The sequence below is a fragment of the Falco biarmicus genome, chromosome Z (assembly GCF_023638135.1).
Source record: "Falco biarmicus isolate bFalBia1 chromosome Z, bFalBia1.pri, whole genome shotgun sequence".
In the NCBI taxonomy this organism is placed as follows: Eukaryota; Metazoa; Chordata; class Aves; order Falconiformes; family Falconidae; genus Falco; species Falco biarmicus.
In genome coordinates, this window is record NC_079311.1 from 33335106 (window position 1) to 33443670 (window position 108565).

At 41.6% G+C, this 108565-nt stretch overlaps 1 protein-coding gene across 2 annotated transcripts; it reads left to right on the top strand.

Annotated features, from left to right (window-relative positions):
• Positions 1 to 19061: 19061 nt before the first annotated feature.
• On the top strand, positions 19062 to 82920 carry SLC44A1 (solute carrier family 44 member 1). Of its 2 annotated transcripts, XM_056324907.1 has the most exons (16): positions 19064 to 19339; positions 37200 to 37289; positions 39764 to 39906; positions 48697 to 48833; positions 61153 to 61246; positions 65478 to 65647; positions 67679 to 67768; positions 70237 to 70364; positions 71242 to 71428; positions 73637 to 73802; positions 75153 to 75309; positions 75742 to 75825; positions 76848 to 76985; positions 78713 to 78949; positions 80480 to 80560; positions 82803 to 82920. In XM_056324907.1, exons 1-16 carry the CDS (start codon positions 19313 to 19315, stop codon positions 82824 to 82826), a joined length of 1953 nt encoding a protein of 650 aa, XP_056180882.1. In that variant the 5' UTR covers positions 19064 to 19312; the 3' UTR covers positions 82827 to 82920. The 2 variants fall into 2 exon arrangements, with proteins under 2 accessions (XP_056180881.1, XP_056180882.1); XM_056324906.1 differs by lacking the exon at positions 82803 to 82920 and having other exon boundaries at positions 19062 to 19339; positions 80480 to 82795.
• The last annotated feature ends 25645 nt before the right edge of the window (positions 82921 to 108565 follow it).

A 108565-nucleotide genomic window follows, 5' to 3' on the forward strand; every position in this document is an offset into this window, starting at 1 on the left:
AAGTTCTCTACACTACTACCTACCGTCATCAGTGGAGCTAGCTCACTTCCAGAGTGACTCTCTCCCCACTTCAAAAGGAAAGACAAGGAGAGTCTGTTGTGTACTAACAACACACTTCTCCATCACAGTGCACTGTCTGCAGCCAATAATTTGGCCCATTTTTTATGAATAGTATACAATCTGGTATTCCAAAATAATTCAAGGGTATGCCTGTGTAACTGTGTAAATGGTAAAATTCACTGAACCTATCCCCGAAGGATTGATTTGCCTTTGAATGTGACCTGAGCTTTTACTGCTTGAATATTGTTCAGGCTTTTTGAATGTATTCACATTTGCTTTCAAATGTAACAACTTCCATGCCAAACTACACTTCAGGACAAAAAGATAGAGCTCACTAATGGAAATAGTTGTAAGGTTAAAGGCAAAGAGGTTACTGTTTCTCCGTCATGCTCTATGTAGGTGCTTTTATGATATTTATCATATAATGGGAAGCCTTCATAATATTCAGTGTTTCTAATACCAATTATTCAAAAACCAACTTGACTTAAATATCATCACACTTCTAAAATGTTGATTCTACTAATCTGCCTTGTAGTTTTAAGTTTTTAGTTATTATTTTCTTCCTCCAATTAGGGCCAGAAGTACTTTTACATTCAAAACAGAGGTATTCATCCAGAAAGTCCTTTCCCAGCACCTCTGGGACCAACATCCCAATTCCAGAAGTTTTCTGAGTCACAAAAACAGCAGCCTCCTTGCCTTCCTTGAAACACATGTACAGCCTAACTTTTTCTCCTGTCTGCTGGGATGAGGCAAAAGCTCTAAGGTGGCTGTATCCAGCAGCAGAAATAACTCAGGCCATACAGAAAACACAGAGTAGTTAAAGATCTGTAGGAGAAAAATCCCAGTGTCCACATCAAGTCCTCTCAGTAGAATCTGAGGAAGTATTTGAAGATGCTACTGCATCCTTGCTCTGTTCTTAATCTTCTCCTTAAACACTGTGTTTTGGCTTATGTTGTGGAAATAAACCTAGGGTCTGACCAAATATATCTCTTCTTATGTTCTTATAGAATAGGGCAGGGAGGAGAGAAATTTCTGTCTCAGTGAAAGGACAGACCAGTCACTGATTTTAAATACGCACTTCTTGACCCACTTGCACATCTTGGTGTATTCATACTGCCTTCTTCTGCCACAATAGCTTGGAAGTGTGTCTCCTTTCTTTCTTTAGCATACTGTCATCTGTTTACATGCCTTGGTCAGTAGCTCAGCAATGCCACCACTGCAGATAAAGAGACTGCTTGAAGAGGAGGAGATCTCCTTGCCTGTGCAACACTGTTCCATTTAACTGAACACATGCAAATGGTTTCTATGTGCTGACTTGCAAAAGCATTGCAAAATACAGGAAGGAAGGAAAAAGGCAATGGTTTTTTGCTGACTGGACAGAGAAGACAGAGCCATCAGTCCCATCCATGAGAGCTACGCTAATATGCATGGCAACTGGATGCTCACAATGCAGTAAAACTGTTCTTACTGCTCATCTTCTAGCCCTGTCATCTTAGGGAGCATTGTTTTCAGATAAAATAATACTAACTAGCAGGAAGCATGAGTTCTGACAAAGGGGTCAGTGGCTTTCTGCACTAGGGTCTTTCCAGAGACAAATTCCCTCCTCAGGGAAGGCATGCTTGAGTTGTCTCTTCTACTGATATTACAAGGCTAATTCCATTTGTCCCAAGTTATCAACTTTACTCATGCATTCTGAGATTACCTATTTGACAGTATGTTCCAACTCAACAACAACCACTGGGCACAGAAGCCTGAGCTGAGGGCTCAGGCCTCATAGCTGGTCCTGGAAGCACCAAGTCAGCAATGTACCAAGCAGACAGTTAACATCACGTCTGTGCTTGAAGTTCATCATCATCCAGCCAAGCATTTAAGCACACAGTTGAAATCAACTACCTGTGTAAAATGCTTTGCTAGACCAGATCCTTACATTGACCAAGACCTGGGATTGAGTCCTCCTACTGAGACGCCACACAGGCCCGCAGGAAAGTACAGTAAGACTGTCTCCTGAAGTTATTTAGTTACATATTAGATAAACTCACCACCTGTGGAGAGGGAAAAGAAGCCCCAACCAACAGAAGCCTGTGGGCATTGATTTTTGGCAATGATCATCGCTGAAAAGTCATCAAAATTTCTGAAGCACACCATGGTCTTCAAAAGCCCAGCAATCAAACCAAGTCTTGTATCATTATCTCCTAAGTGGAAAATCTCCTGCCCTGCAAGAACACACAAAATACTGGGATATGAAAACTTTGCCATTGCAAAACTATTTTTAATACAGTAGTTAACATTTCTGCTGACATCCAAATGCTGGATGCTAAAAATACTCTCCATCTTCATTCTAGTCCAGAATTTTGGCATGCATAAAGAAATAGCTGCTGTCTTCTTCAAACACAGAACAGGTCTGACTTCTAAGGCTAGACATGGAAAAAGAAAACCAGCATCCCAGAGCTGTGAGCTTACTCTTTTACTCTATATTAAATGCGCAGTTACGGCAGCTGCGTGGCAGATCAGGCCATTGAATGTACAAAACGGCAAGATGGCCATCTCACTGCAAATTCCAACTGGGGGGAAGTAATATTTTTACAAACTGTACAAATACATTGACCACAGTGTTGTAAGGGACTGTTCCATCTTCCTGAAAATAAAGTACCATAATATTTGAACAGTGAAATGAGATTTAAAATATTTTATTGTGTTAAGCAACAATACTTGTAAAAGGCACTTATTGCCATAGACAGCAGAAATGGAACAATTGGATCCTCCAGTACTTCAGCTAAACGATTCCTGATTCCTAACTACAGGCACAATCGCAGTATGACTTGAAGCACAAAGATTCTTGCCTGTCTCAATGGAGAGAAGAGCAAATTTACTATAAGACTGGGAGGTTTTCCTTACTTTCAGGTTTTCTTTCTGTACCACTTACTCCCCCCCTGCTAACAATAACCAGCAGTGATGGCCAGGAATATGAACCCCGAAGCTTTGCCTTTGGCTCCTTGATCAGAACACGCAGAAGACTGACTACCAGGACACAATGCAAGCCTCAGGTTCCTGGTTGTAGTAGGCAAATAGAGCCGATATGGGAGGCGATTAGAGTTTGGATTTAATCTTTTGCTGTGCATGTTTTCAATGTGAGGGAGGAACAATGCTGAGGTCTTCCTGTGATTTTTCTTAATATTTGTCAAAGATGCCACTCTCATAGAATCATTTAGATCAGAAAAGACCCTTAAGATCATACACCCACCTTGCCACAACCCCCTTTCAGGTAGTTGTAGACAGTGATAATGCGTCCCCTGAGCCTCCTTTTCTCCAGGCTAAACAACCACAGTTCCCTCAGCTGATCCTCACAGGACATGTTCTCTGGACATTTCACCAGCTTTGTTGCCCTTCTCTGGATACAGCTCCAGCACCTCAATGTCTGTCTTGCAGTGAGGGGCCCAAAACTGAACAGAGTGTTCAAGGTGCAGCCTCACCAGTGCTGAGTACAGGGGGGTCGATCACTTCCTAGCCCTGCTGCTTACACTGTTTCTGATACAAGCCAGGATGCTGTTGGTCTTCGTCATCTGGGCACACTGCTGGCTCACGTTCAGCCAGCTCTCAACAAACACCCTCAGGTCCTTTTTTCCACTGGGCAGCTTTACAGCCACTCTTCCCCAAGCCTATAGTGTTGCATGGGGTTGTTGTGATCCAACTGCGTGTCCTGGCATTTAGCTTTGTGGAAACCCATACAATCGGCCCATTGATCCAGCCTGTCCAGATCCCTCTGCAAAACCTTCCTAACTCAAGCAGATCAACGCTGCCGCCCAACCTGGTGTCATCTGCAAACTTACTGAGGGTGCACTCGATCCCCTCATCCAGATTGTCGATAAAGATATTGAACAGAACTGGCCCCAACACTGAGCCCTGGGGAGCACCACTTGTGACCAGCCACCAAATGGATTTAACTCCATTCACCACCACTTGTTGGGCTCGGCCATCCAGCCAGCTTTTTACCCAGCAAAGAGTACACCCATCTGAGCAGCCAGTTTCTCCAGGAGAATGCTGTGGGAAATGGTGTGAAAGGCTTTAATGAAATTCAGGTACACAACATCCGCAGCCTTTCCCTCAGCCTCTAAGTGGGTCACTTTGTCATAGAAAGCGATCAGGTTAGTCAAGCAGGACCTGGCTTTCACAAAGCCATGCTGGCTGGGCCTGATCACCTGGTTGTCCTGTATGTGCTGTGTGTTGGCACTCAGGATGATCTGCCCCATAACCTTACCTGGCACTGAGGTCAGGCTGACAGCCCTGTAGTGCCCCAGATCCTCCTCCCTGCCCGCCTTGTAGATGGGTGTCACATTTGCCAACCTCCAGTCCACTGGGACCTCCCTGGTTAGCCACGACTGCTGGCAAATGATGGAAAGTGTTGTGGGGAGCACTTCTGCCAGCTCCCTCAGTACCCTCGGGTGGATCCCATCCAGCCCCACAGACTGGTGTCTGTGTCCAAGTGGTGTAGCAGGTCGCTGACTGTTTGCCCTTGCATTATGGGGGCTTCATTCTGCTCCCTGTCCCTGTCCTCCAGCTCAGGTACTGGGTACCCCAACAACAACTGGGCTTACTATTGAAAACTGAGGCAAAGGTGGCATTAAGAACTGAAGTATTATACTTCCATGTATAATAAATCTCTTCTCTTTTTGCTAAGAAAAATGAGAAAAAAACTCACTAGAGAAGAATGGTAACAACACATTTGAGTACAAAGACCCAAGAGAAGCAGGAAAAAATTATAAAATTACTTGAATCACCACAGCAGACCAATTTCCTTCAGAACCTTCAATACTCCTAGCCAGGGGGAATACAGCTGATGAAGGTTAAGAGCATTGAATTGTGCATGAAGAATAATCCTCAGTGGGCTCAAGGCAGAGTTGGAATCAGGTTTCAAGTCTGAAGACACTGAGATCTGGGAATATGGTTCAGAAGATTATGAAGCCTGTGAAATGCAAAACAAGAGCTAGTAATATCACAACTTTTTATTGCAGTTGAATTCCCCTCAAGGTCCAAAGATCTTGGTTCAAAATCTTGAAATCTCACTCATTCTCTGTAAACACTTGAAAGGAATTCTCCTACTAGCAAGCTGTTCTCAAATGCTGCTAATAGTTTGATGGCTAATTATTTGGAATGAAATTCAAGAGGAGACAGACATTCCTTCATCAATCCGTATACCGAAATATTATGCTTTCTCATGGACAGCCAGAAACTTAACTCAATGGGCAAGATGTAGTCCTTCCTCCTCCATTCTGTTGGGAGAATTATGGAAGACTCTCTCCAAAGTGTACGGGCCAGCAAAATATGCCAATTACAGAATTAAGGAAGGTGGTGAGCTTTTTTCTGTACGCTGCATGATAGCCCTAGTGCAGAATAGTTCTTTAACCTATCCTTAAACTGTATGGAATTTTAATTTGTTTTATTCCCCCTGCTCCCCCTTTTTTTTCCTTTAATTTTTGTCTGTTGGCTTATACTAATTTTCCTGGTCTGTTCTTCAGTCCTTTGGATTAAAGACACTTAACGCATCAAAAGTTGAAATAAATAGATAGATAAATAAATAAATAAATAAGGTGGAGCAGCCCGAAGAAGGGCAACGAAGCTGGTGAAGGGTCTGGAGCACAAGCCTTATGAGGAGCAGCTGAGGGAACTGGGGTGGTTTAGCCTGGAGAGGAGGAGACTCAGGTGGGACCTTATTGCTCTCTGCAGCTGCCTGAAAGGAGGCTGTAGGTAGGTGGGTGGTTGGTCTCTTCTCCCAGGTAACTAGCAATAGGACAAGAGGAAATGACCTCAAGTTGTGCCAGGGGAGGTTTAGATTGAACATCAGGAAAAATTTCTTCACTGAAGAGGTTATCAAGCACTGGGAGAGGCTGCCCAGGGAAGTGGTGGAATCCCCATCCCTGGAGGTATTCAAAAGATGTAGAAGTGGTGCTTAGGGACATGGTTTATTAGTGGACTTAGCAGTCCTGGATTAATGGTTGGAGTTGATGATCTTAAAGGTCCTTTCCAACCTAAATGATTCTATGATTCAGCCATCTCAGTATTTCCAGATCTACCAGGACAGGAAACAGCAGTCTTATTCCAGACTGGGAGATCTTGTTCTCCCCATTTGCTGCTCCTTTTGATCATTGTTTACCATGGCCAAACACAGAAGATAGAGTAACTGCAAGACTCATTTATTAAACTAGAAGCTGATTTGATCTGGAGCTGCTTCATATATCATTATGTTTACCTTTCCTGCAATGTATTGAAATTTTGTAAGTTTACAATCTCTCTGTAAAATCGCATTCCTGTTATACACGATTTCTGGACATTCTCCTTATCAGAAAGGTGCTTGGAATTAAAAACATTATTTAAATGTTCTCTCTATATTGTGTGGCTTAAAGATTCAAACCAACCTAAAACACTTTGGCAGAAAGACGTTAAAATACAAAAGCTCTCCAAATCTGAATTTTCCAAGTGCTTCAGTTTAGCTCAAAAATAGTTCCCCATGATCCCTGATGATGTAGTGTGAGCTTAGATTTCCACTAGTGTTAGCCAAAAGCATTACAGGACGTGTCTCAGAGACAGATTCCTCTTGATGAAAAGTGCAAATATTGTTCAGCAAATAGAAAAGTTCCCTGGATCAGGGCTGAACTCCTGCTGAGACCAGGCCGGCAAATCAAAGCCTGAAAGACTGCATAAACAGGAGAACCTGTCAAATTTGCCTGTGTCTTGAATCCAGCATAATGGAAGTGACCCATCAGCTGCAATACCACAGCCTTGAGAGGGAGTCCTGCTTGTTCCTTTCACACAGCTCCCTCTATCAGGACTCAGTAATTCATTTACAGGTTCAGAGCTGAAGTAAGTTTGTAAGCACTGGGAAAAAAAAAAATCTTGCATGGTTTAATAACGCCAATTCTGCCACCTAGTGACCAAGGAAAATTGACCTACAATTTATGAAGGGGCTAAAGCAGGATTGGCTCCAACCAGCTACAACTGTGCCATAGCTGGCGGACGGGCACTGACTGCCATAATGCCATTAGTGCCCACGGTTACCCAGGCGGACTGCCTGGGTGCTCAGAGCTTAAACATACTGCTCAGCAGTGCATGAGAAGGATGACCAAGCCAGCATGTAGAAGCCCAGTCTCAAGGCTCACTCATCAGCACACTGGAAGTGCTGATGATCCCAGACCTCTTCAGGGAGCTCAGTCAGCAGGTTCAGCTATCACCTGCACAGGAGCACAACACCGGCCGACAGGATGGGAGCCGATACTGATGTCCTTTGGCTTACTGGACAGTGAGTCTGATTTGGACCCCAAAAGTCCAGCGTATGGGTTGTGGTTCAGCCGGACCTTCCTGTGTTCGGAATTCACACAGGGAACTCATGAAGTACTCACTCATAGCAAAGTCTCACAGCCCTGTTCTCCAGATGAACTGCCAGCAATCAGCAGTCTCCAGACCTGAAGCCACAGAGTGACTCGGTGCAATTTCCTACATTTCAGATGGATTCCTCTGAGCTGAGCCATACATGAAAAGGACATAATCTACATCCATTGGAAATGTATGTGCTCTTCTTTGCCCAGGATCTTGTGACTTTATTTTCATTGTCCTGTATCATGGATCTACAAAGAGATAAAGCATTTAGGGTGGAAAGGTGGCTGTACCTGCTGTTACAAAGGGAAACAGCAAATAGCATGGTGTTTAGAAATGTGTTTTCACAGCAAAATCACATGGGTTAAAACAAATTGCTTCTACACATCTGCCTTGGAAGCATTCCTACGCTACATAGGTGTAAACCCATTCCTACCTGCTGCATTCCTCAGTGCTTACCCATAGCAAAACAATATTCAAGCTTTTGTAAAGTGGATGGCAAGTGGATAGAAAACTACAGTTGGAAGACTAAAGATGCAAAAAGCTGAGCTGCTTACAGGCCTGTATTACTAATTAATAAAGTCTGCAATCAATCATTAAAAAATTGGCAGGGCCAGAGCTGCAAATAGCATCCAGGCTTGCCATCTCCATCTTCCTTGTTCTAATGACTTGAAAATCCTTCATCCCTAGGTAGCTGTGCATCTGTTTTACAGCCTTAGTAACACTGCTATAAAAAAGCTACTGGAAGTAAAGCTAGCTACAGGGCTTTGGTTTCAGGCAGCTGGTTTGTTCTTTCTTCCACATCTGTAACTCAGAAAATGTCATCAGAATGCATGGAACTAAAAAGGTGAAAGGAGAGACCAGTTTCAGACCGGAGTGTCTTCACAACCCCGTTATCTCAAATTCAGTCTTGTCCCAGGAAAATAAAGGTGGCGATTCAGGAATGCATTTCTATTGCACCTCAGTATACATGTAGCTTTAGCTACTTTCCTAGTTGAAGCTATAGCATTTAAGCAGAGCTTTTGCAACTGTGAGCTAGAAAAAAAGGGCAGTAAACCAAAAAGTATTTAGTCTTTCTGATGAGTGACAGACTTTGTGTCATGCAGCTATTTCTAAAATCTTTGGAAGGCATTCCCTCCTTTTGTACAACATACATTTACCACATGGAATCAAAGGCACCTGGGATTATCACAGCGATACTGTAAAGTAAATCAATGGCCACTTTGGGTTTTTTCTCCTCCACAGTCATGCAAGATAGAAATGCTACTTTCTTGGTGATTAAACCATGTATTAGAACAACTAAACACAGCAAGATTATGGTAGGAGAGAGAAGGATGCCAGACTGTTGTTCCACAGTATACATATTTTATCCTCCAGCTCCATCTGGTTTCTCAGCCTGTCCTGTTTTGTTCATAGAATAGGAAATTCCAGCTACTATTTGAAAGCAGAATCACTAAGGCAGTGTTTGTTTCAATAACGAATTTGATTCAGAAAATAATGGTGGGGGAAAAGAGGAGAGTTACAACAGAGGAGATCCAAAAAATGTTTTGATTTTTATCTTCTTCCAAGGAACTGGATGGTGAACACACTACTGAAGACAGCAGCTATTTCTTAGGGGCACAGTGGAGCAGGGTGTAGAGATCTCTCAAGTGGTTGATCTAAAAGGTTCAGCTCAGGTAAGGTGTACTACTATATGTCTCTACTATTTCCTGAAACAAATGTGTATGTAGCTTTGCATTTTTGAACCATACTGTCCTACATACCAAACTGAAAGATCAAAAAATCCACAGATATCCTGGATGAATATTCCTGGATCCGTACTGCAGATGATCCCTAAATGACTCACAATTTTAATTCTCCATCCTGAGGTGCCATTAAGAGACATGATTTTCAGAGCTAATACTAGGTCATGCATGCGTGTGCATGGTGGTGGTGGTGATCGTTGTTCATTTTATATAGAAATGAACCAAAGCATAGATGCCTCTAGAAAGCACGCAGCGATAAGTCTTGTGCACAGGCAATCAGCTTGACAGTCACTGTGCATCAGTACCACAGCTCAGGCATTTGTAGCTCTTCACATGCCAGAAGAGTCACTAACTAGGCCACAACTCGGGACTGGGTACAACTTTCCTACTCCAGAGCCGTGAGGCACAGACAGACACAGACATGAGGTAAAAAGTCTTTCCTCCCAGAATTCCTTTTGTTTTCCTCATAGAAAGGGGACATAACACTCCTTTTCAGGTGTCACAGTCAGCTCTGCATAATGTATCAATGAAATGGTGACAATACAAAACAACCCTAGCAAACAAGTGCTAATGATTGATACTTCATGCCCACCCAGAAACTCACAGGGAGGAACAACTGCTGCATCAGGTATTCAGTCAGACCCAGGTAAAAGAAACCACAACAGCAGAGGCCAATATCCTCTCTAATTAGAGTGAGGGTAGCTCCCCCACCTCTCCTTTACCTAGGTATCACACACAGTTTGACACCTGCTTAACGACTTCCATGATGACTCACAAAGAAACCCTCCTCACAACAGAATGAATCTGCACTATAAAACAAATGTGATCCCTCCTGCAAGCTCAGTAGTTGAGGTGGAGGTTATTTATTCCTCCAAGTCTGAGAAGATGTAGAAATGTCACAGGAAAATACTCCATGGGCAATCCACTGCCACAGAGGAGTTATTCTAAAGAAGGATCAAATGCAAATGCAGCCAGCTCTCCTAATTCTTTCATACATTAGCCTCCCCCACTGAAAAAGGTAGATCCACTTATCAGAAGGGTGGAAGAAGTCCCCTCTTCTTTACCCAGCTACCAGCACTCAGCAGCAGAGTGCATCCTGTGGAGACATTGTGGAACTGGTGGCTCTAATCAGAGAAAAGCTTCACTGTAGGATGAAATTTATCTAGGAAAGCCTCTGGTTGAGCTGTTTGGCAAACATGATGGAGTAAAACCTGAAAAGGAGGGCATGTCTCTCAACCATAACTGAAGCTCTCTGAGACTTCTACCTTACCATCACTCTTATTGCAATTGAGTTATTGTTTTAAGAAAATGGGGCTTTTTGCTAAGCAGTTCCTCATTGAAAACTACAAGTTCTTTGAAACAGAAACTCCCTGTGGCAGTGCATAAACCTTGACCTAAACCTTTCAGAAATTAATTTTGATACCTGAAGTGCAATGTCTAATCTATACTAGAGTCTGCCTTTGGCCATTAACCCAAACAAAACCAACTGTTCAAGGAGTGAGCCATTCATTTGAAAAATGAATGAACAGCAGCATGATACTTCTAAGAGCATCTACAATATCTTAGTGATTAGCTAATCAACTAAAAACCAGCTTTTTTATTTTTTAAGAAGGAAAAATGTGGAGTGGATTCCTTTTTTTTCATATTACAGAACAGCTACAGAAAACAGGTAGAAACCGGTTACTACCAATAAGGAGGTTTTATCGTGTAAAGTCCAGCTTCTCATGTAAGTCATCTGTGAGCCAGAGAACCTTTCTTTTCTCTATCAACTCACAAACCTCCCTGCCTTTCACTGTTTCCATTCATTCATTGGTCCTGTTTTGCAACACAGACTTGCCATTCCCCTAGCTTGTCTCAAATGCACAGTGCATCAAGAAGCAGTGAGGGGGGCAGCTGCTCCACAAGGAAGGTGAGCTTGTAGCCAGGAGCCTTATTATGGCTCCTGTGAGCAGGGACCTCACCAAGGAGTTGAGATGTGGAGTGGCAAGCCTGTGTCAGGATCGGGGCCAGAGACAGTGATCAGGGTCAGGCAGACTAGAGATGAAGCAGTCTGATGTCAAGCCAGACAGCCCAGCCAGTGGGGTCTTAGTCAAGGTGAAGACCAATGCCGACACATCTGCTTACGCAGCTGTATGTGGCATAGCAGCAGCACCCCAGCATAAGGGCAGCTCCCAAGGGAAAGGAGGGGCAGGCCCTTGCCTCTGGCCTTCTCTACAACAGTTCTTACTAGTGAAAGAGCTGACCTTGGGCTCAGACAGCTAAACTGAACTCAGCCAACTAAACTCCTGGAAGGTGGACGTGCTTCTGGGCCCTGCATAATGAAGATCTGAAGCAAGGAGGGAGAGGTTTCCTCATCTACTTCTAAAACTTGCAAGGGGCTTTCTGGTAATGAGCTATCATAAGCATCCACCTTGGATAGACTTGGTGGATAGACTCCACCTCTCCGAAGTATACAACATTCCCACAGCATTGTTAGAAAACCACTTCTTCAATATGTAAATGTTTTCCATCTTTCAGCTTGAAAACTGTTTCACCAGATCTTCTGGATTTCAAAGTGACACACTTTTCACTCTTCCCTAATCCCTCCTACCAGAAACAGCTATAAGAGCATCCCCGCCAGACACTGCATCCTGCCCTGGGGTTTTTCCAGTGTGCCACGGAAACCAGTAAAGCTGTAACATTTGTGCCCAGGGTCTGTCAGTGGCTCTGTGGTCCACACCTAGCTAGCTGCCTTGGTCGGGTGTCAGGTTTTGGGAACACTAATCATCGAGGTAACAGGGACAGCGACAGGAAAGAAAACCTCTTCAGTCAGTTATTAGCACTCATCCCAGCTCTCCCCATACTCTTAGCCTCCTGCCCCAGTCCCTTCACCCCAGTATCTCAGTTCTGTGTCAATAATCACATGCTCATTAGTCCTGCAACAGAAGTTAAATACTTCTGCTTGTCTGCCACAACTGTGATGATGTTACAGCAAAAGTGCTATTTGTCAGTGTCACCTGTTCAACAGTGATGTACCTTTCAGTGAAGCAACAGCATGTTTGGCATGTCAGCTTATTTTCTACAGGCAAACTGCTTCTGCTTTTATTTTTGAAATATCCTCCCACCTGTGAACTTAAAACAACTGTCAATGGAAGAATTAATAGCAGGAAAACTGGTACAAGTGACTAGAGGCTGGAGTTTGAATGGTGTCAGGAAGAAGTAGAGAGCAACCAGAACATTCGAGTACTGCTAAATTAATGGTTATGGGAAAGGCAGAGAAAGAAAATTCCCACAGACAAGTCCTGGCTTTCTACACACTATAAAACAATGTACTTGGTGGATATTATTCCAGTATTTAGGGGAATACTTTGCCAGATGAAACAGATGTAGCCACAGCAAACCAAACCACACCACACCACACCAAACCAAACCAAACCTAAAAACCATTGACTAATTGTGTTCCTGTAAAATACTTCTGAGTTTGAATGAACAATCAGAAGCAAATTCTGTAACTGAGCTATAGCCTGCAGGTAATCAAAGATAAAGTACTGACAAGAAAAAATGCTTGAAGAAGTTAATAGAACCTGCTCTTCCCAAGAATACTGTCAGCCAATGTTTCCCCTTTGGTGCTTATACCACAGTGAGTATTGCAGATGTGCAAGGACTTTTTTTCCCCCATCTGAGCTTTTTGTGGCCTCAGACACCACAGCTGTTGGTATGAGGCTGTGTCAGCCAGCACAAGACTGGTTCAAGGCACATGGGCAGCCTGATACCCGATACTGCTGAGCAGATATCTACTGGAGTGCATACGTTTTTCACAGTACCATCCAGCTGTTCAGGACCAGCAAGGATGGAAACCCTCCAACTAGACCAGTTGGGTCACACAAGCTCTACCACTTACAAAGTTTAAATTATTTTTTTAAATAAGCAATGTGCTTTTTTCAAAAAGAAAGTCAGGATTAACAGGAGCTGATGGAAGCACAGAACTTCTGAAAGTCTCCATCTTTTCTGGAAGCCAGAAAAATTAACATAACACCAGACTTTCATTCTTATGATCACTTATAGGCTTTCACTAAGCAAAGTTGAAAGTTAAGCATTTCTACATGTATAGGGGATGTGCAAATTGAAATTCTCAGTTTCAAATAAATCTTGATGCCTGTTTATATTTATATGTACTCATTTTTGTAATTGGGAGTGGTTGGCATTGTATAAAACAAAATTGCTTTTCAGATTTTTGAAACCAGAATTTTAAAGTTGAACTACAGTGACTCAAAGAACAACTAAGCAGTGAGCCTGGGACCTTTAAAACTCATTCCAGAGAGAAAAGTGAAATTCAGTGTGAAGACCCTCAGCAATTTTCCTGTTAGCTGTCACTGGCAGCTGCATTGACTGTATGTATACTGCCAAGTGCAGTATGGAGCTGAGTTATGCTGAGTCCTGTGACAGTCCCATCTCTCTGTCTACCCTTCTGGTTTAATTCAGCCTCAAGGTTTCAAAAAAGTACTTTCAAGGACTCATGCACAGGATACCCATGAATATTTTGAGCACCATCAGTGTCTATTCACTTACACTGAGTATATGAATGAGGGTTTGTGTTCATGACAAAGCATTCTTTGGTCTCAAGGCTATTTGGTCTGAAGCCTGCACCTGAGTTGAATGCCAACTCTGAGCCCGCTGTATATGTTCTCCATAACCAGTAGTCCAGATCTGTCCCAATCAAGCAACCTCTAGTTGTCCATTACTATAACTAAGCTGTAAAATCCATTACAGCCTAAGTCAGTCTCTGGAGAGTGATGTTTCTAGTCCTTTTCTCTCATACAAAATACTATACAGAAAGCCAGAGCAACACAACACATTGAATATTGCCATGTCTCCTTTCCTGTCTTACTGAGAAAAAGCTGAATCTTCCTTGATGAATGCTTCCTTGCATAACATTAAGAAATGTAGAATGGAACAGTACCTCCCTCCATAGCCCCTCTTCCCATCTTCCCTAAGAAAACAAATGGCAGGTCCCTTTAGCATAGTTTCTTTTAGGCAATGACTTTTCTCTAAAGAGATTTACTGCAGCAGCATTACAAGAGATTTGTAGCAGGCAGTCCTCCATCTGCAGTCTTACATGCTCAGTGTGAGAGCCATAATTCTCCTGGAGTGAAATGACAGGAGATCATAATGGCTAATCATGTATTATGATGATACTGTCTCTACAGGAAGGATTGCACTTGGCTCTGCGTGTCTCCTTTGGGCAACAAAAAACTTTCTTACAAAGCTGAAACAAATTAAATTTTTTCTGGTTGCTACTGTGACATGGGTTGGACACCCCATCCCCTCGCCCTCTCCCCCGCCTTCTCCAGACAATGGCACTGTATCAGCTACTTTAAAGATCATTTTCTGAAAAGTGGGTTTCTCAGAGGTTTGGATACGGGATATGGAACATTTCAGCTGCAAACTGCTAGCATGTTTCTGGCTCAGGCTGACAATGAGGTAAATGTATGACAGGTGTTTTACTTGCGTGAAATGATTGCATGAAATGATCTATTCCTACAGTTCTTCATGCACAGGTGTCCAACATCAGAATGAAGTCTGACAGGTATTATATACTACAAAGCAACACGTTTTAATATTGAAAGTATATCTATTTTACTTTCATTGTGGCATTAACAGACTACTGTAGGCATAAACCACATGCTTAGAAAACCATTTTGTGAACACACCAAAATATTATTCTTCTAATGAGTCTTGAACAGTTTTGATAGCCACCAACAGACAGGACTTCCCCTGCATGTCTGTCCTCCTACTGAAAGTTACACTCTAGAGTACGACGGACCAAAATTTGATTCTGAACTAGGGAGAGAAGATTTCACCTTCCTGATTAAATCAAAAAGCTCTCTGCTGCTTTCTCTGTCCTTGGAATCTTCAGTTCTTAAATTGAAACAGACCTAATGTGAACAATTTATGGGGCTGCACCACAAGGCAGGATCACAGCAAGTCTTCTGACTTTCTCAGAAAGCTCACTGAATTGACCTGTTTTCCTCTATGGTCAGGCAGTCAGCAAGAAAATATTAGCTTTAACTTGGAAGAGCTCAGACTTACTGAGCAATATGCAACTTTTCTTAGTCAGAGATGAGAAAGTCTGCAAGAGTCGAGCCATTCCAACTGCAAAGCAGGATCACTCGAATGCTTTTGCCATGAACTGACTAAAAATCGTAACGGACAGCATCTTTGGTGTACAAGCTGAAGTTTGTAAGACACAGTTTCAATTCTCTGCTTTGTGGCTGGTGTCCTGTGTGACTTGGCACAAGCATCCATGCTGTAGCTCCCCAGTAGTAAAAAAGTGCAATGGCATGGTGAAACTTTCCAGAAAGATGATCGGTTTCAGGTGGGTTCTGCGATATACAAGATAATGGAGCCACAGGGCTCTGAGTGTGTCAGTGGACTTTATCCCCACATTCCTCAGAGATGGGCTGACATGTCTTTGCTGGAATGCCTTCTCATGTTGCATTTTTGTTAGTATTCTGCTGAAATCAGCAGAATCACTCCTAATCTGACACTGAGACAAATGTATGCAAGCTAACTGTTTGTTCACTGGGCACAGTATGGAGGGAATATGTGTGATTCTGTATTTAAACAGATTTAAAAAACAAAACAAAACACAGGAATGTTGAGACTAAGCACTCAGGATAGGATTTTTAAAAGTGCAGAGTGGTTGCCAAGCTTTCGTAGGTGCAGATTTATTGGTAGAAGGAAGAAGTCAGCAGAATGGTAATAAGCTTAAGTTTGTCTGTGAGAAGAGGGAGGTGAACACAAGGACTGTAACAATGCCTTGCTGGTGCAATACTCAATTTTTAGTCTGCATGATGAACTCTTCCCTTCCATTAACAGCAAGGCCAGGTTTGGACCACTTCTTGATTAAGCAGTTGGCCCATTACTGAGCCTGTTTGAAAACTCCATCCCCAAATCTCATATTTAACATATCTAAATGGTCTGAATTTTACCTGCTACTATTTTAAAGGTATTTCTCTCATTAATATGGAACAAAACCTATAGATTGTTTTGTACCTTCGAAAATCTTTCGGTGTTTAAATATAGATGCCTAAGGTTAGGATCCTACACCTGGTGAGAAAAGATAAATATTTTCACACAATTCATTCTTTCTGGAATGTTTCCTTACAGGTTTGTTTTTGGTGGTTTTGGTTTGTTTTATTTTTTCTCTTCCCCACACTTCTCAGAATGGAAGCAGTCTGGATACAACCTACAATTTACTGAACTCATTTTTGTCATTTTAGGGCCTTCTTTCTGTTGCTGTCTCCTTTTCCCAATATCAGATGGTACTTCAAAAACTCTAACCTGTCATTCTGAGTCTAGCAATGAAATGAAAATATAGATAAAGCTCATCCTTCTTAGATGAGGGGAGAAGGGCAACTCAAATCTGTTACAGAAAAAAGCCCTGGATTCTTACTAACACTAAATCTGGGCAGTCAGATTTGCACTTCAGCAACTTGTGATGTAACCATGCCTTAAAGAAGATTACAATCGGCTTCAGAAAGGAATCCATAAAGCACAATTCAAAAAATGCATAGGCATATGCTTAAAGTTCAACTTGTATATTACTGAATTAAGGTTTAGCAATTCCCATTTTAATCCTTTCCAGTTTCTTCACAAAATACTAGTCTGAATTAATATAAAAGCAAGTACAATCATGAATAAGCAAGAACCTCTTAACTTATCCTCCGTTTTCTGTGACTGGCCAAAGTTAGCATAGTTAAACTAATTAAAGCCAGACATCTACTGCCACTGCTATTACTGCATCTCTGTCAAAAATGCAACTAATTTCCTCCGGTCAGAACCAGAGATAAGGGCAATTACTCTGGTGATTACTTCTAACACTCAGATTTGTCCAAATACATTCTACAGTTGTCACATACTTCCACTAAACCCCAGTTACCTGTGCTTCAGCCTTTACAAGCTTCTCCATAAAGGCTCCCAATGAAGGACTAGTATTTTTTAATCACTATAAAGCCACCTACACAGCTGAACAAAGCTTTTGATTATTGGCTAGAATGCCTTTTGGGGGGGGTTGTTTTTTTCTGCTTTTTAAAAGTCCACAAATTTGGGAGGCAGAGACTGTGTTTTAATCCATTGCTATCTTTTGATAATCAAGGTGAACATATTTAGTCTGCATGCAAAAAGTAGGAAGCAGTATTTAATTACCATGACAACACTTTGAGGTCCTAAATGAAATTACTGAAATGAAAGTCCTAAATGAAAGGACTATTTCAAAACATTGAATTTGGTCTATTTAACAGATTGACTAAATCACATCTATGGCACAGACATCATGCTGTGGTTACCCAAGCAATCAAAAAAGACAAACACTGGGACAAAATCAAGGTTATAAATGGCAAAACTGAGGAACTGAGAAACTGAAATGATACATCCAAAGTTACACAAGAATTGACTACAGATTTCTTTTTATCTAATCACAAAAGAAATATGCCTCCTAGAGAGTGTTAATGCAAAACAATTCTTTGATGGTCACGCCTTTGCATACAACAGAATATTTGGATGGAATGAGGTGGAACAATGAGAAAGAATGGTGATGTACATATAAGTGGTAAAAAGGTGTTTTAACCAGGTGTTAGACAGTATGAAAATTGTGAGAAGTGATGTTACTTGCCATTAAACTGCAAAGATCTAAAAAAAAAAAAAAAAAGGTATAATTCACAATTCACCCACATGCCAGTTTTTGATCTATTTTGGAAGCCTAACGAGACTCCTTCTCTAGTCAGGCAGCCTCTTTTGCTTCATTCTGCCTGTCACAGGATCATTCTAAATTTAGTCATTGTTGTTACTTCTAATCATGGATATTCTACTATATTGATAGAATTAAACCTGTTACAGAGTTAAGATTTGGCAAAAATATTTTATCATACAGTATCACTAAAATGCTTAGGCCATGTTCAAGCACAGCTGCTGGCCCAGTAAATTTTCCTTAAGAGAGGCTGCAACTTTCCAAACAGTACACCCTTTCACTCTGAGAAAAGCTGACACCTTTGTTGCCATTAAAGACTGCAAGATGCAGCCCTGTAGTGGCTTCACCGTTTCAGAAGCTCCGAGGCATTTGCTGCTACCTGCATGGTTTAGGAACATGGTCCAGCCTATGGTTCCAAGCCTGAACTTGTATCAGTTAACCACGCAGCTAGCATCATCCTGATGTAGCTCATGAAACCAGTTTTTTGCAGCTACTGAGGCATACAGCTCAAAAAATTGACACCTGCATTTGTGCCTCTGAGATGGCTACAAAGCCTGCCAAAATCAGCTGCAAAAATATGGCAATCAATTAGCTGCGAACCTAGGGCACAATTCACATCTTCTGCAATCACTCAAGGCTACCATTTCAGATGGCTGGGCACTTAATGGTAGGACCTGGTCTAAAGAATGGGGTAAGCCACACTAAAGGCAGTGTAAGGCACAGGCCTGCTGGGCTGTAGATTTCTCAACCATCTCCCACCAGCAAGCAGGGGCACCTCAAGCCCCCTCACAAGTGCACGTACTACAGGCCACACACAGCCCTCGTCTCCCTTTCGGAGTACCAGACACTTGGAAACCACCCTGACCGGGGCACGGCTTCCCCACGCGACTGCCCCCACCCCCGCAGGGCCCGCACCGCCTCCGGGGAATCGAGACGAACGTCTGCTCTGGCACAGCTCCGAAAGGCAACAACCAGGGCCCGTCCGGCAGGGCAGGGCCAGGACCGGAGCCACCACCCGCCCCGCCGTCGCCTTGGCGACCGGGCAAAGGCAACTGCGCCACCGGAAGCGGCGGGCGGGGCAGGGCGGGGCCGGGGGCGGGGCCAGCCGGCCGGGCAGGTACCCCCCGCGCTGCAGCACGCTGGCCCCGCCCCAGGCCCCGCCCCTTCCCCTCAGCCGCGGCAGCCGCCGCCGCGGGGGGAGGATGAGAGGGCTCCGCGGCGGGGCTGGTGCTGCAGCCGCTTTCGCCTGATCGGGCCCGGCGGTTCCCCGGCGGCTCCTCCGCGCCGCCTCGCACGTCGCCGCCGCCCCGGGGCGGGCCGTCGGGGCGAGTGGATGCCCAGCGCCTGCCCGCCCAGCGCCTGCCCGCCGCCTGGCGCCTAGCGGGCACCGCCAGGGCAGAGACCCGCGGACGCCATGGGCTGCTGCAGCTCCGCCGCGCAGGTGAGCGGCCCGCGCCCGCCGCCGGGCCCCGCTGCCCCCCTCCCCTCCCCTGGCCCCGCCGCCCAGCGCTGCGGGCCCGCTGACCCCCACGGCGGTGCCCCCCTCCCTCGCCCGCCTGGTGCTGTCCCATGGCCGCGCACCCGCTGTTCCCGCCATAGCCGTGCTCTCGGGTGGCCGTGCCTCCCCGTTTACTTCTCACGGCGCTGCTCTCCCGTCGCTGGGCACCACTTTGCTCCCTCTCATCACCGTAGCCCCGCTGTCTTTCGGCTGTGCATCCCCTTGCCTCACCTGTAGCACCGCTCTCCTGTAGCTGCGCACTCGCTTGCATCCCCTGTAACCGTATTCTCCCATGGCTGTGAACTCCTTGCGTTCCCTTCCCCCCCCCTCACGCCCCGCCGACAGCTCTGCTCTGCCATGGCAGTGAACCCATTACTCTCCCCTCCCGTAGTCCTGGTCTCTCATGGCTGTGAACCTCTTTACCACCCCCCCCACCCCCCAGCCTTGATGTGTTTTGCTCCCTTCTGTGGCTCTGCTCCTCCCCCTTATGGCAGTGCACCTCCTTGCCCACCCCCAATAGCCTTGCTCCCACCATGCTAGGCACTTCCACCCTCTGCACTGCTCTGCAAACTGTGTGCTGCTTCCCCAGTGGATCAGCATCATCCTGCCCCTTTCCCCCCAGCTCTGCTGTGGCTTTGCAGTCTTTGCCATATCCTGCTCCCATCCCCTTCCATGGCTGCAGCAGCATACCTGCAGCTGTCCCCTGCCATCCCCATACTGCCTTGCACTCCTGTCCTATGGCTCCACACTGCCTCCTCCCCTCTCCGGTGCCTCGATGCACCCCCCCCGGTATGTAGCTCTGCACTCCCTCCCCTTCCCTGCAGCTTTTGTTTTGGGGTTCCTACCCCACCCAGAGAGAGGAGCCATCTCGTGGGAGGAAATTTGCCATGTCCAGGGCCTCCCCCAGGTCAGCCCTTTCTGAAAAGGGAGACAGGCCTAATCCCAGCCCCCTTCCCCACTCCATGGCCAAGGGTTCATTCAGGTGCCCTCCTGCATCCTTCTCCCTGTGTGTGCCTGGCCCGGTGCACATCTATTTCCAGGCTCGGGGGTTTTTTTCTTCCCCCTCCCCCCTTGTGCAGCTTTGCTCTTACTGACTCCTCTTTTTTTACCCCCATAGTGGTGCTGCCAAGCGAGGCGCAATCAGGAACTCCACCCAGTGCTCCAGTTTGCGGCTTGGCTTCCCATTTTAACTTTCCCTTTGAACAACATGACCAGGGCTATACTGTTTTTTGCATGGCTCCTTCCTGAAGGCTGTAGGATGAGCGTTCATGACTAATGCTGTGGCTGTGCTTTGCTTGCTTGTAAATGTTAAGTTTCCTTTGGCTGTGTCACTTGCAGTGGCTGAATCCAGCTTCCAGCAGACTGCTTATGTGGGAAAGTCCATCTCTGCTGTCCCAGATGACTCATCACAGAGATGAGTTTTTGTAGCTCATCTGTTCAGGCAGACTTTTTTTTTTTTTAAAGGGCTCTGTCCTTCCAGTGCAAAACACTGCAGAGGGCTGTCCAGTTGCAATAGGGAACATCCTTTCTGTACAGCGATTTTGCTGCAGAGGAGAAGGCAATCAGCTTTATGATGCATGAAGAAATGACTTGAATTTCAGAGAGAGACATGTATGCCAGATTTTAAAAATGTTCGGTCACTGCAGTAGACTGCCAGGGGAGCTAGTGGAGTCTGTATTGTTTGAGGTTTGCTGGAAAAAAATGTTAGATGAACCTCTGTCAGGAGTGGCTTAAGGAAAGCTGTTACAGACTTGGAGTGCTGAGAGTGAAGCTGATGTTTTGAAGTATTTTCCAACAGTATTTTCTGTGATTCCTATCGAAATTGCTTTTTTTAAGTGTTTGGTAGGCCCTTTCTACCTCTTTGAATTGCTATTCACTGTTACGTTCTTTTCTTAAGTGAAAATGCAGGCTTATTTGTGGGTAACATTAGTCTGAAAGCAGAAGAATCAGGTGGTTTAAATATCTGGCTTCACAGGTTTCAACTAACTGATTCTGTTTTTCAGTGAAGTTTGTGTTGCGCTTTCAGGGCGCATGATGTTAATAGTACACTACTGAACCTTTCATTTGCTTTCCTTATGTGTGGCAAGATACAGTACAGTAACTGACCTTTGTATCCCATATACCTAACAAATATAAAATATTGTTTATTTAATTCCTTAGTCATAGGCAATTGTGTCTCCCTTCAGGAAATCCAAATCAAAGGCTAGTTGCTGAATATTTTATCATAACAGTTTTGTATGGTATATTGATTGCAAAAACCTTGCTACCACCAGTACAGCATTACATTAGAGCCTAATGTCTGTCTTATCCTCCTATTTATCATTAACAATAAATGCTGTGTTCCTCATCTACCGTTATCTTTATACTTCCCCTGCTGTTGCTTCCTCTTAAACTTTCCTTGAGCAGGGGTCCATCGGATGTTCCTTTGTGTTGCCTCACTTAGTCCTTGCTTCTCCCTGTGTAGCTAGCTGTATGTTAGTCTTTGACATACAGTCTCTTATCATGGATGTCTCACCTCATTCCTTATGTCTTTGTTTCTCAAGTTGATTTCTCATTACGTTTTTTTCTTCAGCTGTCTGCCTATTTGATCTTCATCTGCTAATCCTCAGTTCTGTTTCTGAGAGAAATTATTACTTCTGTTCTGATTTTGCCAGCCATCTTGCCTGATTACTGCATTTCCAAGTCCCTTTCTGATGACTGCCACCTCCTCATCTCATTTGTGGTAATGCATCTACCTGTGACTGGTTGTTGAATTAGGCAGATTTCTTTGACGTCTTCTTCTTAACTCTTATTTCACACTCAGTTACCCTCCCCCTCTCCCGGAATGCACTTCCCAGTTCCTCTGCTTTGCAGGCTGTCTGGAGCTCTGCCTTAGGCTTCTTCCTGTGTCTCTTCCCCTATGGAATCTAAAGGTTTCTAGAGAAAAACTGATTAGAGTTGGCATGTTTACCTTTGCTCAGCACTCTTGCCTGCTACTTACAGTGATGGATTCTTGTGTTTGCTATCTGCTTTTTCTGTCTTTTAAGTGCATAGCCTGACCCCAAAGCCCCATTCATTCAATTTTTCTGTTTTAATTCTAAATTTCTGGGGTTTACCTCTTGCTGCTATCTTACTCTCTGATTTTTATTCTGAGTTACTATCCTCCAACCTTAAAGCTGACAGTCAAGTCTGCTTGCCTTTTCCAAACTCCAGAGCACTTACATTTTTTTGTTGTACAGTCCTCTTTTCTTCATACTAAAGATCCAGGTTCCGTGGTCTGCTAAAATTGCCTTCATTAAGGTCTCTGCAGCCTCCTCCTAGCCAAATTGCAAGGATTTCCCTCCTCTTTTACCCTCCTTGATCTCTGCTGCTTTTGCTAGTTATCTGTAATCCTCTACTACTTGATGTGTTATTCTCCCTGGGCTTCTGTAATACTGTCCTCATCTTATTCTACACTGCCTTCTACTCTCTGATTATTATTTCTTCTCCTCTGCTGCTGTTTGTGCTTGCAATTCTAGTATTTTTCTTCCCCTTTCATTAACTTACCTCCTGTTCTACCACATTTTTCAACTTGGTGAATTGTTACGAGTGATATTAACTTGAGCTTAATACAACCATACTGGGCTTCCTTCCAGGTTTGCTCATTCTTTCCTGCTGTTTAACCTGTTGAGGTGCTTCAATCTGGATTACTTCTTTCTAGTGTATTTCTTTTTTTCCATTTCAGTCATATTCTATGCTCGCACAAAGTTCTTTCACTTCCCCTGCTGTAGTATATTCTGTGATCTGCACTTGTTCTTTATCGTCAGAACTGGAGTTCTTGTTAACCTGTTGTTCCTTTTCGGTGTTAAAACTGTGTCATCTCTTTGTTTCTTTAGGGGCATGCGCTGGTCTCCACTTACTTAGGTAGACTTAGCTCTATTTCTTTGTGCTTGCTGACTCTTTGACTGTCACCATCTTGAAGCTTGAGCTTGTTGGGAAAACCTTGTGCAATGTCAGCTACATCTTACAGTTGTTGTCTTGGAGCAGTCTGTGTACTCTTTGTTGGTTGTCATGACCAGATCTTCCAAACACTTCTTTGAACTGTAGTTGTTTGGCCAAAGTGTGCTAATCTACATAAGATTAAAATAAAACTTTGTGAATGACGGGAGAGAAATACCTCCGCTCTATTGATATCTTGTCTTGCAGTGCTGAATACCTTCGTGTGGCTCCAGCCCACTGTCTTCCCTTACCGTATCTTTATCATGAGCTTCTCTGATGAGTGCTTCTGTCTAGGTGCATCTGTTTTGTCATGGATCTGCTGTACAACAAAGCTTAAAAGTTTCTACACATTTTTGGTACAGATAGATTTTTTTTTTTTGTTGGGCTGTTTTGGAAATGATCTTCCTTTCCTAGACATGGGGATCTTTTGAGCAAATGGTGCTGAAGCCCTAAGTTGATAAGATAAAGATTTAGAAGAAATTTGATTAGTTACATTAAAGAGGAAAAATGGAATCCGCAGTCAAGTGGCAATACTCTCTTCCCTTTCTTTTCATTCTTCTTCTTCATCAGTGGTTTTTTCTGCTAATCTCCTGCAAATCCAGTTTTACAATGAACTAATGATGTGAGATAACTGTTAGAGTTCATTGCTCCCATGTCACCATGACTGTTAGGCTGTGCTGTAAATCTGTTTGATGGAAGTAGTCCATACACCTTTCTGGATTTTTTTGATGTGTTTTTTTTTTTGAGGAAGCAAACTTACAGTGTAACTCAGATTGTTCCGCTGACCTAGTATGTAACACAGCTACACAAAGTTTGCACTGTTATGTCTGAGGGACAGAAATTCATTGTTCATGAAATGGAACAAGCTGTGGGCAGAAGTGGACCTTAAATTGCTTAAATTGGAGCAGTTTTGATACAGATTCCAGTCCCTCTTCCTGCTCTTCTGCAATTGAATTGAAGCGGCTGATTATAGTTAAACCACATTTGCTTTGGCAAGATGTTACAGGAAAGAAGGCAACTTTTTGAGGTCTTGGTGTTTGTTTTGGGACTGGGAAATACTGTGTGTTTATTTTACACTTACATCTTTGTATGTTAGTGACTTTAAGATATGTGAGAGAAGCGTAAAATCTCACTGCAAATTACGGGCGTGACTGGGATAACATGTGCTTCGTTTATTCTTGGTGATTTTAGTGGTGGCCTTGGTTTTTACAAGACTAAAAGAACTTCGCGGTATAAGAGGAGGTAGGACAGATCATCCATTAACTTTCCCTCAAACGTCTGCTGTCAAAGCAATAGAGAATAGATGTGGAGTTCCTAACTTTTAAAAATTTCATCGTTTTGATGAAGTATCTCTTCTAAGCTGTTATGGACAAGACAGATCCTTAATTGTACTTCAGCCATCTCTTAAATTGTCAGGTTCTTGCAGCCGAGTGAATGTTGGGGGCATCAAAACATGCCTATGTCATTGTGGGCGTGGGTACTGTCATGGAAGAAGACCAGCTGAGTCATGGTGTTGATGAGCAGAAACAGAATGAGTTGTGAATTCTACTTCCAGAAGCTAGGAAGCTTGATGTCCCTTTCAACACATTGACAGTAGGTGAAACTTCCCTTCTAGCCTCTGGTGAGCAGATACAGAATGAAGCCTACAAGCAGGATCCAAGAGCAGTGCTAATGAGACAGGCATTTCAGGGAGTTGTTGACTACTTTTCTGTATTTCTGGACTGTGAGCTCTATTTCCTGTAAAACATGAGGTGTCTTCTTACAGATGCTGTCACAAACAACTGTGCAAATAATTCCTTTTGATCTTAATGTAGAAAGAAATATTTCAACTACACAGATACTTGCAAGTACTCTTTCTAATTAATTGATTTTTTCCCACAGAGGACTAGCTCCTTCTGAAGTTCTGACTTCTTGCAGCTGTGTCACATTTTAAAAGTTTTAAGTAGTGCATTATCTAGTTTACTTTGTCAGGTAATTCAGATTGACCTTTTTTTGATAATTCATTGATAGTTGATAGTTCATTGATAGTTTGCTGATAGTTCATTGTTGATAGTTTAAGCACAAGTTGATAGGATTAAGAATAAGCATGGAAGATTGCATCCTTACAAGGCATTTTTTTGATATGGTGAAAACAATTTTGGAAATTATTATTTTGCATTGTTAATAGTGAATGCGAAACACAAAGTTTTTTATTGTAATCTAGTCGGCATCTAGAATGCTGTCAGCTGTTAGGTTAGCAATTGTGAGGGTATATTCAGTATCATCCAACTGGCTGCTTTTATTTTTCATTATGAAGAAATCACAGCGTGTGTTATGTAGTGAAGTTGTCAGCTGTCTTCGTGCTGTTTACTCTAAAGGCAAGCTTTGCACCAGCTGTGCATGCTTTTTTGTCCTTTGGGCTGCTATGATTTTTGTTCCTTTGAACTTAGAGTGGTTTCTTTAGTGGGAAAAAAAAGCAAACCCAAAAAAACTTGCAAACCAACTTGACAGAAACTGTGTCTTTGTTGTTTTGTATTTGATTCTTTCTCACTTGAAGGAGCTGTTGGAGAATTGTGTAAACTTTATATTTTGCTTCTGAAAGACAGTTATGCAGTGTTGCCAGGTGACCACTACCTGCTGACTGAACTATTGCTAATTTTATCTCTTTTTGATGAAACTATACTAATAGGGTTTTTGTGTATATATTTTAGAGAAAGACCCAGTGTTTGTGAATATATAATAGAGTTCTTTTAGGTCTTCCAGCCACTTCAAAGTTTATGAAGCAAATAAAATTTATTGCATTTATTTGCCTCCTGTCCCTACACCCCCTCTTTTTCATTTTTCCCCCTTTAATCTTCAAGGTAAGCAAATTTCTAATATGGAATGAAAGTACAATTGTATGACAATAGCCTCAAGAACATCTGTATACATATTTAAGAAGAGAGAAGTCAACTTCATTTTGAAGTTAGCTTTACAGTCCTAAGATTAATTTTCTCTGCTGTAATATGATTTCAACACCAAGTGTGCAAAGTGCTGCAAGAGTCATATACAAATGTCATATACGAATCTGTAGAAACAAAACAGGAAACTGATTAAAGTAAAGGTCATTATAGCCATGTCCTGGGGACGCTTTGTCAGACTTGCCCTAGTTTGCTGTGGAAAAACTGCAAAATAATTGCCTACTTGTAAGGAACTATGGTTGTGTAATTAAGGTAAGGACTTGACATGTTATTTCCCTTTCCATTCTCCTCTCGCCCTTTACTCCATGAATCAGATAGAGCCTTCTTAGTGTGGGTTCCTGTTAATCTAATACACTTTCAGTGTCCTCAAGCACTGCCCTGTTAGTGTAATACTGAGTGGTTTTCTTGTTATGCCAGGAATTTTGGCCTGTAAATCAGGATTTTGTATTTCAAGAACCTGTGTAAACTCCTCCCTTCCCCCACATGTGAATTTGAAGTTTTTCTGATCTTCATTAGAGGAAATGGGGGGGGGGGGGGTAGAGGTTCTGAGAAGTTCTTGTGCAGATGGCATCCTTTAAATGTAACTCAATATGGCTATTGGATTCTCAGTTTCCAACATAGCTCTGTCTTTTGGCTTTCACACAGTGTTGTGGAAGAAAGCGTGTGGCCAAGGTGTGCAACAGTTAGTTCATAGTGTTCAATATAGTGCCACAAGGATCATGAACCCTTCACCAAGTAGGCCCTTGCCTTTAAAAGGCAGGAAGTTCTTTTCCAAGTATGGTAAATGCAATACAAATATACATGTTTTAAGGATTTTCAATTGACAATCCCATTTGAATGTAGGATGCATTTTGAAAGAATACTTAGCAGACTGCAATGTCTCTAGAAAGTGGCAAAATCATTACTTTTCACAGCAGGACTGTGCAGGCCACAAGTTTTAAAGGACTGTAATGTTTTGGTCTTGTTCTGCTTTAGGCACTTCTAAGAGTGAAAAAATTATTTCAGAGAAGATTACTCATCACACACAATGAGTGTAAAGAACAGGGGTAGCGTTTTCTATGGAATGGGCTTCAGCTTCTGTGGAGACCACTAATTGGGGAGTTGGGTGGTTTTTCTTCTGCTACTGTCATGTTGTGATAAAGCTAACACATTTGAAAGCAAAGTGTGTGTTGTGATCGGACAATGTTTTACTAGTCCAAAGTTTGAAAATATTTTGCAATTTGGGACTTGCATTCTTGTAGTAAGAATAAAATCTGAGAATCTGTTTAATAGGTTGTTATACAAGTAGGAAATTCAGTGCATTCAAGTAACTTGGTAGGTGCAAAATACTCCAGAAAGTGAACTGGTGTTAGGTTTGTTGTTTTGTTGTGTTGTTTTTTTTTTAAATATGTATTGAACTGGATATTTTAATCCCCTGAAAAATATTACTGTGATATTTGTAAAGTGTCCTTACTTATTGCTGCTTTCTAATAAGTGCTTGACAATGTGTTACAAAGAAAAGAAACAATAACTAAATACTTTGAGGGTTAAAACCTGGGCTTTTGTCTGCAGATGACCTTATTTTTAAACTTCAAAACCTCAGCAGGTGTGCTGATCGTGTCAGCTCTTTTAATCATCTGTGTTATGTTTCAAGATAAATATTTTAAGTTGTAGCCTGAGGTGAAAGCGTGTAATAAAGGACTTTTAGAAGAAATGTTTAATGTGAGCTGACTGAAAAGATGAGCAGAAGACAACGGACAACACAACATTTGTCAGATTCATAGGCGAAGTCTTGTATGAGTTTTCAGGGTAAACATCTTTATATTACATCGTCAGTAATGTAAGTGCTGTCTTATGTGCTCTCAATTTTGTTTACATTATGTTGAAAACTCATAAATATCATGTATGGAGTATGAGAAGTTAAGTGAAGTAGCAGTTGGACACCAGAATTGGTGGTATGCTTCATCTCTGAAGAGAAGCAAAGCATGAATAATTTACCCTTTAGTGGATAACTTTCAAAGCAGTAGTACACCATCAGAAAAGCTTTCCTGTCATGAACTCTTGAGTTTTGTACTTACAAAGAGCAGATGCATCTCTTCAGTGGACAAGATGTTAGAGAGCAAGTGGTGACGTGGCGCTACTAGGCAAATAACGTTGCGGGTACTTACATGTAAAGTACTCGCATGTGGCTTCTAGTAAAACTTTGAAAGCATGACTAACATCGGCTTTGAAGTAAATTGAAGAATAAAGCATTTTGGAATGAGATTGAAGCAGAAATTCCACAAAAAAGGAAACACCACCGTAATTTCCGTGTTCTGTGATGCTGTCCCTTTTGGAATTGTCCAAAGGCCTTTGCCCTTGGTATCCGGAGGAAGGCTCACAGTGGAGGGCACTTGCAGGGAACAATGTATATTTGCCTTTTTTTTTCTAGAGATGACAGCTGCTTGTCGCTGTAATAGTATTACAGTGACAAGCTCATTTGGAGGTGGGAGACATGGCTTCAGTTCTGTAAGTCTGGGGGAATTCAAGCGTCTGCCTCCTAGAATAATGCTGTCGTTTGCAGGCTTTTTGGGATAGGAGCAATACTGCTCATCTCCAGAGGCAGAGCCAGGACAAGTCTACACTAAGAATGTTTTTGGTGTGTTCATGGAGATATTGACAAAGCATAGTTCATTCTTCCAGGGAACTGGCATAGTTCTGGAGTAAAAGTCTGGGTTTGCTGGTATGGGTTCCTCCTCTAGTAATGAATGCATACCAATAATTTGCTATATATTGAATCAGTTTTACTGTGAACCTGAAAGAATCATCTGAATTTGTGATAAACTGCAGTAAGCTACTGCTTGGTGCTTTACACTTGTAGCTCATGCACAAGTCTGTAGGTAATGATGAGTGCTTTGTGTGGGGCAGCTTCACACAGTGTTCTTGGGCTTCATGGTGCAGTAAAGTAAGGGTTTTCTATAAAAGATGTTAACATACTTGATGAAGTCATGAACTGAACAGACTTAACATTTCAAGACTTTGCTTTGGACACATAAACAGAGTGCTTTGATCACATGAAGATTTTATATAGAGAGCTAGTTTAGAGCTGCTACTTTTGTTCTCAGAAGTGTACATGTGCGGGGGAAGTGTGTGCGAGTTTTGCAAGGTTTAGGGTTTTGGGGCTTTTTTAGAAACAGTGTCATCCAGTCTTCAGAGTAACAGAAGATCCTAGAATAATTACACGCTTCATTCCCACTAGAGGTAACACAAACATTCATATTGGCATTTTCAGGGAGGCTTTGCTTTGTTCATTTGTGAGGGTGTTAAAAAATGTCCATGCCTTTTCCCTCCCCCTCAGTATGAATTCCTTTTGTGTAGGGTATTTAACAGGTTAAAAGTTGCCTAATGCTTTTGTTTGAAAATGTGAAACAGCTTGCTAGGTTTTGATTCTATGTGCTGATGCTGTTGTTCAGATCAGTTATAATCTGCTAAGTTGACTGTGTGAGCAGATAAATGCTCTGTTTTTAGTGAAGTAGTTACTGAGGCGTGTTTATAGTGAACTTAGTCAGTGCCTCTAATTGGTATCACATACATTTTAACCACTTTGTGGTCAAAATGTAGTTTAGGTGCATTTTACTGGCCATCTTACTTGCTGCAGTTCAGCATTCATAGTGAAAGGAGAGGAATGGCTGGTAACTTCATTTGATGTCAAAATGGCTGCAGCTGCTTCCAGAATAGGGGATTTATGTCTTGCTTTTAGGCTTCAGTTAAGAGTGATCCAGAAACATCCTGAACTATTAATGCTTGGGATCAGGACTCATTTCCTCTTCCACTTCTGAACAGATCTTAATTCCAGAGCCTAAAGAGGAAGACATTTCATTAGGACAATACAGAGTTACTGCTAGTTATTGAATGGTTGAATAGTGTAGAAAGTTGTGCTGTGTCTTTACAGAAAAATGCCATGCTCTCTGATAGCTTGTATTGGAAGCATTAGGTAAACTAGTAAATTATGGGTCCTCTTTTTCATATATCGCGTGCTTCATGGTAAAAGCCAGCATGTGATTGGGACTTTCTTTAGCTTGTAAAGATATGTAAAATGAGTAAAGAATCAGCTCATGAAATGGTTATTAGGAAATGCTATCAAAAGTTTCAGGAACTGTCTGGTTTTGGCAGTGTGGAGATGTTTCAATAGCATGTGAAGTTGTAAACTTAAGTTGCAGGAAATCTTCTGGACTGGCTGACTTCTAGGTAGCAGCCTCTATTTCCCAAGGAGAACTCAAGAGCTGGACTGTGTCTTACATGTCATTTTGTGGTGTGCACAGTACTGCAAATGGACTCGCCAATTCTGGAGCCCTGAACTTGCATTGTAGGTGTAAAGTCACCGTATTATGTACTGACTGTGCTCTTGGAGTAAACTGAATGCTATTCATAAAATCAGTTGAATCTCTGGCACTTTATCAGAACTGGCCTTCCTTCTAGCAAACGTAGATTCTGCAGGACTCAGTGGCAGTTTCCCACAAAAGATCCTGGTCAGGATAAGTGTCCTTTTTTTTTCCTCTAAGTACTCTTTATTAATGCTGTGTGCACACTATGGCTGCTTGTCTCCTATATAGATAGGTGGCTACACAGCCATTTCTGAATTCCTTGATTTAAATATACAAACAGCAGTCATTTCTGTTTACTCTCCTGTATTGAGCTACAGTTGCATATACTCTGAATCCAAAAGTTATGTCAAGGTGGTAAAACAAGTGAGAGGGAATGTAGTTAGGTGAATGTGGTTCTTAATGGGTTAGAAAATCCCATCCTATCTTAAACTGCTGCACCAGTAGTAATATCCCTGAGGATTTTTAAAAATAAAATAAAAAGCTATCCTTTCATTTAAAAAGAAAAAAACACCTGAAATAGTTGCAACTCAAAATTTTCAGTATTATTATTATTGAAACTTGTTGGAAATTATAACAACAAATGCTCCATATTTAAAACCCTGAATTAATTACAGCCATTTGAAAAGTCAGTTTATGTAATCCTTTTGTAGTAATTTAAACTGCAGGTAACATATTTTTTTAAAAAAGTATCTTTGGCACAGGTTACATACATTTCATTCCTTCAGGAAACTACTTGTTCCCCACCCACTGCCTCAGTAACTTAAAAATCATTGATTCAACATGGCTAACTTGGCAGTGATAGCTAATTCAGCAGCGATAGCTGATGCAGAGGTTTCGTTGTGTTCCTGTGAGCTTAATGAAAGATTGAGGTCAAACTCTTGCCACAGAGAAAGGAGCTGTAACAAAAGCGGAGTTACTCTTAAATACCAGAAAGCATAAATGAGAAGGACGAAAAAAAATAAAAATTGTTTCCACTGCATGAAGAACTGTGATTAGAACTTTGCCTTTGTTTTAGGTACCAGAGGATCTGACTGTACTGTACGGAAGGACCAAAGGAAATCAATGTTACTACTTCCGTGGCTTCTGGAACTATCGATTTGTTTTTTAGCATGGTTCTGTACTTAAAAAAACAAAATAAACCATTCCCACTGAAAAGAACAGTCACAGACACTATTTTAAGGAACAAACAGGAGTTCAGGTATTCATGCATACCAGTGTTTGTAACTGACAGTGTAACACAATAGTTCTGTGAACAGAAGATGCATCTTAAATTTTCCTAAATTTTGTAAATTATCTTAAGAAGGAAGTCTTTGTAAAGGACATGCCATTGCTGTCATGATTGAGATACTAAAACCTTGGAAGATAGATGTAATACAGAAGTGAGACTAAGGGCCAGAAGTGGTTAAAAATTCAGTGTGTGTTTGGTGAGAGTAGTGAATGAATTTATTTTGTGACTTTGTAGTCTTTAAGTAAAGGTCAAATAATGAATGAATGTAACTGGTGAATGCACTGGAGAAGTTTCCACGCACTAGGTCTGTATCTGGCAGTACTGTAACCCACCAGCTGAACCAACAGAAGTTTCAGAAATAGTAAGTGTTCTGAAAAGTCACATCCTTGAAGTACGGTGTGAGCTGCTAAGGGGGAAATGGGCCAAATGCTGATGTGCCTGAGTATATAGGATCTGAAAAAACTTGGAAATGTAGGCCTGATAGTTTAGATGGATGAGTCAAAATGTCATGTCTTGTGTTCAGTATTCAACAGGAAGAAAGTGGCAGTTTCTAAGTGTAGAAAATATGAAAGCTTATTCTCAATGCCTGGCAATGGAAAACTAGATGTTTTGCAGTATCTTTGTCTTGTATTAAAACCAGATTGAAAGCTAAAAGGAAACTAAACCAAACAAATTTATTGCTTTTTAAGACAGAATGTCAAAATGATTCATGCACGTCTGTTTAAATCAGCTTTTCTGTCTTATTTTCTGTTATTTTTTACTTGAAGTGGAAGGGATTTAAACCAAACACTCAAGTAGATGATTATTGGGTCACTGTGTTTCATCTGCCTGTAAGGTTTCATCTAGCATTACTTACAAGTAATTTGCAATGATTTGTCCTGGATGTGGACCTTCTAGAAGTTCCCAGCACTTCCACTCAGAAGTCTTCTCTTAAGCCAGAGCAGCACAGCTCTTGTAACTGGTATCTCATGAAGTTTAACTTGGTTTAGTTTTGCTGGCTGTTGACTTTTTGCTTTAAAATTTTGTCTTCTCTTGGCTTGCTTAGCACTGTGTATGGTAGTTCTGGAGTTACATTAATAGTTTGCAAGACTCCTTTTCCTCATGACTAGTGCATCTTCCCATAGGATTTTGGTGGGACATCCTTGTCCTGGGTCTCTTCTGAGGTTTGTTTTTAGCTGAAAAATGTGAGGATTTTATTTGTTTGTTCTGGTTTGGGTTTATTTTTTGTCCTTGACAACCTGTATGAAGCTACTGTTCTTGCAAATTGGAACAGTCCTATACTCTCCAGCTGCTAGCTTAAACTCACTAGCCAAAGTAAAACCTTGTCTAAGGTGGAGTCTCAACATCTCCCTGCGTCTCCTTTTCATCCAGTGGCTGTTACTTGGGCCAGTTTTTCACTGGGTTGGCCTTAATGCAGCCCATCTGTCTCAGCAGTAGCTTCATTTTCTTCTTCCTGAAGCACATGATCTAATCACTACAAGATTTTAGAATTTCTTCATGCCGTCTTTCTCATGATGTTTCAAAAGCCTCTGTTGATGGCAAATTCCATCTTCATCCTGATTTCATTCACATCTTTGCTACATGCCCACAGCTTGATTTTCCATATATGTAGTACTGCAGATGTTCTTTACTTGGCCTCTTGCTTCAGTCACATCACTCCCAAATTCTACATTGCGTGAGACATTTTGTTTAAAAATAATTCTCTGTTAACTCCTTGCATCAGCAGTTTTCTGCTGACATGCTGTATTTTTACCCTTTTTTTTGTGCTCTTATGTGTGTGTTGCAGTCTGGTTGGGGCAGGTGAGTGCTTGTATTGTAGCGTCCAGTACAGTTGTTACTGTTAACAGTGAAAGTGGTAGTCAGTGGGTTTGTGTTATGATTATGCAGAAGAGACATAAATTCAGACCACCTATTTGGTGCTGCAAGTGTATATTTTGGAAGGGAGGAAGAAATCTGGAGGGAGGATGGGTTCTGCATTTCTTTTGAAGTGATTGGATGCAATGAATACCAAGAAAATAGCCGCTTTTTATTTTGCATTTGCATACAAGCACTTGCTGTCTTGAGCCATGCAGCTCTTAATTGAGCTAGCCAACAGCTAATGTGCTGGCATTCTTCATGCTTCTCTTCTGCAAGAGAAAGCCCAACTTTAGACATCCAACTTTCCGGGTGTGGAATTCAGACATTTGTAAAATTGTGCCTCACCCAATAGCATTTGTTTTTGAGAAGCATTAAGTTTGCTGAGTCTTCTGCAAAATGGACAGATGTCAACTTCTGAACATGCTCATTTGGGTTGTTGAGTAAATAACTCTTAAAATCAGCACAGAATGTCTGTTCTGGGCAGAAGAAGTGTTCCCAACCCACAAGATTTTCTGGGAGAGACAGGCTCTTTTTCCCACTTCGCGTTCTTGACTGATAGTGCTCCTATCAGGTTCTTGGTGCTGTCATAACAGTGCACAGGTAGTCCTGTACTTTGTTAATGGTAAGAATATCCACAGAAAGCACAGCATAAACTATGAAAGTTCTGTTTTAAAAGAAAACCTAAAATGAATCAAATGTTTTCCAGAAATGTTCTTTTTCCTCTACGTGTTTCTCTAGCATTCTTGCATTAGCAGATACTGAAGGCAGATACTGAAGGCTCTGTCTGGAGGAAAGGCTGAAATCAGAAGTGCTGCTTTAGGACTGCAGGCAAAGCATGTCTGCTAAAATTTTTATGGTATTTCAGTTACAACAGAGAGAAAGCACAGTTTCCAGACTGCAGAACAAACAACATTTGTTAGACCTTATGTTGGCCATAGATTGACAATTTGTGTTGCCCAAGCATAAATATCATGGTCTGAGGAAATGTCTAAAGGTGTGGAGTGAACAGGGAGCAGTCACAAGAGAGACACACAGACACCAGCATCAAAGATTAGGAGGAAGGACTGTGAAGCTATGGAAGAAGGTTCAGGGGGAATCCAAAATGCAGAGAAGCAACTGAGAAGAAAACAGCAGACAGATAATGGCATCTAGCTTGGGTTGTAGCAAGGGCTGGAGAGGAGAAAGTTTGAACAGGCTACTAGAACAGGGTATTGCTCCAAAGGTGCATAAAAGATGTATAATTTCATACCATGTTACTATGCTAGACGGTTAAACTGAAGGTTGCCAAGTATGTAGTGTCTTTTGAGTTGCCTCCAAGGGTACTTTTTGTTTAAAATAACAACTTTTTTTTTTTAATGTTTTGGAGCAGTGTAAAGTCTATGGACATAGAATTAATTCCTCTGTGTAACATTTGAACTGTGTGCTACACCATGGCGTTTCAAGTTTGTTTTTGACTTAGTCACTTAGTCCATTTACAATAAGTAATCCATTTTATTTACTAACTGTGACTAGTCAGACAACCTAAATCTTTGCCAGAGCTATTCCAAGGGATGTCCAGTGGCTTTTAAAAATCCTATTAAAAGATTTTGTTTGCAGATGGCACAGAGAGAATAAACCACCCCCACCCCAACAAAACAAACCAACCACACTGCAGTACCTCTTACTGCTCCCTCTTTTGCCAAGGGCAACTTAATCTTAAGGTACATCTATAGCTGAAATCTCTCTGCTGTTTGTAAATAGATCTCTAAAGGATCTAGAGTTCTTGGAGTGGATTTGGGAATAGGAAGTATGAAGCTTTACATATTGTATGCAATTATGATTATGATAATTGTAACACTATAAATGTCACAATTTTGTTGTAAATGTTAAGTTTGAATAGTGTGTCAGTTTTAAGTGTGAACCACCTGGATCAGAAGACGGTTTTGTTGAATGAGTGTAGTAGAGTGCATAATGTGACCTTTTGGCAACTCTCACTATGGATTATTGAGTAAAAAAAAAAAAAAGTTTGACTGTTTCAAAGTCAGATTGAATTTGCACAGTTTTAGTATATAAAATACAACATCTGCAAGTGGAACTTCCTTAATAAAAGATTCCAAAAGTAGCATGGAATTCCCTAATGCAAAGGCAGGCTACTTAAACTCTGCTTTTTGAAGCATAGTGCATGTAGGATTACATTTATCTTGTACCCAGTTTGTAGTTTTCTAATGCTAGTATTTGAAAAGGTTGCTTTGTGCTTGTGAATTGGCAAAAAAATACCTTGCCAATATCACATGAGCTACATGCTGCAGCATTGTTTGGAAAAAAAAAATCTACAAAAATACATACTGGAGCTAAAAGCTGTTGACTTCTCATCCAACCATGCTATTTGAATTCAGTACTGACATTTGCTACCTTGTCAAGAAAATCTTGAAGATCCTTCAGAATCCTGAGAGGAAAAAAAAATTTCAAAATTTGAATAGGTAACCTCTTTTGCTCTGTCTGTGAAGAGGCCTGTTCTGTATTCTCCCTATATCAATCTCTTTTTCTTCCTCAAGTATGAAAACAATGTGCGCATTTTTGGGGTCTTAGTAGACATAGGCAAACAGTTAGCATGTGGGAATTAATTGAAAAGCTTGTCTGTGTAACCATGTATTTGTAAAAGCAGCTATAATCAATATTTTTTTATTATTATTATAAACAAATTCTGATATGGTGGTTAGATTTGTGCTATAGCCAATGCTCATTCTTTTCTTAAAATTATTATTTTCTTAAAAAACTTCTTGCCTGTATGGTAAATTGACTTTTTTTAACAGATTTTAACTACCTTAGCAGAGTATACACACTTAAGAAATTTTATGTCTTTATACTTTGCAATAGAGCCTCCGTCACTGAGTATTTCAATCTTTTAAATACACAACTTTCCTTTCTGGCACCTGGGTGATACAGACTTGATTTCTTTGCTGAAATGTTAAGCCCAGCTGCCTCTTGGCAGGTAGAAAACTGTTCATGTAACAGCAATTTATTACCTCCTTCCTATGTACACTGTACTTGTTAAACCTGACAATAGTATTTTAAAACTTGGGAGCTTTTAAAAGTTTAACTTTTTTTTGTTATTGGAAAGCAGATTACTGGAAGGTAGCTGTGGAGGACTACAATAGCAAATATTGTTGATTCTGTGCCATTAGCTTCTCTCATCTGTTAGGGAAAAAAAATACAAATGAAAATAACCTGTTTTTTGGATAAATACCTGTAAATTTCTGGGTAAATGTCCTGTGTTCTAGGTAAATAATTCTTTGTCAATCAAGTTTCCAGTGGAGGCTCTTCTTTGAAGTATCTTTCGTGAGCCTTACTCTTTAAGTTTTTTGACTAAGCTGCTTCGGCTGTATTTGAGTTTAAAGGTAAATCCTGTGTTAATGCCCTGGGGAGTCATTTTCTGCCTTTCTCTGTTATGAGCAGAAGACAAAGTTTTGTTAAACCTCATCTCTCTCTTCTCATGTAAGAGCTCCAAGCGAGAGTGGAAGCCTCTGGAGGACCACAGCTGCACAGATGTACCATGGCTGCTCTTATTCATCCTCTTCTGCATAGGAATGGTGAGTAGAACTCTGTGAATGTCTTCTTACATATTCTTCTATAGTTTACAAGTTTGCATTCATTAGAGGTTTTAAAATCCTCTAGTAACTTAATCACTGGGTAAGGCCAAGGTATGCTGTCGTAGGAACCATCAGTACAACAGAAATGGGTAATACATACATATCAAAGGTATTTGGTAAGGATCCATAATTTAATGTTTGTGCCAGTTTTTGCTTCACCTCCTCTTCCTCTGAAACTCCAGTTTCATTTGTAAGTCATTTTCAGTGTGGCTCTGAAGTATCACTTGACTCAGTTCCTTATGGGACTGTGCATGTCCCAGAAATGATAGCTTTGAATCTAGTAAATCGTTCTGCTATTTGCTAATATGAATTAAATGACAGTAAATTTCTTGCTGAGGAACAAAGATTCTGAATGTCAAACAGTTGACACTTTTTTGTGTGTGTGTGTGGAATGCTTAGTAGAAGCACCTACTAATAACAACTGTATTACTAATACTAAGATCTTACCAAGTTATCCAGGCTTTGTCCTGTGTGATGGAATGGTTACTTCTCTCAAAGCAGCCTCACAAGACTATACACTTTATATTAAAAAATCCAAGAGCTGTAGATCAGTGAAAACTAGAAATACACTTTTTTCATCTTGTTTTGTTTCATGGACCTATGTATGCTGTTCTTTCTAAACAGAGAATGTCTGTCACTGTCTTGTACTGCTGTCTTGCAAGCAGTAGCCCTTAAGAGTTTGGGACTTCTGTGCTGTCAGCTTTACTTTCTACTGTACCTTGGTTTCTGGTCTTTGGAATTATTCCTTTGAAAAATTTATTTTTCTTTCCCCAGAGGATTGTCATTGGCTGTGCTTCAAGTGCAAAGATGAAACTATTTTGTTTAAATCATATGAACTATATTGTCACTGTAATGTGAATATCTTAAAATCATAAAAAGCACAAGTACTTCCTGAAACAAGCAGCTCTTTTTTTGTGGTTGTTTTTTTCTGCCTTTCTTGATGTCCTCTGGTTATTCAGTCTATACCTACCTGTTGCCCCAATTATAAATTAGTCTGCTGTGTGTGAATGTTGCAGGTTTTCCTGTCTAAGCAATATGATACACAATGCACTTACCCTTTTGAGTCAAATACCCTGTTAGTCACTGTTCTAGGGGACTTTACTTGGAGGGTTGGGTACCGTTATGGGTCGAGAGGACATCCACACGGTGTTGTAAATTAGCTTAGATGAGGAATTGAATGATTTCCCTTAACCTGTGTATATGGAAAAAAAACATTACTGAACCAGCAAAGAACCTGAGTGCTATTGCATGTAAAATGCCTGCTAGTATGTCTTTCACAGAATGGCAAGGATCTGAGAAATTGAAAATGAGTGCTGGTAGTTACTACTTGTGGTATCCTTTTGCTTACTTTCCCCTTGTTCTCACTTTGATATTAAGTCTGTAAGTGCTTTAGTGCATTGGCAAGAGAAGGATAATTCCCAGCTCGCTGTCTGGAGTTTCTGTATAGCCCGTCCATCAGAAAATGTCCCTCTCCTGTATTTTCAGACCTTTAAAACCGCCCATGTTTTAACTGTGCCATGCAGACTTTATTACCTGGTATCATCATCTCATCTGATCCTGTCACTTCTATCTGTTGCTCCTCACGTTTGTCTCAGCTGTTTACTCTGCTGCTCCTTCTTAAATCTTAGCTTGCTTCATCTGTAAAAACAGTTCATTGATGGTAGTGGAGTGAGCTGATGGTTCACTTCTCCCTGTCAGTGGTGTTGCTGGAGAGCTAATTATTCTTTTGGGCGAGTCTCCTGTTTGCATAATCACTGCCTTGATCTTGGTTTTGCTAGTGAAGTGTCTCAAGTTCACAGCAAGACCTGCCTGACATTCGGTATTTTCCACATTACTCTGAGTCATTTTGCATTGTCTTGCTCTGTGGCTGTTCCTTTCCTGCATTTGAACCCAGCATCTGGAACCATAGTGGCCCTGATCTGAGCACTTTCTTGAGAGGATTTCTTTAAAAGGAACTTAATTCAGATAGGGTTCCTTATTCTAGCTAATCTTTGAAAGCACATAATTTGAAGGAAAAAAGTAATGATCTTAAAGCAAGAAAATCTGGACTGCCTTGAGTCCTCTAAGATGCATACTAACCCTTAACAACACCAGCTCTTCTTGTAGCTCTCCTTCACTGCCTGCCCTTGGCCCCCCTTCTGCTTCATGCATCGCTTCCTGACAATTTTTCTCAAAAACACCTTCAAGATTCTTAACTGTGCTTGGATAATATGCAATGTTAGATATCTGAGTCCTCTTTTGGCTTGTATTAAATTTTATAATTACACAGCATTCTCTCGGATGGTCCTTGTCTTTCCTTTTTTCAGTCTGAAGGAATTTTTAAAGAAACTCTGCTTAGAAACGAATGAATTAAACTGACTTTTCCCAACTGTCAAACAGAACGTTACTAAACTGTGGGGGTTTTTCTTCTCCAGGGTTTTATCTGTGGCTTTTCAATAGCCACAGGAGCAGCTGCAAGACTGCTTTCAGGATATGACAGTTATGGAAATATTTGTGGACAGAAAAATGTCAAGGTGGAGGGAGTCGTCAACAGTGGTCTGGACCTCACACACAAGAAGTGAGTATGTGATCAAATTGCTTCATTCTGTAAACCAGGAAGGGCAAAACCTTTCTTCCTTTGAGAGTGGTTTTCAATTAAATGGACAAGTAGGAATGAGCTAGCCTATCCCTTTTCCCTTCCCCAGTTTTCTCACGTAGAGAACAGCAATCCTTTGTAACAACCAGTAACAGTACTTGGAGAGTATATGTTGACGAATGTGCAGTATGAGTGCAGCTAAGATGTTGAGAAATTTCCCTTTTGTAGAGTCTGCTTCACGTAGGACATTGTATCAGGCTACTGAGAATTTTGTTTGTCTGCTAGAGTTTTAGGTGTGACAGGTATTCTTAGATTTGGGAGCAGGTCTTCGATACCTGTGTAGAAAGTATTCACTTTTGATGTTGTATGCTCAGTTTCTGCCACTCAGTTTAGGGGCAAATGGGATATATCTGACATATTAAAATGAGACTTTAAAATTTGAACTGTAAGCAAAATATATTTATGTGGCTTGTGGAGAAAATGCACCAAACTTTTAAGCAGCACACAACTCTTACTCTGAGCAGTGTCATGTTAAAATACATGCTTACAGGTCAGAATCAGCACAGGTATTTCCTATCTATTGTGCAGGAAAACTTCATAGTGCAGTAGTAGTACTGGAGCTGAGTAACAAGACTTCTGGACTGACAGGTTGAAAACCTGTGAGCATCTGCTGAGGTTTGTCTGCCAGTCAGTGCTCAGAGTGCATCTGTACATCTTGGGTGACTTTAGAAAGTAAACTATTTAGCCTAACCTTAGAACAGTGGTATTAATTGACCAAAGAGATGTTTCTTTCACTGTTGATTACTTCAAAGACCTAAAATGTCTTTAATTTCTGGGTGTGATAGTCTTTTACTACACGCTTTCAGGCTAAAAGAAAATCCATAATTTATGTGAATTATTTGGGAAGGGTGCTTTCCTGAGATTTGCTTATTTTGAGTTGCTAGACTGAAGATTTCTAAATATCTGGTTTAAGATTTAATGTGGCTAGGTAGTTGGTGTGTTACCGGAAGAATCTGTGCGAAATAAAATAACCTGAAACTTTTTACAGATTCCATCTGTCAAAAGAGTAATTTCTTAATCTAATCACAGCTTCAGGGAGGGTTGAAGGGTTTAGAACTTAACACAACATAATTTTCCTGGGTTTTTGTACTTAAATATTTTCTAAAATAAGGTGTATTCAGTATGAAATTGTCATTCTTGTGGTGTGAGAGAAAATGCGCATTTTAAAATTCTTATATAAGTTTAAATTTGAAAGAAATGGTGTCTGAGTTTGTGTGAAGGCAGAGAAACTCGGATACCTTATTGAAATATAACAATTGATAGTGTGATAGTATACATGTGACAGAAATTAGGCCATCATGAGGAGAAATACGTACCACTAAGTGATTTCCTCATGTAAATGCAAGATCAAAGGACAGCAAATAAAAATAGGCTGTTCTAAACACAGTTAATAAACAACAACCCATTGCTTGTCAAAGTGTTATTAACGTTCAAAAGAATTATGTTTTCATAATAAAGGTATCATGGCTTGATTCATTACCTAAGCAAATGAATGGGATATGCTCATATCAACATCAATGGACTTTGTAATCTCTGTTTGGTTGAGAGTGAGGGAAAACCTTCTGCCAAGGCAGATTCTGTAACTCTTCACAGTGAAGTGCCTCTGGTACAGTCCAGGGTTACAGAGCTTTGGAAGAGACCAGTTCTTATATAAATGAGTGATCCTTCCCATTTGTACAGCCTGTAGCTTTTTAGTTTCTTCTGAAAAACTGCCAAGCAAATTATCTGCTTTGCATCTGTCTCTAGCAGATGGGGTTCCTGCAGTGTCTGTGGTATGGTTCATGGGAGTATTTCATGCTATTTTACAGGAGTACTTTCCAAACAGATTGTAAACATAAACCCTTCATCCTGCTTGTACATTTTGGTTTGTCTAGAGAAGGAAAGGGCTTTAAGCTCCACAAATGTGGTTCTGGAAACATGAAGTTATTCTCATTTCATTCTGCTTGCAGGGTAATTCTGCAGCTCTCATTTCCCAGTCCAAGGAAGAAATCATCTGTATCTGTAAATCATCTGTAAAAATAACAGTTTTTTCCCTGTAAATGACAGCGACCTTTAGGCACTGTAATGAGGAAGTGAAATGGATGTGGTCTGTGTGGATATGGAAATCTGGTTGGTAATGGTGAAGAGCAGAGTCCTCACAGTTATATGATTTGACCCATGTGCATTATATATGCTGAAACCAGTGAGATGAAGTGTTGGGAAGGAGGATTTTTACAGTCTGGTCTCGTCAACAAAGTATGAATCAAGCATCTTTTTATTTTTACAACGAGAACACAGTACAGCTTTAATAGGCTGTGCTCTAGAGTCAGACATGGGATTATCGTCTAGCCCTGGCAGTGAATTCTCATTAAACCTATCTGCCTCAGATAAGCTTCTTTTCAAGTTCTGGCAGTTATAAGTGGGTTAAAAAATTTACCTTTTATTTACAAATTAATGATGACTATGGCAGCCAAATATAAGTCTCTGAAATGCTAGTTCAGTCTGAATTATTTTTTTATCACCCATACTTTGCCACTTGGATAAAATCCAGTTTGTGCTGTTCACTCAAGTACAAGGAGATGTGCATGTGCTGCTATAGGGAAGAGTTATGGTGGTATTCCACCTTAATAAATGCCTTTGACTCAGGAAAATCCTTGGGGCTTAGGTAGTGGGAAAACCCAGGGAGAGTTTGCAGCACACATGGTTGAGTGAAACTGTATATGCCCTACCCATAATTTGTTTAGAGATGTGATCACTTAAAACTCACTTCTCCATTATTGTGATAAGGCGCTTGTAGATCACAGCAAAGGTTTTCTGTAAAGTACTCATTTGCCTATAAAGAGGTGCCTTGAGGGTTGACAGAAAATCAGTGACACTGCTAAATCTAAGAGCATACAAAGTACATGAAGGTAAGATAGGCTTGTTTGTATGACTTGCCACAGTGCTTCCAGAATAAGCTGCAGTGTACAAAATAATGATGCCTTTTGTCTTCCTGTTTTGCAAGGTGTCTTTACTGTATTTCTCATGGGCATGAATAGGCAATAGGATACTTGTCTAGTAAGCTAGTAGAAGTAGCCAAAATTTGGTGAGAAGCCAAAATTGTTGAAGCTTTTTTTTTAGCATCTGGTCATTTTGAAATTATATTTTTAATTAATTGCCTAGAAATAGGGATTTTTCTTTCAGAAATGAAAAAAGAAATGTATTGCAATGTAAGCTCGAAATGGTAAGAAAGCATAAGGCAGGTTATCCTATAGGTGTGTAAAAAAAAATTAATTATGCGTTTTAAACAGTTGGAAGTTGTACTGAAGATAATTTTGAATTACGTGCCCGAGGATGGACAACTTCACCTTATTTCCAGAGACCATGACTTTTGCAAAGTTAATAAACTCTTTCCTTCCTTGCCTTCATGTACAGGATTCAGCCTTAAATTAAAGATGAGCTTAAAAATTCTAATTTTTTGGCAACAGGAGGTAGACATACTAAAAATTACATGCAGTTATTTTTACTCAAATAACTTTTTCATCATGCCGTATTTCAGAAGTTCTTTTAACCAACTTTCAATTTTTCAAAAAAGAACAAAGAATCATAGAACCATAGAATAGTTTTGGTTTGAAAGGACCCAAATAGGCTGCCCAGAGAGATTGAGGAGTCTTGAACATCTCATCTGGAGACATTCAAAGCCTGGTTGCAATCCTGTGCAGCCTGTTCTAGGTGAATCTGCTTTAGCAGGGGAGTTGGACTACATGATCTCCAAAGGTTCCTTCCAACCCCGACTGTTCTGTGATTCTGTGACTTAAAGACCATTTAGTCTACTTCCCCAACCATAGGCAGGGACATCTTCAACTATATCAGATTCCTCAAAGCCCTGTGCAGCCTGACTGTGAACACTTTCAGGGATGGAGCATCCACAGTTTCTCTGGGCAGCCTGGTCCAGTGTTTCATTACCCTCACAGTAAAGAATTTCTTCCTTCTGTCTAATCTGAAGTGATTGTCCACCTGTACTTGGCACTGGTGAGGCTGCACCTTGAACCACCTTGAACGCTCTGTTCAGTTTTGGGCCCCTCACTGCAAGACAGACATTGAGGTGCTGGAGCTGTATCCAGAGAAGGGCAACAAAGCTGGTGAAATGTCCAGAGAACATGTCCTGTGAGGATCAGCTGAGGGAACTGTGGTTGTTTAGCCTGGAGGGAAGGAGGTTCAGGGGAGACCTTATTACTGTCTACAACTACCTGAAAGGAGGCTGTGGCAAGGTGGGTGTTGGTCTCTCTTCACAGGTAACAAGTGACAAGAGGAAATGGCCTCAAGTTGTGCCAGGGGAGAGGTTTAGATTGGAGATTAGGAAAAATGTCTTCACCGAAGGGGTTGTCAAGCATTGGAAGAGGCTGCCTAGGGAAGTGTTTGAGTCACCAGCCCTGGAGGTATTTAAAAGACACGTAGATGTGGCAGTTAGGGACATGGTTTAGTAGTGGACTTGGCAGTGTTAGGTTTATGGTTGGACTCGATGACCTTAAAGAACTTCTCTAATGTAAACAATTCTATGATTCTAAATCTACCCTCTCTTAGTTTAAAACTGTTACCACTTGTCCTATAATTACAGGCCCTCATAAAAAGCCTCTCTGCATGTTTTGTATAAGCCTCCTTTAAGTACTGAAAGGCCACAATAAGGTCTCTGTAGAGCTTTCTCTTCTCCAGGCTGAACAAGCCCAGCTCCCTTAGCCTTTCTTCATAGGAGAGGTCTGCCAGCCCTCATTATTTTCCTGAGCTTCCTCTGGGCCCACTCTGACTGATCCATCTCTGTGTTGTACTGGGGATACCAGAGTTGAATGTGGTCTGCCAGGTGGGGTCCCATGAGAGCAGGGTAGAAGGGCAGGATCACCTCCCTGGTGGTCATGCTTCTTTTTGTACAGCCCAGGATACAGCTGGCTTTCTGGGCTGCAAGCTCACATTGCTGGCTCATGTCCAATCTTTTGTCCACTAGTACCCCCAAGTCCTCCTCTGTAGGGCTGATACTTCGTAAAGATGCATAAGATGCTTCCTGGGTTGTAAAATTTGTTTGCTATAGGAAGTTTAGTTTTTATTTGCAGTGTTGAAGCATCTCTAACAATATGATTACTTTGTTTACTTTAGTCTGTGTATTGCTGATGTAGTTACTTTCTTATCAACAAATTAGTCTATTGTTGATTCTAAATAACTGAAATTGCAGCTCAAAGTGTAAGTATTCTTCTAGTGAGAAACAAAACGTCTTCTGTGGTGACACAGCATGGAATTTGCTGCAGTAAAATCACTTAGTTTCAATAAGTAAGCTTTATAAACAAAAACTAAACCACCTTTTTCTCTGTAATGCTGTGCCTAGCATTTTGAGTCTTGTTTTAGCAGCTAGAAATTAAAAAATTCTTACTTCTCTCTTCTAAATAGACCATGGATTGAAGCCACAGATTTGATAGGTTGGTGTTCGCTTTGCAGCTGCCTTACTGCTGTCAGAACTCTCAGCCATGCAATGCAGTGTTTGAATTACATGTGTCTAAAGGTATGCCAACACAGCACACTTCTGTCAAAGCTGCATATGGCACTATAGTTTCATTGTATTTCTAAATTTCCAGACGTGAGTTAAAATTGTAGTGTTCATTTTACAAAATATTCTAATTTCTTCTGGCCATTAAAATTACAGCTTGGTCCTTGAGTTCAAATCACTGTAGAAGTGGGCTGTATTCTGGCTTCTTAATGCTGACTTCCTTGACTTGGTTTCCTTACGTAATACGTGTTAAGGGACATTCAGAGGAGCCTCCTGTCTGGCCACTGGAGCCCAGCCCGATACATCGGGGTCTCTGCCTGGACTGAGGGATCTGGATGGGACACTGACATAGCTGATTACATGGATTAGCGTTGACAGGGTGCTGCTTTAAACAGCACCTGCAATGTGGGACTTGCATAAACACAACCCCAAGCAGCTGTGTCCCTGCTCCTCCTTGTGGGCTCTAAGAGACAGTCAGTCACCAGTGCAGGCCCACATGTGACGCTCTCCGGGTTTACAAGCACGTGTGCACGTACAGATCCTCCAAGTACCAGCAAAGCCCCTCGGCCCACCCAGGCCCTCCTACTCACCCCATGGATCCCCCCTATTCAGCAGCTTGTGCATCTTGGTGCTCACTGGCAAACATTAATGCTGTGTTTGCTTGAGTGTTTGATGCTGACTGTTGTTGATGATCTACCAAAATACTGGCACAGACCTTCCATCCACCTGACACTTATGCCTGGACGCAGAGCCTCCTACTCACCAGCTGGTACAGCCTGGAGTTTGCTAGTGAGTTACACATGCACACATGTGCTTTGGGAAAGGTACACCTGCTCATCCCCTGTCAACAGCCAGCACCACATGGACTGTGACATGGTCCTGCTCCAGCCACTATGCTGAGCCCTTTCACCTCTGTAGCTGTTTTTTTGGGGGACACTATTCCCACCCCAGTGGCTGGTGGCCAAGACTCCTTCCTGCCCTTGTCACTTGTTCAGAGACTCCATTCACTTTTGTAGCTGACACCACAGGCCTGGGGCACCCGCACCCCTGGTCTGACTCCACTTTCTGGCACCAAATATCACACTGCTTCCCTCAAGTAGCTGGCACTTTGTGCTTACAGCATCTGTGCGCATAGGATAGAGCCAAGAATTATGCAGAGAAAAAGTGAGTTAAGAAAGATTTAGTAAAAGGATATGACAGACTGCAGTGATCAGGTACTGGGTTCCGTCAGACCAATGTATTGACCAACTTCCATGTAACTGTCCCCTTTTGCACCCCTTTCTGTCTGCCCTTCCTCTTTTTTTTTTTTTTTTTTCTCCCTGAATTCTGTCCCAGTTCCACTGACCCCTCCTGCATCCTGCACCTTCAGATCTGCATCCTTAAGAGTTGCGAAGTCCCTGCCTGCAGTTTCTTGATAGCCCATCAATTATTGTGATTGAACAGGTTTGTTTCTGGGTATTGTTTTCATTAACATTAACTGGTCAAGTTTTATGTCTGTCTCCCTCCTTTTCCATATGGTCACAATTTGGCAGGGTGCTTCCCCAGATAATACTGAAAGATAAGAATTCTCTCTGCATATCCTTACCAGTTGGTGTACTGACTAGATTTGTTTGCATCATACACCCCCTTACCACGTGGCAGCCAGGTTTGACTCTGTGGGTTCTTGTTTGCAGCTGTTTTGACTAGATGCCCTCAAAGGAGCAGACATTCTCCTTCTATGTACCCTGACAGTGTGAAATAGCAACTGTGGGCACTTGCCTTCATGAAGAGGAAGCTATGACAAGAGTATCCAGTTAACACAAGTATTGCATGTTTTGGTATCAGCTCAAGAGTATTTTCTTCGAAACAAAGGGAAACGGTGGAATTAGTGGCTTGTTGCTGACATGCAGTTGCTTTGGCTGCGTCTGCAGGTCAGAAGTTTTCAAGTTTGCATTTGGCTTCTTAGACTTCCATGATCTGTGGAGTCCTGAGATGTTTAGTATATATTGAGTAAAAAAATCTAGAAATAGTACTGGGTAATTTTCATAGATGCACGCACAAGGAAAGAGAATGTTTTAATAATGCAAGTAGTCTATTACCACATTACAGGTGATAGAGATGACATGGGTTTTGGTGGACTTTCAGGAAGTAAGACTGTGTGTACTAAGTACTAATAATTCCTGTATACTGAGACTGGATAATAGAACAGTCTTTCTGTGGGGGAAAGTTAGGCAGTAATTACCGTATAGACTGAAAGTGTTCAGGCAGGACCTAAATGCTTTCTAGGAGCAGAAGAGCTTTTTATTGATTACAGAGTGAATTCCTGTTGTGAGGACTGCAAAAATAGAAATGGCATTTTTTTTATAGCAATGGTCTTTTCCTACGGTGATGTTAGGTAATACAAAGAGTGTATTTCAGTGCATACTATATCACCAGAATTTTAAGAGTTTGGAAGACTTGTTCACTATAGAAAAACATCCTGCATCTTTATTAGACCATGAATGGACAGTGCTGTAGGGTGAGCATTGGTGATGAAATGTGTATAGCCAGGAGATGACAGTAGGAAGTTATAATATGTACTTCACATGTTGGATTTTAAATGACAGTGACTCATCATGGTAAGTTAGCAAATAAAATCTCTTTAAAATAGCACACTTGAACATTAGGTTGTTCTACTTGAAATATCTGAACAATTTTTATTTCAAAATAAGTAGTAAACTAATGTGCTCTGTCATGTGGATTAGTGGGGTGGAAAATCATTCTAAACCAAAAAGCTGTTCTTAATTACTGGCATTATGTAATCATTAAAATAGCTGCATTTTTACAGCCCAAGTATAACCTTATGGGGTTTGTTGGGTCTTTTGGGGAAAAGTTGTAAAACTTGAAGTCATGTTTAAGGTTGGAGTGAAGCTTTTGTTTGTGAATGTTTAGACTTTTATCTGTGAAGAGGCATCATAGAAGTGCTGTTGTTTTTATGAACACTTGAATGACCTGGAATCTGGTAGAGTTAAACATCCTTTCTGTGTGATCCAGAAGTATATAAATATCTATATGTTTGTGTTGTCTTATGTTGAGTGCATGAATTTTTTTGACCCACAAAATTCTGCTAATATCGAATTTCCTGTGTTTCTGGGTAGACTGATGGTTAGTCTTGGCTGAATCCTTTAGGTTGTAATGAAATTGATCTTGTTCACTGTAATTTTTAATTAAAATAGAAGTAACTTTTTTTTTTTCTTCCCTAGGTATGTGTTCTTCTTGGATCCATGTAACATTGACCTGGCACATCAGAGGATCAAGTCTCTTGCTTTGTGTGTGTCAGCTTGCCCAAGGAAAGAACTAAAAAGTCTGGCTGATATTCAGAAATTTGCAGAAACTAATGGTATGCAAACCCCATGTCTGTTTTTGTTCAGGTACCAGATATTTTCATAGGATTAAAAAAAGACTCATGTAGTAGCTGAATTAAAAATTAAATGTAAGAAATACCAATAGAAAGAAGGTGATATTTTTATGAAGCTAAAATGTTACTATATCTTATTTATATATACTAGGTTTTTATACATACTAATATTAATACTAAGTATTAGTATGCTTCTGTTTTGTCATGTTTCGGACAGTTTTGAAAGACCATCTTTAAAACAGGAGTACAAAATGTAACAAGAATTTGAGAGAATGTCTGGCTGTAGGGTATGATCTCAATAACTACAGAAATGTCCTGACATTGCTGCTCAAGAATAATGCTGTTGAAATGGCGACATGTATATGGCGTTAGCAAGAGCAGTGCTGCCACTGTACGGCACTTGCTGTCCAGAGTATGGCAGTGGATGTGAAAATACTCCTGCCTTCATTCAGTGCTACAGTGCAGTTACTGGTTTTTTGTTTTCTTACACTTCCCTTTTTTAAAGAAGTGTAAAAGAAATAAACTGTATTAATAAATGTTTTTCTCTGTAGTAATAATACTGATATTACTAGCTCAATTCATATGTTAACACTGCATGGAATAAAATGCATTTTGGACCTTCCAAAAGAAAGTAAAGGTAAAAACTCTGAGGAAATTTCAGGGGTTTTCAGCTATTCACGTGGGAGTGTTTTTTGTCCTAAGCCTTCCTACTTAGTCTTTTAAAATGCTGTGAGAGGATTTCTTTGCAAAGTACTTGGCTAATGATGAGTCAGTCTGGGTGACCAAGTTCAAAGCAGTGAAACTGATTACTTTTCATAGAAGGAAGTGGGATGTCAAATTATGTTCTGATAGAAGTTATGTGAACGCTTCTTGTTTGAAAAGCAGAGTGAGTTGATGTGGCATTAGGACACTGCTAGTGCCCTTGAGTGGCCCACTGCATTGTGCCTGCATACGTGTGTGAATGAGGGAGCTGAACTACCATGTGGTATTACAGCATGTGTGGAGCTGCACCAGCAACTGTGCCATTGCAGTGGGTGTTCTGGGAACGGGAGCTTCCCCATGTGATCTGTACGCTGCTGTCAAATGCAAGCCCACAGTGAAACTAGCCAGTATCTACAGTTCTGCTCTTTACCCTGTATCTGAACACGCTATGTTTTTCTTAAACTAATGCAAGCCAGTTATTTGTTGGTATGAAGTCAAGGTCATTAGTAGTGTTTTTTAAGTACCTCTTGAAGTAATGAAATGCAGCCATGCCTTGTTTTACCACAAACGTTATTTCTGTGTTTATAAGTCAAATCTTTCATTAACTGTGCCTGAAATACATTCAGTATAGCCATCTTTTAAAGTACACCAAACCTGTTTTCCTAAAACATGCTGTGGCTTGTTCTCATGATTCTCCATTCCAACTGTATCTCCCTTGGTGGTTTAGATTTTAAAACCTGAAGGTAAAATACGTTTTTTTTGAATTATTAATATCACAGCCAGTTGTTTTGATTTATAGAAGCTTGGTCAAAAGTATGAAACCTGGTTTTGAACAGAATTGTTACTGAGTTCAATTCCTAAGTTTCATTATATGATATTGTACTTATCAAAACCAGGTTCTAACCTAAAATGAGCTTTCCTTTTGTAGATGAACTCTGTTCAAGACTGGAATCACACAGCTCAGAGAAATACTTATGGTTATGTTTCTGCTTAAATGTTCACCAGCCTGTATGGGTTCCAAAAAGTGATGGTTTCCAGCAAATGAACAGCTTAAGTATTGATCACCTTAACTATTGCATATGTATAGTAAAAGTTCAAGCATGATTCAGTCTTGTAATAGAGCAAGAACAGTGATTTAGTACCAAAACTAAAGTATTCAGTAAACAGAATCATTTTTGAGAGCCACTTAGTAACTATGATAGGGGGTTGAAATTAATTAATCCGAAGAGGATGTTTGGCCTTCTTTTTCAAGTGACCATAGACTCCACTGTAAAAAGGATAATAAAGCAATGTGAGAGCTTTGAACATGACTGTGCAGAGCTTAATTGCATTTTGTTTGTGATGATATCTAGTTAGAATTTAGAGTTCACCTGTCAAGTTCTGAAGAAGGAGGGAAAGACATATGTGTTTGGTTTCTTGTGATAAATGCTGAATTTTCACAGTCTTGCAGCTTCTGACACTCAACAATAAAACCATCATAATTTTTTTAATATGTGGGTAGAGACCACAGTCAACTCTTAACTTTGCTCTGCTGAGCCTTTCTGAAAGCTTTAACTTTTCCTGCAATGTGAAAGTCACAATTGTGCTGGGGATAAGCTCTGTGTAGGTTGTTGCATATACATTTGAGAGTTAGCCGTTTTCAGCTAGCTCACATGCCATCCTTGGGAGCACCTTACTTGTCCATGCACCTTGGAACTCTTTCATAAATTACTGTTTAAGAACCCTTCCAGCTCAAAAATGTTCTCTGTTGTGCCTCAGTCCATCAAGAAGTGGTATGATAAGTTCAAATAAAGGTTTTTAAATCTGAACATCTTTATCAAAAGATGCAACGTAGTAAAAGATACTACAGCATCCTTATATTGATTAGTGATTTCATCAACATCAGGTATGGTCTCCCAGCTAGCTTAGAATTTACGGTATCTTTCCCAACGTGGGAAAGGCACTTGATTCCCTCTACATAACGTGACAAGAACAGCCAGCCCCTAAGGTTCAGAGCAATTATGGCAGTGCTTTTACTTGTTGTGCAGTACAGCTTGTATTTTTCTGTAAGCAAGATTATAAATAAGCATTCAGGGCAGGGAAAATGCTTTCTTGAGGCATGAAGATCATTTCATGACAAAGCAGCCTTTTGGCTTCCTGAATCAGTAATGATGCACTAGCTATTCTGCTGCAATTTGGGAAAAGGAGCTGATTTGGTGAATAACTGCACTATTTCAGGAAAGTAACTTCACTCCCGCCCCCATCCCACTTACTGTCCCACAGTCAGGTCCTGCATTTGCAGTATCTTGCTGTATAAGAAGTCAATCCCTCACAAAGCTTGGTTAATTTTAGAAAAACAAGAAAGGGCATGCCTTTAAGCTGTCAGAATAATTGACACCCAGAACATTGGGAACCAGTTGGTACATTTTATGAGAGGAGGAAAAAGGGAAGAAACAAGCTGGGCAGTTGACCACTCAGATCTTCAGCCTGTGCAAAGGTGCAGCTAGTAAGGTATAGGAATGTTCTGGAGCGACTTCTGGAGGTGGTGCGGAAAGGCATAGTGATGCAGAAAGACTGAGAGCACATTCTAACACTGTTCACACACAGCCATGCTGATACTTGAGTTTGTAGAGCTATGCGTTGGACACAACTGAGAATACTGTATATTGCAAACTGGCTGCTGCTGGTCTCCCAAGGATTTTCTCACCTGGCAGAAGATCTTAGGCCAGGAGTACTTGGAATTTGTTTTTGCTGGTCTTGGCACTTAAAGTATGGATTTTGAGTAATGTTGACTGAAAGCTGTTTTTTCCAGAGAGCTGATTGATGCTTCAAAACTTTATGTCCATGAAATATTGCAGTGCTGTTTTCAAGGACTTGCCAAAGCATTTTGGAAATGTCCTTGAAGATGTAATTCATATATGACTGTGCCAAATGAGTAATGAAATGTCATTATTAAAAAGAGACACTAAACAAGTGGGCACAATTTCTGTTGTGTTTAATTTAGTAATAACTATACTGACAGGTCATGGTGGGAACTGATATTCCTATCTGTTCTGTAAATGTCTGGATGCACATTTACTAACTTAAAATGAAATTTCTATTTTACGGCATGTTGGCAGGCATCTTCGTTCTTAGAATTCTGTAGCTAGGCCAGGCTAGTTGAGATCTGGGTGGATTTAGATAGAGCCAGAGGTAAAGCTAAATGAAGTCTGCTACAGAGACTGACCTGAAACGATAAAGAAAATCAGTCTGGCTAAGTAAGAGTGGGTCACCTCTCTGACCTATGGCAAGGAACTGTAGGGGAAACAAAAAGGATTTTTCTTTTGCCTGAAGATAATGACATCTTCTTGTGTGGTAATCAAAGTATGTCTTTGCAGTTACTGTTGGTACTTGCCTTAGAAACAGCAGTTACATGGGTTGCTGCCAGCTTCTTGACATTCTTCTTCTGTTCCCATCCCCGCCATCCTCCCTCCTCTTTGTTTTTAGCAAAAGTGTGCTGGTTAGAATTTAATCCTTTGCTTGTGATTTTCCTGAAGCCTGTTGTGCCATATTAGTTCTAGTTGTCTTATGGGTAAAGAGATTCTGCACCACTAGGTCTCTGGAAACCTGAGTATAGTTTTGAGTGTCATTTTTTGAATGGCTGGAATAAAAGCACACTAGGACTGGTATGGAGTCATCCACTGCCACTTTGTCAGGGTTGTCTTGTGTTGGAAATGGATCCTCTAGTCAGAATGAAATTGTTTTTGCAACAGAAGGTGGCTGCATGCGGAGTCTTCCAGAAATACTGTGTTGTGTTATGATTACGTTAATAAACCATTTGGAAGGGGGGAGGAACAGTGAGGTAATAAATCTTGCTGTGGATACTGAATTATTTAGAATTACATGAAAAAAATCTGGTATCAAATGTAATAGAATAAAATGTCAAATGGAAAGGGATGTGTGCAGAACAAAGGCCTGGGAAACAGCCATTGTTAGGTATTTAGTGTTTTACTTTAAAATGGTTATTGATACTTGGGAAAGATTGTGAAGCTACTGAGGATCATCAGGATTAGGTGGAGTTACAGCATTGTCTGAAAGTGTACTGTTTATTAATTGTGAAGAGGGAAAAAGTAAGGACTGTATTTTGTGTAAACATGCTCTGTTAGCAGCATAAGGGCTGTGTTCTGGTCTTGACAAAGTGGTTTTTTAAAAACTTTTTAAACTTACACACATGGACACACATACAAATATGTTCTCAGTATATGTACACGTACTGAGAAGGGAAACAAGGGTGATCGTGAGGAAATGATTCTTCTGCCTGGAAAAGAGAAGAATATCAGTAAGAGGAAGGTCATTAAAAGCAGCAATAGCTTAGTTATGGTTTAAAAAACCAATGTTCCTTGATCTCATAACCTGAATACTATGAAACTAGAGGTGAAAAATTAAATTAATAGGAATCAACCAGATTTTTTTCCACACTAGTTATGGTTAACTTAAAAACCATAATGCTATGAGGATATTTTAGATACCAAAAGATAAACTGTTAGAATAATAGTGCTTGGATATTAAATGGGAGGTTAATATTCAAGGATATCCTTGAGCTGTAAGTTGTGGAGAGCTATAGATACAGTAAGGGAAACATCTGGAACTTAACTATATGGATTTTTAATTTGGTTCCAGAATAGCTGATTTTATTTAGCACTGGAAGAAATATGAGTGGAGTAACGGGGAAATTAATACTTATTTTCAACTTTCTGTACTGTTCATAAGAATGAGAGATAGAGAAGAGGATAGTCTGGGCTTTTTATTTCAACTCAAAATATGTGTATATGCATTCTGACTGATGTCTGGGGGTTTTTTAACATACAGTTGTAACAGCAACTGTGCTTGGCTATTGCAGTAGTTGTCTTTGTGTTCTCCAGTTGTGGATCTAACTAGTGATGTTCTGTGTTGGATTTTTCTTGGAACATTCTTGCAGACGCTACATAATACTTACTTTCACTTCAGTCCCACATTTATTTATTAAAGCAAGCTTCATTTTTCCTGCCCTCTGATGCTCACTTTTTAAAAGAAGTGATGGTGTGTCTTTCTGCAACAACTAGATGTTTAGATATGCGCAATCCTTACTTTCTTTCCTTCAAAACTCACACTGTGCTTCTGGAAGGCACCAGTGGATAGATCTAAGGAATGAAGCTTGCTTTCTTTACCAAGAACAAATCTGTTTTATTAATCTGAGAAGTCCTGACTGCAAAGTGGTCTGTCCTGTGCCTTCCTGCTCATCTCAAGGTATCACTCTTTTTCTGGGCCCTTTCTGCTCGGGCCCGGAAATTAAATTTAGGTGTTAAGGTTCAGCTGTATCCTTGTTTGACCTTCTGCCTCTATTCCCGCACCGTTTGCAAAAGGCTGAGCTGCAATGTTCAGGTATGTTTGTACAGTCCTCAGATGCTTCCACATTAACCGCTACCTCAGGCTGTATTCAAATCAATGGCTAAGAACTCGAGGTTTTGTTCTCTCACTCATTTCCAGCTCCGATGCTGATCTATGCACAGCTAAATGCTACTCCATTCTTAAATGAAGCATCAAATGTGAACTTGTCTGCTTATGGAATGTTTTTGTTGTTCTAAAAACCTGTGGGCAAATAGGAAACTTATACAATCTATAATAATATTTTTATTTAATAATTTAAATAAATTTAAATAATATTTATACAATATATACTGAACTTTATGTAAACTTAGTGCTTGTGCTCTGAGTAGAATTACTTCCTGTTTTTGTAGACAGGGTATAATTACAGTTGTCAGATGTACAGACAAAGAATGAAGGAAGTCTGGTCAGCATCGGTGTTACTTCCTTTCATGATGGCCTGAACCTTTTTCCACTTGGCAGGAGTTTGCGAAGAGAAGGTCTTGTTATTAGTCCTTGGTCTAATTCTGATGTCATGCAACATCGTTCTGTTACTGGCAGAAGTCAGCAATAGATAGTAACGTACCATCTTCTCTGGAAGTAGTGCTTGGCATCCTACCTGTTCTGTGGGTTTGAGCTGTGGAATTTGCGGCACAATTCCCTACAGATACATAAAGGCAGTGTTTTACGCTTCCACTTTTCTATGCCATGTTGTTAGTCCATAGTATGCTAGGATAATATGCAGTTATTGGTAGCGTACCAAGTTCTCTCATTGTGTGACACTCCAGACTGGTAATACGGTTGAGATTAACAGTTCAGAGCTGATAGTTTGATAGATTTGAGGCAAGCTCTGGAGTCAGAACAGGAGAAGAGTGTTAAGTATTTCGTCCTTATTAGAGTCTGGGAGCCTTGTCCTTCCTGAATACCAGTGAATTCCAGCTCTGTCAATATCCACCTGTCAATACATTAGCTTGTATTGCATGGGTTGGTCAAGTATAATTGTCTGAGTCTCATGTACTCACAATACTAGCTGTGTTTTAGTTGGTGACACTTGGTCATAGAACACCCAAAACCCAAGAGTAATTAGCATTGGGCTAGAAGTACAGAGGCCAGTAGCTGTGATTTAAACAGTCTCAATCCTGCTAACATTTCTGCACGTTTCTGTCTCTGTATTTACCTGGAGTTTGACTCCTGTGTTAAAGGACTCATGTTACTGGTGGAGTTAACAGGATGTTGCTTGAGAACGAGAGAGAATGCTTAAAATGGAGTAAGATGTAGAGTTTTTAAAACTATAATTTCTGCTTCATCATACGGTCTTTTAGAAGTCAGTTATGTCACATATGTGCATATACATACTGTCAATCAGGCCCCAAATGGTAAGAACATACATGGAGGTTCATATAAATCACCTTATCAAAACTGCGGTTTCTAGTCTCTCAGTCTGTGTTTTGCCACATGCCTCTAAAAGGAGGAATGTAGAGCTGCTTGGAGCTGTGCCTAACTTAAGCAGAACATATTCGTAAGTTCCTAAGGTGACTGTACTGCTCCTGGTACTGAAGATACCCCAGGTTATCTCTGCACAGTTCTGTATTTTTCTGCTGAAATCCTTTACTCTGAATATGAGTCCATTTTTTTGTATCTGAAAGTCCTTGCTTTAGTTCCTTCAAACAGTGTTGATAGATGAGTAGGCACCACTGAGCAGCTCAGAATGGGAAGCAGAGCCCCTGGTGTTCTTTCCACCACTACCATTCAGGCAGCGTTAATGTCAGTGGTTTCTCTGTGGGCTAGTCGTCTTAGCGGTTGACTTAGGAAGTCTTGCCATTTCTCAAGCTGAAAATTTTGATATTGATAGTGAGGCTGATGTAGCAGGAGTTTTGTATGTTTGTTTAGAACACAGCAAGTACAGGAAGAAAAGCTGTACTGGAGCTCTGGTCTCTAAGTGTAGTTTTATCTAACCACCTTAGGTTAGTATGGAACTGTCTGTTACGGGCACTGCTATGGAAAGGAGGGGCTGTGTCTTGTTGTTTTGTGTACTGTGTCCTCGGAGCATGCAAGACCTTTAATAATTTGCCTGCTCAGTTGGAAAGAATCTTTGAACTAAGATTTAGTTCCCCACCTTTGTCCTGGCTTTCTACAGCATCTTTATATCATTTGTGCTAACTGTAGCTCTTCTTAGGAATCCAGAGGTAGCAGCTGTTCAGCTTTTTACTAATCTAAGTCTAGCCAAAACAGAAAGAAGGCTTTTAAAGGAAGTAGTGGCTGTCGTTCCTACAGCTAGGTTAAAGTTGAAAGTTTGTCTTTGGAAATACTTTGCTCCAGTCATGGCTCCAGATTATTGCAGTGGCTGGAGCAACTTTTATTAATGGAAATAAAACCATGGAACAGAACTGTGTAGAGTCTCCAGGATACCACTTTGTAGGTGAAAGCACCAAATACAGCACTGTGGGATCGGTAAACTCTTGTGTGCTCACCAGTAGCCTGGCACCTGTTGCTCCACGTAGTTCAGAAGTATTTTTCTTTAAGGTTACAACATGTTGGGATCTCAAATACAGTCCCTGTAGGACAGTTAGTGTTGTTTGCCTAATGATTTCTGCAGAAGAAATACATGCATTGCTGTAGGAAGCAGAGGATGTATTACTTCAATGATTTTTTTAGTTTGTTCTCTGAATTCTACCCATAATATTTTTGAAACATTTACAAGTTATAATAATTTAGGAATGATAGTAGTGTCTTTGGTACTTGTCTCAGCACAGTAGATTATTTGAATTCTTCTTTAAACTTTTGCAGACCTTGGAAACTCAAACAGCAATAATAAGGCTGGCTGTGCTAAGACAGTCTCTACTAACCCAGAATAACTGATATGGGGTGGAAGGTTTAGGAATGCAGTCCATTATTCAGACTCTTACCTTACAAAATTAAAACTTTTATTTATTGATGCACAGGGACTCTTTTGTTAAGAAATTGGTTTAAGTCTGATGTAAAGTTATACATTACTTCAGCTCACATTTGGGTTCTAGTACTCCTATGCAATATTAGAGAAGTTGGAAGGTTTTCAAAGGAAGAAAGATATATGGGAATAGTAAAAACTTATTCTGCTTTATTATGTAGGACAAAAAGACAAATAAATCTCATGGGCATTATTGCAGCTATTGGGCTGGTAGCTCCATTAGATGCAGGGTGGCTATGTCCCTTGTCTGTCAAGCTCCATGAAAGTATTTTTCTGCTTGGCTGGGAGTTTAAAGCAGCACACTATGTGAGGTATGTAGCTGAAGGGAAGAGATCCAAAGGAGCTCCGAGAGCAGTTCCAAGGCAAGAGATAATAGTGGCAGCCAGAGCCGTCCACTGCTCCATTGCATGACAGGAGGGAACATGCCATTTGGTTTCAGAGGGACCTGGCAAGATGTCTCCGGTTTCCTCCACAGCCAGGGGTTTGTTGGGTTACCTTAGTCTACAAGTCCTGCTTGAATGGCTTATGATCTGGGATTTGGTTTCTGCTTGGCTTACATTTGTGATCCAAACAGAAGGTCTTCAGATACACATTTGTGCAAAGAGCCTGGAACCTTCTTCCCTGGCCATAGTAAGTTGTATACCCATTTTCTCTTCTGTGCAAACTGCTAGAAGTCACAAGGGAACATGGGCATCCACAGATCACCCGTGCCCCATAAGCTTATTTAGGTGTGGGGGCCTCTGCATAAGGTAATTATAATGTAGTTCTACACTGGTAGTGCAAAATGACCAAGCTGGCACCAAACATTCTCTGTCATGAATCTGAATTCAGTTATCCACATACAGCCCCCCCCCACACACTTCTTCCTATAGAACTTCTTGTTTTCATCATAGAGTCATAGAATAGACTCATAGCATAATTTAGGTTGGAGAAGACCTTTAAGATCACTGACTCCAACCATAAACCTAATACTGCCAAGTCCACCGTTAAACCATGGCCCTAAGCACCGCATCTACATGTCTTAAATGCCTCCAGGGATGGTGACTCAAACACTTCCCTGGCAGCCTCTTCCAATGCTTGACAACCCTTCTGGTGAAGACATTTTTCCTAATATCCAACTTAAACGTTCCCAGCACAATTTGAGGCCATTTCCTCTTGTCCTGTTGCTTGTTACTTGGGAGAAGAGACCGACACCCACCTTGCTACAGCCTCCTCTCAGGTAGTTGTATAGAGCAGTAAGGTCCTCCCTGAGTCTCCTCCTCTCCAGACTAAACAACCCCAGTTCCCTCAGCTGATCCTCATAAGACTTGTTCTCTAGACCCTTCATCAGCTTCGTTGCCCTTCTCTGGACACACTCTAGCACTATAATGTCTGTTGTGCAAAACCAGTGTTCACAGTGTGGCCTCACCAGTGCCGAGTATAGGGGGACGATAATTTCCCTAGCCCTGCTGGCCACACTATTTTGGATACAAGCCAGGATGCTATTGGCTGCCTTGGCCATCTGGGCACACTGCTGGCTCATGTTCAGCTGGCTATTTACCATCTTTATAACTTAGCTTTAAGCCTATATTCAAAGCAAAATAAATGTGAATATCTGCAATCTTCTTTTTCCTTCTGTTTTTAAGATAAACATGGACGTATCTCTACTGCTGCCCCTCCATCAAATTCTGGCGTTATTTGTAAATGTGCTTGATCCAGAAGTTTTTGTATCTATAAGAACAGATTAAAAAATTTTGTGGCACTATAGAGCCTTTTGTCCAAAAATAGTAATATTTACGTTTAGACACTGTGTCTTCAACTGCAATGTAAGGAAGGTGGTTTCGTCTGATGTCTGTTTATCTGGTACAATGTTTTCCACATAAGCAATTAGAGGCATAAGGATTCATATAAACAGTATAATTGAAAATGAAGTTTAGATATTTTACCTGATATCTTCTCTTTGCAGGAAATCTAACTTTCTTCAATGGTGTATTTGGTGTTTTGGACCTGGCCCCAAAAAACTAATTCGTAGAAGTGGTATTTAAGTAGTGTTCCAGAGACTGCATGGGATAGCCTGCTCAGCTGCTCTTTGTCTTCTCTTTCAGTCTGTAAATAGAAGATGTCTCTTCATAGAGGTAGCAATGTGGCAATGGTAAACAAGATTTCTGCAAATAATATTCTACAGTATCTACAAATAATACTTCTGTTTGATGTCACACAGGCAAAGATAAAGCTGTCTATCAAAAGTCTTGGTTTAATTTGGGTAAAAGTGTGTATGTGTTATCTGGATGCGCTTTATAGAACTCTTTCTGATTAAGTATTTCTGGAGAGGAGACTTCCATAATGGAAATAATTGAATATTTATAGGGATGATCGAGATGTCCTTAGTTTATTATATAGGAAAAAAGGACGTGAAAAGCTGTATATCCAGCGCCCTTGTGCTGGGGAGTAAGCAATCTGATAGCAAACAAGCTTGGGAAGAAACTCGTCTTTGGGTAGGCAGCTTATACTGTTGGAGGCTTTCTTACCTCTTCCTCCAGTTTCTGAGGGATCCCTGCGCCAATCTGATTTGGCCGTTGCTGTATTTCTAGAAGCATTGGCTCAGATGTTCAGTATCTTGATTATAGACAAATGGAAGGATATCTGTCTAGGTAACATACTTCCATTAAGCAAGTGTCAGGTACTAAGGAAACCTTAAATTATATTTTAATTTTGTTGTAGGCAACTTGATCTTTATTGTGTTGCCAATTTGTTTATGCAGAGAGTTAGCTTTGTTAGAAGTTTTGGACATCTAATGCAGAGCTTGTGTTATTTTTCAGCCAACTTTCTAGCTTCAGCAGTTTGGTTCCTTTGTTTCTCCCTCTGAAGTCTATAGAACATTTGTATTTTGAAAACACAGAAAAAAATCCCTAAAAAAACACTTGAACGTTTCTGTAATGAATGTTGTCTTACGCAATATTCATGCACTAAAAATAATGGAGAAAAAAGTGTGGTGAAGTGGCAGGGGAGGATGACTTCAAAGTGCTTTGTGTTCTTTTTTACACTGCATTATGAATTAGCCATTTCTGCTGGAATACACAAATGTTGGAAGACCCAAAGCTAGATGGAGTGTCATTCTGTTGCACTGAAGCCTATGTTTGGCTTGATTCACTGTTCTGTTATAGGAGGAACTGTAGCATAACTTTGTGGTAATAACATGCAGAGCTGCAGAATCAGGATGTGTATCAATTTTAACGCTTTTTGCAAAGAATAAGAATATTTGGTTTTTATTTTTTCCCCATCAGTCTTTTCTTTTTTTTTTCCTTTCAACAGGATCCACTCTGTGTAGCTATGAACTACTGCCATCAGAATACACTACAGACCCAAGGGCTGCCAAGTTATGTCCTAAATATCCTGTTCCAGAGAGGTAATATTAACATCTTGCCTGACTGGGGGTAGAGGGAGCAGAGATTTGTTTGTGACAGTTCTGTAGAAAATATGCAGCACAGATTTATTCTGTCTTACAACTGGATGTTTTAGTGTATTATTGCCACATGTTTTTAAAAGACTCTGAAAGCAACTCTTAAAGAAAAATCCAAACTATCCATGCATGTGTTACTCAGACTATTGAGCTGGTACCTTCAAGTTCTCTTCTGCTTCATGTAACTGACACTGTGCTGAGTATCAGCTGGTTTATTGCCTTCAGCAATATATCAGTAATGCAGATCAGACACTATTATGGAGCACTTTAGATCTTTGGGAGGAAAAGGGATATACTGACATGCAGCTCTCTGCAGTGTTCACTTCTTACACCTTACTTTAGCCAGTCAGATTTAGCAAATTGCTTCATTTTTTATTCTTTCAGTTCCCAAATGGCTAATATGAGGGTGGGCAAGTACCAAAAAGAGGGCTCTTGTTTTATAAACAGATTGATTTGGGGTTTATTGTTTAAAATATTATATTAGACTGCTTTTTGTGAAGTAGGATAGAAAAGTTCTTAGCTCCAGAAACTCTTGCTAGCTGTGCTGGCTAGAACTGGAGATGAGCATGGCTGAGAAAAGTGATGTGTTTGCTGTGGTGCACACCCTTCTCTCAGTAATTCCACTCGCTCAAGAAGAATCACATTCTCTCTTCTCAGTTTAGCTTCTCAAACATATTCAGTAGTGGGTGGTAACTGCATAGACTTCTCCAATGCACAGTTTTCTGTTACGTTTTTATTAAATGTATTAAATTATATCAGTTCTAAAACTCTGATTTTAAGTTTTTCTTGTTTGCATGGTAGTCTCTCCAGTGAATTATTGTAGTGACAATAAGTAGCAGCTAGAATATTAACTTTTTTTTTACTTTTCCCTACTGCAGATTAATATTCTGTGCAGTTAACCAGCTGTTACAGCTGTAGTACAAAAACAAATGAAAATTTCAGTGCCAGCTTGCGTACTGAAAAGGCTTGACAGTCTTAATTTTTGCCAGAATTATATTGACTTTTCTCACTGTGTGCTCCCATGTCATTCAGTCTGAATAAATACAGCTTAATAAGAAAAGAAAAGGATAGAACAATATGTCAGAGCTCTAATGACACTGTGTAGATCCCTCACAAAAACTACCTCGTTATTTTTGAAAAGCTATTGTGTAGGTGAGCTATTTCCACTTTTTTATTTGGTATAAATACAACATAAAATGTGTTTGAATATTTTTGAGATCTAAGAGTCTGAACTTAATGCCTAAGGCAAAAAAGGCCAGCATTGCATCTATAAACCACTCTGGTTTTCAGATTTTTATAGTTAAATTATTTGAGCTAATTATTGTAATTTGGAGGGGAAATGAAATCCTCTGGAGACAAATGAAAACCCAGTGCCCTGTAGGCTGGGGCATTCAGGGAGAACTTAACACTCCTGTTCTCAGATATGATCTGTCAAGAGGTATCAGCCATCTGATTCCCATCAGATGGAGGTAACGTATTCTGTGAGGACTGTCCCTTGATGTTTTCTGTTGGATGACCGGGCTTCTTCACACCTTCCAATTGAGGTTCCAATTCTCAATTGACTCTTGATTCTCCAGCTTCAAGGCATTCTGTCCAGCTTTGACTTAGCAGTGCAGCCTGGCAATGCAGCCAGTGGTACACTTTTCTTCCAGAAACCATGCCTAGCATACCTCAGCCTCAGTAAAGCATAACTTTGCTGTTAGCATGTCCTAGATGAAAACCTGTCTGCCTTTTCCCTGCGGTGTTTAGCTGTGCCGAGCTGTGCCAAGGGGCTGCCCTGTAGAGGTTATAAAGAGCTGCCAGCAGTGGCATTCCAACCAGGCTCCTCAGACACGGGTTGCTGTATGTGTCCAGGTGTAGCAGTGAGAGGAAAAAAGCTTTCCTCTGAAAACTAGTACTTGAACAATCAGATGGGTCTCTAAATTTCATTTGAATATTACATTATCTACGTTTTTAACACTGCCATCTGCTGGCTTGAACTTTATTCACTCTTCTTCATGATTCTCAGAAATTTGTAATTCCATTTCAGTATGTAATATACCAAGTTATAATCAAGAGGCCATATAAAATAGCACAGGTCACAGAGTAGATCCATTATTGCATTTTTTTTATTGAACAAGACACCTCGCATAGTTGTTCAGTCAGAACCACAGAAACAGCAGTGGATCTCAAAAAGTGCATTCTCAGGAGTCCCATTTACTCAAGAAACCTTGTAGGAACCAATAACCTCATTTTTTTATTAATTACAACAAGCTAGAAATTAACTACTACACATGAAAATAGATAACTTAAATGTGTAGTGAAATTGGTATAGATTAAGGGACGTCAGATGAGTAGTATAAACTCTAGTATGCAAAAAGCATGTTTTCCTCTGTTGGGATGTATTTTGGCACAGTATTTTAATCCCATTAGTTCCACTTTTCAAAATGGCTATTTCTGTATTTCAGTGCAGGAATGACAGTCCTTTGCCTACTCCCAGCTGAAAATTTGGTCTTTGCTACTGGTATTGGCAACTAATAAACTCCCTAGGCTTTCTGCAAAGTTGGAGCAGTTAACAATTAAATAAACCTCTCAAATTTCAATTTTTTCCAGTATTACTGCGTACAGTGAACCGCAGTATGCTGCGTGTTCCAAAATAGGCTATGTTGTAAGAGGCTGAAAGGATACCCGGGCCATCTTTTAAATAGGGCAGCCATCGTTACGAGTTTAACTTGGTTTTTTTAACAACTGTGACTAATTCACGGTTACTTTGCTGTGCCTAACTGCTGTCTTCATTACTACCCAAAAGTAGACCATCAATATGAGCATCTCCAAATGCATTTAGCTATTCAGCACAGTAAGTTTAAAACCATATAATTTACAATGATCAGTCACTTCAAACAAACACCTAGGACTAATTACCTAGGTATGGCAGGTGATCATAATTTCTCCTGAATTCTGTACAGAATAATTACATACTAATGCTTCTCAGCATGTTGTCTTTTTTTTCCAAAAAAACAATGCGCAGAAAGAATGTGCTTAAGGCAGCTGGTTTACTCACTCCATGTTTAAAATGACAAAATTCTGGAAAGGCGTGGCCTTAACAAATAGTTACTGAGTACAGAAAATTGCTGTTCATAGGTCATTGCTGAAATGGGCAAACTGCAAAAGATTATGTGTATTGCTGCTACAGTCCACTGGAATCTTTAAGTAAGGAAGATTGGACAGGGTAAAGCAAATAGAGAGGTTAGAAAAAAAACCTGACTTAATACGAAAGACATTTCTTTCATTGGATCCAGTTACAGGAAGGAGTATGTAATTATGCGACATATGTCTGAAGTGTAATTGGGAAGATTGATCAAAAAGATGTAATAGGCCACTTTGAGATCTGACAGTTTATAAGCAAGAAAGGCAACTACTTAATGGGAAACATTTGGAAAACAAAATTGCCCACTTTTAAAGTGAAATTTTTTCTCTCTTGTATCTTCTGATGAACTTGATAACAGGTTCTGCTGAGTATTTTGCAAAGTTTAATACACAATGCCAGTATTCTGGGGGAGGATGCTTCCAAAACAGTTCAGGAATAATGAAACATTAGAGGTATCTTTGCATCTTTTGGGAAGAATGTAGTGCATAATTTTAACAAAGTTAATTAAAGTAAACATTGTGATTGTAATCCTCAATACAGTAGCAAGTTTAGTATGGGGAAAGACTTAAGAATAAATACATTGGTTTTGCTTGGCAGTAGTAGTCAGTGCTTATGTCTTTTAGCTTAAAATGTATGCTTGCCAGAAGAGTATTGTCATTCTGTGATTTGTTTTGCTGCAAATATGGACCAGTATACCATTCCAGCATGAGTGAAAGGCACTGTTTCACCTGACGCTTGAATGAGAGATGCTTAAGTGGAAATAGGAACATGTATTTTCAGAGCCTTGCCATTTAAGAGTGGGAGGGTGATAATTTCCTATTGGACTGTGCAATCCAGTCTCACAGGGTTGAATACTTGTAAGAATTGCATCACTTCCCATTATGATCATTCTCATTCCAGCAGCACTTGTGCATTCAACACATGGTTTCTGGTTATGATGTTATGAGGGTGGAATGGTTGCATCTATTCACCTTTCATTTGTGTGTTTATGTGGCATTTATATTAAGTAGGAGTAATTTTTTTTTCTGATTTTTTTTCTTGTGTCACCAGTGCACCTATTCCATTCTTCCATCGCTGTGCTCCTGTGAACATTTCCTGCTATGCCAAGTTTGCAGAGGCCCTGATCACCTTTGTCAGTGACAGTAGTGTCTTACACAGGCTGATTAGTGGAGTTATGACCAGCAAAGAGATTATAATGGGACTTTGCTTGTTATCACTAGGTAATTGTTTTTCTCATTACTAGCTATTTCTTAGTACTGCATTAGGAGATTGTTTAACACCCTCTAACCACAATATGAGCAAAAAATTTGTATGATAGCAATGAGCCCTTAGAAAATGGTTCAGAATGCTTTTTTTAAATTTTATTTGACAGCTGGGTAACTTACTCAGAAGCAATATACATATGCTTTCCTGTTTTTTCTCCTCTTCCACTGATTATGAGATGTGTGGATGTTGATTAGCCAACATTGTTTTTTGTGTACTTAACAGAGCCTCCCGATTCTCCTGATTTTTGTTACAATATCCCCCTTTTCCCATTTCTAATACTAATCTTCTGCCAACTGAGGTTCACATAAACCCTTTCCAAATAAAAAGGACAGGGTGAGAAATGCACACTCGTCCAGAATGTAGGTGTTTTAGTTTGTTTCATGTAACGTATTTGTGCAGGGGTATGAGAACTTTCAGAGGGAAAATGAGAAACTTAGGTGCCCATTTGTTGTATTGTATGTTACCTGCTTCTTCCTCTTCCCCTGCAATGAAAAACTTCATGTCTTTGAAAATCTCAGACTTGCCTAAAGAGCTGGAAATTCACAGCAGTATAGAGGTGCTGAATTGTTTCTACAGTTGTGAGATGCCTCTAGCCTGTAGAGCAGGGGTCCTCAAACTACGGCCTGCGGGCTGGATACGGCCCCCCAGGGTCCTCAGTCCGGCCCCCAGTATTTACGGACCCCCCGCCAGGGGTTGGGGGGGAAACCAAGCAGCCGCAGATGGCTGCCTGACACTGCATCCGCGCCGGCCCCTGGTTAAAAAGTGTGAGGACCCCTGGTCTAGAGTGACACATATCACTAGACTGAAATGCTGTTTTAACAAAGTCTTCTGACTTAAGGTGGAATACTACTCACTCACAGAAATTACTTTCCTAATGAGTCTGTTTTACTCCTACCAAGTATGAAATCTGAAATCCTGAAATTGGAGGCCCCAGATACTAGCCATGTAAATGAGCCATGTGTGGTTTAGAAATAAATACTGCAAAGCTGTGCCTGATAAAGAAGTTGTTTTCTATCTGCCTTTGTGTATAAAAAAAATTAAAAAAAGAAGATACTAGATACCATTAAAAAAAACTACAAAACAACCACACAAGGCCATTGAGTATCTTTTCAATTATAACTGGAAAGCTGTTTAGTCTTCTATCTTGACAGCTGCAGTATTTGATAATAACGGTAGATACTGTTCCAAATCTGAACAAGTGGCTGATTAGCAGTGCTACTGTTTAGTTAGTCAGAAGTTAGTAGAGCTTTAGATACAGTTAATTTAAAAAATATTTTTCATACCTTTGTAAAACAAATTTCATTTATTTTTAAACAGTGGGTAAGACACTGTGATTCAGAAAGCCAGGTTCCAGTGGCTTTCATGATGTACATGATATGTATATGCAAAAATATGTGCCTGTACTTAAACATACCGCTCATTAAATCTTAATTGGCTGAGATTGTAGAGGACTTTTTAACATGCGGTTCCTGACAGTCGAACTGTATGAACACAGCTTGTTAAAGAACTTGCTGTGAACGTTGAAAATAGTCATAGTTGTTTTACTTTTTACTGGCATGACTTTTTGGAATACACAGGTGTCACATTATCTGCACTTGTCTGACAAGTGTATTTGAGTGCGAATTCTGCCCTGTTCCTCAGGAAGTGTGCTCACGTTACCAGACTTGGAGTACTATCATGTCTTGCTGTCTGTTTTGTCATTGTCTAAATACATCTCTGTCTGTATGTATGCATTATGTCTTGTATTTAATGTACCATGTAAATGTATTTATGCTCCTTTTGTTTTAATCAACAGTATCAAAGCAGAAACATAGAGGTGGCTAATTTCCTTAACTGTCTGTGCAGTGAGTTCATAAGCCTCAGAAAAGAAATCTCATGTTTAAAAATTCTGTTGGAAGGCAGCTATCTCAGTGCAGTGGAAAATTAGGAAGACTATTTCTAATTGAAATAATTGCTCTGCTTATTTTATTTGTCTTCTTTTCCAGTGTTGTCCATGATTTTGATGGTTATAATCAGGTACATTTCAAGAGTACTTGTCTGGATTTTAACAATTCTTGTCATTCTGGGATCACTTGGTAAGTCTTGTTTGTTTCCCAGTTTTTGAGAGCCCAGTTCTAATCTTTGGCTCCATGTCCTCATGCCAGCTACATCCTGCGCAGATCATGGACCATGCGTTTCCTTTCAGCTTTCCTTTGAGTCCCTTGCAAAACATAACATCAAAAATGCCACCTTTGTAATTGCGGTCCTCTCCCGGAGTGTATGTTGCTCCTCTGAGATTTGCTGCATGCTCTGCTCGTCTGGTCAGCTTCCTGTCAGCCTAGCTCACTAGAGCCCATGTAGGCAAGAAGGGATATCCTTCACAGCACTTGTAGCACAACCTTAAAACTTGCCTATTTCTTAAGCTGCCTTCCAGGCATGTCCGACTCTGGCAGAATCTGGCATACTTGAGCATGCAGGAATCAAATGGTAAATTGCTGGTTATGCAGCTCCAGGGGACCTCAGGATGTAGATGTGTCTGTATGACCCTGACATGTTAGTCAGCCCCTTCAGCTCTCCAAGTAGCTCTGTGGGTGTATTTAAGACCTGTTCTTGAGGAGGGGAAGCAAAGGTGCTTTTCTAGCATTTCTAATTAAGTCCTTGTATTTCCACATGACTCAAAGTCCTGCATGACCTAGGTCATGTGTGAAATGCAGCCAGCCATGCCATCTTGGGAATGGCCAAAGAATGTCCCATCCAAAATGATGCAGCTTGGGTGAAAATACCCTTACTTCATCATGTTATCTTTTTACATTCGTAAAACTAAATTTTTCTGTTATTGTTACTCAGTAGCTAAGCTGCAGGAGCAAAATCACAGACTCAACGACCTATCAATATGATCCTAGTTGAAGCCACTTTACTTAAGTGTCTGCAAGCTTATATACAATTTTAATATTCATACACATGTCACACTTTAATTCTGTTGGTTACATACACTATTCACATGCTGCTATACAGATACTAATTGGTTAAGAGCATACAAGTGGTTAGTCTCATCATTAAAATGGACATGCTTGCAGTCATCAGTTCCCAGCTCAGCTCCTGTTTTTCTGCCTGCTTAACTACCAAATAATCCTGTTTTCTTGGTTTGAGGTGTCTTACTCACACAACTTTGCAGCCTTGCTGAGCAGATAAAGCTTTTAATTATATCAAGCTGCTAAAGCAAGAGTGACTTTTGGTAGGCCAGGTGTCCCTTTTCTTCCAAATACATTGCTACACTAAGCCAAAATATATGGGCAGATGACCGTATAGAAGGAACAAAAATAGAATACTATCAAATTATGAAGCACTATGGAAAAAAACCAGCAGTCCATCTGTTTTTTTCAGGATCATTTTGGTTTTCTGTTTACTGATCTCATGATCTGTGACTACAGAAAATGAAAAAAATTGATTTTTTCCCCATGTTTTCCATTTTCTTTACAAGCTGAGCAACTATGTTGAGTTAAAGAGTTGAATGACTTGTCTTATTGCCATCCGTTGTTATGTTCTAAAAAATTGCATCCATTACACAGCCTGAATAAGAACATATCATTTGTGAGACATACTGCTTATTGTTATTCACTGTTTGTTTAGGAGACCCTGAAAGAGCATCATCCATTTTAGACCTGAACAGAGTACCTTCAGTAAAGACTTGTGATCTCCAGATAAGCTTATGCAGCTGATTCAGAAATAACAAGAGGGATACTCAAAAGAGGAAAAAAAAAATTTATCAGAGAGAAGAGGTTATCTCCCTGAGGGGCTGGAGTCTTGTGTTTAAGAAAAGTTCTACCTCGGAAAGGTAGCTAGAATAGGAGTATGATATTCTGGCCCTATGGGTAGGATTTTGGAAAGTACCTCACATTGAAAGGCACAGGAGGCCACTATACTGATGTTTTTTCCAGTGCCCAAAAGACATTGTCTGATGCAGGTGTAGCTGTGTGCCATTAACCTGAGGTGCTGTTTTCAGCATCAGGACTGTTTCTGCTCTTTTCAGTTAGCCTTCTCAGGAGTGGAGACTCCTTCTTTTGTTCCTCTTGTTATTTTGCATCCTCATCCAAAAGTCTCTCTCTGTTCCTCCTACTAAATTCTTACTCACAACTTTATTATACACATATATACATACATCCTACCGTATAACTTCATTTTTTATTTTGTACCTCTATTACCTGTATAATAGGAGCTGTGATCTTCATTTTTAGGGCTCCCCACAAACCAGTTATTTCATGCGCTTCACCCTAAAACACAGGGTCAGAGAGCTTCAAGTTGTCTAAAGTGGTTGTAGTGGGTGATACTGTGGAAAGAGTATATCCACTTGAGAAGAGGGCAACAGAGGAGAACTAAGCACTTGTCTGTCATATGAAGTTCCTGTTGGCTTGGGCATCAGTGCCCTTGAGTATTCTCTGCCACACTAGACTTAAAAAGAAGAAACTGATTATAGCTTCTTTCATACTGGGTAGTGTGACTGTATCATATAGAAGGAACATTTTTCGTTTATCCTTTTTTTTTTTTTTTTTTCTCTAAAACACAGGTGGCACAGGAGTCCTGTGGTGGCTCTATGCTAAGCAACGAGTATCTGCCAGTGCTGTTGAGACTCAAATAGCCAAAGACAATCTTCAGGCTCTCCTGATCTATGCCATTTCAGCGACAGTCTTCACGGTATGCTTTGTTAATGACTATTATTTTCTTAGTGTCTTCCTGGTGGTCTCTTATTTTTTTATTCAGCTGAAAGGTTTATATTGCACACATTTTTGAAGAATTTGTTTCTATTGCAAGCTCTGTTGCAGTGATACATATGCTTGGGGTTTTTTTTAGTTCCAGGTATTGTTTGCTAATATCTGGTTTTGAGTCAGGAGAGAGTTCCTAACCCTGCAGCTACTTTCCTCTACTGCAAAGTGTCCACAGGGACTTCCAAGAATAGGTAGAATATTGGACTTCTGATCCAATTTCACTTACGAGATTTTTCTTAGGTTCTCGTTTCAGAGATATTTTGTAATTTCTGTTTATTTGAAAGTCCTTAGACTATTCCTGCTTCTGAAATGGGTTGTTCCCAAACTTTTTCCATTTACAGAAGGATCATTGTGAACTGATTATTGAACCAATTCCTCTTCTTTAGGCCTTGCTATTCATTTTGAAGCGGACTTTACTACTAAAAATTGACAATGTTTGACTAACTTATGCCACAAGACCACCACACCATGCTCAAATACAAATGTTAAATTGTATTCTTTGTTACATCACGCTGATTTCACTGGTTTGTAAAATATAATTGAGGATAGAATCTGGTCTAATTTCATCAGCCTGAGGCTGGTGATGATTCCAGATACATTATTATGAGATTAGAGTTCCCCAAAAGTATAATTTGGAAAATAATGTATCACCAGAGGAAGCTGATACAGGTTTTACATTTTGGTCTTGTGGTCTTATAGATAGAGCATGTGTTAATTTCCTGTTTTTGAATATCCTAGCTGTGCAAAATGATGTCTTGCTTAGTTTTCAGTTCTCTGAAATGTGATTTGTAAACTTCTCCCGCTAGGTTATCTTGTTCTTGATAATGTTAATTATGCGTAAACGAGTAGCTCTCACCATTGCCTTGTTCCATGTGGCTGGCAAGGTCTTCATTCACCTGCCACTGCTAGTCTTCCAGCCGTTTTGGACATTCTTTGTGCTTATCCTCTTCTGGACATACTGGATCACAGTCCTGCTTTTCCTTGGTACTACAGGTAAGCAGCTACCAGGCTTATTCTAAATAAATTGCACTTCTATTTTGGTTTGGTTTCAGGCAGAGTTGGTTAAAAAGCATGTGGGAACCTCTCGAAAAAAACCCACATGTTACGCTTCTGTTCTTGTCTGCTTCAGTGACTTCAGAACATTTGTTTCAGGGAAGTAGTGTGTTTGAGTCTGCAATCCCAGTACGTTAATTTGTGCCTTAGGCCAGCTTTTTGGTTTAATGCAAGTTGGTATTTTGCAGACCACAAGATTCCATTAATAAGGCTGATGTAACAGTTTTTCAAATAATTCCCTCTAATTGTACAGAAACAGGTTAAAACCAGTCTAATCTTGCAGCTAATCTCATAAAGTAATTGTAGTGAGTATCCACGCAGATGAAGACATGGTAATGTAAGAACTGTTTCACACAATTACCATCTACCCTAATGTAAATATACTGAAGTAGTTTTCAGTTGTTCATAACTTAGGCGTCCAGTATTATTCCAGCATTTTCCAGATTTATTAGGGAGATTTTTCTGCTATTAGTACACCGCATTCTGAAAGCAGCCACTGTACTCTCTAATTTCTACCTGCTGTGAAGAGCGTGGAAGGTGAGAGTTTTGTTTGTGTTCAGGGTCTGACAAGAGCTTCTAGAATTAGTCAGTCCTATAGGTCCAAATCTTAGTTACTTCAGCAGAGAAACCTAGCAACTGCTTTTTAAAATGGGAGAGATCTGTGCTATTTTGCAGTAGGCAGTGGAGACCATCATTCATTATTAAAACCTTAGTATTTGAAATTTATTGTTTTCTGCTGATCCGGAAGTAACAGCGTTTCAGGTCACAGCTATTTCAGGATAATATAAGATCAGTATTTTTTATTTCATAGCCTGAATTCTTGGTGAGGGATGGAGGTAATAGAATTCATGTGTTCTTGTTCTCACTACTGTTGAAACTTCAAGTTTTCATTACATGCTGTGCTATGTTCATATAATGTTCACCTCTGAAAGTGAGTTAAGTCTCAGTCCTGTGCTTTAGTCTGTGAGTTAAAGACCACCGCATAGGGACTAGATTTGTAGCAGAATTTAGTCTGATACTGTATTTTACTGACAGCACTCTTCAACTGGCCTTGATTCTGCAAAGACTGTTTTATGCTTGTAGCTTTATATGCACTCAGTATCCTCACTTGTATCAGTTAAACAAAAATCTTTATGCAAATGGGGCCAGATCATTTCAATCCAAACCAGAAGTGAAAAAGTTTACATTATCTGTGTATGAGAAGAAGCCTACACTCACGAAGAGCTTGTTCACTGAAACCAAAACTTACGAAGAGCTTGTTCACTGAAACCAAAATTATTTCAATAGTTCAATTGCTTCAAAAGAGAAGACTAATTTTTTATATAAGCATAAAAGCATAGCTAAGAAGGTGGAGAAGGCGCTATCAACGCTAATTCAAAACAGTGTTTTTTGAGGTAAGCATTTTATCCATGTTACTTTCAGTATTTTTCTGAATCTCAGCCGTTCACATAATTGTGTAAGACAGAGAACATCTCAATGTGAGTTAATGCATTGAAACAGAGCTTATCTGAGGAAGGTTCTGACATGTGCTGTCAGTCTCAATACATGATATCACTATTCACATTAGACAGTCAATGGATTTCTGAATGTATGAAATAATAAATTTATAATTCTAAAGCTGCTCCTTATGTTTGTAAAATGTCTGTTCCTTTAAAGCTACAAATATGGTTGAAATACATGCACAAAGACTTACCATTAGGAAATCAAAAGCGATTGTTGATGTTAACATCTAGATATAAGGAGCTACGAAGTTTAATATTGTTTCTTAACGTATGAATAATATCAACAGAACAGCAGACTGAAATTGAGGATGATTGAGACAAGCTTCTGTTATGTTTAACTGTAAGAATTTTTGCTACTTGGAGGTGGTTAATTTTGGAAATTTTCACCATGTGGCTAAAAATTAGAAGTGTTGCAGGATTTTGTGTATGCTCAGAATATTTTTAAGAGCTTTTTTCAAATGCCATTATGCTGATTGTCTCAAAAGCTGTATCTTCTTACAGTCTTCCTAAACATGACATTTAGAATTATTAGTAGAAGCTAGAAGGATTCTGCTGTAGCTGGTTATGAACTGCTAATACCATATGCTGGCTTCTTTCTGAGTTGATGGAAGCACCATTACCTTTTTTTACCCTTATATCTTTCTAGGTAGTCCTGTCCCAAATGAAGAAGGATTTGTTGAATTTCGGATGCTGGGTCCTTTGAAATACATGTGGTGGTATCATGTAGTGGGACTCATCTGGATCAGCGAGTTTATCCTAGCCTGTCAGCAGATGACAGTAGCAGGGGCTGTTGTGACATACTATTTTACAAGGTATGAACAACTTAGCTCTACTGTGAGCAGCCTAGAAATGGATTTAGCAGAAATAATGAGGGACAGAGCTTTTGGGGAGAATACTTGCTTCCATCCTGGAAGCTGGAAAGAAGTTGAATTGTATTGACTCTTCTTAAGTCATGTCATGTCCTAAAATAATCTGGTTTGCTGGTTACAAATGGTATTCTTGATATTTAGGATTTGAATTCTTGTTTGCCTTGTAACCTGTGCACATTGTATGCTCATGGATGGTGGTTTGCAAACCTAAAAGGTCATCTGTGATGCTAATAATTAATGCTGATAAGCTCGGTAGAGATTAAAAAATATTGAAAGCAATTGATTATTACTTTAATTGCAAAACAGTGACCTTAAAATGATTTACAGGGCTTCATTAATCTTTCTTAGACTAGGTTGCTTAAGGTGGCGTTAGCTTTATCATTGACATACAGATTCTGACAAGTTCATGTACAAATAAAAAGTGACTACAAAATTTATGAATATTAAACCTGCGTATTTCATTGCTTTATTTGTGTACTGAATTGTGTATCAGGGCATACCTTACACTGACTATTCTGCATGTATCTGCTACCTGTTCAAGAAGGCAATACTAATTGTTAAACAATGGTTTTGCCAGCTTTCAAGAACAAGAATTTTGTTTTACAGAGATATGAAACTGCTTTCAAAATAGTGAACTTAGCTTTGGGGGTTTAGTCTTGTATTTAAAACTTTTCTGAAATTAAGATTGCTTAAAATTTACTTTAAGTAAAAGAAAATTAAGTTCAAAACTCTGAAAGAGTATTCATCTGATCAAAAATATTCTAGCCATGCTGCAATAAAATAGCTTATTTTAAGGTACTTGGTTCCTTGAGGGTATAGTAATTGCTCAATCAGAAATGTTAAACATCTGAGAAAAGAATTTACTTAATTAAAATTAGTAATGTCCTCTAAAGTCTCCACAGAGACTGACAGAACAGGAGAGAAGGGGAACACAAGTTTATCAATATGCCAGCTAAAAAAGTATTAGCGTTGTTTCTCACTTTTTTGAAGGTTTTGAATTGCATGTCATCAAATGTACTTTTATAGCAATTGCTAATAGGTGATAGCAGTAATACAGCCAACTGCTAGTACAACTACCCTTAAGACTTACTGAGTCCTTATCCTATTCCTATTACTGCGTCAGAGCCAAAGCTGTGACTTGCACAGGATGTCAGTGTGGACTGAACAGTGTGCCCTGAAGGCTAGTATGAGGATAATACATTCCTTTTGCACGTTGTTTTCTTGAGAATATGTGGTGCTTCTAGATGATGTTGCATACAGACTGATCATTCTAGTTTATTCTTTTTCTAACAGGGAGAAAAGGAATCTGCCATTTACTCCTATTCTGGCATCTGTTAATCGCCTTGTTTGTTACCACCTAGGAACAGTAGCAAAGGGGTCTTTCATTATCACACTGGTGAAGATACCACGAATGATTCTGATATATATTCATACACAACTAAAAGGAAAAGTAAGAGAAATAGATTCCATTTTCTTACTGATACTCAAGGCCTGATGTATTTACACGTTAATTTAATCTGTATGGGAGGCTGAAGTCTGTTTTGGAATAATTAGATACGAGGAAGAAATTCTTCACTATGAGGGTGGTGAGGCACTGGAACAGATTGCCCAGAGAAGCTGAGGATGCCCCCATCCCTGGGAGTGTTCAAGGCCAGGTTGGGTGGTGTTTTGAGCAGCCTGGTCTACCTTGCCCATGGCAGGGGCATTGGAACTAGGTGATGTTTCAAGATCCCTTCCAACCCAAACCATACTATGATTCTCATAATGTTTGGTCTTTAAAGGACTGTGAGTTACAAGCTAAGTATCGGTTACTGAAACACAAAGGAATATTTTCTTAAGATCTGTTGGTTTTTTTGTTTTCCCACATTCTGTGCTTTCCTAGGAAAATGCTTGTGCTCGCTGTATGCTTAAAGCCTGCATCTGCTGCCTTTGGTGTCTAGAAAAGTGCCTGACGTACTTAAATCAGGTAAGATTTTCAAAATCCAAGTTTTATATCACAGCTGATAATATATATTTTCCCAGAATGCATTCTGAGACTGACATATAATGTATCATACTTTGATAGGAACTGAACTTCAGTGACTGTACTTCAGTCTCGTCTCTATTAATGAAATTACACTGCAAATTACTACATTAGTCTTTGTTTACATTGCAAAGGTGAAAAACTTTGTGAGCATGATAACTTTATAATAATTATTTAGCGGTTGGAGATGTTCCCCCTTATGTTCACTCTGTCAAAGTACATCTGAGTTTCAGTATATGTTTGCTATGAAAAGAGAGTGAAACTTTTGTACACAAAATGAACAGCTGTACATAACATCAAATTGTCGTCATCATCTGCAAAGTGGAATAAAAGTTGCAAGTTGTGACACACTGGCTGGTCAGACCCCTTTGTAAAAGAGGTTTTATTGGCCTGTGGTTCTGCTTCTGTTAAGTACATCTATAAATATCTCTGTAATATCTTTTTTTCACAGTTTTCATTGTTTTGCTTGTGGAAATATAGAAAATAAAATCTGAAGCAACATTTAAAAAAACCCTAGTGTAATCCTTGAAAATTTTCCTGGCTAATCTTGAATGCAGTCTAGAGAAGTATCTAGAAATTATTTTGGTGGACTTACATGACTCCAACTCTTTTGTATTTCCAGAATATTTTTGCTCACTACTTAATTGTGGTAGTTATGCCACTGCTCACCTCCTCCTGCAGAGAAATTGCAAATTCTGTTTAATTAGTTTTTTTGGAATAAACTTGTTAATGCATAAATGATGAGCAAGAGAGGAAAAGAATAGTAATTCTCTACCTCATGTAGTCGTCTTCTGTCTACTGGTACATCCTGCTTGATTCAACAACTCTCAAGGGAATGTTTGTTCAATAACATCCTATGACTTATGTGACTTATTCAGAAACTGTATCTTTCCCTTCTCCTTCCCTGCCCCCTCCTCAAAATACCTGATCATTCCATGAGTAAATCTTCAATCTCCTTTTCCCAGAATGCATATACAGCCACAGCTATCAACAGCACCAACTTCTGCACCTCAGCAAAAGATGCCTTTGTTATTCTAGTGGAAAATGCTTTGCGAGTGGCTGCCATAAACACAGTTGGGGATTTTATGCTGTTTCTAGGAAAGGTATGTCTTCTGTTTACAGTTATGGACCTACATAGTAGCAAACTTCCCTTAGCAATGGCTTGCACCCCAAATACAAAATACCTTAAAACTGCTGTTTCTTAGCATGCATTTTATCACATCTAGCAGCAGCGTATCAGGAAAGGACTGTCCAGGGTAGGCAGGATAAACAGGTGATCCACTTACGTTAAGTAAAAGTGATTAGGAGGAATTAGTGGCCAATGGTGACATCTTTTGCATGAATTTTTTTGGGGGGTCAAGGAAAAGTGATTAGAAGTTCTAAGTTTTTTACTGGTTTTCTGGTTAAAACCTAGAATTCTAAGGAAACAAAGCATTTCCTCTAAATTCTGTTTATTAAGGGCTCTCCAGGTTTATGTTAAAAATTGGCACATTATTGATCACCATTTATGACAAAATTGGACTGGAAGGTAATACAGAAGCCTGCTACAAGAAACTGCCAGCTTAAGCAACTAAGTTACCTTACTCTGAGAATTAAAAGGACAGTACAATAATTGCTGTGGTCAGTCAGCTTTTTGGGTCTCCAACTGGTGAAGATGTCCTTTATGGAAACTTAATCCAGTGAATTATTCCTGTCCTTTGAAGGATTTTGTGCTATTACTTACTAAAACCAACAATACCAATCCACTTGAATCACCTGTGCCTAAGCATTCGGACACTGGTTGGTCTCAACTGTCTTCCCTATTACATTCCTTTACTTCTATTAAGTTAGAGTACATTGGGCTGAACTTATAATCCAATAATTATGTCAATAAGATGTAAGAAGAAACAAACACATAATGAAAACACAGGTGCTTGGAAGACCATGAAATTGCATACTGTGGTTTTATGGAGGAGTCTGAAAGGTTTTAGGAAACATCTCCCTGAAAAGATGTCTTTCATATTATTAGAGAAATGCACAGGTGACATAAATGTTAAAATGAACAATGCAGCATATAAAATACAGTATCACCTAGAATAGTGCTAGGCTGCCAGTCCAACCAGGTACTTTCATAATACAGTAAAGCTGACCAATTTTACAATTTTGTGTTTAGCTGCAGTTCATCATAGTAGGTTTAGAAATGTTCAAAATGTTGAGTGGCCACAACAATTGTTTTAGTCCTTTTGTTATTCCTAAAGACCAAACTGGTACCCAGTGGAATATCTGTTAGGGCCTCACACATCGTCTAGTTCTGCGGAGACTGGTACATGAAGTGCCTCATGTGAATTCTGATCTGCTTCCCCTGTATGGAGATGAGACAGAGATAAGACAAGCTTCGAAGCTGTTTCCACTTGCAAAATGAAAAATACACCATCCTTCTAAGACAGACCTTCTCACGCACACACAAAAAAAACCAATTGTACATTAAATGATGGGTAGCAACAGGTTCTGGATGTTTTATAATTGACAGGATTCAGTTATTTTTTACAGGAATATTCTGTGACACTAGAACTATGACAGCAGTATATAAATGTAATGTGCTCTGAAAAATACCTTTTGTGCTGAAGGAGGTGTTTGAAACTATTCTGATTTGCACATGCTGGACCAGTGGATAAAATGTAATTTATGCTTAGGGATGTGGGGAATACAGGAGGTAAAGATGTTGTTACCACTAGCACTTCTAGCTGTAGCCCTGACAGAGCAAGAAACACGTAAGTTAAAAAAACCCAACAAATCAAACAAATATCAAAAGTCTTCTGCCATTAGAGTTGTCTACTGTTTTCTTTTTCAGGTCCTGATTGTCTGCAGCACAGGTTTGGCAGGGATTATGTTGCTGAATTACCAGCGAGATTATACCATCTGGGTGCTGCCACTCATCATTGTCTGCCTCTTTGCATTCCTGGTTGCTCACTGCTTCCTTTCCATTTATGAAATGGTTGTTGATGTCCTTTTCTTATGTTTTGCCATTGACACAAAATACAATGATGGGAGCCCTGGGAGGGAATTCTACATGGATAAAGTTCTCATGGTAAGTTTCCCCTTGCTCTCTAAGGATATGGTTCCATAATACAGGTATTTTGACAGTGGAGTGAACTCACTAGCTGCGTTTAATGTGGTAATTTTTTTTTACCTGGGTTACTTTGCTGTCTTGTACATAGTTTGATCACCAAACACTTTGATCAGATGAGATCAGATAAGTAGTGATGCTTCCTTCCCTTGGCATGACTGGTATTGGCTTCTATTTTGCTGGCTCTTACACGAGCAGTCATCTTGCAGAATCATGCTCTTGGGTATCATTTCTTGTAAATGATACAATGCAGAATGGAAAGAAGCAAAATGAAGGCTAAGGACTTGGGGTTTGTACTCTCCTAAGAAGGACCTCTCTTGGCATGTGGAAAAGAAAAAAGTATTCTACCCCACACGTAGGTAGTAACCACACTAGAGATTTTCTTATTTCAGGTACGCAGGAACCAGCATTTGACTCTGAGTCTGTCATGCACAGAAACCAACAGGTTTTATACTCTGCCTTGGAACATAGATGCTATGTCGAGACCCTTTGCACAATTCATTTCTTAAATGTTTGTTCCATCTTACTCCCTGTTCACTCTAGCTAGAGACTAAGATGTAAAAATTGTGCTCCTCAGACCCTTCCTTCATCTTGTTGCTGAGTAGGTAATTTTCTTGGCAGTGTTTTTAAGTGGCAACGATAGAAAATGTCCCTGTAAAACATACCCCCATGTAGGGTAGAGGAAGAGACTCACGGCTTCTTAGCATAATTCTGTTTTCTGATTACTTTTTGGAAAACAATTACAAGAATTTATGTTAAATTTCTGGTAAAAACTTACAGATTCTAAAGGATATAATAAATGGTAGCTGATGAGCTGCTTTTTAGCACAGAATTAAGAGTAAAATGGAGCATGCTGTCTTGGAAGACAACACAGATAAATCATAAAAGGATTGTGGGTTTCTTTAGTCAGCACTCGATATCACAAAACACTAGCAGCTAAATTTTGCTGAAATTTGCTACAGCATGCTTGCCTTTAAAAAAAAACAGTTGCATAAAACTGAATTAGCACCTTTGCTAATCTTCGTGAATAGGTGATTGTGATCTGGTGAAAAATTTAAGAGTTCAGATTGAGGGAAGTTGGGGAAATCAACAAGACCTTGCAGATGTGTCTCGTCCCTCTGTTTAGTGGCATTCTCACATCACACACAGTTCACAGGATAGGATGTAATAGCTGGGATCTCTGCATTTTGTTGGTTGCTTTTGGGTTTTTGACAACCACACTTCTACTACCCTTCCCCATAAAGCAGAGCATTGTGTGGTAAATGTGAAAGTTGTAACATCACACAAGGCAAGTACCTGTCTGGCTTCCAGAATGAAATGTGGCTATTTGGCAGGGTTTCTTGATACTTCATGGATAAGTCTGAGCAAGAGAAGTGTGCAGAGCAAGTTGTGTTGACACTTTAAGCAGTTACATCTTGAAGCTTTTTCTTGAGATCTGATGCTTGGAGTCTGCTTTAAGAAAACCCTTTTCACTTCGTTATTGTTTTTCAGGAGTTTGTGGAGAATAGTAGGAAATCTATGAAAGAAGCTGGCCGGGGAGGTGGAGCTGAGGGCAGAGAGCTAAAACCAATGGTAGGTGCAGGTGAGGAGGTGGCGATCCTCCAAGAGTTTCACTTTTACTTCTTCTCCCTCTTTGTCTTTACTGACTGCACTTCTTCAGGAGAAGTTTTTGTTTTCTGTATCACTCAAGATGTTCTGCTTTTTCTGTTCGTGAGCTTGCCTATCACCTGGATGGCAGAGTTTTTGTCACAGCTGAGACCATCTCCTGTAAAAGTAAGATGAAAGGAACTGTCATATGAAACAAATGCAGTATAATTTCATTAGGATTAGTAGTGCATGCTATGTGGTATACACAGACAGCCCCAATTGCTGAGTAATCTTAAAATAAGATGGCTCTGGAATTCATTGGGCTATTCTGACTTTAATTCTCTTTTCAGCCCTGAGCTGAGCAATTTTTGTTCATCTTATGTTCACTGTAAAAGCCTGAAGAACACTACTGAGCACATCCAGTGTTGCAAAGTAGGACCAGGCTTATTTAAAGCTCTCACCAAATTATTTTATACAGTAATGAGGAATTGGATACAGTGATTCCTTTCAACCTGCTCAAATGACATTTCTCCCAGTTGTTTGTTTTTATTGCCAACTACTTATGTTGCTTGTCTCTTGTGTGCTCTTTCCATCTCACACTGTCGGATACACAGACAGTGAACAATGCATCATTTATGCTTCTGCAGCCTGTTTTACTTATGGTGTGCCTGTTAGGAAGGCATTGCATGTATGAGTAGCCTGAAATAAGGAACAGGAGGTACAGGTAACAGATAGGAGTATGAGTTTGGAAGGTGCAGAACTGAGACCGTATGATGGAGAGCCAGGCTGGGCAAGGTATGACTTGTCATCGTGCAGTATGACTTTGTGAAGTAAAATATTTTTCCATCATTACTTTCTCAGAGTATTTGAGGCCTGACTCAGTTCCTTACCATGGAGACAATTTTTTAACTTAATGGAATCTAAATAAGTGTATGCTAACAGTAGCATTTTTTTCAATGATGTATGTGAAGCCATGTTGCATGAGCACTTTTTGACCAACCTGGAATGAGTTCCTGCAGTAGAGTGGATAGATGTGTAGCTTTGTGTGTTCTGCTGTTTCATTATAGCGTATCAGTTTCTGTATTTGCTTATGCCTAAATGCTGCTGTGTTTATACATCTAAAAAACTAATTCTATGCTCATTTACTGTTTTCTTCTGGGAGTAATTCTAGCTGTTCAAAGCAACACTAATGTTGGAATTTTCAGTGGTCTAAACCCTGTAGATTTAAAGCTGCCATTAAAATGATTGAGAATTGGGTGTGCAAACGCTGTAGTCAAATGCACAAAAAATCTCCTTGCAAAATTTTATTTTAACATCTAATTCAAACAACTCATTTACCTTAAGTGGTTTTCCAGTTATGCTCTCATCAGTGCTAGCACAGATTATATTATAGTTGTATAAGCACTTATACTTCTGTACTTGACTGCCTAAAGCTTGGATGATAAAACCTTTACTCACATCCCACCTTGTAAAAGGGCAAACCAAGTACTTTCATAGGCAGGGTGGTCCTGTTCTTGGAACTTGATGCCAGGGGCTTGAGCCTGGCACTGGCTGAAAGTCCTCCTAGGACTGATGGAGAAGATGCTGAGCACTTGGGGCTCAGCCTGAATGTCACCTGCTGAATTACTCCCAGTTCTTCTGCTCGTGTGATTGTCTTGTTTGGAACTGATTGGGCCTTGTTTTCTCAAGTGGTCTTCCATTTTTTGGTGTTCAGCTCTGGTTGAATAAATTTCTGAAATACTAGGATCTCCCTTCCTGACAAGGACAGGATACAGCAGTTACCTTCATGAAATTTCTCATACCTTTCCCTAAAAGCATTGATAAAGCCCTCAGTTACATCTGGAAAAGCATCATTGATAGGTCTGTTCTCCTATCTCGTAGCACCTATAATCCCAAAATTCGGAGTCTGAAAATGAGATGATTTTTTTCTTTTTTTCCCCCTTTTTTAAAAAGTCTTTACTGTTCTGCTTCAGTCTCCTTGAAATGTGGGTATTTCTTAGACATGAAAATTAGTTCTAAAAGTGAAATGCCCTAAGTGCAGTCGTATGCAAATAGGTATTGACAGAGATGAGTAAATGTTTAGGACTTTCTGTTCTTGTATCAAGGCAGAAGGAAAAAAAGACCTTTTCACACTTTTTTTGTTTGGTTTCCAGTGACCCCTTTGACACAGTTTCCCCTTGTCCTTTGGCGTTTGTCTAAGACTGTACTGTATGGCTTTGTTTTCTAGGCCTCTGGAGCAAGTTCATCTTGAAACTAGCCAGCCATATTGGAACCCATTGACATTCCAAAACAGTATATATATACATATATATATACACACATACACACATACACACACACATATATAAATAAACAGCCAAAATCAGAGAAAAGGAACAGGGATTTAATACTTTTATTAACAATTATTTTTGTGAAACATGTACTCTTTTCATACGGGTGGCTTTTACAAGCAGCTTTATCATTGTTCCATTTTTTTAAATTATTCATTGTGGTCATGGAAATGTTGATTTTTATCTGCTTGATATTTTAGAATCTGGAGGAGTTATTGTAAAGATAATCTGAAATGACGACTGGGTTTAGAGACCGATTTCTCATGACACTGCTAATCTACTGAGAGTTTTACTTGTTTTAGTTTGTTTAAATTTGCATTAAATTCAGGACAGTTACATCTAAGGAAAACCTTCAAATCAAGAAAAGTCTCAAATTTAATTTTTCAAAAAGTGGTTTCAGTGAGAGTTCGTTCAGTTTGAATGGATCTGTAAGCAGTCATTTTACTTTGCAGCCCTGGTGGGGCACAGTTTTGTTTATCGGTATCAGATATCACAATAACCAACTCCTCAGGTATTCAGGTGTGTGGGAGCCCTTGCATCTCCTATTAAACAGAAACTACAAAATGGGGACAGATAATTTTTATATGCAATTAACTTCCTGTTTTACCCTACTTACCCCTCATACCAGTCGCCCTTTATCCTTCCCTTGAGTTCAGTAGCCTCCGTCACACTTCAGCAGTGCTCCTTTGAAGGGTATGGATTCTCCATATGAGCAACTGAAATAACAAAAATTGTTAAAGCTCAGTCTTAGCCATACTCATGATTAATTCATGACTAGATATAAAGATGCTGAGGATGGAAAGAGAAATGAACTGTACCACTGTACAAAAAGTACTGTATGCTTCATTTCATTTAATGCCAGGGAGCTCTGGGAAGTGAAAGGGACCATTCCTTGCCTGTTGTTTCATCCATATTTGTATGTACTGTAGCGGGTGGCTAAAACAGGAAAGGGCAGAGAAACACTTCTTTGGATGTGTAACTGCCAGAATAGCTATCTAGAGTTATCTAATAATGACAAGAGAACGTGCTTTTTTATTATTATTATTAGTAGTAGTAGTAGTAGTAGTAGTATTGTTAGGTACTTAAATTTCGTTTCAGTCTGGAAGCTCACCAGATACGAATGCTAATATTCAATTGTTCAATATATTATAATGGTAAATGCTTAAAAGTGTATTTGCTAAGAGTTCATGATCTGTCTATGCTATATACTCCTTTTGTTACAATTTTTTTAAGAAAACTATTTTTGTTAATGTAAAGTTAATATTTCAGAGCAGACTTTTTAAACTTATTGCACTAAATACAAGCTCTGTACAAATAAATAATGCCTCAATGGTTCGATCACTCCATTTAAGAAAATATTCTGAAAGAGAAAAGCCCTTCTGCAGAAGCTTTGAGATGGAGTGGAGAGGTATGTTGAGGTAGAGACATGCACAACTCATGTTATCAAGGCTTTATAAGCAAGCAGTTACCTGTGCTTCCTTTCAGAGGATCAGACTCCTAAATTGGTGCCGAAGGTTTAAAAAAAGAAAAAAAAAAAAAAAAGTAATATCATGTAGCTAACCAGTGCTCTTACCTTTTGGCAATAGTGAAATATTTCACTTCTGCTTCTAGAAGTCATTTGATAACTTGAATTTGTTTAGTTTTCTTTCAGTAAGCCAATTAAAAGGATTTACTTTTTTCACATCACAGAACCCAAACTATATGAAAGGTATAAAAATACATTTAGAAATTATAGCTGCTGGGAAGGCAGGGAGACAGAATTATCCAATCCTGCAAGCACTTGAGACGCTGATTTAAGTGAACCATATTGGGAGCTCCACTGTCATCAGGACGACTAAGTATGGACATTGTAAGTTACACATCCATGTAAGTGCTTACTGGACTAGAACTTCAACCTAGGGACTCAAACTGTAGCCCTGGCAAGGCCTCTCGGTGCAAGTTAGAGGTCAGGCTATCTAGAGGAAGCACTGGAGCAGCCTTAAGTTTGTGGAGAGGAGGCATTCCTGCTGTACCAGTGTCTTAAGACAGCAGTGGCGCTTAACATAGATATTTGTGTAGATCAGTGGGGTTTAGCAACTGAAATTTAAAAACTGGCTTAGGTGAATCCTAAAAACTGGATTCCAAGGCTAAGAGACTTACTGCTTCCAGAGAAACCAATTTCCATCTTGTTTGGATGTTACTTGGAAGTGCTTTGGTTGAAGCCTTGGATTCTGCTCATTTTGACAACAAATTCCTGCCATGACCAGTTACACAAGTTTGTGTTCTCTGCTCACTGGAAGTCCTGGGTGGGGGCTTTTCTCTGTAATTGCAACTAGGACTGCAGTTGGAAACAAATTTTGTATTTTTGTATGACTTGAATGTGCACCATTTTTATAGCAGTTTATCCTGTTAAAAATAAATTTGCTTTATTTACGTGGTGTTTAAAAGATACAGGCAACACTTTTCTATGGGTGGTTGTAATGCTTAAGTGACAAATCTATACAATTACAAAGTTATTAATAAAATTTTGTGCACCGTTCTTGAGTGTATATCCAGCATGCAGAGCTTTTCAGTCATGCCAAAAAGGCATTTCGTCCACACACAGGCTTTCCAGTGGCCCTTCAAAGCTTTTTAATGTCCTGAAGTTCATTTGCAACGAACTACAAGCTGCCCTTTTCCAGCTTATGTCTTGTGCAAGGAGATAATAATCAAACGACTGATGTCTGAAGAGGACAAATTTAGACTCTGCTTTCCTTCCCTAGTGGGGATAGTGGAGTGTGGGAGAACGCTTGATGTGTAAATCCCTAGTTGGCAGTGTGGGTGCTGGGGTCTGCCAGTTGTGATTAATACTCTTGTTGCCAGCTGGTTATTAAAGCCAGTATATGGAGTGCTTTTGGAAGCATTCTGGACTAACTAGAGTGATGCTGCACTGGGAATAATGCTGTTGGAGGGTCAAATGAGACAGCTGAGACAGAGAAATCATCTCCTTGGAAAGCCCACAGAACCAGGTAGTGCTTGAGGATGGATTCAGGCAGGATAGTTTGGGTTTAAAAATTAAGCCAATGGGATTACTGGTTCCCAGCATTTGGCTTCTGCAACAGTATGCATCGTAGCCTCTGATCAGCTAGGTTTCAAAAGAAAAAAACCATGCCATTCTTTAAATTGTTAGTTTTTCCCACATTATTTTAATCTCTGTTTTATTTGGAAGTTGAGCAGCAGTGTGTTGTCTTTATTGCTTCTTCCAGCCCTAGAGATGTTTTTGTTGCTGTTCTTTTAGCTCACATTCCTGTATCGCTCTTCTAGCAAAGGAGTGCCAAGTGGCAGAGTGTTAAGCTCCCCATTCTCCCACCGATCTCAGCATGTGCCTTCTCACCTGTCTGAGGCAATGATTCAGGGTATCGCCTAGACTGAATGGGAGGGGAAGTAGGTGCTGAGCTGAGGTCTGAGGTGGGTTGTTTTTTGGTTTTTTTTGCATGGTGTCACTCCATCACTGTGCTGGCTGTGGTTAGGAGCACAGCCCATTCCTTCTACAGTTTCAGTGCTGCTCCACAGCTAGATTAAACATAGCTGTGGCCAGCCTAGAATTTCATAGTCAGCCTTCAGGTAGCTTGTGTTCACACTCCCAGCTGCCAAAAACAGGATGGGGGTTTTACATGTAGCCTTAGCTTGGCATGGTAACCCAAGGACTTTCCGGATTAGGAAAGCACATTCTAGAAGGGAGAACTTAAAGTGGAAAACCCAGTTACACATTGTGGTGGGTTGACCCTGGCTGGCAGGTAAGCCCCTACTCTGTTGCTTGCTCAGTCTCCTCAGCAGGATGGGAGAGAGCATTGGAAAGGACAAAAGCATTGAGATAAAGACAGTTAATTAAGTGGAAAGAAAAATAAAATATCAAAGTGATGCAGAGGCAATCGCTCACCATCTCCTACCGGCAGACCAGTGCCCAGCCAGTCTCCAGGCAACGGCTAATTTGGAGCCACATGCACACACATACACCACCACCCCCCACCCCCCCCCCCAATTTTATTGCTGAGTATGACATGGTATGGTATGGATTATTTATTCAGTCTGTTCAGGTCAGCTGTCCTGGCTGTGTGTCCTCCTGCCCTCTTGCCCAACCCCAGCCTACTCTGCTGGGGTGGCAGAGTGGGGAACAGAGAAGGCCTTGACCCTGTGCAAGCACTGCTCGACAACAGGGAAAATGTCGTGTTACCAACGTTGTTTTGACTGCAGATCTGAAACACAGCACCATGGGGGCTGCTGTGAAGAAAATTAACTGTATCCCAGCCTAACCCAGTACATAGGTCCACTTATTCAAGAGTTAATCCAAGACTTGCTCCCTGCGTTTCTGTACAGCACCTTCTCAGGGTGGTTACTTCTTTCTGAAAGGGCTTTTTTTTGCAGCAGGCAGTTAGCCTGCTCCACAGTGCTCCCTTTCATGGAGGGAGCAGGGGATGCTAGCTCTTATTCTTTCAGCACAAAATGGGGATATAAAGCAAAAATGAGCCCTTTCTGTATCAGTGTTCTGGCAATTGAGCAGCCAGTGTTGGAGACAACATACTTAATGTGCCCTCAGGGCATGCACTTTAGTGGTTTGCTCTGAGTGTTTATGATGTGTTCTATGAATGTATGTTATAGAGTCAGAATAAAATGCATGTAGCAGACACACACTCATCACCATCCAGTGATCATTTGGTTCTAAGTACATACTATTACATGCTGTATTGAACATGGCACAGTCATTTAAAGAAACGCTCTTAAGATGTAAAAGTAGACACCTAACATCATCCCTGTTTTTTAAATCATGGCTTTGCCTGTGCAGATACTGTTTACTAAATCTAAATGTCACTAGTCCATTATTTCATGAACAGCTTGTGTGTCACATTATCACCACAGGGATCCTGTTTCATGTTTGTGGAAAAAAACCCCTTGTGTTTCCCAAAACAAAACCCAACAGACTTATTTGAAGTATTTGTTGCACTCAGCTTGTTTGTTGGGACGATGGAGGTTTACTTTAAAGTTTTCATTTTTAAATGCTCTTTCAACTATTTCATGTCTGCTGTTATTCCCATCACAAAACAAGACTATGGAGACTAGTAAATTTGTATTTCTTGTGTTCTGTAGCAAATACTGTTCTCAAGGTATTTTTTTTTCTTTTATGTTTAGAGAGATGAGAGAAGAGATAAAACTTGTCTCTTGTGATGTGGGTCATGTAAATAAGGCAGAATTTCTGTTCTGGGATGGAGCTGTGATGTGTCTTGCAGTGTTTGCAAGCTGATGCAATCAAGCCAAAGCTCTTCAGAAACATTAGGATTATGAAAGTATTTCTAGGGACATTAGGTAGCATGAATCCATCTAAAAATACCCATTTGGAGGCTACTATCTGGCATTCTTTTGACAGAGAGATGTTAAAATAGAACTATCAGAAAACCAGCAAACACCATCAGATTCTACTGCCCTGTCTCCCTGAGGTCGTATGTGAATATGATGAGCAGAATTCGGTGTTTCAAGTATTCGGTACTTTTCTACAGAAACACGGTACTCCTCTTAGAACCAAAGCTGCGAGAACTAAAAGGAAGAGTACCAGCTGACTGAAGTTCCTAGCAGAACTAGTGTTATTTCAGTAACTTTGAGGACAGCTCTGGCCTAAGTATGCAATAGAAACTGCTGGCAGCATAGGTGGCTACCAATCCTCTAGCACACCACGGCTCCCCTCTGGCTTGGGGGAAATGGGGGCAGCTAAGGAGCATTTCAGAAGGGTTTGTGAGATTAGGAAGCTTGGGCGCTGGCTGGAGTTTCCACAAAATTCAGAAGTTTTAACTCTCAAATAAATACTGCATGTGCTCCAGTATTAGTGTTAGTTGGGTCCTTCTGAGAAGGGAGAATCTCTCTCCTTAGAAAAAGAGTGCCACAAACAAGGTCGTAGTGTCTCCTAGGACAGTGAGGGAGGAGAAAACAAAAATGTTTTGTTTCTCATGTAGGCCAGAAAGCAGCTGCCAGAGGTCAGGTAGAGCCATGGAGAGCAGAATTTCACAGGTAGAAAATATGCCACAGGATCTTCACAGTAGTTAAGAAAATTCCCATTCTGATTCACAGACCTCGCACAGCAGCATCCCCTGTGCCATGCTTTTATTTTGCTCTGGAGCTCTTCAGAGCAAGAAAGAAAGTGGAATCCTATACCTACAGAGAGGAATTATTTCTATACGGTGAATTTTGTTGCTGATTATAGCGACTACCTGAAGGGAAAAGGAAAATCTTTTGAACAGATCTTAAAGGCTTGACAGTACTTGCATTGTTATAGTCCATCAAAGCTTCATCTAGAAACAAATTTTTCATCCTCCTTCACTCATACTTCTAACAGGGCAATCAAACCCCTGGACTGGCTTAGTGATTTACATTGAATCAAGATCAACTAACAAGTGCTCCTTTTTCCAGTGGAATGCCACCTCCTTTGGGAATGGGGAAAGTAAATGTGACACTGTTTATTGTTGTCTTGAGAACTTGAAATGTTTTATACTGCAAGCTGTGAATGCAGGAAGAGAAGGGAAATTAACAGTGCTGATCTAATCTTAGATTTTTCTGTGTAAACTGACATTGTGCCAGGATACTGATGCAAAACTGTATTTTAGTCTAAGAAATGTATAGATTTTTTAATGTATCAAAATAAACTTTTAAGTAAGAAAGAAACTTCTCTGTCTTCCCTGTGGGGTGCGAAGCCCTGCTCTTTTCCTTAGGAATACTATCTCGTGTCCCTGAAGGCAAGCAGAGCCCATCCAAACCTTTGCTCAAGCTTTGCTTTGCACTTCAGCTGAGTAGCTGCAGTAGTGCTGGGCATGCCACCCCAGCTCTCAGTGTGCTGGTGCCAAGAGAAGCATCGTGATGCTAATGCTTGGCTGAGTTGGGCAGGATGAATGGGGTTTTGTAGAGCAGAGGTGTTTTTTCTGCTTTCTTCTCTCTAACCAGCTGCTCCGCAGCTTCTCTCCTGGGGATAGGAAGCTTCCCCTCCAGCTGTATGCCAGCAGTTCCACCCATCGCCGTGTTCTTTGGCCTCCCTGGTAGCTAGGCTACAGGTTGTGTTGAAAGGTCAGTCCCACACAGAAGAGGTTGCTGAAATCTTCACTGTGGAAATGAAGGTTGCCGTGACAGGTGCACAGAGTCCCCTGCACTTCCCCAGGATGCAGGACTCTTTAAGGACTGCTAGGGCTAACTGGTGCAGCCTGGCTAATAACACGCACTTTGCTTGTAGGGACAGCTTAGTGGAAATGCAGAGTAGGGAGGGATGAAGGAAATCTTGTTACGCATTTTGAGCTATGCAAACTGCACATCCCGGCGCAGCACCTCTTGTGGGGACACCTTATTCTGCGAGGTCCTGCACGTGCTCCCAGCTCCCAAGGCAGGGCCTGCTTTCTGCAGAGCTGTTCTTACAGGCTTGGATGGCTGAAGACGGATGGTGAATAGAAGTAATAAATAACAGCAGAATCTTACTAGCAGAGGCATGTTGCAAAGATTCTTTCTCCTCTCCCTCCCATGGGCACAGCAAGTTTCTGCTTTCTTCACTGCCAGTTTTTTTAATACACTAATAAGCCAAGCTGAACCATGTTTCTTGCTTGTATTACTCTACTGCAAACCACTTCTGCACTGCGTTTCCATAAGATGGTTTACTTTATCTGGGAACCACAGCCACTTCTGAACCTGAGGCTGAAGCCATTGTAGCTAATCATTAAATACACTTAGGATGAAAAGGAGCAGGCAGCCCATCAGGCAGAACCTCTGCACGCAGGCACGGCCCTGTGCTGTGGGCCCAAGTGTTTTGCTGCATGTCTCCTGTGTTTTGCAGTTCCTGCAAAGGTATGTCCCTTTAGCTTGGAGTGCTTGGCTAGATGGGTTGAGTTGCATGGAGCAAAAGAGCCTCCGGAGATGCCCTTCATCAAGTAGAGTGTTAGGGGCAGAAGGCACACCACGTACCGGTTATGAAAACCTGTCTGGTTTCCACTGGGTTTGGCTGTGTCAGGACTGCTGAACAGGAGCTCTTTGGCTCTCATTGCCCCCTCCAGCAGTGAGGGACTGAAGTGCTGGCTGGCTGGGGAGGGCAACACTGATTCCCCCAGCTCTGAAACAAAAGTTTTGTGGCTTCCAGGAGGGGGGAAAGCAAAAGAAGGAGCTAAAGGTGGGCTGGGGAGGGCTAGTGAGAGAAGCATGTGCTGGGAGAACAGAATGGGGCAAGGGACTTGGAAGTGAAAGGAAAATGTGAGAGCACTCCGGTGGAGTGGGAAGGAAAACCCAGGAAGCTATTAGTGGGCAGGAGAGCAGGGATCTGGAGACAGGTGACTGGAGCTGCAAAAGCAGGATGTGTTCTTCAGCCATGCAGCAGTTCCCACTGCGAAGACACGCTGCATGCATTGGGCACGTACCTCTGAATGCTAGCCTCGGAACTCTCTGCCGGCATCAGCAGTTGCAGAACGGCACGGGCAGATGCCTCCTCAGATCCGTGCTCCCTGAGCCGCCCTGCTCTCCCACCACCGCTGAAGGACCAGTCTCCGTGCTTGCGGGACAGCATAGCTGGGCTGCTGAAGGAGCTCTCCTGCCTCATCTGGGGCCCTCTGTGCTCTCAGCGTTCGGCAAACCAGCTCCTTCTCCGAGCCAGTGAGGCCATATCCTGCACCGCTGAACTTGACACAGCTCCTTCCTCCCACCGGGGGCCACTGAGGAGCTGACCCAGTTTTAGTTGCTGATATTTAGATGTTTAATGAAGATTAGCTAGTGCACAGGGAGACATTACTTAGAATTTCTAATTGCTGTTTAAATTATGAATGTGTGAAATGGGTGGAGCTTCACTCCCACTCACACAGCACCTAAAAAAGCTGTTTTTCTGACATCTACTGCCATGACCTCCATCTGGTACGCTAAAAATGTCGAAGAAAATCCAGTGCTAGGGCAGGTTTTGAGACCCTTACTAGAGCAGTTGAAGCTAGAAATAAAGCCAGTGACAGAAGGTAGTGATTTTTTTTTTTCCTGGTACCTCAGCTGACAGTAATCAAGTGGGAAACAAATAAATGGGTGAGCAGGTATTTCACACTGCAGTGCTTTGAAGAAGAAATCACAGGGCTGAACCCTGTGACCTGCCCCCCCCCCCCCCCAAAAAAAAAAAAAAGCCTGCCAAAGTCCCAGAAATAGTGATAAGGTATCCCTTGATTTTAATTACTTTTCTGACAGCTCTTAGCTATATTCTCATTTTAAATATTAAGTCCTGGAGGAATACAAACATTGGGCAAAAAACATTTGGTGTAGGCATTGGCAATGTCAGGTGGAGCAGTGTGTTCTGGCCACCTCTCCTGATTGCAGGGACTGCCATGTCCCCCGATCTCTGCTCCAGGGGCTTCCAGGTAAGAAGGGGGCAGCTCAAACATGTGACACCTGCCTGGGGCCAGCACACCCTTGCTCCACCGCAGACCTCCTCTGTAGCCTGGGGCTCATCACTTGCTGTCCTTGTGCCTCCCTTTCCCTGCTGATGGGGATGCCATGAAGGCGGGTACGTTACAGATCCATAGGCACTCAGATGCTGCAGAAGGAGGGACGAATGAAATAAGGGCAGGTAAGGCTATGTGGAAAGTTGGGATATAAAAACACCTCTCTGCAGCTGCAAGGGGCAGAAGTTGCAGGGAAATGGTACAAACATGGACACCTGAGACTCATCCCTCTTCTGATGCTTAAACATCTGAAAACTCAATCCTCCACTAGCAACCCCCTTCCAGCCCTTTAGTGAGCCTTGGTAGCCCCTTAGATACATGAAGTCATTCTGACTTCCTTTCACATTATCTACTGATTTGTTTCTGACACTTCTGGTTTCAGTGAAACCGCTGCTGACACAGGATGCGATTCAGTATCCCATGTTTTTCTGTGCTGGGATTCGTTGACCTGGCTTTTCATCAACAGAAGGATGGAGCGGCAAGAATGGTAGTAATGGCAGTCCCAGAGAAGTGGGGGGGAAGGGCTTAGAAGAATATCTTGAGAGAATTCAGGTTTTTATTTTGTTCTCTAAGCACAAAGCACTCTATGACGGAACTGTACTGAAACAAGATCCCTCAAATCCCAGGCAAGAAGCACCACCACAAGAGCCTACTTTCTGCAAGAAGAAAAATGCACTTGGAAGGTGCTGCTGGGTACCTCCCAAACCTTTCCAAATTGCACTACCCTGAATGATGACAGCAAAACATGACTTTCAATACCTTACGTATTGCAAGTCATGCTGGGGAAATGTAAATGGACTTCAAAGTGTGAGTTTTCTGCCTGTTTCATTAAGGCCTGGTAGGAGGACTGCGGTGGGCTGCCTCATTCTTAAGAGCATGGAAATCCTGCTGCCTCCAGGCAAGGAGCAGGCAGCTTGCATTTGAAAGCTCTAGCGTTGGTCCATTCATTGTGAGAGAACACGAGGACAATGAACCTCAGAAGGTCCTGCATTGCATCACAGCAGGAGACCAGCCTGCCAGAAGAACATCTGAGGTTCATGCTGTTTATGATAAAGAGGAAGCTTGAGAGCTTTATCAAAACATAACTTTTTTCCCCAAAAAACACCCAGCACAAGAGTGTGCAGGTCTGAATTTCGCACAAGATGCACAGCTTGAAAAGATACTAAGTTTCAGAAAGAGGTAATAACAAGGAAAAGTTTGAAAGAAGGATGTATGAGAACCATACACAAACCTGCCGTTTATGTTCACGTCATTGTGTTCATGGGCCAGGGCCACCAACCTTCCCATAATCATAATCATAATCATAATCATAATCTGGACTTACTTTAAGAATAGCACATAACAGGGCAAGTAAAAAGTGCCTATTGATTTTTTGAGCCATGGCAGCAAGGCAACCTTTGTTCAAATCAAGTTGAACATTTGATATGTGGCAACAAGCTTGTGCTTGGGCTCCTTAAGTTCCCAGCCACGACATGGTGAAGAAAGTGGGAGGAAGGAGGGAACGGACTGATGACCTGTCAAGCCAGAGGCAGAATGTCAATGGGGGTAAGTCCCAGCAATAGCAAAGCCTTGCTTAGTGTCCAGGCTGCAGAGCACCTTGTATTTATACCTTGTAGCCGTGTCCTCCCCCTTGAACTCTTGCAGATGTCTTCCAGTTAACCCTTCTAGGGGGATCAGGCTAGAAAGACAGTAAGTAGGGAAAAAGCATTGGAAAAGCCAGTAAATACAGAAAAGACAGTAAGTAGTAAATGAGATGTCAGAATAGAGACCTCAGTGAGCTGCAGGAATGCTCAGAGGAGATCCAAGAGCATTACCTGTGCCTTGCTTTTGGAGGGATAGCAACAGCACACTTCTTTGCAGGGTGGGGTATTTGTGCTTGCCTCTACCAATTACAGCTACCCTGGACAAACACAGCTGCTGCTAGCAGTTAAAAAGAATTAGGTGGTCTTTGTCTAGAATTAAGCGTTTGCACGGAGGTGTCTTGGAAAACCGTATGAAGGCACAAGAGCCACTGCAGTCTCGGGAGCATTGGATTTGCAGCAGAAGGAGCTTCTGGAGAGACCCTCCCTTGAGTGTCTGTCTTTTGCAAAGGGGCAGAGCTGTCCTTGTGGTCTGTTCTGATACAAAAACTGTTAGGAAGGTCTGGTAAGAAATGATGCATCACTGCAGGCCAGGATATACAGCATCTTAGCAGTAACACAGCAGGCAAGTGGTACTGAGTATGTCACATATATGCAGATATACCTATGGTGTGCTTGTGCAGGTTACCAAGTGGAAACTATTATAAATGAGAAGCACTTCACACTGAAGTAGCCTACTCTTTAGAAAAAAAGAGCAGCTGCTCCTGAACCAAATAATTATTTTTTTTTAAATTAAAAAGGCTTACACAAATACAAAATGTGTGTTTTCACTCTTCCAGATGAGTCCTGCCAACTTGCTCAGCCTAAGGGCACAGCTCAGTACAAGGCACAGGCAGCATCATGAGCTTAAACAGCAGCAGCTTCATCTGCTATTCTCTTCCTTCCTTTGCAGTCATAATAATGAAATCCAGGGGGAATTAGAAGTATTTTGACTGCAGAGCTCATCAGCTAACCATTGTAATTTGGCCATGAAATATACAACCATAGATTAGCAAGCACAATTAGCTAATAAGATCAGTGCTTCATCATAACCCCATTTTAAATGTGCTGCTGGAAAAGTAATTTTGACATCAAAATAGCATCACAGGAAATGCATATTCCCCGAAATTCATTGTGTGTTCAATTAAGCAACATTACAAAGAAGCCAGGAAATTATTTTCATTGCGGGTTGTCATTGGGAGGAATTTCTCTGCAGAACGCTGTGCTCAGACCTGTGCTGACAAGGAAATTTTCTAAGTCGTACCCTTCCCCCAAACACAGCCAGGAGGACATGGCTACCAGCGCTGGCTGTGAAGTTTGTAGGCTGCCCACAGCTCCCCACCACGGGCACTGGCTGGGGGAGGCGCTGCCGACATCCAGCTGCACACTCAGCTCAGCAATATCCTCCATAAATAACTCCATTTTGTGCAACTCAGCATGGCTTGAGTCATATTTATTCCTGTGGGGCACTATAGGCCTGCTCTTCCCTCTGTGCATGAAGATTGGGAAATGGAACCAGCCATGCTTGTTTCACTGCAGGCTATTCCAGCGAGTTCCTAGAAAACTGAGTTTGCTGGGGCTGCTGGATCTCACTAGCAGCACAGAGCTCTTTTGGGAATCTAGTTTAATGTCCCGGCAACGTACAGCTGCTTCCCACAGTGTGCGTGGATGCATGGCGCTCCCTGGGTTTGGAACCCCACCCAGAAATGATGCTTCCACTGGAGGCTTTGTGCAGCTCTCTGAAAGGCAATTGCGACATATTTTTTTTCTCCTCTGCTTTCTCCTGTAAGAGCAAACTGCTCCCTTTTCTCTACCTTAGGCCTCTAACAAACAAGCAAAGGGCAGATCATCTCCTGTGAGCCCATGGCATGAAATCTTTCACCGCAAAAACAGTCCCAGTGCAATGAAGTCTCTGATCTTCAAAGGCACCTCCTGGACCAGCTCCAGTTCAGGACAGCCCTGTTCTGAGGTAAACTGCAGTGCTGGCTTCAAACCACCCTTCCCAGGACCTGTTATCTCGGTGCCCCCCTGCCTCCTGAGCCTGCCCTGAGGGTGGGCTCCTGGCTGTGCCACCACTGCTGCACCGTTTGCCACCCTCTTCACTGAAGGACTATTGCCAGCTTGATGACCTTCCGGTGGATTTTAACGGTGTGGGTCCCCCACGTCCCTCCTCCTCCAAGGCAGAGCTGACTTGTGTCAGCATCTGCCCCCCTGCAGCCAGTGGTCCAAGCACCTGGCGTGATTTCCGTGTGGACGCAGCCAGCCTATGGGCGCCACCAGCAGCATGAGCAGATAGGAAGCTCATCTCTTGACTGGCCCAGCGCAGAGTCAGGAGATGGTGCACAAGGCTCTGGCATTGCGGGTACCTGACCTCTTCCTGGCCCCATCCTTGCCTCCTCCAGCTAGCTTATCAGAGCGTGACCCAAGGCAATGCACCAGGGGTTATTGCTCTCCAAGAGGGAGTGGGAAATTAGCCGTTGGGGCAAAGGTGGTCTACTCCCTTTGTGTTTCAGTTACAGTAAATGTGAGACAGGAACAGAACACCCATTGCATGCTCCCCAGCTTCTTGTGCCTAAGGGGAGTTAACGGCACATCATGCCCAACCATACTGTGGGTTTTTTCCGGCTGCCAATCTTCTTTTGCTGCACAGCCAGACTTCCCTGCAAGATATGGGAAGTTAAGGGGTCAGATCCATCATCCATTGCTGCTCTCCTGTGGGGGCACACAAACATATGCAACACTGCCCGCACAGAGGTACAGAAATGTAACTTTCAACCCTTTTATAGTTCTCTTCTTATCCTTAAGGCTTATATCCCCTGAATCACCTTTTTTACCTCACCTCAGTCACTGCAGTCTCCTATTTTTTTCTTTTCTCTGAACAGGCAGGAGATCTTCATGCCACAGGTAAAACTCAGTCTGTGCTTCTGCTCTCTGTATGCTCAGCTGCTTTCCTCCTCTCCATCTGCCTTGCAACGCTTCTCTTCCCCCATGCTCTTCACCCAAGCATCACCCCAGCTGTACCTCCCTCTGACTCTCTGCTGTCCTCAGTGATTTTCCCAGATCAAGCTCTTGGCCCCAGCCTTGAACACCATGTGTGATCCTCACCTCTCTCCCACCCATATCTTCCCTCCACAACACGTCCGCTCTTCCAGCTCAGACCTGAGGCGTCACACAGCCATGGCTGCTCACCCTGACTCTTGCTCCTGCAATCTGTGACAATGTTCCTCATCTTTCCCCTGTTCTCTGTGTCCTTTGTCAAGCTAGATAGCACATGTGTCAGTCTCACAGTTTAAACAAACCATGGGAAAGAAAATGGAAGCTGTCTCCATTCTGCAGCTCTGGCTTGCCCTGAACTTCAGTGAGGTATGCACAGGGACAAAGCCTCAAACCCCTGCCCTGACTTTTGCAAGATCAGTTGATGACAATGCAGTTCTGCTGCTGTTTTAACCTTTAATCTCTTGCTTTGTAGCTAAACGCTGGCAACCGAGAATAAGTATGTGTCACTACCTCCTTGCACATCTATACTATGGTTCCTGTCTCTGAGTACGTGGGTCACTGTGCAGTGTTTGGTAAACCAGGGGTCCCGCTCTGTTGGTGCGGAAGGCTCGGACACAACTTATACGACCAATGTGATCAAGTAGTGCCACTTTATTGAAAGACTTAGAGCAATTTATACTCTCAGCAAAAGATAAACACACTACGTAGGCTTTGTTATGCAAAAAGTGATAGGTCAATACCACTCGTTCCACACTTCCACCTCCCTCATGATTGGTCCCGGTGTGGTGCCCACACGCTGTGGCCCCCTTGTGCAGGCATCCTGGTTTTTCTCATCTTTCTGTCCAACTCCCCCATGTCTCCACGAACACACAGCCTCCCTATCTCCCCTGGCCTTGCACATGTCCTTCAGAACACCGGCAGCTTGTTAGGGCTGCGGCCTGCTATTACAACCAAGCCATTCGGTCTGGATTGCTCACAATACGTCCATTGTCTTCCAGCTACTCCACACCGCTCCAATACAAAATGTCAAAATATTACTGGTGGAATTTCAATTGCTCTGGGCTCTGCCAGCCCCCCACCCCCCTTAACTGCACTACAAGCAGAGTGGAAAACTGAAATGCACTTTCAAGTGCTTTTAAACATCTCACCCTTAAATTATTTGAACAAGGACCCAAAGGCCTTATGCATGGTGGTTTGCAACTTCATTCTTTAAGTAGTGTTTGAATGAAAGTGCTAGATGTAGGGGCCGTAGTTGGCACAGCGCTAGGCACATGGCAACACAATCATAAATAGTAGCAACAGTCTGTTTACATTTCATTCAGAGATGGAACCCACAGTCAGATCTAAACAATCCTAAAGCTTTGTTTCAGAGTGTGTTTTACCTTGGCTCCAGTTATAATTGAAATGCTGTAATTTATTTGGAGTGCTCCCTTTGGGAAGACAGGAGGAAGATATACGCTCCACACTGGCTCCAGTTCAGGTAACATGGGGGGGGCTCTCACTGATTTCTGCAGGATTTCAGTGCCCTTTTCAACTGAAACCCAAGAGCATCCAAAAGTGACTAGTGTTTTCAGTACCTGGCATTTTTTAATTAAAACTTCCTTCAGTTAGTGACACTAGTAGAACTTACTGCCACATGTTGTTACCCACCTCTCTACCAAGATGCCATGGCTGACAGGTGGCAGACCCCCCTGATGCTGGGCACACAGACCAACATACATGCAAACTCTTCTAATGGCAGGTGTGTCCCTGCAGTGGTCTCATGGTGTTCTCTTCTGCATGGACCCTTGGCATTCCCTAGTGTGTGAGGGCTGTGGGGCATGGGGCCAGCGAAGTACCTGCAAGAGGTGAAACGGAGGGAGCCTTGGCCATGGGTGGGGACAGGGAGCACAGCGATGTGTGCTGCTGATACCCAGGTCTGCGGGTGCTTGTGGAGATGCAGCAGAAGCACTGGGATAATGCAGGTCACTGCAAAGCCAGCAACAGTGCTTGCAAATTTGCACCCTTTATCTCTTTGCCTTGTCTTTGCTCCTTTATGAAGTTCTTCAAATGTCCCCAACAACTTCAGTAAACTCTTAGTTTCCTGAGCAAAACTGCAGCCACTTCAGAAGAGGACATGCTCCCAGGAGCATCCAGTAAAAAACACTATCAATTATAAATTCCTGTCAGTGATCAGTGAGCTACCCATTTGGCCAGCTGGCAAATGGCCAGCTCTTCAAGTCAAGCACATCCAAATTGCATTAGTAGCAGGCAGCTGCTTCTGTGAAGAACGGCATGCTCAACACACAGACATTTTCTTGAGGACCACGACAGCCTGCTTTCCATTGCAGGTCTCTGGCAATAGCTGCCCCCTTCTAGAGGAGCACGTTAGAGAGCTTCACTGTGGGCCTTCACTGATCTGGGTGGCCATCCCACTCTGAGGAGGGAGCCGCCAGGCCACAATAGGCACGGGATGTCTCCGACTGGTTGCATTGTGCCCCAGAGAGCAGGCAGGCACCGTGGGGAAGGGAAATGGGTCTGCTTGGCCACAGATTCTGAGTGAGGACTGAGTGCATCTCTTCTTTTGCAGGAGAGCACTGGTGGTGTTGGGGTGGAGTTGGAGCTGGCTGTCCTTGGGAGGAAGGAGTGGGGCTATCACCCGTCGCTCCTCCAGCTTTCAGACCACCTGCAGCCCCCAAGAGAAGAGCCAGGACTGCTGTTCATGCCACAGCCTCCAGCTCCGTTGTGCCCAGCCTACAGTCTCCGTGTGCCCAAGAGCTTCCTCCTGTGCAAAGCCTTCAGACCCCACCACCCTGTCCAGCAAACTAGTGGAAACCAGCAGGTAAAAACAACAGGTCTTGCACCGTGCCTGCACCTACAGCATTCCTGCTTGACACTGATGACAATCAGGTAACCCACCGCTCTCCTCTAGACAGGCAGATGGGCGAAGACACAGTGCCATCATCTGGGTGTTTACAGCCACCTGCCTGTCACCAGCCAGCAGGTGACCTCCCTACCAGAAGGCAGGGGCTCTATTTTGAAAAGGTCTTTGTGGCAGACCAATGCACGCAGAGTGTGTGCCAGCCCTGGATGAAGAGGGCAAACCAGTCTGCAGCACAAAAGACAGGATTAGGAGGTCTTGAGACCATTAAGAGGACAGTGGCTAATCCGTGCTGTGAAGCAGCTTTAGGAGGCCTTGAATGGCCCTGCCACCGCCACCCACCAGCACGGCCTGCCTGATGGCACGCATGGCAGCAGCTGTGCCCCAGCACTGATAGCAGTCTGCCATGGGGGAAAAAGCCTTTGCTTTGGGAACCTCTTGTAAGGAAAGAGGAGGTGCAGGTGGCAAGTTGGAAAAGCAGACGCCTTTTACCAGCCACAGGAGTACAGCCGACCGTACAGCCTGGCAAAGCGCAGCCAGCCTTGAGAACATTATTAATTCTGCTCCCTCTCTTGCAAACTGCAACTAGTCTCTCCGCTGGAGTACGCCAGCACATCTCACCCTGGAAATTAGAGCTCATTATTTCCTCATCTCCCCTTACCTCCTTCTCCCTCACTCTCTACTGGAAAAACAGGCAGCAGCAGACCCTTTTCCCCAGATGTGCTTGCTTTTATGCCACGTGCCTCCCTTTCTCTGTTTTTTATCCTGCTGCTTCCTCTGCTCCTCCCTGGTTTATCTTCTCACTCTGCCTGTCTTCTTTCTGCTCCTGCCTGGCTGCAGAGCTTCTCAAAATCCGGTTTTAAAATGTGAAGTGACTTCTGGACTGGCTCTGTGTAGAGGGATTTTTAAAGGACCGAGGACATATGTTACCATTGTCCGGGTTGGACAACCCAGGCCTGTTAGTTGAAGCTGCAGAGCGACTTTAAATTGTCCCGGGAACAAGCAGTGTGAGAAGGAAAACAAGCTATGCACAAACAAGAAGTAAGGTGCAGAGCAAGTCCTGGGAACTGCAAAATCAGCACACTCTGATCAGCACACTCTGATCAGGCGCCTGCAGCATGCCCACCGGTCAGCCACACGGATGCCCGCATGACCAGAAACCTTTATCCAATCACCTATGTGTAGAGTCGTGTGAGCGGTCGGTTTAAGTTATAAATATGACCTGTTTGTTTAATAAAGGAGCACGGCATGTAGCCATATTGGTGTGATTGTCGTGAGTTGGCTGACTTTCCACGGGGGACCCTCTTCAGCTCTGGGCCAAGCCTTTGTAGGCAACGGCTAAGAAAATGTGCTTACTGCTTTTTGACATGGGTCAAAGCTTAGTCCAATAGGCACTTTGCGTGAGAGGAACAACTTCATAAATGGAAAAAATTATGTGATTTGAAGAACTCAGCTTTCATCTGCATGGATGGGTGACTCCTGAGCAATATACTTAGTTTTCACATAAATGGGTCTTTCCTTTCTTTCCAGCAGCTCTCAGTGAACTCCCTTGGCTCAGCTTTATTTGAGTGGTGTATATGAGTATATCCTACCTGTGTAGATGTATCCTGTGTCTTGAAGAGCTCCTCCTCTCTCTGCAAAAAAACAAAATGGAAAGAAATTCGCAGTAGGTAAGTGAAATTGAAGACCAAACTCCACTGAGCTGGGTCCTTCTGAAACTTGCCTCACCTGATGGAAAGAGTCAGTAGCACGGGAACAAAATCCACAGTGGGGCAGGTCCCAGAGACAGCACAAGCTTGGTGCAGCACTGATGGACTGATGTGCTACCAGAGAGCTGGTACCAGCACAGGGCAACAGCCTGCTGTTAGCAGAACTAGTTTTACTGGACTTGGATGCTCCTGTTTACTATTCCCCACCGCTCATGCACTTTAAGGCCAGTTTCCTTGAATGAAGGATGGCTACTTTCTTTCAGTCCTAGTTATGAGTTCTGTGGCAATTTGTCGCACTTAAGGGGTATTTTTGGTAGGCTGAAGTTCCCCAAAATGTGCACAACACATTTCTGTTCAGTTTCCTCTGCAGTCACATACAGTTTTAATTATTGTCCTACTGACCTGAACAAGACTGTGACCCAGGGCACAGCTGTGAATGTCTCTGTGGTACTTCTGGCACCACAGCATGGGCTGGGAGACAGGGGGTTTAGGAGCCTTAGGGAGCACAGCGATGTGTGCTGCTGATACCCAGGTCTGCGGGTGCTTGTGGAGATGCAGCAGAAGCACTGGGATAATGCAGGTCACTGCAAAGCCAGCAACAGTGCTTGCAAATTTGCACCCTTTATCTCTTTGCCTTGTCTTTGCTCCTTTATGAAGTTCTTCAAATGTCCCCAACAACTTCAGTAAACTCTTAGTTTCCTGAGCAAAACTGCAGCCACTTCAGAAGAGGACATGCTCCCAGGAGCATCCAGTAAAAAACACTATTAACTATATTTCCCAAGGGAAAAATGCTCTGACAGCGATGGATGGGGGAGCTGGCTTAAAATACGGGTGCACAAGGGTATGTGGTTATGTGGGAGGGTCACACACAGTAGCAATATTGAGAGTATGAAACTTATGAATATGGGAATAATCAGTGGGAGAGAAAATAAATGTGGAATTTAACAGTAAAAGGTACTCTGGAGAAGAGCACAAAGTGTCTAATGGATTAGCTTATGTATGATTTTCTCTCATGTCTTCCGAAATTTTTTAAAGCAGGTTTTGGGGCATGTGCAGATAATAACCTTTGTGAGAAGATGTGGTGCACCAGGAGCATGTACAGGCCCTTTCACCAGAACCATAAAATTAATCTGCACAGGGCAGGATGTTTAGGTTTTCTCGAAGAGGCTGTGGTTCAACAGCAGGCCAGCAATAGTCCCCTCCCCAAGCTACATGACTGCCTGCTGGGGAGCCTGTTGTGCATCACTTGCCTTCCCAGCTAGCTGTGCTCACAGAAGTCAGGTTTCTATGACACACAGGCAAACAGCAAAACCTCCAAATCCAAGTGCGGTGGCTGACGAAGAAGATGCTTCATGCCCCATTTCTTTTTTTCTTATTTTCCCCCACCCTCAGAAATACCCAAGTCCTGAGCTCCAGGCTGCATGGAGCAAGGGAGAGGAAGCCAGCACAAGCACTCTTGTTGCCTGATGCAGAATATGTCCTTAATGGATTCAGGCTCCAAGCTTTTCTATAACAATGATGATGTCAAGTTGGAGCTGGGGTGAAAAAAATTTCATCTTCCCTATACTGATTTATTGTGTACCAAGTGGCAATGGTGGTTTTTACACCAAACTCCTTTCCTGCCCCCTCACAAATTTAGTGCCACTAAAGACAGATTCACTGCTGACTCATAGTGCTTTAGATGAGGAAAATATTGCTTTAAAAGCTTCAGAACCTCATTTGACACCTTATTTAAACTGGCATGGAAGTACCATTGAGTGAAGAGCAATTGAAATCTCAGTTCTTGTTTGTTTGTTTTTAATTCTAGTGTGTGGGGGTTTTGTTTAAATTAATGCCTTAGTGTGTATAAAACCAGCAATGCAGTAGACTTTAACGAGCATTCCAGGGGAGGAAAATCAGTGGTTCCAGTCTCACACACATTTTACTCTCCTCCGTTTCTAACTGGAAGACTACTAAGAAAATTCATCAAAAAATCAAAGCTCTACTATACTAAGTATATAGTTCTTAAAACAGTGCTTGTGTGTACATTTTAATTTGATGGTTGCAGAGCCTATTGAAACAATAAAGCAGATTTGATAGCTACTATCTTCTCTGCATGCACATAAATAAGACCTCACCGTGTCTCTTTTACTGCAGTGACTAACTGATTCAAAGAACAGTGGAAAAGCCTGTTTTCTTCTGCCCACCATCCTTCCTCTGTTCTTGATAGGAAGCAGAACACTCTGAGAGAGGCACACCTCTACCAGTTTGGGAATACCGCAGTGTTGGGGTCTGCAGTGGGTCTGCAGACAAGTTAGTTGATTTCAAAGACTTAGCCATGTACCTTTAAGACAGCCACAAATTGTCAGGTATGTAAACAGGATGTGAAGAATCAGAACTTAGAACTGCAGCACACGGGCACCTACGGCAACAGCAAATAGCAAGCAAGAAGAAGGACACAAAAACCTGTCAGGGTCTAACACCTGTACTGTCTAAGATATATAAATAGTTCGTATAAACAATAAAGGTCATTTTGCCCGAACCCACCCACGCAGACATAGTGTTTCTTTTCAGTCCGCCTCGACTTGCTTCACCACATCACAGGGCATTTTAATAAAAAATTCTCAGTTCAGTTCTTCAACTGCGACTAACTTTGCTTTGAAAAAAAAAAAAAAGCAACCCACGTTCAGAAGGTGTTAGTGGGGATAAGAAAATTGTACAAATTTTATTTCCTTGAGTCATGATAAAACAGTGCAATAATTACATTTAACATAATGATTCATCACTGGACCGACTTCTGAGACCTTGGTATTCATCAGGGTAATGAAGTGATATCAAGGACTGCAGCACTGTCATGATCTGTTAGCCCACCCACAGTGACTCCCAGGAAGCCCTGGGCCTTGCCCATAAAACCCATCCTATGCAGCCCTCCAATTTTCAGGCAGCTGGCTAGGAGGAAAGCCAGGGAAGTCTTTATTGTTCTTACGTTTGTGCAGACCAGATCCCATACACAGAGGTAGCCAGGTTTCTCTGCTGTTCCACTGATCTTCCTCTGACTGATCGGTTGTGCTCGTGGTTTCTGAACCTTCTGCTCAAAAAGGAAAAAGAAGGAAAAAAGGGAAAAGGAAAAAAAAAGAGAGAGAGAAAAGAAAAGCAGCAAGAAAACTCTGCATCAATACTGAGCCTGTTGGGGCAGTTTCCCTGCAACTCACCCCCTGCTTTAGTACATGCCCACGCACATAACCTCAAAAGCACAAAAGTGCCGCAATTGAGAGACAGGACGCAGCTTGATGTAAGCAAATTTCACTTTAATTAGCCTAATAGCATGATTATATACACATAAGCAATTGTTACATCTTATTCTGATCGGTTCAAAAACTTGCTTATCCTATAACTGTGTGGCAACTCGTGGGAACACTTCATGCTAGCTATTCAGCAATTCAGCAATAAAGACAACAATGTCTGCAGTTCTTGCACCACGTCCTTGAGCAAGCTGACAAACTGACCGCCTTATTCCTTGTATAATCTCAACTTGATACTTAGTCCCTGTTTCTATACCCTTCAGTAATTTCTCATGTCCCTTACCACCAGGGCTTGTGACCCACAAGCTGGAGCACATTCCTTTCAGCTAACTGATTGTTACTTGTGGTCCTGCTTCCCAGGCCCCCTCCTGCACAAAAGGGCTCCAGGTCGATGGTGGGAGTGAGATGTTTTGTTTTTGAAGGCATTAAAAGAAGGGTTTTTCAAAGTAATGGGTCACAATGGCTCTGAGCTGTGCAAGGAGTTAGTTGATGCTAGAGCCACACTGAGTCACACATAAGCAATTCCGATGTCTAGCGGTTGTCACAGGGTCCAGCCCTTCTCAAAGCTAGCACAAAGCACATGTTCTGTGTTATTAAGGCCATCCACAGCTGTCTTCCTACCTTGTTATATTTCCTGGCTTGGTTTCTTAGACAGAGTTTTAGTATCACTTTTAACTACTTTCAAGCCTTTTTCCGTATGGAAATGCAACAGCCTGCTGCCTCCTTCTCATGCAATACATAGATGTATCTGGCACTGCAAATAAATGTTAAGTACTGCAGCCCAAATACTGTTTAAAAAAATGGCATAATCTTCTACTTGGAGCTGGGAAAAAAAGAATATTAATATTGTAATTTTCATGAGTTTCAAAATAGCACGTGCTTCTAGGAGGTGGTCAAGTAAGGCTAAATCTTGTTTTATGCTTTGGGTGCTAAACTGTGAGGAAGCCATACATCTGCTGCTAGAAGAAAGCTGCTCTGCGGTGAAGTCCTTCCTTAAATTTCTAACCTCTGTTCTAAAGACAAATTTGATAAATAGATGTGTCCAATTTGCCATCCTCTGTGGAGACAGATTAAATCTAACCTCTACTTGTATTGTTCTGTGATTACCCAAGCTGGTCCATTCTTGTAGGGAGCTGAAGTATTTCTTCTTCCTCCAACTTCTTGTCATTGTTTCCTTTGAATCTTCTTCCTGTGACATCTCTGTTTGGCCTATATTAGGCTAAGAGCCTTAACTTAGAAGATATTCTCTATCCCCCTTAACAACCTGCCAGCAGTGTTTCTGCTTGTGCGTTAGCTTAGAGACCATCTGCTTGTCAGGCACCTTACCTGACAGGGGTTTTGTTCAAGACCCAGGTTCCCAAGGGCTGCCAAGGATCTGCACATGTTCCTGCCATGTTCCCTGATTTTCCAGTGTACAAGGCAGTAATTTGTCATTATAAGTTCCTTTAGGACCAATTCTAATAACCTGAAATATTTCTTCTCACCAGTCCTCTCACTTTGAAAAATCTCCCATCATGGAAAAAAACCAACAACCCACAAACAAGTCTATAGAAAATCTTAGTACATACTTTGTTGCTCAATTTATGTTCACAAGAGTGCTGAAGGAACCAATAAACCCATGGAATTATTTCCTGATGGTGACCCTTCCCTTGCATTTACAGTTTTGAGATGAGAAAGCATATGGGAAGATGTGTGGCTGAAACTTTCCACACAATCCATGCCTGGAATTAAGTGGGCCCACAACTTCAGAAATTGATTGAACCACCCACCCCAAGCTACTGCAAAAGGTTTTGGAGCCAAACGTGCCCGTTCCTGAGGCTGGTGGTATGTGGGTGTCTGACCACAGGCACTACTGCTGACCTGGCTGCTGGCTTCTCTCCCAGGCCAAGACATAAACAATCATTTTGAATCTTAGTATTTTGTTGCTAAACTCTTTCGGGCAAACAGCCCCTTACCTTTGATTCACAGGGTTATGGTAAGTCTACAGTCTCCCTAAGAAGTTGTGTTTAGAAAAGTAGGCACTATGTTCATTTTAAGAGCCATAGCTGTCTCCTTGAAAACCTTTAGCACTTTTTTACCTCCAAGAAGATAAATGATAGGTAAGTCCCATTCAGAAAGGATGTCATCACTAAGAAGATGAAACCACTGCCCGGCTTTGAAACTCCTCGCTGCCAGTCTGGTACAGAGCAGAAAGGATGTATGCGAATGGACAATGGCCAGACGGGTTGCAACAGAGCAGTAGTCCCAGTTACAATTATGTCCCACAGTTTTCCTGCCCACCACATCCCCCAGCAGCTGCAGGCTGCTGGCTGCTGTAGCAGTAGCCATGCCCTGTGCTCCAAATGGTCCGATACTGTTCCAAGAGGGGGTTTTTTGGTTTTTTTTTTTGGTTTTTTTTTTGTTTCTTTTTTTTTTTTTATTGAGAGGGTCTCCTCAAGCCAAAGACTCTTCGGGTTTTCTGTGCAGGACCAGCGGGATCAGCAGGCATGCAAGGCAAAGCCAGACCCTTTGCCATGGGTAGCCAGCAGGGATGTCTTGCTCCCAGCAGTGAGCATTTTTCCTGTGGGTGTAAGACTCCTTGCCTTTTGTCAGCCCGAGATGTGGCATGACAACACATGATTGTTCTTCCTCTTCTTTCAAAGGTTTCAAATGGAAACTGCAAGCACAGGAGGTGGGTGTTAATTGAAACAAATAAGATACCAGCTACCTGGAAGCCACAATAAAGGTTCAAACCGCAGCCAAGGTGCAGCCCGTGCCAAGTAACAGCCCCAGGAGACCTCAGGATGGAGTGGGGAGGGCTGGAGCTCGGGCACGGCCACCCTGCCGTCCTGCGGCGTGGGGAGCCTGCGCCATGCCGGGGGGCTCGCAGCCTTTCGGGAGGTGTAAGGGTGTCTACGCTGGTCGGTGGCAAAATCCCTGCGCTGTGGTAAATTTCCATGCCAGAATCAGGCTCCTGTGGCGGCGTGCCTGGTGCATCAAGCGTTGCTCTGTAGTACCGGCACAGTGCTGGGAGCTGCTATAAAACCATGAAGCCACACTTGAGCCCAGAGGCTGCTTTATGGCTGTATCTCTGCAAAACGTCATCATTATGAAATCACTACTTCTTTCCAACACTGCGGTGAAGAAAAAATTTTTTTTTTCCTTTTTACAATTGGGTTAGCAGGCTCCGAGATAAAGAGAGGCTGCCTTTCAGGACGTCTAACCTAGCATACATGTATACCTCGCAGCACGGCAAGGTTGCTTACTTGTGGATTGCAAGTGCACTACTCCTGCAGCTGCTACATCGTTGCAACCGCACCCGGCGCCGGGGCAGGGGCCAGCCCCCGCTGCGCGGCACGGCCCAGGCGGGGGGCGCCCCAGCCCGGCGCTGCGGGGGGCCGAGCGACCGCAGCCGCGGCTGCCCCGGCGGTCACCCAGGGTTTTGGGGTGCCCGTCCCGCGGGGCTCAGCACTGGTCTCGGGGTGGGGGGACCCTGTTTTTGCTGGCGCCGGGGCGTGGTGGCAGAGCCTGACACGTGCGCTCCAGCCCCCACGAAGCGGCCCGCGGACCAAGGGGCCGCCGCAGACACTCCCCCCACCCCCCCTCCCCCCGCACCCCAAAGCCGGCGGTGGGACTCGAACCGGCGGCTCCCGGAGAAGCCCCCGCTGGCGGACCGTCCCCCTTTCGGCTATCGGCTCTGACTGCGCATGCCCGGAAGCCCCTACGCGAGGCGGGGTGTGTGTGTGGGTGGGGGCGTGTGTGTGGGGTG

What these genes read in the sequence shown, in the direction of transcription:
- SLC44A1 (XM_056324906.1), top strand. Translation starts at nt 19,313, where the DNA reads ATGGGCTGCTGCAGCTCCGCCGCGCAG. An exon ending in CTGGACCTCACACACAAGAA is followed by an intron (nt 39,907 to 48,696) that starts GTGAGTATGTGA and finishes TTTCTTCCCTAG; the next exon opens with GTATGTGTTCTTCTTGGATC. An exon ending in GCTTTTCCTTGGTACTACAG is followed by an intron (nt 71,429 to 73,636) that starts GTAAGCAGCTAC and finishes ATATCTTTCTAG; the next exon opens with GTAGTCCTGTCCCAAATGAA.